Genomic DNA, 144,179 nt, shown 5'->3' on the forward strand with positions numbered 1-144,179 from the left:
AAAATACTATAATACTTGAAGGAGGAATCACCACCATTTCCTTGATATTCTGAAGATCTAGATTCTAAATCCATACAGTCTGAAATTACATGTAGAGTTTTTTTTATAATTTCTAAACCTTTTTTAAGTCTTTCTTCCTCCTATTTATCTCAATAGGGGGCCATGGACATTCATTACAATAAAAATATCTTCGGTCGAGTTTCAGCTGTCAGGTTGACTAGTTGTCTCGGTCGGGATGGCTCTGTGGCCCAAAAACATTACAAAACATTAATCACCTCATTAAAGGGAGGCATCTTACATGAAAACAAGTTATTCAATCACATAATAATGTCAAAAAAATATCTTCATGCCAATCGTGTGCTCACTCCTGCTTCAGGTTGTAATTTTCTCATGGTATGGCCTCCTGTGTTGCTCAACTAACACTTGTCGCTTCTTCCTTTACTGCTTGAACCATTCATCCTGTAAAGTTGTGAATGGGTGTTATCAGTTTAATGTTGTGGTACTAAAACATAGGACTCCAAGGCGGTGCTTTGTTTCCCCTCTGTATGGGAGATCATGACGGATAATTATAACCTCTCGAGCTACTAAGTCCCTCTTCACTCCTGTCAGTGCAAACCCTGATTTTGTGTCACAATGGGCCTTTCTAGATCAGCCCCTGCCAGGTCTGAATGCACCACTTGTTTCCTTAAAAGCCACATCTCCCGACCTATCATGCCCTTAAAGCTCTACAAAATACTATCGGCACCCTAATATGCCTGGTAATGCACTCGCAGTGTAATATGGGGGACTTTCTTGTGTTGACCCTTATCATTAAACCTCACAAAACAGGTGAGTTCTGATCCCCCTTACCCCCTTTACTTTTGTCCCTTTCCATAATTTTCCTCATGTGACCAAAGGCTTGAAGTAGATTCTTAGCTGAAAGGAGCTAGAGCCTTTAAAATCTTGTCCGATGGCATTTTTCCTTTAATACATTAAATCTTGCATATTGGCAACCTATAACATTTTCCTTTAATACCTTCCCTTGAACCTTGTGATCACCGATCTGCAGGGTGGGTCCACCCAAGGTATCACAATCGTGATATGGGAGAGTATGTGAAGATGAGTGGTTTTTTCGAAGGGGGTCGAAAGAATTAAGTGTTAAGTGAGGGTAGGGGTGTGAAATTATATGAGAGGGACACGTAGAAGAGGGGCCTAGATAGAGAAACCATTTTTCGTACCCCCCTTTGTTGTTAAAGGGAAACATAGCGAGGGGGTGCGAAAAGGCCTCAAAGTCATTGATCAAGGCAGAGCCAATCTGGGTCATCTAGAGATGGGGGGATCCTAGTAGATATGCGTCTTTTTGAAAATGAGATGGATCTACCAGCTCATTAAATAAATTGTATAAACTATCGCATGTGGGAGATACTTCGACGGAGGAGAAACCTTCTCTTTTTGTGATCGCTGATCACCGATTTGGGATGGGTGATGTCATCACTGCCACGTGTCACCCAGAAATACCCCATTATCATACCTTAAAATATGAAATCCACATACCACGTGTCCTCCGTACTGGCATGTCATGATGACACCAGTTGCCATGTCATTTATAAGGACCAATGGTATTCTTCCACGTGGGCCCCCTGAAGGAGAGATAAAAAGGCTCTCCTATCCCTGTTTTTGCGTTGATTTTCTTTGTCAAAGGTTGTCAACCTTCCCCGTCGATTTAGCACTAAATCAATGTTTTCTCACTTCGCATTTTTCTTAACCCTAGTCCTGTTCACGATCACCAATCACCAATATTGCAAGAAGGCCGATATGCGAGACCGGCGATATTCTACCATGCGGCCTCCAGGAGGAGAGAGAAAAGGGATCATCAAACCTTTGTTTTTTCTTGCTTTTCTTTTCTAATCATTTTCTCAGCATTTTACACTATTATCGCAAAATTGTGATATTGCAAGGTTTTATAGTGGTACCCTCGTTGATTCGTCGATATGCCGATTGCGATGAACTACCAGATCCACCGATCGCCGATAAGCCTAGTCCTGTTGATCATCAATAAGCCTGGTTTGTGATTCTGGTGATCGATTGATTGTTGATTTTCATTGCATTCCCTGGCACTATTGTCGAGGAGTTCATTGCAATCATCATATCGACAAATCAGCGGGGGTGCCACTCTAAAAACTTGCAGAATCGTGATTTTGTGATAATAGCGTAAAGTGTTGAAAGGGCCGAGAAAATGATTAAGAAAGAAAAGCAAGAAAAAACCAAGGGCGGATGACTCCTTTTCTCTTTCCTCCATGGGAGCCACATGGCAAAATATTATTGGTCCTGCATATCGACTCTTCTGCAATGTCGATGATCGGTGATCCTGAATGGGACTAGGGTTAAGGAAACTGTGAAGTGTAAAAGCTCTGATATAGTGCTAAATCAACAAGGAAGGTCGAAAACCTTTAACAAAGAAAATCAACACAAAAACATGGATAAGCGGGCCTTTTTCTCTCTTCTCCAAGGTGGCCACGTGGCAAAATACCATTGGTCCTTATAAATGACATGGCATTTCATGTCATCATGACATGGTTGTACGGAGGACACGTGGCATGCGAATTTTGTGTTTTCAGGGGTCCTAAGGGGGTATTTTTGGGTGACACGTGTCACCCTTCATAGGGTGACACATGGTAGTGATGATGTCACCCATCCCAAATCAGCGATCAGCGATCGCACAAAGCAAAGGTTTCTCCTTCGCTGAAGTCTCTCACAGGTTCGATATTTTATACAATTGATTTAATCAGCTGGTAGATCTGTCCCATTATCAAAAGGCTACATATCTACTAGACACCCCCCATCTCTAGATGGCCTAAATTGGCTCCTCCTTGATCAACAACTCCGAGGCATTTTAATACCCCCTTGCCATGTTTCCCTTTACCAGCAAGGGGGGGAGGCTAAAAAGCAATTTCTCCATCGAGACCCCTCCACTATGTGTCTCTCTCATATCATTTTTCACCCCCCTCACTTACCACTTACCACTCTCAATCCTCTCTGAAAAAACCACTCATCCTCACATTCTCTCTCATATTGCGATTTCGATACCTTGGGTGTACGCAACCCCGCAAATCGGTGATCGCAAGGTTCAAGGGAAGGTATTAAATGAAACTGTTGCACGTCACCGATATGCAGGATTTTGTGTATTAAAGGAAAAAGGGCCCTGAACAATCTTTTAAAGGCTCTAGCCCCTTTAGGCTAAGAAACCCGGTTGAAGACCTTGGTCATATGTAGAAAATTACGAAAAGGGGCCGAAGGAAAGGGAGCTAAAGGGGATCGAAACTCACCTATTTTGTGGCGTTTTAATGATAAGGGTCAACATAGGAAAGTCATCAGTATTACACTATGAGTGCATTACCAAGAATATTAAGGTGCCAATAGTATTTTGTAGAACTTTAAAGGCATGATGGGTCGACAATTTTGGCTTTTAAGGAAACAAGTGGTGCATTCAAACCCAGCATGGGTTGATCTAGAAAGGCCCATTATGACATGGAATCAGGGTCGGCGCTGACAGGAGTGAAGAGGGACTTAGTAGCTCGGGAAGATTTAATTATCCATCATGGTCTCCCATATAGAGGAGAAATGAAGTACCATGATGGAGTCCTCTGTTTCAGTACCACAATATTAAACTAATAGCACCCATTCCCAACTTTAAAGGATGAATGTTTCAAGTAGTAAAGGCATAAGCGATGGGAGTCAGTTGAGCAACACATAAGGACATACCATGAGAAATTTACAGCCTGAAGCAGGAGTGAGCATAGGATGGGCACAAAAATATTTTGCTGACATTCTTATGTGATTAATTGATTTGTTTTCGTGTAAGGTGCCTCCCTTTAATGAGGTGATTAATGTTTTGTAATGTTTTTGGGCCATGGATCCATCTTGGCTGAGACATCTAGTGAACCTGACAACTGAGACTCGACCGAAGATATTTTTATTGTAATGAATGTCCATTCCCCCCTCTCTAGATAAACAGGAGGAAGCAAGACTTAGAAAAGGTTCAGAAATTCTAAAGAAAACTCTACATGTAATTTTCAGATTGTATGGGTTTGGAATACAGATCTTTCATAATATCAAGGAAATGGTAGTGATTCCCCCTTCAAGTATTAGAGTATTTTATCCCTCTGTTAAAACCCATTTATATTCACGTGTCTTCTCTAAATTCATGCAATCATAACTTCTAGAAATATTTCAAACTTCCCCACAAATTCATTTGTATTGATATGTTAATGCATGTGCCTCTAACGTCATCACATATTCACTTGTATCGAAATTGCTAATGCACATGTCTGTATGGTCATTGAAAATATATCTTCAATAGTTGCGCTCCATGAAGAATAGTACCCCGTCTCTTTGTTGTCCATTACATCTACCTGTAACTCAACTAAGTGTAGGAATTATTAAAGCTCCAAGCTCTATGTGTTAAGCATTGAATTATTGATATTGTAAGCTCCATACGATGAGTTTCACTTTCTCCTTATCCTCTCTCATCTACTCTACAAAAGCTTATTGTTGAACTACTCAGCCTCCACTATTTTTATGCATATTTCTGAGATTTGTACATGTGAAGAAGTACCAGAAATTCTTGTCTTACTCCTTTAGGTGAATGAACCAACCCATTATATATATATATATATATATATATATATATAAACTATATGCGATGTCCCCATTTCTAGAAAATCATATGAGACTCACAAAATCTAGATGTTCCCATGCCCTCATCTTGTAAGCAATCCAAGGTTGTCTCTCGCAGCCACAACATGTTTTGGTGCCATTGCGGGGGAGCGTATTGAAGGATTTCTCCCTTGGGATACAAAAAATTGAACACTCTTTGTGTAGGTGGGAAAAGATGTTTTGATTGCATCCACATTACCTTGGCGAATCCACGCACCCAATCATCATTTCATCATCCTAGCTTTTAAGAAGTCTCACATTCGCTCAGATTCCTTTCAACGGAAAGCCCCATTTCTATTTGACCGAGAGAAAATGATTTTCGGAATATTCTGGAAGGAGAAAACTCCTTCTGCTTGCTCTACTGTCCCATTAGTATTTGAAGCCTGCTCATCTAGTTATCAACTTGTTGTTACTCACTACTCAAGAATTACCCCTAAAGCCCTTACATACTCTGCTTTCAATCCAACCACTCCTACCAATGTGTTTTTGGGCCAAGCTGCTTAGGAAAGTCTCAATCCCCCTCCGTTAATGCAGATGACTCTTCCAATTTTTTTTAAAATAAATATGCACCTCTTAATTTACATCAGCCTCTAAGTGATAGGCCCCAAGACTATCTAAAGCTTCTACCTAGGTTTAATGGGGAGGATGATAACACTGCACAGAGGCACATTTAGACCTTCTATGCCTTTGCTGAGAACCTAAATGTGGAAAAAATAAATGTGGTCATGAGATTTTTTGTACAGTCCGTGGATGGAGAAGCTATAAAAAGGTTCAATACCCTACCCAATGCCTCCATCACTACCTGGGAGGAACTTGAAAACTCTTTCACACAAAAATGGGGTTAAAACAGAAATCATGAGTACCTCCTCACAGATTTTAACAACATAAAGAGAAATCCAAAGGAGGATATCTCAGAATTTATAAAAATATTTAATAAGAAATACAATAACATGTTGACTAAGATAAAGCATCCTCCAGCTGCTGCTCAAGTAGATTTTTTGGGAGCTTTTGAACTTGAATTTGGCTTTGCTCTAAGGGGAAGGAAGTCTCTCACTCTAGATCAACTCCAAATCAATGCACTTGAGGTGGAGGAAAATTTCACCTCAGCGGGAAAGTCAAGAGGAAAGCAAGAACCTACTGAGAATAAAAGAGGGAGAGAAGAGGCATCCTCCCCTGGTTGAGATAGAGAATCACTAGACCCAAAGATGTATGAACTAGAAAAACTCATCAGGATTTTATCACAGAAGGTTGGAAAGTTTGAAAGTGAGAACAAGAGCCTCTCCAAACAGAATGCTCAAGTCAATAACCAGGGTTACAACCCACAGTATAGAAGACCCCCATTGCAAATACTTCCAAGGGAAAGGAACGAACAACTTGATCAAATCCCTCATCCTCGATATTTAGAAGAGGATCTCAATGATAAATTGTCAGATAAACATGAGATGGAGGGAAATTTCTATTCCACTTTCTCTTAAGTAGATCATGAAAATATGGCTAACCAAGAGACCGCTCATGATAGAGTAGCAGCAACAGATGAGAAATATATAGATTATTATTGCAAACAGTTTGCAGATTTCATGCAAGCACAACCACAATGTAATTATAGTCTAATATCTTCAAAGAATAGGTCAAGAGAACCATAACCAAGAGGTAAATTCTCCCCAATTTATTCCTTTAGCACCAGATAAAGGGTAAGGTACAATAAATCCTTACCCTTCCAAGATAAAATTCTCCAAAAATAAGGAAATCAATAGTTCTTAGGGACACACAGAAAAGGAGGCACTTGCTTTGCTGAAAACTGTCAGTGGTAAGGAAGAGGGAACAGAGCTAGGAGGTACAGAAAAGGTCCAACCTACATTGAATCTTCAGAAGGAGCTTGAAAAGGTAAAAAAAAAAATTCCTCTAACTGATTTTCTAAAGAAGCCTAATTATAAATCTCAAGTCTCTCAATTCATGCATCCACCTACCTCAACACCAACTCATGATAGTTTAAACCTCCAAGAGGAGAGGCCAATGGTTGTTTTTGGGCCTCATGTGGAAGATTTGGATCCTTCTACTACACCCTTTTACGTGACCCTAGTAATCCAGGGCCTCTTACTTCATAATTTCATGTTGGATTCCGGAGCTTCACACAAACTCATGCCACTAAGAATGATGGAACATTTGGGCTTGGAGATCACCTGGCCATACAAGGACCTGTACTCCTTTAACTCTAAGAGAGTCAAGTTCTTAGGGATCATAAAGGATATGTTGGTAAAATTGGCTCAGATCCCCATGAAAAGTGTGGTAATGGACATAGTGGTGGTCGATATTCCTCCTCAGTTCTACATGATCTTATCTAGATCTTGGGGTTCCAAAGTGGGGGGCACTATCAATTTAGATTTGACTTATGCCACTATTCCCACTTTTGGAGGTCAGAAAAGGAGGTTTTATAGAGAATCTAGGTTTGTAAAAACTGTGACCCCAACTAAAGCCTGAGAAAATTCCCCAATGCATGGGAAAGAAAGTGACCTCTCCTCACTATGCCTAGAAGAAGATGAGACCTTCTTAGAGGAAAAATCAATACACCTAACAACACAGTTAGAGCACCAGTGCACAAATAAAAATGAAGTATGTAAATTATACTTCGATGGAGCAAACTCAAAAGAGGGAAATGGAGCTGGAATATTGTTGGTATATCTGGAGGGTAGCATGATACCCCTCTCATTCAAGATGGAATTTGAGGGCAACCAACAATGTGGCGGAGTACGAAGAATTGCTCCTTAGCTTACAAATGGCAAAAAATATGAATATTGAATGCCTAATAGTCTATGGAGACTCTGAGTTGGTCGTAAGGCAAATCAGGAATCAATAGCAGGCCAAACACCCTAGACTTAGGATGTACTCGAATGAAAGTTGGGATCTAATTGATAATTTATTCTTGGCCTTTAATATCCAATTTATACCCAGGGAAGGAAACAGTATGGTTGAATCCCTTACCATAGAAGAAAGCAGTTTTAGGCCCCCACAAAATCCACTCCTCAAATATGAGGTAGAAGTCATATACAAACCTTCAATACCTGATGATATCAAGCACTGAGAGCTATTCGAGGATGATGAGCAGGTAAAAATATTCATAGAATTTTTTGGGGAGCTTGCCTAGTCCACCATCAATCAAGAAGAAGAAGAAACAAATCAAGAATCCACTGTGTGGAAAGACAAAGTGGTTGGGCGCAAAATTTTGTAACTGAAAGGGAACATCATTCCTTGCAGACTGGTACCATTAGAAAGGATTTTTAATAAGGACGAAATAGTCTCCAAAACGATGGCCCCATATATAGATGATCGAGTTGAAGACTGCAACGTCAACTCAGAGGAGGAACCCTAGATGATCAAGCTATCAAAAGGAATCCCCTTGCAATACAGAAAAATGTATTAAAATGTATTTAAAATTTACAAGGATTTATTTGCTTGCTCTTATGAGGATTTGAAAGCATTTGATACTAACATCATTCAGCATAAGGTTCCTTTGAAGACTAGAATAAAGTCATGCAAAGAGAAACTCAGGCAAATAAATCCACTCTTACTCCCCTCCATTGAAAAAGAGGTGAGAAAGTTGCTACAAGAAAAGATCATATTACATTTAAGGTACTCTAAATGGCTGCCCAACCTAGTCCCTGTCCAGAAAAAGAGCAGAGAAATAAGGCTATGTGTAGATTTTTAGAATCTAAATAGGGCATCACTGAAAGACAACTACCTACTGCCTAAGATGGATCATATATTGCAGAAGGTGGTTGGCTCAGCTAGAATGTCCATGATGGATGGGTTTGCTGGTTACAACCAGGTGGCAGTCCACCCTCATGATCAAAATAAAACTACTTTAACCACCCCGTGGGGAACGTTCAGGTACGATCACATGCCCTTAGAACTTATTAATGTAGGGGCCACATTTCAGAGAGCCATGGACATATCTTTCATAGGGGGGTAATACAAATTCATGGTGGTCTACTTGGATGATATCACAGTCTTTTCCAAAACTGATGAAGAGCACATCCTCCACTTAAAGCTCACCTTTGAAAAATGCAAGAGGTATGGTCTCTTTCTGAATCCTAAGAAATATTAGTTTGCCCTGACTGGGGGGAAACTACTTGGACACATATTAGCATAGGAAGGAGTAAATATTGATCCTGAATGAGTCAAAGCCATCAATGTTATTCCCTTTCCTAGAAATAAGAAAGAGGTCCAAGCCTTTTTGGGGAGAATAAATTTCTTGAGGAGATTCATACCCAACTACACAGAGATAGTCAAGGGTATTACATACATTCTTACGAAAAAAATGAATCTAAGTGGAGCACTAACCCCTGAGATTATTTCATTAGAATTAAAGAAGATTTGGTTGAATTCCCAGTACTAATCAGCCTCGACTATTTGGTGCCTTTATACATCTTTTCTTTCACCTCTCCACATAGTAGCTGCAGTGCTGGTACAGAAAAATAAAGATGGTCACGAGCAGCCCATCACCTTCTTCATCCAAGTCCTAAGGGACGTTGAGTTGAAATATAGCATATTGGAGAAACAAGCATATGCACTAGTCAAGGCCTTGAAGGCATTTCTTATGTATGTACTACAATCAGAAATCACAACATTTGTCCCAATGATAGCAGTCAAGGACATGCTGGTGCAAGGAGACAGTGAAGGGAAAAGGGGTAGGTGGATAGATAAGATACAAGAATATGACCTAGAAATAAAACCTACCAAGCTCATAAAAGGCTAGGGGTTGGCCAAGGTTTTATTCGAATCTAATTGAAAGGTTTTAGGGATAAACCTGAACATAAAGGAAGGCAAGCCAAAGGATCATCAGAGCAGGATGAAAACATATGAGCAGAAAATCTATGCCAAATATGAGGGATCACCTTGGTATAAGAAAATCTTTCATTATCTCTTATTCCTGAGGTTCCCGTTGGGGCTAGATAAATACAAATATCGAGCTTGGAGGTCCCAGATCAGGTTGTGCCATAAGTGCCAAGTGTTTGCTAAGAGGCAAAATGTTTCTCCTCTTCCTCTGATTCCAGTACATGTGGAAGAACCTTTCAGACAGTGGAGATTATATTTTATAGGAGAAATAAACCCACCATCCAGTGGCCAACACAAATGGATATTGACGGCCATGAATTATTTCACCAAGTTGGTAGAGGCCATTCCAACTAAAACTGCTATGGGATCAGTGGTAATTAAATGCATGGAGGAGAACACATTGTCTCATTTTCGTTGTCCCTTCAAAATTATCACTGATAATGCCCAGGTATTCAAATATGTCAAGTTCACTAGCTTCTACGCTAAATTCAAAATCATCATCGGGCACTCCACTACCTACTATCCTCAAGGTAATGGCTTGGTTAAGTCCTCAAACAAAACTATGGTAGGTGTTGAAAAATACCATCAATGAAAATTAGAGAAACTCGGACTCCCAACTGAAGGTTTCCGTGTGGGCCAACTAGTTAATGCCTAAAAATCCATGGGGAAATCACATTTTCAGCTAGTGTATGGTAAGGTTGCAGTATTCTCAATCCAATTAGAAATGTTAGTGGAAAGGTTACTACAAGAAGAAGAGGAAGAGCCAAGTGCCTTAACACGAACGATAATTTGGTTGGTCGATCTTCATGAGAATAGAGAACAGGTGCTAGACAAATTGTCAAATTACCAACAAAATATGAAATCCATGTTTGCTAAGAAGGCTAAGGATCAACCACTTCAATCATGAGATTTATTTCTCTGCTGGGACGTACGACCGGAAGACAAAGGAAAACATGGAAAATTTAACCCACTATGGTTCATCCCTTTCAAGATTGTATAAGAAAAATGAAATAACACATACATGCTTGAGAATCTAGACGATGAATCTATGGAACTCCCAGTAAATGGTCAGTTCCTTAAAATCTATTTCCAAAACTAGAGGTACCTATCTTACATCCATTGTAAATACAAGTGTGTGTATTGTAATTGTTATATGTTGAAAAGTCCATTTGTGTACAATTATGGTTTGTTTAAAAATGGCTCCATGCCTAATGGAATGAAAGTTGTTGGTCTGTAGGTTCTTAGCGCCTTGCCAACAAGGAAGTGTCCCCAGTCGAAGCCAATATTCTCACTTACTACGTTATGATTTTTTAGTTGATCAAAGTCACCAAGGAGTAATGAAGTTTGAGGCCATATTCAATGCCATAGGATCACTCAAAGCTAAATCAGAACTTCTCCATTGCATAATTCCCGGAAACATCTTTCTAGGAACTCCAAAAATGGACTTCTGGATCAAGATATATGGACTCTTAAAGTCCAGAGGTTTTGTTTCCTTTAAAGGGAAGGAGAGAAGGATATCAGAGGTTCAATCTCATCGCAAATCGCAAATCAGTGGCTTTTCCGAAGTGACAACAAGGAAATCAGTGAAAATCATCAATCAACCATTGATCGATATCATAAACTAGGTTTATTGGTGATTGATGGGTCCAGGAGCTCATTGCAATCAGCATATTGGTGGATCAGCAGGAGTACTACTCTAAAACCTTGCAATATTGCAATTTTGCAATAACAGTGTAAGCAACGAAAAGGGCTGAGAAAATGATTAACAAATAAAAGAAAGTAAAAACCAAAGGTGGATTACCCCTTCTCTCTCCTCTGGGGGGGCACATGCAAGAATATCATTTGTCCCACATATCATCCCTCCCACAATATCAGTGATCGATGATCTTGAATGGTAACAGGGTTAAGAAAATTGTAGAGTGGAAAAGCTTCAATATAGTGCTAAATCGCTGGGGAAGGACGAAAACCTTTAACAAAGAAAATCAACACAAAAGCAAGGATAAGTGAGCCTTTTTCTCTATCCTCCATGGGGGTCATATGGCAGAATACCATTGGTCCTTATACGTGACATGGTAGTACGGCGGACACATGCCATGCAGATTTGGCATTTTCATGGGTCCTAAGGGGCTATTTACGGGTGACACATGGTAGTGATGATGTCACCCATCCCAAATTGGCAATCAGCAATCGCACAAAGTGAAGGTTTCTCCTCTGCCGAAGTCTCTCCTATATGCGATATTTTATACAATTGATTTAGTCAGTTGGTAGATTTGTCCTGTTTCCAAAAGGCCACATATCTCCTAGAAGCCTCCCATCTCTAGATGGCCCAAATTGACTCTGCATTGATCAATATCTCCCAGGCCTTTTCTCATGCCCTCACCATGTTTCCCTTTACCAGCAAGGGCGGGGGGGTGTTGAAAAGAAATTTCTCCATCTAGGCCCCTCTGTTATGTGTCCCTCATATCATTTCACACCCCACCCCTCACTTACCACTTAATGCTCTCGACCTCGTCCAAAAAAACCATTCATCCTCACATTCTCTCCTTGTATCATGATTGTGATACCTCGGGTGGATGTTGGATTGTTGGGGCCTGACCCAGGTTCAGAGTTAATTAGCCAAATAAATCACTGTACTACTGGCCCTTTCAGCAACAATCTGTGAAGTGCAGACTAAGGTCTCACCCGAAGTAGTATGGGGGTGTGCTGGAACTAGGTGTAAGGGTCCAAGCCTAACCCCCTTATTTATGTAATAGGGTCAAGTCATAGTTATAGTTAAGTAAAGAGTCAATAAATTACATATTAATAATTGTAAGTGGTTGACCCGCATTTAAATAAGGGACCACAATTAGTTGCAAATGGGCCATGGTATTAGATATATGGTATTAATAAGAACCATGGTATTGACCCATGGCATTGCATGTATGAATCCTATATAAAGGATAGAGACTCCCCTCAGGTAGCATCGTGTCTTATTTTGTAATTGAGCCCAGCTCTATCAGAGGTTGCCCCCTCAAAGCGGCAAGTGAACATTGCTTTCCTTTCTGAATTATAAAATATTTGCTATTATTTCTTATTGTTCTGTGTTTTGGGTATTGTTTCTTCGCATATTGGGTATTCTGGTATCTTCTTGTAGGTTAAGAGCATAACAAGTGGTATCAGAGCAATTTCCAGGGCCGGTGGGATCTCCATTTTGAGCCAAAAAAAAAATTGGCTAGAGACATGTTCCGGCGTCTTTAACTACGGTATCTATTGTTGAGCACATAAACCTATGGATTTGGAGAGGCATGCAAGCAGGAAATAAAAGAGGTGGTCAAGCTCGTTGGAATCCCTTGTAACCCCTGTGGGTACCCCTTCGAGTAGTAGCACATTAGACAGAACCGCACACGGACTATCTTCCAAGTACCCTTTGGGTATATCGGAAGCCCCCTAGGCTCTCTTGAAACCTCCCCATAGATAAAATTTCAATCGTCTTGCTGCTACATTACATCGAGAACAGCACGTGGGGAGAATACTCACGCATATGATAGGGTAGTCAGGTTGTACGACTAAGGGTACGGTTGATCCTCCTTGGTTAGTGCCCTGAATGGTTGGGCCGAGTACTACTGTCAGACCCTTATGTATATTGCGATCAGTAGCACTTGATACTCCTTGAGACCATACTTCCCTTATCTCTCTCTATATCACACATCATCTTTTCTAGATTAGATCTAGTAGGTGGGGTTCTGTAGCAGCCATAACAATCAGTTCAGCCATTCAGATCTATCAGATCCCCCAATCAGATCTATCAGATCCTCCATTTAGATCTAGCCATTGGATTCTGTAGCAGTCGCCACAATCAGATCTGCCATTTAGATCTAGCAGTAGGGCTTCAATCACTACCACATTCCTACTCATACTCTGTAGTTGAGGGTTAACTGACAAATCAGAGTATTTGTGTGGGCCCCTATACCTAGGCGTGATTCTCACAGGACATTGGGAAGAATTGGCTTTTCTAGGATTCAGTTATTGCAATATTCCTAAGCGAGGAGTAAAACTCCTTTCGGAGTAAACAAAAAAAAAGTCTGAGACCCTCCCGAGATGCTTATAGGAGACTTAGCCCATAAGAATCAAGTCGATGAGCTAAGCAAGGTGGTACCATTCACTTGTTAGCATCAAAAATTTCGGGTGGTCCCAAATTTTAAGTGCACCGAATCGATGCATGGTACAAACCAGAGCTCAAGCTATGGCCAATGAGAAGATCGACACCCTTGAACAAAAGTTGGACGCAGTAATGATGTCGATCAAGACCTTAGCTGACACACTCACAAAGGGCAAGTCGAAGGAACACTCGAAGGCATATGCTTTCAATGAAAACATTGAGGGCGAGTCTAGTCATTCTCTTCACCTCTTTGGAAACCTCCAATAGAGCTGGGCTCGATTACAAAATAAGACACGATGCTCCTCGAGGGGAGTCTCTATCCTTTATATAGGATTCATACATGAAATACCATGGGTCAATACCATGGTTCTTATTAATACCATCTATCTAATACCATGGCCCATTTGCAACTAACTGTGGTCCCTTATTTAAATGTGGGTCAACCACTTACAATTATTAATATGAGCTTTATTGACTCTTTGCTTAACTATAACTATGACTCGACCCTATTACATAAATAACGGGGTTAGGGTTGGACCCTAAGTATAAATTTGATGGCTCTCATCCGGCCACATGGCTAACACAAATGGTGCAATATTTCATATTGAATCACATCAGAGATGATGTGACTCAGCTTAGTGTGGGTAGCATGTACTTGGACAATGAAAGATGGAAATGATGGTAGTGACATCAACGTTGCCATGGAAGGCCCATGACTTGGTAGACATTCTCAAAATCTCTTACGGATCACTTTGACAATGAATCTAACTTTTTGGGTCGTCATACTAAGCTTCGATAGACAGGAACAGTGAACGAATATATTATAGCCTTTGAAGCCTTAGCCTTCCGCATGGGAGGTCTATACGATCAGTTCTACTTGGAATGTTTTGTCGGTGGTCTCAAAGAATCCATACAAGCCTGCGTCTGACTGCAACACCCAACCTCATGGCTGAATGCTTGCAAGATAGCTCGTGAAGTAGAACATGCGTTAGTGGCCCAGTCCAATTGCCCAAATTTCATAGCCAAGGGTCGCCCCACCCAGGCTCAAAGCACTACCCAAACACTCAAGGTTCAAAAGGTGTCACCAGTGGAAATGGTGGAAAGAAGAAAGCAAGGATTGTGTTACTACTGTGATGAGAAATACTCCCCCAGGCATAAATGCAAGGAGCCCAAATTCTTTCAAATTGATGCTACTGATCACAGTTCATCGAAGGAAGTGCCACCACTTGAGGAACAAAAGGAGGAAGATGAGGACAACCAGGTGAACAATGTACCTGAAGAACCAGCTATCTCGCTTCATGCTTTGGTAGGGATTTCTTCTCCCCAAACTCTCAAAATCAAAGGTTTTATTAAGCATCGCCTTGTAGTAGTCTTGATTTATAGTGGTAGTATGCATAACTTTATCCATCAAAGAGTTGCTGAAGCAGTGCATTGTTTTGTCAGAACAGTCTCTAATTTCCAGGCCCAAATTGCTAATGGGGGGACAATGAAATGTGAAGGCCGTTGTAAAAATGTCAAACTTCAAATGGGGGATTATCAGCTAAAGACCCACATGTTTGTCATCCACATGCGAGGGTGTGACATTGTCTTGGGTGTTGAATGGCTCCACACACTTAGCCCAATCACAATGGATTTCCAGGAGTTATATATGAGCTTTAAGCAGAACAACCACACACATACCCTCCGAGGACTCCAGGCAGGTGCTCCCTCTATCATTAGCTCACATAGGATGGAAAAATTGTTAAAAAAGAGCCACCATGGAGTTATAGCCCAATTTAATCCCATCTGGACCTTCAAACCCACTTCTCTTCATATTCATCCTAAGATGCAACAGATCTTAAACAACCATCTATCGGTCTTTGACAAGACTCATGAGCTTCCACCCTCAAGAGGGGAACATGATCATAGCATTACTTTGGTCCGAGGGGCCTAACCACCAAATGTGCACCCATATAGATATCCATTCACCCAAAAGAACGAAATTGAAAAAATCATCAAGGTAACCTTGGAAGTAGGCATCATTCGTCCTAGCATTAGTCCTTATTCATCGCCTGTGGTCATGGTGCTCAAGAAATATGGGGAATGGCATATGTGTCCAGACTTCAGGGCCCTCAACAAGCTGATGATCAAAGATAAATTTCCCATCCCATTTGTCGATGATTTGCTAGATGAACTAAATGGGGCTCAATTTTTTACTAAGCGCAATCTTCACTCGGGCTATCACCAAATTCTCTTGAAAGAAGTAGACATTCCAAAGACTGCTTTGCAAACTCATGAAGGCCATTATGAATTCCTGGTCATGTCATTTGGCCTTTGTGATGCGCCATCCACTTTTTAGAACCTCATGAACCACATGCTCAAACCATATCTCAGAGAATTTATCCTTGTTTTCTTTGATGACATCCTCATCTACAGTCGCACCCAGGCCACACATCTTTAGCATGTAGATCTGCTCTTGCAACTACTCTGGAAGCATAAATTATTTGCCAAGATGTCCAAGTGCTCTTTTGGCATGGTAGAAGTTGAGTATTTGGGCCACATTGTGGGGTGTGAAGGTGTTAGGGTGGACCCCAAAAAGATCCAGGCAATGCAGGATTGGCCTCAACCAAAGACCTTGAAGAGCTTGAGAGGATTTTTCGGTCTCATAGGCTACTATCACAAATTTGTGCACAATTATGGTTGCATTGCTAGACCCCTCACCCACCTTCTCAAGAAAAATTCATTTCTCTGGAATGATGAAGTGCGACAGGCATTTATAGCTCTCAAACATGCCATGTGTTCCACTCCCGTATTAGCACTACCCAACTTCACCAAATCTTTTGTGATTGAATGTGATGCTTCTGGTACATGTATTGGGGCTGTCTTAATGTAGGAAGGTCAACCCTTGGCCTTCACTAGCCAACAACTAAGTGGGTCAAATCTGGGACAATCTACCTATGGGAAGGAGATGATGGCCATCTTACATGCAATAGATACCTGGCAAACCATACTTATTGGGGCGACGTTTCCAAATCCGAACAGACCATCAAAGCCTTAAATATCTTTTGGAGCAACACCTATCCTCGCCACAACAAAATAAATGGCTCGCCAAAATGTTGGGATATGGTTATGAGATAATTTACAAGAAAGGGTGCGAAAATGTCGTAGAAGATTCTTTATCACACCAATTTGAGGAGGAAAGCACCCTGCTCGCAATCTCCCTTCCTATTCCAGAATGGATTGAAGAGGCTCGCAAGGAATGGTTTTCACATCCTCTACTCTCCCAACTCATTAATAAATTGCAGGCGGATCCAAATTCCACAGCGGGCTACTCTTGGCAGGATGAGATTCTTCACTACAAGGGCAGAGTCGTGATATCACCAACATCCACCCTCAAAAGTTGCATTTTGGTGGAGTTGCACTCATCTCCCACTGTAGGCCATTTAGGCTTTCAAAAGACTTATGCTAGCACTCGACGTTCATTCTTTTGGACAGGCATGAAAAAGGACATTCTTACTTTTGTAGCTGAGTGTGACATATGCCAGTGCCACAAAGGAGAAACAGTCATATCCCTAGGCACATTACAACCATTTCCCATCTTGGCCTCAATCTGGATGGAGGTTTCTATGGACTTCATTATAGGTATTCCGAAGTCAAGCAACAAGTCAGTCATCATGGTGGTTGTGGATAGACTTTCTAATTATTTTTATTTTTGTGCCCTACCCCACCCTTTTACACCGGCTTTGCTGGCTCAATATTTCATGGACCAGATCTTCAAATTGCATGGTATGCCCACTTTAATTGTGTCTGATAGTGACCCGATCTTCACCAGTAACTTTTGGTAGGAACTCTTTAGGATACAAGGTACCCAACTACAACTCAGTACTTCCTATCATCCCCAAACTGATGGTCAAACTAAAGTAGCCAACAAATGTCTAGAGACCTACCTTAGGTCTTTCACTTCAGAAAAGCAACATCTATGGGTACAATGGTTACCTCTAGCCAAATGGTGGTATAACATTAACTATCATGCCACCACCAAAGTGACTCCATATGAATCAGTTTATGGTCAAATCCCTCCTTCACCTACTTCTTATATCTAGGGATGCTTGAAGCTACAAGCAGTGGATGAACTCCTATAGAACCACACAACCATGTTGGCCTATCCATTAAGCTCAAAACCGCATGAAGCATCAGGCAGATCAACATCATTCAGATCAAAAATTTCAAGAAGGGGATCATGTTTTTTTGAGGTTGCAACCATATAAGCAAACATCACTCAAAGACAAGGGCTGCCAGAAATTATCTCCAAAATTCTATGGACTGTATCAAGTACTTCAGCGCATCGGAGAAGTAGCCTACAAGCTAGCTTTTCCACCCATGGAAAAAATCCATCTAGTCTTCCATGTCTCATGCCTCAAGAAAGTGATTGGGAACCAATACTGAATTCAAACCAGTCTACTAGAATTGGATGAAGAATGTTCAATCTGGCTCCAACCGGAACAGGTTCTTGACAAGTGAGAACAGCATCTGCGCGGTCGCACGATCAAGGAAGTCCTCATCAAGTGGAAAGACAGCTCTCTAGAAGATGCAACCTGGAACTTGCATTCCTTTTCTTCTAAGCTATTTGAACAGGTTTAGGAGTACCCTTACTCCTGGTAGTTACAGGGAAAGCTTCCTCTTCATTTTCTGTATCGAAATTAGGCAGAATAAAGTCCCACATCCCTTTGCATTCTATAATATCCTCTTCTTCAAGTTCTTCAAATGACAAGATTGTTTCTTCTTCTTCTTCCTCTTCGGGGTCTGAATCTGCATTGGATATGGAATTTGGTGGTTTTGATTCAGGTTTCTTAAAATTTCTAAAAGGCCTTTTTGTTGAAGTCTCAGCTACTTGTTTTTTGATTTCTACCATTTCGTTTGACATAGTCTTGAGAACTTTCTGGAGACCTTCCATATCATATGGGTCTTTAGGGGTTTTCTTCTTTGAATCATCTTTGAAAGAAACTTTTTTGGATTTTCTATCTTCAAGAGCAGCCTTCTTTTCTAAAGAAATAATTTGTTTCTCTACAGCAAGCGCCTCTTTCATGTTTTCAGCTAAAGTTGGTTTTGCAGCTCTATCTACAAAAATAGCTATATTTGAAGGTAGGGCTATTATATACCATTCACTTCTGATTTCTCACTTGGTTTAGAGGTTGTTGGAATCTTATTCAAGAGTTTACTAAATCGGGAGTTAAACTCCTTTATAGGTTTTTTATATTCTATCCTAAGATTTGAGAGATCGTTGATTAGTGTTGATAGGTATCTGTCATCACCATACTTAGTCAGGAACTATTCTTGAAAAATGTTCCAACTAGTAATGGATCTAGAGGGCAAGGAAAAATACCAAGACCCAGCTGATCCTTGTAAAGTATAAGGAAAGAGTCTAACAACAACATATTCCTCTGTCACTCCTTTTAAGTTAACTTCCAACATGAAATTGTTAATATGCTCATCAACTTGTATTCCAGCATCTGGATTAAATTTCGGTAACCATTTTTCAAGGTGTGCTGGCAACAGATGTAATGGTGCAGGCATCGTGATTGCACCAGGATTATTCCATGGATTCTGAGCCATTGTAGAACCAATACTAGATGATATTGCCGATGAAATTCCAGATGTTTGGGAAGGAGATGATATTGAGGTTTGAGGAGGTTGGGATGTTGAAGTTCCTGATCCCTGTTGAACAACAATGTGTAATGGAGGAGTGGATGGCTGAATTCGCACTGGAGAAGATGAAATGGATGATGATGAGATAGTCTCACTATCAGATCCTTCAATTGTCTTTCTTGCCCTTTTCTTTTTAGGTAAAGGTAACTCTGGAGGTTCTATGCCAAGCTTCCCACTCTGAAGCCTGGTGAAGTGGTGAGGTGGAATGAATTGCGAAGTCTCACTGCCTTGAGATACCTCAAATTTATATGGTGATATCGAAAAGCCTTGAAGTTTATGGATAAGAGACTGAACTTCAAGAGACTCAGGAGTTAATCGTTCTGGGGAATGTTGGGGTTGAGCAGTGGTAGTTGACTCCTCTTCTTCTTGTTTGAAAACTGGAGTTCCAGCATGCAAAGGAGAGGTCGAAGGTGAGGTGGAGGGAGATTTACTCTCAGAATGGGTTGTAGATTTGGTTTGGCTCGCCATTCATAGTTCATGCCCTCCTTCTAGAGCAAAAAATGTTGATGCCTCGAAAATCGTTGCATCAACATCGGGGAAAACCACCTGTTCCAGACCTTAAAGGCAGCTCCTTTTCCGTTTGGTGTGGTGGCTCCGACTGGATATAATGGGACCAGTTTCCCAATGATTGGTAAATAGGATGGATAAGTGATTGGTTTTCTATTATCTAATGATAATGAATGGATGATTTACTCTAAATTGCAAAATAATAAACAATTAATCTATCCCGAGGAATTTTCAATCTAGTGTAACTTTTGATGATCTTTATTTACAAATAGGCATATAGATGACTCCATTGATAAACAAAGATATTCATTCGCATGATAATTAATTTGTTCAAATAGTTGAACAAAGTAATCATTTAAAACAATATTACACTATTCTTCATATATCATTGACATAAATATGGTTGAAAGAATAACACTCCTTAAACATTCAATAGTGATAAGTATAAAGACTGTTGTTAAAACACATACATATATCCAATGATAGCAAGATTAAATAAATGCCGATTCATATGAAAGAATGGAGCAAAGACATAGATAATAGTACCATATGTAATTTTGATCCCTCCTGATATCAATCGCATTCAGATTCTATCTTCTAGCTTAGAAATACTTTCACAAAAAGCAATAGTGCATATCTCATCAAATCATTCTTCATTAAAATTCAAAATATAGGCCCAATCTTCATAAAAAAATATATCAGAAGCACAATAGTGTGACTTCCTGATCCAAGTTTTATACAAAAGTTTAGGACCCTTTCTAAAGACGTGAAAGGGTCTATAAATACTATCTAAGCTAACTAATTATGAAATAAAAATGCTATTAGGTGGTATAACCAAATTATGAAGAACTCCTTGAAATAGGTCCATTTGCAGTCGATAGCATGATTCATTGTTTCAGCCGATCATCCTTTGGCTTGAGCTGGCAGATAACAAGCATTGGTTGCAATTCTGGAGGGTGACTCAAACGAGAATGCAGTTGGGCTGAATACGTAGCATCATGAATTTTGGGAATCATGTAACCAAATGCATCGGTTAAACAGTTGAGTGATGCTCTTTGACTGTATGGTTTAACTAGGAAGAACCAAAAGGTATCCCAAGTTAAACTTTGTATGCTGGCGATTAATCTTTCCTTCTTTTCCAATTCTTGATTGCATGTATGTTCCAATGCTTTGGCTGACGGAAATTTACCTAGAGTGCACTGTGAAATCAAATTAGACAGATAAAGAGTATCATTGATTAACTCAATCAAATTACTGGTTTCTGATCTACATCTTGAAGTTTCCCTTTATGCCTTCATCAATTGCGACTACCATTCTAGAAAAAGAATCTCCTTGTGCGATTCTAGAATTTTAGGCAAATTCGCAGCTTTCCCTTCATTAGTTTCTTGCCAAGCAATAAAGTTGGTTAAAGTTTCATCGAACTGTTCCAAATTCTGCTTGGCGTTGACTGATTTGTCAATCATTGATGAAGCAATCTCGCAGAGGGGTTCAGCAAGGAAAATATTATGACATAGTAAATTTAGCTGCTTAATCAACGCTTTATTGATCTGGAGAGCCTCAGACCTGAACTCTACTGGTTGAGGAAAACTCTTGAACTTCTCTATTTGTTGTGATAATTGAGCGATTTTCTCATATTTTGTTTTACTCATCTGTTCATTCATTGTCTTCAGCTTGGCCAATGTTGTTGATAGTTCCTTTTTTTTCTGCACTGCACTTTGGTCTATCCTCTGCTTCTCTTTGAGCAATTGTTCATTTAGTTGGTTGTTTACTTATTGTTGCGCAGCCAACTGTTGTTCCAATTGATCTATTCTTTTTTGTTTTTCCGATATCTGTACTTCCAATGAAACAATTATTTGATCTTTTTCCTTGAGTAAATTGCTCACTTCTGATGCTTTATCCATAGTGGCTGCCAAATAAGCCCCGGCATATTGAGAGAGTTTTGTGAGGTCTTCGGAGGGATTGAATTGTTCTTTCCATACCACATTAGCCATCTCTGTCTCTACAGCTAAAAGGGAAGATTGATCAAGCCTTCTCTTTTTCCTTTGTCTTTTTATTACAGCGCTATGCTTAGGGCTATAAAAGACATCTAATGGTGGTATTTCTTCTATCTGCAAAAAAATTTCATCGGATGGGTCCTTAGGAATTATCTCTACATATTTGCTAGTGGGTAGGCCACTGGTTCCTTCAATTGGAACCGTACTTGTTGCTATCTTGTGACCAATTGCTACTTCAGGCATATTAAAACCCTGTGAAGTCTTAGGATTTCTTATAATAGAATCGAATTGTTGCCATTCTTTAAGGAGCTTGGGATCGATTTGAGTATCTGTAATCATGTGTTCACTGCCCTTTTCCTGTCCTTTCTCGCACTATTTATCCTGTTCTTTCTATTCTGGCTCTTTTCCTTTCTTGGGAATTTTTTCCACAGTAGGAGGTTTGACACCAGTTTGCTGTTCAGGCTGGCTTGACTGGATTGCTAGGGTGGTAGCTAATAAGTCCAGAGGTAGAGTTTGCAACCTATGTTCTCTAAGCCTATTGAACACTTCCAAACCTTCATCTTTATATCTGATCCTGGCCAATGTTTTTACCTGAAATAATGACTCTGCTGAAGAAAACAAGTCATCAAATTCATCTTTTTCATGATCAAACTTTGCAAGCTTGGCTTGTTCAAGAACATTATAGGCAACTTTTCTAGGATCATATTGTCTGTTGGGGATGGTTGCAAGATTGAGCATTTGTATTTTTTCTGCCTCCTTTTCTGCGTGTTTGTAATCATGAAGAGTGTAGACACCGCATCTTAGAGGAAATGTAGGCCATACCTGTTTCTTAGAGTTTCTAAGAGTTTTGGATGTCCCTTCTGTTGTTATTTGGTAGGCCAATTCCCAAGCTAGCAACTTATCGGGAACATACAGAGGAAGGACATGGGGTTTTGTAAGGCTACCAAAAAGCCTTATATAGGTGAATTTGTCTTCTCTAAACCAATTTGCTACAGCATTTAAGTCGATCCCTGCTTCCTCCGAAATCCTAGGGCGGGTTTATCAAAAATAGCATAGTAGATAGGTAGCATAAAACCATTACAGATTTGGTACAAATGATCTTTGTAGTGAGCTTTCCATAACATTTGATGATAAATGTGGATTGGCTTAGGATCCTAGGGAGTCCATCGCCAGCCAAGTACTGGATATTCAGAGTTAAAATAGAGAGTATCCATAATATAAGCACTATAATAAAAAGGTGGAATGGTCCTAGTAGTTTTGCGTGAATTTGATCTAAATTCCAGAATTGTTGTGGCTAATTTGTTGGACAATATGTTTGCCCAATCCATCACATAACTATTGACTACTGCTTCCATTAAAGGGACCATTTCAATGGTGAATTTAGAAGAATCATGTATCCCCCACATTCTACACATCATAGCCCTGGCATAACAGTAAGGAGAAGCCAATGAGTCCACCGAGTACTTACCTGATGATTCGTGTTTGTGCTTCTCGGGATTATGTCTCCACTGCTTAATCGGGGCCGATTCTGTCTCATTTTCATTCGCAAACTTTTCCAAGAAGGCTTTGTTGTACCGCTTTTCAGGTTCAGGCAAGTGATACATTTTCCTCAAATCATCAGGCTGAAAGGAGCCAAAAATCCTCCCGTCAATTGTGTAAAATGTTCTGTTTGAAACCAGAATTTCTTCCACCACCCATCTCACTACGTCAGTGTATGGAAGAATCTTTTCTCGTGCTGCTATTCTATGTAAATATGAACAAGCTAAATCCTTGAGGGATGCTTCCGATTTATTAGTTGAGTCGGCTGTAGCTTCTTTCGATACTTCCTCAGGCTCCTCTGCTTCAATTAAATTGTAAATGCTCTCCCAACTAGTATTTCCAAGGCCGAGGCATGTAGTGTCTTAGATTAACCCTTTTTTGCTTGGCCCTAGATTTTTGGGTGGCTGCACTACTGCTGTAGGAGCCACGGCTGCAGATTTCTTTGATTTCTTCCCCATATGTTTCAAATTTCTTATCTGAGCGGAGTTCTGCACAAGCGAAGAGAAAAACGTGATACATAGAAATGCTTCTATAGATTAATATGAAAGAATTACATCGTTCCGCAGGTGATAATGGATTATAGAGAAATTTTCGCGGATAAAATCTAGAGAAAAATATTCCCTTAACTACTTCATTGATTAGCTGTTTATCCTAACACTCATGGTAATGGAGGTTTTAAATGTCCATCACGTCATTTATATGCCAAAAGATTCATTGAAGCATGGCTTAGATTTCTTTGATTGACAATCAGAGGTAAATCACAAATTGGAGATTGATAACGTGAAGTTAAAGGCTTTAATATTCGTTTAAAATATCTCCTATCACCGAAAGGTGATATAATGCATGCAATCCTTTTAAATACATTTTCGAAATATGTGCCTCATTTAATGCATCGCAATCGGGGAATGGATTCGGGTCTTATTACTGTGTCAATATGATTTTATCGATCGCCGATTGCGAAATGCTTTATCGCATCGGAGGATTTGAATGTGCCTTTAATCATGTGTTGGCTTGTTATCGCCGATTGCCGATGGCGATACACTTTATCACATCGGAGAAATGAGGGAGGCTCTTTTAAATTGTTTCTTTGACATTTTCCCTTTCCCGATATCCGATTGCGATATGCTTTTCGGATCGGAGAGAATGGACATATCGTTTTGCATGCTTCCTTTGTTATTGCGATATGCGATCGATCGCTTTATTGTAATAACAAAGAATTTTATAATAGTTTTAAAGCCACATTTTATTTCTTTTCAAAAGGTTATTAAAATATATCATTTTCATTAAACCTTTTGATAAGGGTTTTTCTAATGATGGGTTAATACCAATTTATTCACATGTCTAATTTTAAAAGGGACCCATTTCATATTATGATTTTAAGTAAAAATTTTATGAAATTGGGGGTTGTTGTACAGCACAACAGGACCATAGTTAGTTGCACATGGGCCATGGTATTAATAAGAACCATGGTATTGCATGTATGAATCCTATATAAAGGATAGAGACTCCCATTGAGGAGCATCGTGTCTTATTTTATAATCGAGCCCAACTCTCTTGGGGGTTGCCCCCTTGAGGAGCCAAGTGAACATTGATTTCTTTTTTGAATAATAAAATGTTTGTTGTTATTCCTTATTGTTCTGTGTTCTGGGTATTATTTGTTTGCATACTGGGTATTCTGGCACCTTCTCGCAGGTCAAGAGCATAACACTAGGTTTCTGCACCCTTGAGATGTATGAGAGGTTTAACTGGTCCAACTATTAGTACCTTCACACAGGTTTCTTCGTGCACTTCCCAGGCCTTCGCGCCCTGATATACTTGCCTTCGCACAGCCTTAACCAAGGGCTATGGAGCTTCCATGCTGCTGGAGAAACGATGTTATGAAACCAGTTCAAGAAGAGATAGAAAAGATAGATCAACGCCTTAGAATTTAGCCTCTTCGAGGGGGCAACCTCCTTTACATTACATAAATGAACAATTCTTGGATGATTCAAACGACAAAACCTCCTTTCTATATATAGGAGTCTAAGGAGTCATAATATAACCCAGCCGACCTAACAATAATAATATAAAGCCACAAAAATAACAATAGAGAGATTCTATGGGGCATAGTAATAACAATATGGGGGCAATATGGGCACAACAATATTAATAAGGGCTATAACTACAATAATAATGCGGTAATCACTAGTATTATAGGGACCCAATATGCCCCTCTCCTTCAAAAAAGTATTGTCCTCAACGCTTGAGTAGTTCGGGATACTTCTGCATAAAATTTCCATCCTCCATGTGGAATCTTCAGCAGATAAGTTCTTCCACTTGATAAGATACTTCGAAATTGATCGATTTCGTAGTTGTCGAGTTCTTGTTTCTGTGACTGCTTCCGGTTCCAATATAATTTTTCCTTCCTCGTCAAGTTCTGGCAATATTGTTTGAACTGGGAGCTTGTCGCCTATAACCTTCTTTAAACATGAAACATGGAAAACTGGGTGCAATCGAGAAGCTACAGGAATCTCCAATTTGTATGCCATAGTACCAATCTTTTGCAACACCTTGTACGGACCATAATACTTTGGTGATAATTTATTATCCTTCTTAGCTTGCTTGAGGGATATTTGCTTATATGGTTGTAGCCGTAGGAATACCCAATCACCTACATCAAAACTTCTTTCACTGCGATGTTGATCTGCCTGTTGTTTCATTCTATTCTGTGCCAACACGAGGTTATCCTTTAAGAGTTGGAGGACTTGTTGTTGATGTTCGATGTGATGTTCCACTGCCTGAACCTTAGAATTTTCTCTTAAATATGATGTGATGGATGGTGGTTAATGCCCATAAAGTGCCATAAATGGGGTCATTTTTGTTGCTGTATGGAAGGAAGTGTTATACCACCATTCAGCTAGAGGCAACCATTTGACCCATTGTGTCTGTTTATCAGATACAAAGAAACGAAGATATCCTTCCAAACATTTGTTTACTATCTCAGTTTGCCCATCAGATTGAGGATGATAAGATGAGCTATGAGCTAACTGAGTACCAAGACAAGAAAATAATTCCATCCAAAAATTTCCAGTGAAAATGGGATCTCTGTCACTTACAATAATCTTTGGGTTTCCATGTAGCTTTGGAATTGTTTCCATAAATGCAGTAGAAACTGTACTGGCTTTAAATGGATGTGATAATGCACAAAAGTGTGCATACTTGGTAAGTCTGTCAACTACCACCATGATGACACTCTTTCCCTCAGACTTGGGTAAACCTGTGATAAAATCCATTGGAACCTCCTCCCAACATTGGCTTGGAATGGATAAAGGTTGTAATAGACTCGATGTCTTAATTGTTTCAACTTTATTTTGTTGGCAAACAAAACATTCCGCCACAAACTTTTGAATATCTGATTTAAGGCCATCCCAAAAAAATTCCTTCTTAACCCTGTGGTAAGTTTTTAAAAATCCTGAGTGCCCTCCTAAGGGAGAAGTGTGCAATTCCATAAGAATCTTTTGTTTTAGCTGGGAATTCTTACAGAGGTATAAGCGATCTTTGTACCATAACGAATCATTTTGCTAGCTAAATGTATCAGACATACTGGAATCTTGTTGTAACTTTCGAATAAGTGCCCACACTTCTTCGTCATTCTTCCATTCCTTCCTTGCTTCGTTTATCCAATCTGGTTGGATAATAGAAATGTCGCACAACAATGCTTCCACATCCTCATCCTTTCTTGAGAGTGCATCTGCCACCACATTTTGCTTCCCTTTTTTGTAGATGATTTCAAAGTCATAACCCAACATCTTTGTGACCCACTTTTGTTGCTCTTCAGAGGAAAATATTTGTTCTAAAAAGTATTTAAGGCTATCATGATCCGTTTTTACCTTGAAGTGTCTTCCCATTAGGTAGGGTCGCCATTTCTTAAGTGCATGGAGTATTGCCAACATTTCCTTCTCATAAATAGCTTTTCTTAAAAACTTTCCCTTGATTGGACGACTTTCAAAAGCAATGGGTCTTTCATCTTGCATTAGAACAACACCAATTCCATTTCCTGAAGCATCACATTCCACAATAAAGGTTTTTGTGAAGTCCGGTGTAGCTAAGACCGGTGCTTGGCACATTGCCTCTTTAAGATGTTCAAAGGCCTTTGTTGTTCTGGAGTCCATGAAAATGCATCTTTCTTCAATAATGTTGTTAGAGGTGCTGCTATTCTCCCATAATTCTTAACAAACTTGCGATAATACCCTGTCAACCTGAGAAATCCTCGCAGATGCTTTATGGATGTGGGGATTTTCCATTCCTTAATGGCTTTAATTTTGCTAGGGTCTACCTTAACTCCTTCATGAGATACAATATGACCCAGATATTCCACCTCCTGGACTCCAAAGAAACATTTGGATCTTTTTGCATATAATTGTTTCTCCTCCAATAGTTGTAGCACCCTGTCAACATGTTCAACATGATCCTTCCAAGACTTGTTGTAGATTAGTATATCATCAAAAAATACTAACACAAATTTTCTAAGGAATGGTTTGAAAATTGAATTCATCAAACCTTGAAATGTTGAAGGTGCATTGGTAAGGCCAAAAGGCATGACCAAAAATTCATAATGACCCTCATGAGTTCTAAATGTTGTTTTCAGAATGTCTTCAGTCTTCATTCTGATTTGATGATATCTTGAACGAAGATCCAACTTGGTGAAGTAAATTGATCCATGCAATTCATCCAGTAATTCATCAATGACAGGAATGGGGAACTTATCTTTAATAGTGAGCTTGTTGAGCTCCCTATAATCCGGACACATGCGCCATGATCCATCCTTCTTGTGCACCAATACTACTGGAGCAGAGAAAGAACTTTGACTTGGTTGAATTATACCAGCCTCTAGCATTTCTGCAACCATACGTTCAATTTCACTCTTTTGGACATAGGGATATCTGTACGGCCTGATGTTTGGAGGAACACTTCCTGGAATCAGATGAATAGCATGATCATGATCACGCATAGGTGGGAGACCTTTGGGAGTCTCAAATACCTTGGAATGATTGTCCAGGACTTTTTGGAGATCTGGAGAAATAGATGATTCTGATGTGGAAACATCTAGCGAACATAATTGTGCAATTACACCTCTTTGCTCCTTTTTTAGAAGCTTTGTCATACCATTAGAGTTGATTATCTTTCCTGGTTTCCCTGCAATACCCCTTAATTCAACTTCCTTTCCTTCCGTAGAAAATTTGATGAAAAGTTCTTGAAAATTAAAAGCTATTGTACCCAAGGATTGTAGCCATTGGACTCCTAGTACAACATCAGCACCTCCCATTGGAATGGAAAGCATTGGGTTAGTCAATACATATTCTCCCATGGATAGCTTGATATTATGGCACTTTCCAGAGAAATTTATTGTTCCTCCATTTGCAATCATCACTTGACACTCTGGTGTTGGATATAGGAAGCAATTCAATTCTTTTGCTACCTTACAATGAATAAAATTGTGGGTGCTTCCTGAATCAATCAACACTATTACCTTTTTCTTCTTGATTTGTCCTTCTATCTTGATGGTTTGAGGAGTGGTAATTCTCGCCAATGCATTACAAGATATGGTCGGATTTATTTTTTCTTCATCTAGGCTTTGTTCCTGGAGTATATCCTCTTCTTTTGACCTTTCTTGCTCCTTTTCTTCTTCCTCTTCACAATCTATGTAGAATAATTTCTTCTCAGCACACTTATGACCTTTAGTGTATTTTCTATCACAACTGTAACAAAGCCCTTTTGCTCTTTTTTCTTCCAATTTTTGTGGTGTCAACCTTATAGGTTGTGGAAGACTAGGGGCAACAACACTTCCATCTTTATAGTTGTGAGTGGTATGCTTCCTGGTTGCCATAATTTTTCTTTCCATTTTTCTTGCTAACCTGAATGCCTTCTCTAATGAATCAGGTTCCCAAAGGCGAACATCATGTTGGATATTATCCTTTAAAGACCCTATGAACACATCAATCCTATGCTCCTCTGGAATATCTTTTACCCTTATGTTCAATTTTTGGAACTCCTCAATGTGCTCCATTATTGAACCCTTTTGTTTGAGACTTATCAATTGGCTAAAAAAAGTGTTGCTTTTTGTATCCTCATAATGTGCTATCAATTCTTCCGTAAAAATTGCCCAAGTGATAAATTGTTTACGAGAGCAAAGCCATTGATACCATACAAACTGATTTGGTTCCAAATATAAAGTTTCCATACGTACCTTTTGTGTGTTTTGCACATTAATGAGATCAAAGAATTGCTCCATCTGTAATATCCATGTGGCAGGATCCTTGCCATCAAACTTCCTCATATCGATTTTTGGAATATGGTGAGTCTTCAATCCAACATTAGAGTCTATGGAATCATGATTAACATTTCTTTTGTTCTCATCATGAGTTTCCTTTAGTACCCTTTCACCATTAGTGACCATTTCTTGTAGCAACTTATTCATATTTATCTTCAATTCTTCCATCTTATCATCCATGCCATCAATTTTAGCATCCATTCCATTCACCTTAGCTTCCATGCCATCCATCTTAGCTTCTACATATTTCCTTAAACCATCCATCTTAGATTCTGTTGCTTTTTGTGCAAGTGACACTTGTCGCACTTGTTCTTGTAATTTTGATATATCATATAGCATTTCTTCTTCTTCTTCATGAGTCATGCTAGAGCTTTTAGGTTCCTTACTAGGTGTTTGCATTTTCTTTCCTCGGGGCATCAGTTACCGATAATAATGCTCTACTAGCCCTTTGAATTCCTTCAAAATAAATTTTCAAACCACTCTTAAGCAAAAAAAATTAAGAGAATCTACACACCTTTTTTTCACTTTGTAGGAGCTCGATATTGCCTCTGATGTATCTCTGTATTTTCAGATCATCTAGTTCTGAAATTACAACTTGTGGTAGCCCTCTGTGTCCTCTTTCCAATGCCACCAGTCTGATCCAATTTGGATTCTCCAAGGAAGAGTTATGCGAAATCTCCCACAGTGACCTGATTATAGACTAGTTCAGTAGAGCAAACTTGTACGACGTGCCACAAGTCACTGTTTTGTCCTTCGGCTTTGAAAAATATATACAAGAAACTATAGTCTATCCTCTTTCTACACCTTCTTACGAAATTTCAATCCAATGCTCAGGGAAAAAGTTATGATGATTTTCCCCAGGTCACCTATTTGGAATGCAATTCAGGAGTCTGCAAAAAGACCAACTTCCTCAGATCATATCTCCGCACCTATAGCGCAAAAAGCTCTGAAATTCGTACTAGAGATTTAGCGCGATGTCTTCTCAAATGGGTTTTTTTTTAGCTTCTGAAACGTTGCAGAAAAAAGGTTATATTGAAAATGCCACGATGACCTGTTTGGAGCAGCGAAACCCTAGAATCCAAAGCTCTGATACCAAATGTTATGAAACCAGCTCAAGAAGAGATAGAAAAGATAGATCAACGCCTTAGAATTCAGTCTCTTCGAGGGGGCAACCTCCTTTACATTACATAAATGAACAATTCTTGGATGATTCAAATGAAAAAACCTCGTTTCTATATATAGGAGTCTAAGGAGTCACAATATAACCCAGTTGACCTAACAATACTAATATAAAGCCACAAAAATAACAATAGAGGGATTCTATGGGGCACAGTAACAACAATATGGGGGCAATAGGGGCACAATAATATTAATAAGGGGTATAACTAAAATAGTAATGGGGTAATCACCAGTATTATAGGGACCCAACAAGCGCTCTGTACTATTCCCCTAAGTTTCTCCTGAGACCTTACTTATCTTCCTACACCTAGTCAATTATCTTCGCACAACTGGATGTCTTACGTTATATTTATTTATACAAAACATTCATAAGAGTTCGCACTGCAAATGAACAATACCTTGTAATTTCTACTAAATCATACATTAAAATAGGATATAATACACAGAAATAGGGTAAACTTCTCTTTATTAATTCTTCCAATGGTTAGAGACTCGACCTGCCTTGCGCACTCAGCTGTAGGGGTCTGCGCACTCCACTGCGGACTACTAGGTCCCTGCGCTCTCAGTTGCAGAGCCTTCTCCTACTCTACAACCTAAAGACACACTTTACACTTCTACTCAGTCTCTTAGACTTATCATGCTTCCTTTCCTTATTCCCTCTTCTACCCTTAGAACCTCTCTCTATTTATACAATCCCATGGTCCACAGACCATGGGTAGCTCTATTAAGTTGACATTATATTACAAAAACAAGGGTGGACAACCTTGTGACTCTGTTATGTCTTCGCGCCCATAATTTGTAGAGCCTTTACAAAAGACTTGGTCAAAGCTTGGGCTTAAAGCCCAAAAACATGGCTTGGGGGGATTCCATGCCCAACATGGCCCCAACAAAAACATTGTGACTCCCCCTCGAGTCACTTTGTTGGCGCAGAGATCTTCTCGTGGAGTCCCTCCAACTCTGTCCAAACTACTGCAAAGGTCGGCAGCGCACCAAGCGGCTACCTGCTAGATTTCATGTACACTTTGTTCTGAGACCACGATGTCAAAACTACTTCCTTGCATCTATGCCTGTGTTCCCTGCATTTGTTTATAGTCCTATGACTTCACCTAGATTCTTGGATGATAAGGTCCTCTAGGGCTTCCTCCTCGTCGTTAGTTTCTATGTTAACGGCTTTCCCCTTCTCTTCCATCGTTAACCTGGTGTGTAACGGGTTTCGCGGGGACACACGTACATGAACCATCACATGTTTGTCTTTCTTCAGTCTTGGCGTGCGTAATGATTTCGGGATTTCTACCATGATTGTGATGCCTTCAGGCACATCTCCCACATTCAGGGCCTACGCAACCTCTTCAATGGTCATCTCTATGATATCCATAACTTCCTCAGATGTTGCCATCGCATCTGACCAGAAATTTATCACTCGCATACTCGGGGGCTCAATCAATGCTTTGCATAGGTCAAACGGGGCTCTGCTCAGGTTATGCGGGGTATACAACTCCTCATTCGCAAATGACCAAGTATTTTTTTGGGCAGCTCTCTGTAATTTATAGCACCTTTTGAATTTGAATTTGACTGTTCCCCCCAAATTTGGTTCATTAATGCACCCTTGGCGGCAGATTTTCCTAAATCTTGCCCATAAATCGCATCTTAAATGCCTGCCACTCGCTTCATTTGGCCTCAAGTCGAGCATCCCATCGTGAATAGTGACTCCAACGGTCACTTTTGTTCCAACCCACGTGGTAGCATACCTCCCCTTGCACGGTCATAGACCTTGTGACTCTTTTCTCCTACGCACGGCTCCAACATCGCGCAGCTCTAGGGCAGAGTAGTTTATAGTCCTGCACCTCCTTTCAACTGCCTGGAGCATTAAGACTGTACTTTCTATGGCTAGTCAAGTGGTCGCACCATCTATATAGGGTGTCATCCTGTCATCCATCACTTTTTCTGGAAAATACCCACCTTTTATTATTACTGGTGGCGTCGTGCACTTTATCCTCTGTAGCGTGCCACCCTAGTTGATTCACTTAGTAATATGTGGTCCAAGCCAAGGCATCCAACTAATCAATTCATGATGATAGTCCTCAAACTTGTCAACATGATCATGTGCACCCTATTTTATTACCCTGGTATTTTTATCGGGAAATCTTCCTTTATCTCGTCCTCCAGTTTCTTCACTTCCGGTTCTACCATAGCGCTTTTCTTCCTTAATCGCACCCTTTCTTTCTCAAGTTCTTGGAGCCTAAAATTGCCCTATTGGATTTCTTCTTCCAAGGTTCCACAAACTATTGTATCTACCGGTGCTGTAATGCGTAGAATAGGCATTTCATGCTCTATGGGGATTAAAGTGTTTGCTTCATACTTCAGTCTTGGAGGTGCCTGTGCCATTAGGTTCTTGCACGTGGTCCTATAAGCCTATATAACCGATGGTACATGCAGGTCCTAGTCAGTTCGCTCTGCATTATGGGCCTTGTTCAACGCTTTGCACACTTTTTTAAAGGCTTCTGCATGGATAACCTTCTGCGCACTTGGTCTTTCCTTAGTTTATGGTTCCAACTAGAGGGATTGTTCGCACCATTTCCCTTCCCACACCTGCTTACTAACCATATATCCTAATGTGAAAATTGGGTGCATCTGCGCAGGTTTCGCACCATTCACCTGCATCCATCTAGATAGGTGGGTACGCGGACCACTTTGTCCTGTAATATTGTCTGTCATTTTCATCTGAGGCTTCCCAAACTACATGTCCATCATCCTTATGTAGTTGCACCAGTCCACAAAAATTCTTTGGTGCGTACCCCACCACCTCGCAGGTGTAGCATGTAGTACCCATTTCAAAGCATTGAAATGTTGTTGTTCCAGCAACTCACTTTCAAATATCTTCAGGAAGTCATCTACTTCACTTAACCCATCATACATAGGCAGATCCCTCACCTCTGTCGATACATAGTGCAACATTCTCGTCATCATGTTACAGTTCAATGTGGTTACCTCATGTAACTGATTTTGCCATTGTTCTATTTCCTCATCCGAATCCAATGTGCATGAGCTTTCACGCTCCCATGAGACTCCTCCATCTGTGGTCAAATTCACCCAATCTTTCTCTCACGCGGTTATCTTGTAGATGCAATCCAATTCATCGTCATTTCCATAGTAGCGCACCGGCTTCGTGTAGCATGATCCTTCTGCAGGGTCTAAAGGTACAACCACGCGTAGAGACTTTTTCTCAAAAATCATCTTGCTCTCCTTTAGATTTATCACCCCATTCATGTCAGTGGCCCAATCTATTCCTAATAGCGCGGGGTAGGGATTGCTGCCATCAAAAATCCCTATCACTTCAAAATATTCTAATGCACTTGCTCCTTTAATATCTACTGTTATTCCCTGTAATCTCCCCATAGGTAGGATCTTGTGCTGGTTCGCCATTTGCAGTTGGATAGGAGACCATTGCAGTGTAGGCCTTCCCATGCGCTACCATGTCTGCTTTCGCAGGACGTTCGCATCCAATCCTAGATCCAGAATCACTTGGTCCATCTCATATTCTCCAATCCGCGCAGTCAATCTCATCTCCCTTCCCATTCACATCGTGTTCTTTTGGAGCTTTCGGACTACATGTGGTTCTCCTTGCACGGTTCCAGTGAATCTTTTTATGAGTTCCTACAGCCCCTTTACAGCCTTGTTGTCGTGCAACAGCTTCATGCATGTCTCCAAGAACGTGGTGAGAATTGACGGGCCCATTTCCAACTCCAGTCTATCTTTACTTCCTGAAGTGGAGGCATCGTCGAAGCTCATCTTGGCTTCCATGAAGGTTTCCTTAACACGCTCCAAATCAAACTCTGGTTCCTTCATTGGAACCTTGCAAACCCAAGTATTGTTTTTACGCTGCTTGCCTTTGTCACCCCCTTTCGTAATTCTGTAGGTTTTAACCCCATACAGAAATTACCTGCATATGAATTCTAAAACACATAAAATAAATAATGCGAGAGCATAACACATAAAACAAATATACACAGAGATTTTCCAGTGGATCACAAAATCAGGACTACGAGATTGATTTTTCATTATGTTCCTTTCAATGTTATAATAGACATTTATCCATGCCAAAGCATCCAATACTATGGACCGAAAACCACCGCGTCCAAAACCATGTACGAAAATCATGCACAAAACCATAGGTAGGTCCGCCCAACATATCAGCTATCTGCGACCTCTTCCTGGTCCTCCTCCACCTCGGCCTCATCCGCACCCCTGAAATTTGGTTCACGCCATCCCTGTGTTCTAATCAAGGGGGCAAGTTTCGATCTGAACTCTATAGCTAGGAGTCTGATCCATCATCAGCTCCAATAATCTACAGAAATTATAGAGCAACCGTTGTGAATTCTATGTGTACTTCTACTATAAGTGGCAGTTGTATGTAGCATGCTTTCCTCCTATCTGAAAATCGCGCACCATAATGCAGGCATCACGCTGATTCCTTCCTATGCCTCCGGTCTCAATGGAATTGGTTCTCCTCCTACGAGGTAATTCACAAACACTGGGAATTTGTCCTTGTAATGTCCCCGACCCTTGCACTTTATGCACTGTACCTCATCGCACACTTCTAGGCAAGCTATCCTATCTTGTTTCAAACTCAACATCTCAAGGCACATGTTTTTCAACTGCACGTGAATCTGCTAAAATCCCAAGTTGGGATCCTGTATTAGGGTCTCGTGAAATCTCATTGTGACCTCCAAGGCCTTTGCTTGAGTGGTTAGCCTCTATTGTGACAGTGCGTTCCTTAGATGTGGCATTAATGATGCTACAAACCATTCATGGCATTGTCCATCTTTCAATGTCATGTTAGCTTCGTAAATTATGCACTTCAATCTCTGATCCAGCTCCCAAGGGGTCTCACCTCACAGAATTGTGATTTCCTTAAACCCAATAATCGACTGTGCATCTGACTTTGGCCTGCTAAATTCTTTGTTTAGCGTAGCTTGGATATCTGCGATCCCCACATTCTGATTGTCATTGGAATGCTTAATTTACCAGGTCAACACACGATTCTGCATAGCACTGACCAATGTTGCTTTCTTTATATTGTCATCCGTGACTCCTTGTGCTTCCCATATAGCTTTTATCACGAACCAAAACTAGTCCAGATCTCCATTCCCTACTCCCTTGAACACTAGAAACTTTATCGTGCTCACCATAATGCTTCGTTGTGGTGACAGAGGTGGTATGGGCAAGGATGGGGGTGAAGATGGTGAAACTGATGGTGGTGTGGGTGAGAATGGTATGTGAAAAATTTTCTGCCTTATCAAATTGATTGCACTTCTTGGTGAGACCTTCACGAGCTCTTATTCACCCCATCGTGGAGGTGAAATCAAGGGGCTGGTTTCGAGTTCTGTACTACCTTCGTTTCCATAGATTCTCCCACTCCGCGTAGCCCCAAACATCAATTTATTCTTATAACCTATTTTTCACACAGTAGCATTTTAATCCAAATGTTCAAATATTTAATCTACTTACCTTGCGGCCCTTTGAGAAAGCGTCGTTCTTCCTCGCTATAGCTGACTAAAGTATCTACCACAAACTCGGTGATGAATCCTCCTATGATTTGATCAAGCCAGTGATCAATAGCACGCGTTATCTTATCCTCTCATGCTTCTCATCTGCGCACCAATTCTGGAGTGTCAAGCTTACACCTTCCTTAGTTATCTACTAGCTTCGTGATCCACTCGTATGGCTCAGTGGGGAGGATGCCAAGAAAATTTTGTAGATCTCTGTATATAAGTAGCAGTCTAACCACTCTTCTTTTGATAGTCGTAGATTCCTATTTTCCTATGCCGCGGACTTGTGAATCTTCCTATCCAACCAATCTTCAATTCCTTTCTTTATCGGATTCTAGTGATATGACATCAGACATCTCTATCCAAATCCCGGTCCCAGCAACGGAACCATTTGTTGGCTTGTTGGGTCCTGATCCAAAAAATCACTGTACTATTGGCCCTTTCAGAAATAGTTCGCAGAGCACAAACTGAGGTCTCACCCAAAGTAGTATGGGGGGTGCTGGAACCATGTTTCCACACCCTTGAAATGTCTAAGAGGTTTAACTGGTCCAACTGTTAGTCCCTTCACATAGGTTGCTTCGTGCACTTCCCAGGTCTTCGCACCCTAATATACTTGCTTTTGTGCAACCCTAACTAGGGGCTATGGAGCTTCCGCACTGCAAAAGCAGTGCTCTGTGCTATTCCCCTAAGCCGCACCTGAGACTTTACTTATCTTCCTACGCCTAGTCAATTATCTTCACGCAACTGGATGTCTTACATTATATTTATTTATAAAACACATTCATAAGATTTCGCACCACAAATAAATAGTACGGTGTACCCTTGTAATTTATACTCAATCATGCGTTAAAATAGGAAAGATACACAAAAATAGGGTAAACTTCTCTTTATTAATTCTTCCAACGGTTACAAACTTGACCTACCCTACGCACTTAGCTGTGGACTACTAGGCCTTTGAGCACTCAGTTGCAGAACCTTCTCCTACTTTACAACCCAAAGACACACTTTACAATTCGACTCAGTCTCTTAGACTCATCATGCTTCCTCTCTATATTCCCTCTTCTACCCTTAGACCCTCACTCTATTTATACAATCCCATGGTCCGTGGACCATGGGTAGGTCTATCAAGCCGACATTACATTACAAAAACAAGGGCAGACAACCCTGTGACTCTATTATGGCTTTGCACTCTGTGCCCACAATTCGCGGAGCCTTTACAAAAGACTTGGTCAAAACTTGGGCTTAAAGCCCCAAAACATGCCTTGGGGGATTCCATGCCCAATAGTGGACCCAACCCCATAAATCACCGATCGTAAGGTTCAAGGGAAGGTATTAAAGGAAAATTTTGTAGGTCACTGGTATGCAGGATTTCATATATTAAAGGAAAAAGGCCCCTGGACAAGCTTTTAAAGGCTTTATCTCCTCTGGGCTAAGCACATGGTTCAATCCCCAGGTCATATGAGGAAAATTATGGAAAGGTTCCGAAGTAAATGGGGCTAAGGAGGATCGAAACTCGCCTATTTCGTGAGGTTTTAATGATAAGTTCCAGCACAGGAAAGTCCTCTGTATTATACCGCGAGTGCATTATCAAGCATATTAGGGTACCGATAGTATTTTTCAAAGCTTTAAAGGCATGATGGGTTGGGACTGTGGATTTTAAGCAAATAGGTGGTGCATTCAAACCTGACATGGATTGATATACAAAGGCCCATTGTGACACAGAATCAAGGTCGGTGCTGACAGGAGTGAAGAGGGACTTAGTAGCTTGGGAGGATTTAATTATCCAGCATGGTCTCCCATACAAAAGGGAAACAAAGTACCACCCTAAAGTCCTCCATTTCAATACCGCAACATTAAGCTGATAGCACCCATTCCCAACTTTAAAGGATGAATGGTTCAACCAGTAAAGGAAGAAGTGATGGGAGCTAGCTGAGCAACACAAGAGGCCATACCATGAGCAAATTACAACCTAAAGTAGGAGTGAGCACAGGATGGGCATGGAGATATTTTGTTAACATTCTTATGTGATTGACTAATTTGTTTTCCTGTGAGGTGCCTCCCTTTAATGAGGTGATTAATGTTTAGTAATGTTTTTTGGCCATAGAGCCATCATGACTGAGACATTTAGTCAAACTTACAGCTGAGACTTGGGTGAAGATATTTTTTTCTGTACTGAATGTCCATGCCCCCCTATCCAGATAAATAGGAGGAAGCAAGAATTAAAAAAGGTTCAGAAATTCTAAAGAAAACTCTACATGTAATTTTCAAACTGTATGGCTTTGGAATACAGATCTTTCAAAATATTAAGGAAATGGTGGTGATTCCCCATTCAGGTATTACAATATGTTATCCATCTGTTAAAACCCACTTATGTTCATGTGTCTTCTGTGAATTCTTGTGATCATAGCTACTAGAAATATTTCAAACTTCCCCACATATTCATTTGTATTGATATGTTAATGCACACGCCTATAACTTCATCACAAATTCATTTGTATTGACATTGTTAATGCATGTTCCTGTATGGTTCATTGAAGATATATATTTATTAGTTGTGTTCCATGAATCATAGCACCTCATCTCTCTATTGTCCATTATATCTACCTATAACTCAACTAAGTGTAGGTAGTCTTAAAGCTACAAGCTCTATGTGTTAAGCATAGAATTATTGATGTTGTATGCTCCATACGATGAGTTGCTCTTTCTCCTTATCCTCTCTCATCTGCTCTACAAAAGCTTATTAAACTGTAATTCCTTGAACTACTCGGCCTCCATTGGTTTATGCATATTTTTGAGATTTGTACATGTGAGGAAGTACCAAAAATTCACGTCTTACTCCTTTAGGTGAATGAACCAACACATTATATCTATCTATCTATCTATCTATCTATCTATATGTGTGTGTGTGTGTGTCTCATATGATTTTATAGAAATGGGGACATCACACACACACACACACACACACACACACACACACACATATATATAGATATAGATATATATATATATATATACTATATATGTGATGTACCCATTTCTATAAAATCATATGAGACACATAGGATCTAGATGTGCCCAACCACTAGTCTTGTAAGCAATCCAAGGTTGTCTTTTGGAGCCACAACAAAGTAGGAGGGAGGCACAAGAAATGGATCACTAAGATCCAGTAGTATGACCTTGAACTAAAGCCCATCCAAAATTTTTAGGGGACAGGGTCTCGCCAAGCTATTGACTAAGGCTAATATTGAAGCATTAGGTTTTAATCTCTTAACTCTTATGCATCCCACTGTACAACTTAGAGTTCTGAAACAGGATAAGCAGTTAGAGTCGTTGTTAACTAAAAATACCCCCACACCAATAATTCAAAGATTCTTAACATTTGAATGTTATGGGGATAGCATAACCTACCTCCAAACTTTGTAGTTGTTAATTCATTTGAGAAAACCAACAAAGTGTTCTTTGAATTTAAAGTCTATAAGATTCTGTATCATTGATGGATTTTATCTAAGAAAATCAAATTAGTGTTCTTTGATGTTAAATCCTATGAGATATTGTATCATATATGGTAAGTTGTACTAGAAATATTCAGTAGGTTTGTTACTGAACTGTATTTTACCATATCAAATAGACTATCTTATTGTCCAACACCACAATAGCGTATACATTGGTGATTATGCATGTAAATCCATCACACATAAAATCATAAGAAGTATTTTGTACATCCCATATTATTTATTGATGTAAATAAAAAAGTTTGAGCTTTTCATCAGTGCTAAGTCTTTGTTGGAAAGCAAAAACTAGGTGCGCCACCTCTAAACCCCATTGTAGCCGAGGCTCCATTCGAACAATGGGCACTAAATTTCATTGGTGAGATCCATCCCCCATTCAGTCACCAAAATCATTGTATTATAAATACCACATATTATCTTACAAAGTAGGTTTAGTTCATTCCCTTAAAGAATATTAAAGATAATGAAATAATGGATTTCATGGTAGAAAATACATTTTATCATTTCAGATCCCCTAGTAATATTATTTCTAACATTGCTAAACCATTTTTTATCTCTGACTTTCCAGATTTTTTTTCACAACTATGAGATTAGTTTAGGACATTAAGAAACCTATTACCCCCAGAGGAATGACTTGGCTTAGTCCATGGAAAAAACATCTTACATTCTTAAGAAATATTTAAATTCTAGAAAGAGAAACTAACATATTATGTTGAAGTATATTGTTTGGGTAGATAGGCTTAGCAATAAAAATATATAGGTACTTCTCCCTTTCAATTAGTATACGGTTTATACATTGTCATTCCAGTTTATCTCGACACTAAAATCATGAAGCAATTATAGGAATTATCAAGGAATCCAATGACTTGCAGCATAGAATTAATCAAATGATCCATGTGCATAAAGAAAGAGATCATATATATGAAAGGATTACTAAACATCAAGATAAAATTAAATAAATATTTGATAAATTTGTTAAGGAAAGAGTACTTCTCCTTGGGGATTGGGTTTTAAAGTGGGGCAAACGAAATGAAGAACCAAGTAAACATGGTAAATTTGACTACCTTTGGCTTGGACCTTTTGTAATTGATAAGATAGAAGGGAATAATTCTTTTCCTTTTTTTAATTTTAAGGAGAAGATGTAGGACAACCCATAAATGTTTATTTCCTCAAACATTATTTAACCTACTGGCCTTCCAAACACAAAAGATATATTATTATATAAAAAATAAATAAGTTCTCAAAGATCAATTACACTAAACATAAAATCACCAATTTGATGTATTTAGCAGTTATTCTTGCTTAGCTCTATGTTTTTTTTTTAAATGAACATTTGGATTTGTAATGGTAATTTGTTATCATGATTGTGAGATAAACATAAACACCCTTTAAGGAGAATTTGTTACATTATTCATTATACTTCATTACCCAAGAGTTCTTGAGAGCATACATTTATCTTCTCTATATCACGAAAACCGAGCGTCTATTTTATATTATTCCTTAACAAATGATTTGATCCTCTCTTCAGGTGGGGGATGTTGATACCGTTGTTGGGCATATAGACACTTGTTAGAAATGATCAATGTCAGTGGTATCAACTCCTTTTCTCAGTGCGTAAACATCCCACCTTGTCTTGCATAGAGTCACCGCCTGTGGGGGATGTTGATACCTCTACCAAGGCTATAGACGCTCATTGGAAGAAGAGAAATGTCAATGGTATTGGGTGCTTTCCCAAGTGCATGAAAATCCCACTTGTTTTTAATGTTAATATGTCCATGGGGGATGGTGATACCTCTGCCGAGCCTATAGACACTGATTGGTAGTAGAGAAATGTTAGTGGTATTGGGTGCTTTTCCCTATGATGAAACATCCTATCAAGCGTTGGTGATCAAACCATTTAAAATACCAACAAATATGAAATGAACGCACATTATTAAGGTCTCAATTTTCAATACAAACAAGTGAGTGTTTGGTTCATTTTATCAAGAATAACTAAATAATTTGTTATATGTCATAGCTATAATTGTACGAAAACTTATAAGTAGAGTATCTATAGTGTGGCTTATCTTTGCATCTCTTGCCTCAGGTACCTTCTGATTAAAAAGGAAGAATTTCCATAATATTATTTCCCTTTAAGGGTGTAAGCATTTTATATCTCAGGTTTATAGAAGGATATGATTTTCCATAAAACAACTGTTATTGATATAATGACACTGTGGAAATTCATTTGTTGCTAAATTCTATCATTATATTCATAATTCTAACATTATAATATAAAAAAATAAACAAAATAAAATAATAAAAAGATAAAATAAAATAAGATCCAGAGGATTTGTTTCAGAGTTTTATGAAAACCATTATTGGAAAATTGATATTTTTATGGGTTCGGAGAACCGATCTAGTGACAGATCTGAAAAAGAATGCCCAAAATGTCACAGGTGTTCCTACTTCATTACAAAGTTTTATTTTTTTGGGAAAGTGTTGTAGGATGAGATCCATTTGAAAGACTATGGCATTCAAAGGAACTCTACAATTATCTAGAATTTAAGACTATAAGAAGGTGCCCCAAGAGCAAGCACACCAGCTAGATCATCTTTGATAAGAAAGGTTCCAGTTTCATTCAAGGATGCATTAAGACGAAAATATGCCACATAGGACAGAAAAACCCATACTAATAATCTCAGGTCCATACATTGTAGTAAATATGGAAAAAGCCCCATATATGTCCATAGAATTATCAGAAGTAAGTGGTCTCTTCACTATTTTACAAGAAAAAGCTATCATTTGTTGATTTAATGGTTTTTGGCCCAAATCTAAAGATCTAAATGAGTGGATCTACCTCAACTAGACCAGAGATTGTGATATTTATCTCCGTGCAATTTGTGATATTTATCTATGTGAAATTTGTTTTTTTTGGTTTAGTTTGATACTAAAAAACACTTCAATTATGTCATAAATAGAGGACCATGGTTCTCGAGAAGGGCGCGTCTCTTTGTAACCCCATGGTTTCCTGGTTTTCATGCAAAATCAATGGTGGTTACAAAAATTCCAATTTGAGTAAGACTACATAACCTTCTGCTCCCTTTTTGGCACCACTATGTCCTATAAGGCATTGGAAACTCTTTGGGAAGGTTCCTAGAGATGGATTAAGAAAGAATGGGAAAAATGATATTCACTTTTTCCTCTATTTTTGTGGAGAAGGATTTAAGAAAAGGCCTTCTTGATTTTATTCACATGACACATAAAGACTTCAAGTCGACACAATGGTTAGATTTCAAAACCACTACCTTTAGATGTCAGGTTTTCCATCAAACAGGGCACTTGCAAAACACCTGCAAATAGAGAAAGAAAAGAACAAAAAAGAGACCGCAAAAGAAAAAGGGATGGAAATTCCTAGATCCTCCATCATCAAATGATGAGGATGAAGAAATGGATGAGACCCAGCAACATCTGGAGACACAAAAATAACAAGGCTCTCAAGAGAAGGGAGAAGAGGAGGAGGAACAAAACAAACAAGTAGAGAATCCAAATAACTCGGCAGTGATTCTGATCCTTGAAAACCAAGACGAGGGAGAGAAAAACAATCAAGACATAGGTGGAACTAAGTGATCTCATGTATCTGAGAGTTCAGAATCATATAAAGAAGCGCCAAACATTACAAGAAATAATGAGTTGGCAATTGGTACTACTACTCCATCAATTGGGGTTTGGAAAAAAGTCCAAAAGAAAAATGGAAAAAAAGAAAAATCCAGTTTATCTAGAAAATTGTAATTGTAGTTTTATTTTTTTATTTTTTGCAGTTATGATACTATGTGTGTGTTGAGCACATACATTGTCCCTGTGGAGCAATTCCTAAATTCTTTGTGCATCTACTCTATGTAATTTTTCATTTTTATTAATATAAAGTTGTTTTTTTTCCTTGGAAAATAAAATAAAATAAAATAATAATTCATAAAATTAATATGATACTTTCTTTTGAATATTTTTTAAAAAAGGGGGGAGACATGAGCATATTATGGACCCTCAAGAAAATCTATGGATAAATTTCCAATAAAACACAAATCTCAGGTCACCAACATTTGTGTTCTAATCAAAAAATATTCCAAATTTAATATTCTAAAAGCTTCAAATGTTTCTAGTTGCTAATTTCCTCGTAAAATTTCAAAATTTAACTAATTTCATCCTGTCGTTTAAAATGGCCTCTAATAAGTTTCAAAATCCCCTAACCTAATATTTCTATAACATTGTATGGTAATTCATTAGAGGAAACTTGACTAATGACCTAGCTTTCAACTCCTCGCGATAACTTTTGCATAATTCCGATTAGCTCGAGTAGAATCGAAAGACGTTCCCTCATCTTTGCATGCAATTTTTCACCCCAGGAAGACCTGGTTTGGGAAGATCCCTCCATTTTATTTTTGTTCATAGTCCTGACTCTCTGATTTTCCAGTAGTAAGCTTGACTATAGTTATTTTTGAAATGACCATCAATCATATAACCCTAGAGACATATCTTTATCTCACCTCGAGAGATCATTAGTCTGTACTCTATGCTAATTTCGTACATGCAGAAGAGACCCATGATAGAGCTTAACGACATCATAAAGTTTTCAACTCCTTCACAAAATAGATCAAGCACATGGTCTACTCTCTTACCCCTTAGTAACAAAATGGTATCCTCAGTTGAAGTTGAATGTTGCAGCCATGATTTTATTGGTTACATTAAATATTATTTCGCTACAGATTTAAACTCTCCTCGCCTAGTTCCTATTATTTAAATCAAATAAATTAATGAAATATGACAATTGGGGTTACCAAATAACCTTTTAAATAATTAAGAGAGAGGGAGAGAGAGATGAAAATTGTGGTTACCAAATAACCTTTTAAATAATTGAGAGAGAGAGAGAGAAAGAGAGAGAGATGACAATTGGGGTTACCAAATAACCTTTTAAATAATTGAGAGAGAGAGAGAGAGAGATGAAAATTGGGGTTACCAAATATCCTTTTAAATAATTGAGAGAGAGAGAGAGAGAGATGGGTTTACCAAATAACCTTTTAAATAATTGAAAGAGAGAGAGAGAGAGAGATATGACAATTGGGGTTACCAAATAACCTTTTAAATAATTGAGAGAGAGAGAGAGAAGGAGGGAGAGAGAGAGAGAGCGAGAGAGAAAGAGAGAGAGAGAGAGAGATATGACAATTGGGGTTACCAAATAACCTTTTAAATAATTTAGAGAGAGATGACAATTGGGGTTACCAAATAGCCTTTTAAATAATTTAGAGAGAGTGTTGGGTCCCTATAATACTAGTGATTACCCCATTACTATTGTAGTTATACCCCTTATTAATATTGTTGTGCCCCTATTGCCCCCATATTGTTATTACTGTGCCCCATAGAATCCCTCTATTGTTATTTTTGTGGCTTTATATTATTATTGTTAGGTCGGATGGATTATATTGTGACTCCTTAGACTCCTATATATAGAAAGGAGGTTTTTTCATTTGAATCATCCAAGAATTGTTCATTTATGTAATGTAAAGGAGGTTTCCCACTCGAAGAGGCTGAATTCTAAGGCGTTGATCTATCTTTTCTATCTTTTCTTGAGCTGGTTTCATAACATTTGGTATCAGAGCTTTGGATTCTAGGGTTTCGCTGCTCCAAACAGGTCATCGTGAAATTTTTGCTATAACTTTTTTCTGTGACGTTTCAGAAGTCCAAAAAAAAAACCCATTTGAGAAGAAATCACCTTGAACCTTGGGTCCAAATTTCAGAGCATTTCGTGTGATATTTGCGGAGATATGATCTAAGGAAGTTTGTCTTTTTGCAGACTCCTGAATTACATTCAAAACAGGTGACCTGGGGAAAATCGTCATAACTTTCTCTCTGGGGATCGGATTGAAATTTCGTAAGAAGGTAAAGAAAGAAGACGGACTGTAGCTTCTTGTATGCATGTTTCAGATCCAAAGGTCGAAACAGTGACTCATGGCACGTCGTACAAGCTCGCTCTACTGAACTAGTCTATAAGCAAGTCACTGTGGGAGATTTCACATAACTCTTCCTTGGAGAATCCAATTTGGGTCAGACTTGTGGCATTGGAAAGAGGACACAGAGGCTACTACAACTCACAAATTCAGAAATAGATGATTGGAAAATACAGAGATACATCAGAGGCAATATCGAGCTCCTACAAAATGAAAAAAGGTGTGTAGATTTTCTTAAATTTTTGCTTAAGCTTGGTTTGAAAATTTATTTTGAAGGAATTCAAAGGGCATAGTAGAGCATTATTATCGGTAACTGATGCCCCGAGGAAAGAAAAGGCAAACACCTAGTAAGGAACCTGAAAGCTCTAGCATGACTCATGAAGAAGAGGAAGAAATTCAATATGTTATATCAAAATTACAAGACCAAGTGCAACAACTGTCCCTTGCACAAAAAGGAACAGAATCTAAGATGGATGGTTTAAAGAAAGATGTAGAAGCTAAGATGGATGGTTTAAAGAAAGGTGTAGAAGCTAAGATGGAATGTTTAAAGAAAGGCGTAGAAGTTAAGATGATTGACATGGAAGTTAAGATGGATGATTTGAAGATAGATTTGAAGACAGACATGGACGAATTGAAGATAAATATGAATAAGTTGCTACAAGAAATGGTCCCTAAGGGTGAAAGGGTACTAAAGGAAACTCATGATGAGAACAAAAGAAATGTTAATCATGATTCCATAGACACTAATGTTGGATTGAAGACTCACCGTATTCCAAAAATCGATATGAGGAAGTTTGATGGCAAGGATCCTGCCACATGGATATTATAGATGGAGCAATTCTTCGATCTCAATAATGTGCAAAACAAACAAACGGTACGTATGGCAACTTTATATTTGGAACCAAATCAGTTTGTATGGTATCAATGGCTTTTCTATCGTAAACCATTTATCGCTTGGGAAATTTTTAAGGAAGAATTGATAACACATTATGAGGATACAAAAAGCAACACTTTTTTTAGCCAATTGATAAGTCTCAAACAAAAGGGTTCAATAATGGAGCACATTGAGGAGTTCCAAAAATTGAACATAAGGGTAAAAGATATTCCAGAGGAGCATAGGATTGATGTGTTCATAGGGTCTTTAAAGGATAATATCCAACATGATGTTCACCTTTGGGAACCTGATTCATTAGAGAAGGCATTCAGGTTAGCAAGAAAAATGGAAAGCAAAATTATGACAACCAGGAAGCATACCACTCACAACTATAAAGACGGAAGTGTTGTTGCCCCTAGTTTTCCACAACCTATAAGGTTGACACCACAACAATTGGAAGAAAAAAGAGCAAAAGGGCTTTGTTACATTTGTGATAGCAAATACACTAAAGGTCATAAGTGTGCTGAGAAGAAATTATTCTACATAGATTGTGAAGAGGAAGAAGAAAAGGAGCAAGAAAGGTCAAAAGAAGAGGATATACTCCAGGAACAAAGCCTAGATGAAGAACAAATAAATCTGACCATATCTTGTAATGCATTGGCAGGAATTACCACTCCTCAAACCATCAAGATAGAAGGACAAATCAAGAAGAAAAAGGTAATAGTGTTGATTGATTCAGGAAGCACCCACAATTTTATTCATTGTAAGGTAGCAAAAGAATTGAATTGCTTCCTATATCCAGCACCAGAGTGTCAAGTGATGATTGCAAATGGAGGAACAATAAATTGCTCTGGAAAGTGCCATAATATCAAGCTATCCATGGGAGAATATGTATTGACTAGCCCAATGCTTTCCATTCGAGGTGTTGATGTTGTACTAGGAGTCCAATGGCTACAATCCCTGGGTACAATAGCTTTTAATTTTCAAGAACTTTTCATCAAATTTTCTACAGAAGGAAAGGAAGTTGAATTAAGGGGTATTGCAAGGAAACCAGGAAAGATAATCAGCTCTAATGGTATGACAAAGCTTCTAAAAAAGGAGCAAAGAGGTGTAATTGCACAATTATGCTCGCTAGATGTTTCCACATCGGAATCATCTATTTCTCCAGATCTCCAAAAAGTCCTGGACAATCATTCCAAGGTATTTGAGACTCCCAAAGGTCTCCCACCTATGCATGATCATGATCATGCTATTCATCTTATTCCAGGAAGTGTTCCTCCAAACATCAAGCCGTACAAATATCCCTATGTCCAAAAGAGTGAAATTGAACGTATGGTTGCAGAAATGCTAGAGGCTGGTATAATTCAACCGAGTCAAAGTTCTTTCTCTGCTCCAGTAGTATTGGTGCACAAGAAGGATGGATCATGGCGCATGTGTCCAGATTATAGGGAGCTCAACAAGCTCACTATTAAAGATAAGTTCCCCATTCCTGTCATTGATGAATTACTGGATGAATTGCATGGATCAATTTACTTCACCAAGTTGGATCTTCGTTCAGGATATCATCAAATCAGAATGAAGACTGAAGACATTCCGAAAACAACATTTAGAACTCATGAGGGTCATTATGAATTTTTGGTCATGCCTTTTGGCCTTACCAATGCACCTTCAACATTTCAAGGTTTGATGAATTCAATTTTCAAACCATTCCTTAGAAAATTTGTGTTAGTATTTTTTGATGATATACTAATCTACAGCAAGTCTTGGAAGGATCATGTTGAACATGTTGACAAGGTGCTACAACTATTGAAGGAGAAACAATTATATGCAAAAAGATCCAAATGTTTCTTTGGAGTTCAGGAGGTGGAATATTTGGGTCATATTGTATCTCATGAAGGAGTTAAGGTAGACCCTAGCAAAATTAAAGCCATTAAGGAATGGAAAATCCCCACATCCATAAAGCATCTGCGAGGATTTCTCGGGTTGACAGGGTATTATCACAAGTTTGTTAAGAATTATGGGAGAATAGTAGCACCTCTAACAACATTATTGAAGAAAGATGCATTTTCATGGACTCCGGAAGCAACAAAGGCCTTTGAACATCTTAAAGAGGCAATGTGCCAAGCACCGGTTTTAGCTACACCGGACTTCAAAAAAACCTTTATTGTGGAATGTGATGCTTCAGGAAATGAAATTGGTGTTGTTCTAATGCAAGATGAAAGACCCATTGCTTTTGAAAGTCGTCCAATCAAGGGAAAGTTTTTAAGCAAAGCTATTTATGAGAAGGAAATGTTGGCAATACTCCATGCACTTAAGAAATGGCGACCCTACCTAATGGGTAGACACTTCAAGGTAAAAACGGATCATGATAGCCTTAAATACTTTTTAGAACAAAGATTATCCTCTGAAGAGCAACAAAATTGGGTCACAAAGATGTTGGGTTATGACTTTGAAATCATCTACAAAAAAGGGAAGCAAAATGTGGTGGCAGATGCACTCTCAAGAAAGGATGAGGATGTGGAAGCATTGTTGTGCGCCATTTCTATTATCCAACCAGATTGGATAAACGAAGCAAGGGAGGAATGGAAGAATGACGAAGAAGTGTGGGCACTTATTCGAAAGTTACAACAAGATTCCAGTACGTTTGGTACATTTAGCTGGCAAAATGATTCGTTATGGTACAAAGATCGCTTATACCTCTGTAAGAATTCCCAGCTAAAACAAAAGATTCTTATGGAATTGCACACTTCTCCCTTAGGAGGGCACTCAGGATTTTTAAAAACTTACCACAGGGTTAAGAAGGATTTTTTTTGGGATGGCCTTAAATCAGATATTCAAAAGTTTGTGGCTGAATGTTTGGTTTGCCAACAAAATAAAGTTGAAACAATTAAGACACCGGGTCTATTACAACCTTTATCCATTCCAAGCCAACGTTGGGAGGAGGTTTCAATGGATTTTATCACAGGTTTACCCAAGTCTGAGGGAAAGAGTGTCATCATGGTGGTAGTTGACAGACTTACCAAGTATGCACACTTTTGTGCATTATCACATCCATTTAAAGCCAGTACAGTTTCTACTGCATTTATGGAAACAATTCAAAAGCTACATGGAAACCCAAAGATTATTGTAAGTGACAGAGATCCCATTTTCACTAGAAATTTTTGGACAGAATTATTTTCTTGTCTTGGTACTCAGTTAGCTCATAGCTCATCTTATCATCCTCAATCTGATGGGCAAACTGAGATAGTAAACAAATGTTTGGAAGGATATCTTCGTTGCTTTGTATCTGATAAACAGACACAATGGGTCAAATGGTTGCCTTTGGCTGAATGGTGGTATAACACTTCCTTCCATACAGCAACAAAAATGACCCCATTTATGGCACTTTATGGGTATCAACCACCATCCATCACATCATATTTAAGAGAAAATTCTAAGGTTCAGGCAGTGGAACATCACATCGAACATCAACAACAAGTCCTCCAACTCTTAAAGGATAACCTCATGTTGGCACAGAATAGAATGAAACAATAAGCAGATCAACATCGCAGTGAAAGAAGTTTTGATGTAGGTGATTGGGTATTCCTATGGCTACAACCATATAAGCAAATGTCCCTCAAGCAAGCTAATAAGGATAATAAATTATCACCAAAGTATTATGGTCTGTACAAGGTGTTGCAAAAGATTGGTACTATGGCATACAAATTGGAGCTTCCTGCAACTTCTCGATTGCACCCAGTTTTCCATGTTTCATGTTTAAAGAAGGTTATAGGCAACAAGCTCCCAGTTCAAAACAATATTGCCAGAACTTGACGAGGAAGGAAAAATTATCTTGGAACCAGAAGCAGTCACAGAAACAAGAACTCGACAGCTACGAAATCATTCAATTTCAGAGTATCTTATCAAGTGGAAGAACTTATCTGCTGAAGATTCCACATGGGAGGATGATAATTTTATGCAGAAGTATCTAGAACTACTCAAGCGTTGAGGACAACACTTTTTTGAAGGAGAGGGGCATGTTGGGTCCCTATAATACTAGTGATTACCCCATTACTATTGTAGTTATACCCCTTATTAATATTGTTGTGCCCCTATTGCCCCCATATTGTTATTACTGTGCCCCATAGAATCCCTCTAGTGTTATTTTTGTGGCTTTATATTATTATTGTTAGGTTGGCTGGATTATGTTGTGACTCCTTAGACTCCTATATAAGAAAGAATGTTTTTTCATTTGAATCATCCAAGAATTGTTCATTTATGTAATGTAAAGGAGGTTGCCCCCTCGAAGAGGCTGAATTCTAAGGTGTTGATCTATCTTTTATATCTTTTCTTAAGCTGCTTTCATAACAGAGAGAGAGAGAGATATATGACAATTGGGGTTACCAATAACCTTTTAAATAATTTAGAGAGAGAGAGAGAGAGAGAGAGAGAGAGATGACAATTGGGGTTACCAAATAACCTTTTAAATAATTTAGAGAGAGAGAGAGAGAGGTTACATTACATATTATTGAGAGAGAGAGAGAGAGTGGTTACATTACATATTATTTCGCTACACATTTAAACTCTCCTTGCCTAGTTCCTATTATTTAAATCAAATAAATTAATGAAATATGACAATTGGGGTTACCAAATAACCTTTTAAATAATTTAGAGAGAGAGAGAGAGAAAGAGAATACAACGCTTCTGGTGAATTTGTGCACCTCTTAACAAATACTCACATCATTGGGCCAAATACTCACATCTAATGGCTCACATCGATTCAGCTGAGAAATTATGTGTAGTTTAAATTAGGTTCCCACACCCAAAACCATGAAACAGTCCTTCCCCACTCGATCTCACGTTTAACACCCCCTTCACAAATCTACCCAAGTAACTGGGGTAAACATGTGACGAGAACTTGCTATTATATGATTCAACTCTCTATGTGTCAATTAAGGATGTTTAATTGATGGAAACACACCATAGAGACCTTCCACATCAGCGATAGAACTCCCAAAAGCCATCCCAACCACTTAGGTAACCAATGCCTAAAGCCAACTAAAGTTTTAGACCATTAAACCCCCATACTTTGACTTGATATGGACAAAGAATGCATCCAAGTGGCTCCAGATGCTCCCATAGCATGGTTATGCATGCATCTAGGGACTTTTCTACCAATATTGTGCCCATGTCTCTAAGATTTTAACCACTTATTTAGGCCCAGAGCCCAGGTCACTTTCCAGAACTAAATGACATCTTCAGAACTGAAATATAACAATAAAAAAAGGATACAAATGAAATTACTTGAAAAAGGAATTGACTGGATCCTTACTATCCATGATAGTAATTTTGTTAAAGATGTCACAATTATGCAATCTATAGGTTTAAAAAATAGATCTGAGCATAGGAGTCTCATACTCATCTAAGAATCGTTAAGAAGCATTGATTCCTCAACACGTTAGCTGCAGTTTCATCCATTATGCCATAGATAAATTGTCCATACATTTACAATTAAAAACATGATGAGATCCATACATATCCATTTTCATAATACATGTTTATAACCAGCATAATAACAACAAAATTACTAAGGAAAAATAGCCATATAATCCACATCTAAACCAGTGTAAAAATCATGACTTAACGAGGAGAAATAACCTCATATTAATGATGCAAATGCTAACCCAGTTTGAGACTTCCACGAACCATCCGATCGTAGAGATGGCTTAGCCAAATCGCTCTTCAACTAGTCACCCCCATGCCATATTCCAAGCATGAATGTGGGATATCATAACACACAGAATTAAAACCATCCAAGGCTTCTAGAGGCTAAACACCTCAACCCATCAAACAGTGTGATCTAAATTTAAACAGGAACGAAAAAAATTACAGAAATAACCATAAATACAGAGATGCAATATAAATAATACTTCATTTCATTAATGTAAAATACTAAAATATGCTTACAAACAGAAATGGAAATAAACGAGTTAGGGCAATGGTAGCTTATCTCTAAGAAGAGATGTGGCAGATACATCCCTCTGAACTATGTTATAATGAGGCTCGAAGGCCTATTTATTGTTGAGAAACAATGTAAAACCTAAACATCCAAAAACCTAACCTTGGCAGATGAAACGCCAAACTATGGGCCCCGTTTTGGGTCAATTGGTACATCAACTTCCCGGGGTTGTAACTTTGGCATATGATCTCTATTTAACGCGCACAATACCTCGTTAGAAAGATCTACCTGAGGACTACAACTTTGGGATGAGAAACATTAGTCCTTGGACCCATGCTGCTCCTAGGTTTCCCAAAAAACATCGTTTAGGGCCTCAAAATTGCTCTGGAAGCTCAAGACCCGAAAATGCTAAAAATAGTAAATTGTGCTACAATTAAGGAAAATGAAAGACTGAAAGAGAAAATTGTGGGGGTCCAAGTGAGATGGTTGGGTGGCCACCAACATCCGCCTCGATCACACTAATTCCACCTCAAGGTAGACCATCACAAACCATCACTAGATTGCTCTCTACCTAAGCCTTCCAGGGTTCTAGAGTGTTTGTTCCAACCAAGGCTTCCATGACTAGTAACTCAACCCACAGCTATCGTCAAGCTTCTAGAGCATTTTTCTAACTAGGGCTTCTAGGATTAGTAACTTAACCCAAGTTATTACAGGGCTTCTCGAGCGTTTGTCCAGCTAGGGCTTCTAGGAACTAGTAACTCAACAAGCTAAAGGAAACATGAGAACTAACCAAAAAAAAACAAAGAAATGAACCCACAACACCATGGTTATCCAGGAAATGTAAAGGCTAGGAAAATCCACTATCAATCTAGGAAATCCTCCATGCCAATGATAGAACATGACCAATAAACCACATGCATATGCCATGCATGCCAAAACTAGTGAGGAATTTAACATACATGCAACTCGGTACTTGGAAGAAAATCCCATTGTAGTTGTTTATCCCAATGTCCTCATGCACTTTCCTTATCTTCCTTTGCCTTCTTGCTCCAAAACTCCAAGTATGCCACACTCCTCCAAGAGTTCTCCAACAAAACTCTTTGTGTCCAAGAGTATGAGAGAGAGACTAGACAGAGATCTCCAAAACTAAACTAACAAAAGCTTTTGTACCAATTCTCAGAAGCCTTTTCATTAATGAGGCCTTTATTTTCTTCATTTTCCCTTATTTTCCTTCATTATCCTCCTCACATGCAACTTGTGACCTTTCACCTCCCTTTTCTCCCAGTTTCCATTATTTCCATTAATAAATGTGCCAAAATGCCATTTTTTCTTTCCAAACCCTTTTCCATTACCTTTGCCAATTTCCTTAGCCATTAATCAATCACAAGTGATACCCATCACTATGCATTTTCCCAACATTCATGTTGGAATAAGTGTCCCAAAAGTCGTGGTTATTATTTTCCTTTATTAACTTTTATTACATGGAATTTTCACCACAGTTATTAAAGAACCCTCCCCCTTGGGGAAACACCATCCTCGGTGTTCAAAAACTCCTACAACCAACAAAGCTTCTCTATGAAAAGCATACTGCCCATGTATCTTTATAACTTAGCTCATTGCGGTATTTATAATTATCATCCTGCGGAGAAGCAAACCAACATGACAACATCACAAGTATAACGTCATAATGACATGACACCCATACCGTTTATTGGAGCTTTATAACATATCTCATGCCAGTATTTACATCCATATACATATGTACATATACCAAACATCACCAAAACATGTACCAAAAACACACACCAAGACATATACCAAAGCATCTGCTCAACCAACGAATAAGGAAGGATAGATAGCATGCATCTGATTCACCATCTCCCATGTAGCTTCATTGGGCCCAAAATGTTTCCATTTCACTTTAACCTATTTGATTTTTTGGTTCTGCAGCATGAGCATATTTCTCTACAAAATGCATTGCAGATCCAACTAGAATTCTCCTTATGGCTCCACTTGCAATACAAACCAGTCCATCACATGATAAACATATTTAACATACTTCTTAAGTAATGACACATGGAAAACATCACGGAATTTCACTTTCGGAGGTAGTGTGATAGCCTATGGGCCCAATCTTTTCAATAATCCTAAAATGTCCACAAAATTGGGCTGTCATCTTGGCACATGATGCAATTTGCAAGGAGATCTTCTTTGATTTGATGCACAAGTACACATGTTCCCCAACCTAGAACTCCTTGAGCAACCTATTCTGATTTGCATGGCTCTTCTACATATCTTGTGTTTAGTCAATTTAGTCTGTCCTAAATTGCTACATCAATTATCAATCTGGGAGTAGTAAACTGATGAAGTGTGGTGCACTATATGTGCAAGACAACCTCTTTCTTACTTTTTATTGTTTTCAATTTTATTTTGTTTTTGGGGGTTTTGTCTTTGTTTGTCTCTTAATGCAAATGGAAATCCTATTCCTAAGTTTTAAGAATACTTTAGAAGGCAAGTATGGATATAGATTTTAAGGCAAATATGTCCTTTAGGATAACTTCCAGAGCTTAACACTTCAGAGGATCTCAAAACATACGAGTGATGAAATCAGTACTTGAACAAGAATGTAAATATGCAGCTATTCAAATCAAACAAATGATGAACTACTGATCATGAAATCACTATCTCTACTGCTCATCTAAATACAAAAATAAAAGTTCAGCTATTGCACTCAAACAAATCAAAAACTGCAAACTAATAAAAGTAAAATCAATTCACTTCACTTATAATCCGATAGCTTGCCAAGTAGCTTTTCGGGGTTAAGCCATGGCTCTGGAGATAACGTCAATAACATGAGGAATTGATATCTAAATTACCTACTTGCAAATGAAAATAAAATCAAGTCACTTCACTTATAGTCCAATAGCTCGCCAAGTAGATTTTCAGGGTTAAGCCATGGCTCTGGAGATAACGTCAATAACATGAAGAACCTGATATCTAATTGCAAAAAAAAAAAAAGTAAAATCAAATCACTTCACTCATAATTTGATAGCTCGCAAGTAGCTTTTCGGGTTTAAGCCATGGCTCTGGCGATAACGTCAAATGTCATGAAGAACCTCATATATAATTGCAGAAATGAAACTAAAATCAAATCACCTCACTCATAATCCGATAGCTCGCCAAGTAGCTTTTCAGCGTTAAGCCATGGCTCTGGAGATAACGTTAAATGACATGAAGAATTTGATATCTAAACTAACTAACAACAACAAATGAATAAGACTGAAATCGAAGCATCAATGAAATTGAAAAGCTAAGAAAAGCAAAGTCAAAAGAGAGGCCAATCTCATGTCACTATTTATTGCAAAAATTGTATGAAAATGCTTGGGCCTAGCCTATCCTGAAACACACTAATCAGTGTTAGTAAAAATATACAATGCTTGGAAAATCATTTACATGAATGAAACATTAACACCATAACTAAAATATGAAATATACCCAGGTGAACAAACTATGAAATATCTACAATGGAAATAAGACAACAACACATAAAAAATTTATAGAAATAAAGAAACAAAACCTCAGCCAGCAGGGGCCCTCTGCACGGCCTTGGTTAACACGCTGTCAGTCCGAAATTATGCTCACACAGTCATATAAAATAGAGTCTTGTTATATTGCAAAATAGAGGAAGGATCCTCTCATTACAATAGCCGGATCAATGTGACGGCACAGTACATGAACTAACAGCAAGACTATATAAAAAAGTTAGCTACATGCGTTTGCAAATGCTTCATTTATAAAGGAAATTACATAAATGTTTTCCCTATGAAACACCTTCAACAGAGAACACGTAAAAAGATAGAACCTATGAGCTTAGCGTATTGGTTGCCATGATCATTCAATCTACCAAAAGGTGGCTGTTGGATTTGCGTCATGGAGGTAGTCTACAGTTGTCAAAATAAATCCATGGATCTAGGAACGATCTCGGACCCTTCACGTGTTGAAAACAGAGACCTGTTTGCCGTAGAACTCCTCATTTGACCATCGTTTGACCAAGGCTTTCCTCTACGAATTTGGCTGAATCAATAGGACCGGGTCCATGTCCAGATCATTCCTGAACTACCCACATGCCTCGTTTTTCCTGCTGACACCTGTAACCTAGAGATCAATAAAAACAGCTGCGGAATCTCGAGTCAACTGCAGAAAGTGGCTGCATTCCACAACTAATGAGAAAAATATAAGTCAAATAGAAAACACAAAAATATAGTTAGAAAACCACTTAAATGCACTTTTAGAATCAATATGTAATGATATTTGATAGCTTATGAGGCACTGGTGAGGGGAAAAAGGTCTAGGAAAGTGTGTAGAAGAGATGTAGTTTCAGGGCTCAAAATACCCCCACTGTGAAGGTGTTGCATGTCCTCATGCAACCAAAACTGTGACCATCCTCCCTTCAGTTCATGTGTTCTGAGACCTCTGCTAACACATCCAGCCTTCTTTTCTTCTTTCTTGGTACCACTGTCATCCTAGGCTTTCTCATTAGGCAATTGAATTTGAGGTTGATAAGAGCTCTACTCAACCTCCTGCTCTTTTTCTTCAATTTCCTATTTTTCTTTTTCCACAGCCCAAGATGCAACATGGTGTTGTCGTGAATGATTTTATCCAACTTGCTCTGTTCTTTCAATGTTTCATCTTCTCTTTTGATGTGTCTATTCAGGACTTCCAATTCAAAAAATTCTTGTTTTAGTGATTGGATTAAAGCTTCCTAGGTTGTATTAAGCTAGGTAGATGAAGTGCCTTGATCTGTTGCAGTCTTCTCCAACAATTTGATAAAATCATACATTTCTTGCTGGGTTGGATCTATCTCAAGTGTAGCCTTTCTTGGGTTGACCCCAAAATTTGGCTGAGAAGGACTGATCTTAAAATCTGGTTGAGAAATAGGAGTATGTTGTGGGCTACAGCCAGGAGGGATTGCCGGAGACTGTTCTGGTGTTTACCCTCCTAAGTCAATGAAGTGGGCCCCTTTAGTTTGTACCTTCTTTAGTTTTCCTTCAAGTCTGGAGCTCCTCCTTAGATTCTGTGAGCTGGTGTCTCCTTTCTCCACACTTTGATTTTCTTTCCCTTTTCTCTTTGCTGCAGCTGATTTTGAGTTAAGGTAGATTAGTCTTTCAGAAAGTATTTGATCCTCTTCTGAGGAAGGTTCTGGGGTTTGATAGGCAAATTCAATATTTCTTTTCTCCTTTAGTCTCCCTTGCTTCCTTACCTCAGTTCTTTCTTTCCTACTTTCAGACAGCTTCTCTTCCTTACTAGTGTCTTTAGCTATGTTAGTAGGAGTCTCCTGAATGTTCACACTTGTTTTCCTTCTTCTACTTTTCTTTGTTGAGCTACTTCCAGGTGTTTCAGGTGGGTCCTTAAAGAAGTTTCTAATCAAAAAATGTTCTTAAGTATCCTTTCTTTCCTTCAACTGTTTTTCCATCAAAATTTTAACAAGGTATTGATGGTAAAGGTGGGGCTCTACGTCATCCAGATTCTTTTGTACAATTATGGACATCTTTTTCAGGCTATTCAATAGAAAATAAGGCAAATTGATGGTTTAATTTTCTAGAAAATTCATTAGCAGACAGATGTGGTACATGTACATGGACCCAAATCGTCCTTCACATGTAATAAACTTCTGGATTATCAATAATAAACTAGTCCACTTTTCCTCTAGAGTAGAAAAAGGGATTCCACATTTGAAGACAGTTATATTCATACCCGGGTTACACAAAATAATCCTCCAGGCCCTCTCATCAAAGTCTTTGTTTTTGAACCACCGTTCCCCCTCCTGTGGGAGTTCCATTGCTGCTGCAATGGATGCCTCCGTGACTGAGAATTTAAGATCTCCAACCTCAACTTCCACGCCATTAAAAGACGTTGCAAATGTCTTCGTGACTTCTTTATTGTGACCTCTAAATTTCTAGATGAATTGCAGCCACCGTGCCTTCCTTAATATACTTTTCAATTGCGGATAACCCTCCATGAATTTAGGCCCATCAGGCTCTGTTCTTGCTAGAAGGCCCATTCCTTCCTCCTGCCTTAAAAATACATCTGTGAGTGATGGACTTTGAGTAATGGATTGACGGAGGTGAAACGGTTGTGTTAGCGAGAGATGGAGAAGGATTGTGGAGAAAAACCAGTAGTTGTCAACGGAAGAACAGAGAACAGGTAATGAAAATGAGTTCACGGAGCGGAGGCTTATGTAAATAGGAGCAGAGCCTTATGTAAACAGGCGAGTAATAACAAACGCAACTTCAATGGGATAGTATGGAAATAGGGTGAGCCTGGCAAAACTTTGAATTAGAAGGCTGTGGAATAGACGTTAGCATGCTCACAAAATGACTGCGGATTTGTGCGACAGGAAAGAGCCATGACCAAATAGATTATGTCCTAATAATTACCCGATTCAACAGGTGGAATGCCATCATACAATTAAACACGAGTTAAATTCAGAGACAGATCATGAGGCCGTTAAAAATTAATGAAAAGTTCGTGGTGGAATTATGCAAAGGTCATGGAGAAGTTATGAAAGCTATCAAGGCGAATCATTACACATAATGGAGCTAGTGGTTTCACAACTATATAGAATGTGCTTTAAAATGCTATTTGAAATGAATTTTTCTCATATCTTAGATTCTTACCACTTCCATCCACTGACCTTTGATCGGCTACTTCTTGTTGGTGCTTTAGGTGATTTATTTCTTCAAAATATTTTCCTTTGTCATACCTGCATTTGGTTCTCATCATCATTTGGCTAACATCTGACTATCAGTGTTGAATAACAAAGTGTTAGCTGCAAAATCGACAATCAGCTATGGAATCAGTTTTTAGCTACGGAAATAGGATTCATCTGCGGAAACTGACACAGTGAACATATGACTGAATGGAGATGAATGGAAATGAAAGATGACTGAGTGAATGATATATGAAAACTGGTCATGAAAGGGCTTTTATTGGTGGAATGTGATGATAAGATGGAATGAAATGAAGTGAAGTGAAGTGAAGTGAAGTGAAATGAAGTGAAGTGACATGAAACTATGAATGAAATGAGAGGGATTTTTTTTGGAAAATATAGGGCATCAGAAGTTTCGGATTTTCGCCCTATATTATCTGTATAAGACTGCCAAACAGCAATTGGTTTTCATGCTTATACAAAATTATTATTATTATTATTTAAAACAAAAAAGAACAAAAACTAGGCTGGTGGAGAAGAAGGATTCTTCTTCACCAGCCTTATTGTAGAATTATCTTGAAAGATTTTGACAAATTCCTCCTTTGAGAGTGGCTTATGATAGATCATTAATCTGTGACCATTCACAATAAGAGGAGTTTGATATTCATCAATGGTTTTGATTCTTACCGCTCCATTGCTAAATACTTTGTCAATCTCATATGGCCCAAGCCAATGAGTCTGAAATTTACCTTTGAAATCTTTGAACTTGGAATCAAATAGCAATGCCCAATCTCCTTCTTGAAAAATTTTCTCCTTGATGTATTTGTCATGCCACTTAGCTCTTTGATATTGAACTAGATCAGTTCTTAGGATTGCTTCTTGTCTGATCTCATCTAGTTCATTCAACTGCTCTATTCTATGCTTTTGGGCTTCTAATAGATCCATTCCCAATTGAACTGCCATCTTGAAAGTTCTAACTTGGAACTCAATGGGAGTAGAACTTCTTTCCCATAAATAAGTTCATAGGGAGAATGTCCTGTTGTATTCCTCCATGTAGTTCTATAGGCCCATAAGGCTTCGGGAAGCCTTTCTGCCCAATCTCTTTTATGTAGATGAATAGTCTTGGTAATGATGCCTTCAATAACTTTATTTGTAGACTCCACTTGACCATTTGCTTGCGGATGGTAAGGATTAGATTTTCTGTGCTTGACCTTGTACTCTTCCATCAGCCTCTCCACCAATTTGGATGTGAATTGACCTCACTGATCTGTCACAATTTCTCTTGGAACACCAAAGCGAGTAAAAATATGCTCATAAAGAAAACTAACAACTGAATGCTCAGTAGCAGAAAATAATGATTTGGCTTATACCCATTTAGTGACATAATCAGTACATACCAATATATACTTTCTTTGTTTAGATAGTGGGTTAATAGGTCCAATGAAGTCTAAAGCCCATTTTTCAAAGGGTTCGATGAGTACCTGTGGTTGTAATGGCATTTCATTTGAGAGGGTAGGTTTCCCTACTCTTTGGCAGTTGTCACATCTTTTGACATATTGTTTTGAATCTTTGAAGAGGGATAGACAATAATATCCTAAAGAGAGGATTTTATAGGCTGTCTTTTTGTCAGTAAAGTGTCCACCACATGGTTCATCATGACATGCTTTGAGAATATCAGGCATTTCATCTTCCCCAACACATCTTCTGATCACAAAATCTAGCCCTGTTTTAAACAATTCATTAGAAATCCATGAATATTTTGAACTCTCCTGAATAATCTTTCTTCTTTTACCAGGAAATAATTATGGAGGTAGTTTCCCTGTAACAAAATAGGTAGCTATATCTACATACCAAGGAGTCTTAGTAGTTACCGTAAATAAATATTCATCAGGAAACTTGTCCTCTACAAGAGAATCTTCTTTAGTATTCTGAATCCTAGACAAGAAATCAGCTACTGTGTTTTTTTTCCCTGGTCTATCTAACACAATAATATTGAATTCCTGTAAAAATAGGAGCCACCTTGTAACTCTGCCATTAGTAATGGGTTTTTTCATTAGATATCTAATTGTAGAATGATCAGTATGAATAAAAGTTTTATAGCCTGTTATATAATGTCTGAACTTATTGATTACATGAACAACATCTAAGAACTCTTTTTCAGTCATAGTATAATTCAACTCAGTGGGAGTTAAATTTTTACTAGTATAATAAATGGCATAAGGAACTAAATCTTTTTGTCCCAACACAGCCCCTAGAGGTTGTATTTGAAGCATCTATAGAAATATGGAAAGGAAATTTCCAATTTGGTCCTCTCAAGATAAGCGCTTCAGATATTCTTGTTTTCAAAGTTTCAAATGTTGATTGGCAATCAGGACCCCATTTGAATTCAAAGTCTTTTGTAAGCAGTTTGAAGAGTGGAGATGCTATTTTGGTGAAGTTTTCTATAAATCTTCTATAATATCCAGTAAATCCCAGAAAACTTCTAACATCTTTTTGACAATTTGGAATAGGTAACTTGGAGATGACTTCAACTTTTGATCTATCAACTTTAATCCCATCCCCTGAAATATGATGTCCTAAAACAATACCTTCAGTAAACATCATAAAGCATTTTTCATGGCTTAATGAAAGGTTTGTTTCTTTACATCTTATAAGGACTTTTTCCAAATTTTCTAATGCCTCTTCAAACGAATCACCATAAACTGTAAAATCATCCATATATACCTCTACACAATCATGGATTAGATCAGAAAAAATTCCTAGTACTGCTCTTTGGAATGTTGCAGGTGCATTACATAATCCAAAGGGAAGCACTCGATAAGCAAAATTTCCCCACGGATAGGTAAATGTGCTCTTATCCTAATTCTCAGGTGCTACCTGAATTTGATTATAACCAGTAAAACCATCCAGAAATGAAAAGTACTTTTTGCCTTCTAATGTATCTAATACTTGATCAATAAATGGAAAAGGAAAGTGATCCTTCAAGGTTGCTTTATTCAATTCCCTGTAATCAATGCACACTCTCCATTTACTATTCTTTTTAGGTATTGTAACCAAAGGAGAAACCCATTGGCTATCTGAAATTTGGTAAATGAAGTTTACATTGAGTAGTTTTTGGAGCTTTTCTTTCACTATCTCCATAAGATTTTGATTCATCCTTCTCTGAGGCTGTCTGATTGGTCTACTGTTTTCCTCGATATAGATATGATGGATGCAAGTCTTAGGGTTATTACCTTTCATATCAATATACTCCCATGCAAATGCAGTAGAGTGTTTTTGCAAGATTTTGGTTAGTTCTTCCTGTTGTGACTTTTCCAAATTTTTGTTGATATTCAATGTTTTACTTGGAAAAATTTCAATGGTAGAACTACCAAACTCTTCCATAGAGTAAAGAGACATTTGTCTTTATGATAAATATTCAATATCAGAATCTAACTGAAATTGTGTGTGGTCATATTCTGAAGATGTTTCAAAATTTTCTAATGTGTTCAAAATTTGACTATCTTCACTAATTTTAGAGATAGTAAAGACAGGTTGTATAATATCTTCATCGTCGACCCATTCATTGTCTCCTACTTCTGTAATTTCTTTTGTTGGAGGATACAAATTGAATTTATTTGTCGAACTAACATCAGAAATGTACATATCCCCAGATCTACAACTAATGAAAGCATCAGTTGTGGCTAGCCAAGGTCTTCCTAAGATGAGTGGGTCCCTCCTAAATTACTCTTGGGATTCAAAATCATGAAATCTACTATATATTCCCAAGAATCTAAGGGGATTGAAATATATTCTAGTACAACATCTGGTTTGATTATTGATCTATCTGCAATTTGCAGTAATGTGGGTGTAAAAAGAAGATTAGGAAGTTTAAGTTGTTCCATAGTCTGTCTACTCATAATGTTTATAGCAGCCCCTAAGTCAATCAAAGTATTTGGAATTTCTGTCCCATTTATATGTGTTTTGACAATCAGAGTACCTGGATCCACATATTTCTACATGGTAATTTTTCCCATCATGATATCTGCAATTCTTCCTACCAGGTGGATTCTTTTTGTATCTCTTGGTTTCCTTCCTGGTCTTTTGAGACCAAACTCCTTTATTGATTTTTCTAGAATAGAAATCTCTCTAATGGATTGTAGCAAGGGAATCTTGATACAGAAATTCTTTAATTCATCTTGAAAATCATAGTCAGGCAACAAGATTTGTTTTTCCACCCCTTTGTCAATTTGTAATCTTTCAGGGAAAGGAGGTGTGGATGAAGATGCAGGTTGCTCGACTATAGGAGTTGTGGGGGTTGACTCTTTTTCTTTTTCTTTTTGAATGATTGGGTTTTGAAGAGATGCTTCCTTAGAACCTTTATTGACTTTAAGAAAATCCTCCTCAAAGGTACCTTGCTGTTGAACATCTTTAGAAGTTTTTTCTAAAACTCTACCATATCTGAGTTGAACATCATTAAGAGGAACAATCATATAGGTAGGAAATTGTTGTCCTTCTACCATGTAAGCATTCTAAGGATTTTTGTTGTTGGGATTTGGCAATGGCTGGGCTGGTAGTTGATTTGGCCTTTGTTGAAATGGAAGCAAGAGTTGAGAATTTGGATTTTGTTGAGAAGGTTGTTGTTGTGGAAATGGCAATGAAAGTTGTGGGTTTTGATTTGGAAGTTGTGGATTTTGTTGATTTTGAAAAGATGGAGGATATTAATAAAATTGAGCAAATCTCCCATAAGGATATTGCATCCCTTGTGCCCATGATTGGTATGGATTTTGAGGTTGGGGCCAAGATTGTTGCCAAGAATTCCAATTTGGCGGGAGCTGGAAGTTCATAGGATTGTTAAATCCTTGATTTTGTTGCCCCTGCCAAGGTCTTCTTGAAACAAAACAAAGGGACTCTACTGAATTTGGATCTTCCTGAAAGACAGCTTTGAGCCCAGGAATTGAAGGACAATCCTTGGTCTCATGACTTTTTGAGCAAATCATATATGTTTCTACAACTTTTGCATCCAAGGGTCATTCCCTTAGAGCATGTTTCTTTCTACATTTTGGATAAAAGATGGCCAAGGCATCAGCTTCTACTTTCTGCTTGTTTTGTGTTTTAAGGGTGTCTAGTTGTTCACTAAGGCTCCCTAGAATATCAGTTTTGAACTCATCAAGCATATTTCCAATCTCTGCCCTACTTACTGATCCAGTTGAAGATTTGTTTTCTCTAATAAGAGAAGGATCTCTCGACCGTTTTCTAGTTTTAGATTTTCCCCTTGAGAGATGGACACATAGTTCTGCTATGTCATGAAGTGGAAGTTGAGAAATGTCCCCCTTCCCCATCATGTTTAAAATATCTATCCATTCATCTTTAATGGCTTTCAATAGAAGGGCTTTCAAGGTTTCCTTGTCTAAATTACTCATTTTTGCTCTCTTTAAGTTGTATTGAAATCTTTCAAGTAAATCCTCCAAGTTTTCATCTTCTTTTGCCATCATTCTGAATACCTCATCCTTATGATTGGTGGGCATACAATAATCCAAGTATCTATCCAAAAATGTTTGTTTCATATCATTCCAAGTCCTAATGGATTGAGTGACTAATCCCATGAACCATTTCAAAGCAGCTCCCTTCAATGTTGAAGGAAACAGTTTGAGTTTTTGAGAGTCTTCCATATAGTCATAGGTTTGGCAGAAGACTTCAAACTCAAATAGAAATGTTTAAGAATCCTCACTTCACAACCCATAAAATTTTGGGAGGAAAGATGGTGAAATTTTTTTCATTGTTGTATGAGTTTCCTCATCGGCTATAGGGAATCCAAATGAGTTATCTCCTTCCCTATTTCCCCCATTATTACCTCTACCTCCTCCATTGTAACCTCCATTATTTCCTCTTCCTCTACCTCTACCCCCTCTTCCAAATCCATCTACTACTTCCTCTGTCATGATAGTTTCCTCAGAGTCTTTTGGTTCTTCTATTAATGGTGGACGAGAGAGAGTTTCTCCCTTTCCCTCTTCTTCAGGTGATTCTACTTCTTTGATTACAATATGTTCCCCTGTAGAAGTGAAGAAAGGTTCTTCTCCTAGATCAGATTTAGTAGATAGTGTGGGAGAATCTTCTAATTTGGCTATTGCTCCTTGAATTCCTAGCTATAAACCTTCCCCTAGAATCTCTTGCTCTATGCATGTCATTTTTTATTTTTTATTTTTTTAAGTCGGGCTAATAATTCTCTTTCTGATCTTCTAGGTCACACTAGGTGCAAGAAGACAGCATAATAAAGAAATTATTGAACTAATAACTCTCTTTTCTGATCCTCTAGATCACACTAGGTGCAAGAGGAGATCATACTTCAAGAAGTTATCAAATTTTCCCTTCTTTTTTTTATGTAAGAGATCGGCTACCTAGTTACACTTCCCCAGCAACGGCGCCAAAACGTTTATTCAATTTAGTATGCCATAAATTGCTACATTAATTATCAATATGGGAGTCGTAAACTGATGAAGTGTGGCACACTATATGTGCAAGACAACCTCTTTCTTACTTTTTATTGTTTTCAATTTTATTTTGGTTTTGGGGGTTTTATCTTTGTTTGTCTCTTAATGCAGATGGAAATCCTATTCCTAAGTTTTAATAATACTTTAGAAGGCAAGTATGGATATAGATTTTAAGGCAATTATGTCCTTTATGATAACTTCCAGAGCTTAACACTTCAGAGGATCTCAAAACATACTAGTGATGAAATCAGTACTTGAACAAGAATGTAAATATGCAGCTATTCAAATCAAACAAACGATGAACTAATGATCATGAAATCACTATCTCTACTACTCATCTAAATACAGAAATAAAAGTTAAGCTATTGCACTCAAACAAATCAAAAACTGCAAACTAATAAAAGTAAAATCAATTCACTTCACTTATAATCTAATAGCTCACCAAGTAGCTTTTTAGGGTTATGCCATGGCTCTGGAGAGAACGTCAATAACATGAGGAATTCATATCTAAATTACCTACTTGCAAATGAAAATAAAATCAAGTCACTTCACTTATAGTCCGATATCTCACGAAGTAGCTTTTCGAGGTTAAGCCATGGCTCTGGAGATAACATTAATAACATGAAGAACCCGATATCTAATTGCAAAAAAAATAAAAGTAAAATCAAATCACTTCACTCATAATCCGATAGCTTGCCAAGTAGCTTTTAAGGGTTAAGCCATGGCTCTAGAGATAACGTCAAATGTCATGAAGAACCCAATATCTAATTGCAGAAATGAAAGTAAAATCAAATCACCTCACTCATAATCTGATAGCTCACCAAGTAGCTTTTCGCGGTTAAGCCATGGCTCTAGAGATAACGTTAAATGAAATGAGGAATTTGATATCTAAACTAACTAACAACAACAAATGAATAACGCTGAAATCAAAGCATCACTGAAATTGAAAAGCTAAGAAAAAAAAGTCAGCAGAGAGGCCAATCTCATGTCACTATTTATTGCAAAAATTGTGTGAAAACACCCGAGCCTAGCCTATCCTGAAACACACTGATCAGTGTTAGAAAAAATATGCAATGCTTGGAAAATCATGTAGAGGAATGAAAAATTAACACTATAATAAAATATGAAATATACACAGGTGAACAAACTATGAAATATCTACAATGGAAATAAGAAAAGAACATATAAAAACTTTACATAAATAAAGAAACAAAACCTCAGCTAGCAAGGGCCCTCTGCACGACCTTTGTTAACACGCTGTCAGTCCGAAGTTACGCTCACACAGCCATATAAAATAGAGTCACGTTATATTGCAAAACAGAGGAAGGATCCTCTCGTTACAATAGAAAGATCAATGTCACGGCACAATACATGAACTAACAGCAAGACTATATAAAAAAAAATAGCTACATGCATTTGCAAACGCGTCATTTATAAAGGAAATTACATAACTCTTTTCCCTATGAAACACCTTCAGCAGAGGACACGTAAAAAGACAGAACCCGTGAGCTTAGCGTATTGGTTGCCATGATCATTCAATCTACCAAAAGGTGGCTGTTGGATTTGCATCATGGAGGCAATCTACAGCTGTCAAAATGAATCCATGGATCTAGGAACAGTCTCGGACCCTTCACGTGTTGAAAATAGAGACCTATTTGCTGTAGAACTCCTCGTTTTACCATCGTTTGACCAAGGCTTTCCTCTACGAATTTGGCTGAATCAATAGGACCTAGTCCATGTCTAGATCATTCCTAAACTGCCCACATGCCTCGTTTTTCTTGCTGACACCCATAACCTAGAGATCAACAAAAACAACTGCGGAATCTCAAGTCAGCTGTGGAAAGTGGATGCATTCCGCAGCTGATGAGCAAAATCTAAGTCAAATAGCAGACACAAAAATATAGTTAGAAAACCACTTAAATGCACTTTTAGAATCAATATGTAATGATCTTTGATAGCTTTTGAGGCACTAGTGAGGGGAAAAAGGTCTAGGAAAGTGTGTAGAAGAGATGTAGTTTCAAGGCTCAACATCTTGTGCTTCTTTCAAATTATTCTTGATTACCTGCATTTCCTTCTCCATGTATGCCAACACGTCTGGTCCAATCAACACCCTATTCATCGAATTTCTCCAACTAATGGGAGTATTGTAACTCCACCCGTACAATTCCTCAAACAGACTCATTCTCAAGTATTCATGATGCCCATTGTTATAAGTGAAATCTACCAGTGGAAGGCACTCTTCCCACTTCCGTTATTAATGCATCACATACATCCTCAACATCTCCTCCAATATCTTGCTGACCTTCTCTGTCTATACATCTGCCTGTGGATGATAAGTTGTACTAAAGGCCAACTTTGTGTCAAAACCTGAAACTAACTCCTTCTAAACTTTGAAGTGAAATTTTCATCCCTATCTTTCACAATATTCTTCGGAACTCCATGGAATTTGACCATGTCCCTGATAAATACTTATGCTACATCACTCATTAACAATGTAGACTTCACTAGAATGAAGTGCCCTACCTTTGTCAACCTGTCCACCACTACCATGATGGAATCATTTTGTTTCACTGTCATCAGCAAACCTATGATAGATTCCATGAAAATGATCTCCCATTTCCACTCTGGAATCGAAATTGGTTGTATCAGTCCCCCTGGATGCTTACACTCTTCCTTCACCTGCTGACAATCCAAGCACCTAGCGATAAACTCTTCTACATCTCTCTTCAAATTTGACCAACAATAGAATTTCTTCACTGTTGTGAGCATCTTCTAACAACCCAGGTGAGCTGAATATGGTTTCGCATGAAACTCCCTAAAGATCAACTTCTTGAGCTCACTACTATCTGACACATATATCTTGTCCCTAAATCTAACCAATCCATCTATCGTGAGATGATAGTCCACATCCTGTGTACCTACATTTTTACTTGTACTTGTACCACTACCTATACCTATACATATGCCACTACTTGTACATGTACCTATACCACTACCTATAACCATACATGTACCACTACTTGTACCTATACATGTACTCTACTGCAACATTTTCACAATATCCATATACATGTCATCTAGCCGGCCTACCTACAATATCCTATCCTATAAATCTGTCCTGTAGGAGGTCATAGATGTTATGTGATTTACCTATATCTACCTTCTAAGAGTATCTGCCACCCTGTTCTCTTTACCTTTGATATACCTAATCCCAAAGTTGAACTCAATGATCGTGGCCAACCATCGAGCCTTCCTACCATTTAGATTCGGTTGGTCAAATAGATATGATAAACCACTGTGATCACTCATCAATAAAAAAGTCCTGCCAAGAAGATAGTTCCTCCACATCTTTAATGCATGTATGATTGCTGCCAACTCATGACTTGTAGCATACCACCTATCCACCCTGCATAAGGACTCCACCAAGTGACCAACTCCTCTCTTTCAAGCATCTATACATACTACAAACACTTTCTTCATATTTGAAATCTTTAACACTAGTTCATGTGTCAACAACTTCTCTAGTTGCTCAAAACTGGCTGCACACTCCCTTGTCCATTCAAACTTCTTACCTTTCATATGTAATGATGTGATAGGATAAGCAATCTGCAAGAAGTTCCTGGTGAACCTCCCATAATAACCAGCTAACCCCATGAGATATCTCACCTAATCTACATTCCTGGGAGTTACCCATTCCATGATAGCTCTTGCCTTTTCTAGGTCCACTGTCATGCCATCCTCGGAAACAACATGTCCCAAGTAGTGTACCTCAGTCTGAAACAAACTGCACTTATTGAGCTTAGCTTACCACAGATGTGATGTCAACAATATCAACACTATTGCTAAATGCTCGACATGCTCTTCTTCATTTTTAGAATATGCCAATATATCATCAATGAACACAAGAACAAACTTGTCGAAATATGGGTACAGAGCACTATTCACATTAGTTAAACCAAATGGAACTACAACAAACTCATAATTCCCATACCTGGTCTAGAAAGTTGTCTTGTAGGTTACTCTTCTTTAATGTGTCCCTTATGATATCCAGATCTTAGATCAATCTTCGACAACATTACTCCTCCCTTCAATTGATAGAGCAAGTCATCAATCCTCGGTAACAGATACCTATTCTTGATGGTTACTTTTCTTAACTACCTATAGTCAATGCATAGCCTAAGAGTACCATAATTCTTTTTCACAAATAGTACTTGTGCGCCCCATGGTGATACACTTGGCCTAATGCATCCCTTGTATAACATTTCCTTCAACTGCAATTTTAACTCTACCAACTCAAGTGTACTCAACATGTAAGGTGCCTTTGATGTTGTAGCTGCCCCCGGCACTAGCTTAATAGAAAATTATACTTCCCTATTATATGGAAACTCTGAAATATTCTTAGGAAATACATACTAAAACTATTGTAGAACTGGGTACCTGCTCAAAACATCTACATCCTCAAATTCGTTATCTTTGTCACTCGAGATGTGAACTACAAATAACTCACACCCTTTCCTATGAATATGCTTGGCCTGAATAGCTATCACCACTCTAATTGATGTTGCTTTCTTCTTACCCCACAAGACTCTTTGCTCCCCATTGTCATCCAAGTACTCAATGGTTTTTTCATAACAATCCACCTTGGTTCTATGAAGGTACAACCAATCCATACCCAACAACATATTGTATGATCCCAGCAGTAGTACATTCGAATGTGCTAAGGTAGGCATACCATTCAAACCAAATGCATAAGCTTGTACCTAGAGATGAACTCTCTTCTTTGTACCTGTAGGCAACTGCACTAACCAAGACTATGTATGCACTTCTTTAATCAAACCACACTTATCCACCAAGTTAGGATTAACATAAATATAATTAGATCCATGGTCAATTAAAATATAAACAACTTGATCACAAACCTTATTGTCCTTCTCAATGACAGATACATGATGATCTTCCTGTCCGTTATCCAACGTTGCATAGATCTGGGGAATATTCAGCCCAACATTTCCCACTGTCTGTGCCTCTTAAGCATCGTAGATCTGTGGTCTTCCACCTTGATGTTGTGGACAATCTCTCATGCGATGATCTTTTCCACAAGTCCAACACTCTATAGGCTTCCAATTTGCATCCTGGTTCTGCTCCTTAGATCAAAGTCCCTATCCTCTATCAGATGTATTGAACTTCTTAGATGGTGTTGCATTCTCTTTACTACATGTACCCTGAGGTCTTTCTTACTTCTTATCCCATTTTACTTTGTCCTTTGCATTACCTTTCAAGTCTATCTTAGTCTCAAAATTCTGTTTTGATTGCTCATATCAATGCTTTAGCTTTCGAATGGCCTCCTCCAGTGATCTAGGCTCATCAAACTCAATCATGTCTTTGAATGAAATCAATAATCCAATAATGAATCTCTAAATATTGGCCTTCTCCTCCTTGAGTTAAGGTACATACCTTAGTAGCTCCAAGAACCTGCTAGTGTACTCCTCATCTATTATCAATCCCTTATTTAGCTCATTCTATTATTTTTCCCTCTCATCAAAGTATCTCTCTGATAGGTACTTCTTCTTGAATAGTCTCTCAAACTCAGTCCAAGTCAAGTCCTCCTCATGAATACCTCTCAGATTATTCACATCTTCCAACCAAATATCTGGTTTACCTTTGAGACTGAATGTAAATATTTTGTCTTTCATGTTCTCTGAGTAATTATGCAATCAATAGAACTTTCTCATACCAAGAAACCATGACTCTACATCCTATGATTTATTCATCTATCCATCAAAAGTAGGTGTCTTTTCTTTCTTAAATTCATCTGGAAAGTATCACCTATCACACTCCCTATAAGGATGACAATGATGATATTGACCATAATGCCTATCAGAACCAAAACTACAGTAGTACCTATGACCATCACCTCTCCTATCTAGAGTATCCAAGGACCTGCCATCTCTAATTGTGTCATCGATATCCAACTTGTGACCACCATGATACCTACTGCCATATGCCCAATTAGTTCTGTCCTCCTACTCATGGTTGATCCAAAGGGACCCCTGTTGCTGTAATTCTAACAAACTTTGAAGTATGACTGCATTTACCTCTGCTTGTTTCTCTTATACCTATATGATTATGTCATTGTTTTCCTTACAACTCCTTATTGTTCCCTTTAAGCTTCTCAATGTTTCTGCCAAATTAGAAGAGTTCCCAACACCATGCTGCTCATTTGATCCATAGGAAGAGTCTTAGGAACAATATTTTACCATCTTGCTAGTCATTTTTAGTATTCTTCTGGCAAGGTATATCATGTCAGCTAAACCAAATCACAATAACCAACGTACCTTAGCATAGTTTGGGTAGGATACCTCGTTGCAAGATCAAAAAATCATCATAATACATGTATAACATAATCATGAAAACATATAGAAATACAACACATAAGCCTATAACCATATAACCATCATTCTAGCTAGAGTCTAGCCATCAATGCATGACTATATCAAATACACATACCATGACCTCATGCATGAAAAAAACCACCACATCACTATACACTTGACCACATGTGAATACCAACGTGCATAAACAATGCATAATCGACCATACACTCATGACGACGCACTCCATAACAACACCATCAACTTCCCATGGTGACCTCACTGCAACCACAACCCATACCATCCAAATGCAACAATCACATGGTTTTACAACACAAGAAACACATATGTAACTGACATGAATGCATGACCAACACACAATCCATCCAATTAGAGGGGTGAACCATGCTATGATACCACTATGTAACAACCTCCTCCCACATCTACCCAAGTAACTAGCCAACTGGGGTAAACATGTGACAAGAAGTTACTATGATATGATTTGACTCCCTATGTTTTAGTTAAGGAAGTGGAATCAATGAAAACATACCATACAAACCTTCCACATTAGCGATAGAACTCCCAGGAGCCATTCCAACCACTCAGGTAACTAGCCCCTGAGACCAACTAAAGTTTTAGACCATTAAACCCTCGTATGCTCCCTTGATATGGACAAGCATGCATCGATGAGGCCACATACACTCCAACAACATGGGTATGCATGCATATGGAAACTTTTATGCCGATTGTTGTGCTCGTGTGTCCAGGATTTGAGCCACTTTTTTTAGGCCGAGAGCCCAGGTCACTGCCCAGAACTAAATGAAACTTTCATAGCTAAAAGATAACAACAAAATAATGATGCAAATGCAATTACTTGAACAAGGACTTGACTGGACCCCTACTAGCCATGAAAGGAATTTCGTCAAAAATGTCACACTTATGTAATCTACAAGTTTAAACAACATATGTGAGCATAGGAGTCTCATACTTATCTAAGAATCGCTAAGAAGCATTGATGCCTTAAGACATTAGCTGCAACTTCATCCATTAGGCCACAAATACATTGTTCATTCATTTACAAGTAAAAACATGATTAGATCCATACATATCCACTATCATAATACATGTTAACCAACATAATAGAAACAAAATTACCAAGGAAACAACATCCATATAATCCACATATAAACTAATATAAAATTCATGAATTAACAAGGAGAAATAACCTCATATTAATTAAGAAAAGGCCAACCAAGTTTGGGACTTCCAAGAACCACCTAGCCATAGACATGGCTTAGCCAAATCTCTCTTCAGTCAGTCACCCCCATTCCATATTCCAAGCAGGAATGTGGGATCTCATAAAGCACATCAATTAAAACCTTCTCGGGCTTCCAGAGTCCAAGCCACCTCAAACCATCAAATAGGGATTCCACCTCACAATCGAACATCACAAACCATCACCAGATTGGTCTCTACCAAAGCCTTCCAGGGCTCTAGAGTTTTTGTTCCATCCAATACTTACAGGACTAGTAACTCAAGCCACAGTTGCCAATGGGCTTCCAGAGTGCTTGTCTAACCAAGACTTCTAGTTCTAGTGACTCAACCCACTAAGCACTTTGAGAGAATTTGTCCAACCAAGGCTTCTGAGACTAGTAACTCAACCCATGTTGTTACATGGCTCTTAGAGCATTTTTCCAACTAGGGCTTCCTAGAATTAGTAACTCATCCCAAGCTAAAGGAAACATGAGAACCAACTAGAGAAAAAATAAATAAAAAATGTACCCACAACACTATGTCTATCCAAGAAAGGGCAAGGCTAAGTAAATCCATTGTCAATCCAGGCAATCCACCATACCAATTCCAAATAATTACCAATAAACCACATGCATATGCCATGCATGCCAAAACTAGTGAGGAAAACATACATCTAACTCAGTACCTGCAAGAAAAACCCATTGTAGTTGTTGATACCAATGTCCTCTTATGCTTTCCTACTCTTCCTTTACCTTCTTGATCCAAAACTCTAAGTATGCCACATTCCTCCTAGAGTTCTCTAAGAAAACTCTAAGTGCCAAGAGTATGAGAGAGAGAGGGAGGGAGAGAATAGAGAGAGAGCTCCAAAACTGAACTAACAAAAGTCTATGTACTGATCCTCAAAATCCTTTTTATTAATGAGGTCTCCATTTTCTTCATTTTCCATTATTTTCCCTCATTTTCCTCCTCACATGCAACCTATGACCTTTCACCTCCCTCTTCTCCTAATTTCCATTTTTTCATAAATAAATGTGCCAAAATTCCATTTTTCCTTTCCAAAGTCTTTGCCGTTTCCTCTGATAATTTCCTTAGCCATTAATCAATCACAAGTGATCCCCATCACTATGCTTTTGCCCAACATTCAACTTGGAATAACTATCCCATCAACTGTGGTTATTAATTTTCCTTTATTAACTTTTATTACAAGGAATTTTCACCAGGGTTGTTAGGCGATGACTCTTGGCTTGTTCGAGAGTAGAAATGTGTGAATGTTAGTGGTTTCTTTCCACCTAAAAGGATATCAACAAACTATTAACAATTCATTTTGTGATGATACATGAACCGTTTCTCTCTCACCTAAGAAAATTTACTAAATATCATATCATTTGTGATCTAGTAGGTGGCGTATGCATGCATGTTCAATTCTATAGCATCCCTAGTTTTTAGAATTTTTCCACCGCAAATTCCCATTGTTTCACAATTATTGTTGCAGTGAACCTGCTTCAAACCCTTGCAAAAATCTTGATGAAAATTGAGTAGAGCACAAGGGATTCAGGTAAGTACACCCGTTTATCCCTGGAACCTTGCATCGTTATAGCTTATCCTTAGGAGTTTTAGCTACCCATGGCTAAAATCCTGATCAAATATTGTTACCCTTATACCTGGTCTCATGTCAGGGATATGCTAATAACTAATACAAATATCTATGTGCTAAGGAGGGAATTGGAAAAGGAAGCTAAACTTGAAGCCGACTAGTGCTTGCTTTAGACTGGAGTCCTACAAGACACTTTACCCATGGTACATTATGATCCTAACACCATTATATTTCTTATAGGAAGTGTATGGCCTAAAAACAGAATAATTCTCTTCTCATGGACTAATGAGCTTTCCTTGAAGTGTCCCAAGCCTCTTTAGCTAAAATTCTCCAGCTACTCGCTACAGGAAAAGTTTTTCCCGATAGGGACTTAACTCTAAAGTTGGAAAACTGGAATAGATAAGGAAAGATTACCTTCTTGAAGAGTTTGGTAAAACCCTCATGAGTGTACTATGTTATCTCTTCCTATCCCGAACCACTTGTTAAAATCCCTCTATCATACCTTTTCCTTTCTCTTAGACATCATTTATGGATATCCTAATGAACTTAATTTAGATGAAACCATGTTTATGTTTATGAAAGAGGTGTTGGAGAAGCCTGATGAGATTTCTATAAATTTTCCTACTTATTTGTCAAAGACTATTCTCATTGACCTTAAGACAACCTCTCAATGGTATATCTTTAGGCATTGTACCTATTTGGTTCACTTAACCTTATTCAATTATCCAAATTTGTTTTATTTTACCAAACTAATTAAGCGCTATAAAAATAATTATGGTAAGGAAAAGCTAATAGATTCTTGGTGTGCATTATTATACCTAGGAAGAGTGCTTGAAGGTTATATAAATTTTATTGAATTTTTTCCTTTCTATCTCCAAGTCAAGCTATTTTGAAAAGTTTCTCGCACAATTTCTAAAGAATCTAGGAGGACATTTTACAAGACAAAGGAAGCTAGTATCAAAAAATGGTTTCTAAAGTTTTAGTATATTGTTATATGTACCTATGGTTTTGGGGGAGAGCCTTATAAGCTACCCAAATTTGTCCCTAATCAATTGTTCATGTTGGAGTTTGCCAGATAGACGATACAATTAAATGATTCCCTCTTTATATCAAAAAATAAAAAGGCACTAGTTGTAAAAACTTTTGCTATCAGTGACTTGATAATTAAACACAAAAATGCATAGCCTGTCATTGAGAAATAATTTTTAGAATTTTGATTGGAAAAAGATACATTAGGGAATTTTGTATCCTTTTCAAATTATTTTGGATGTGAGAAATCAACTGGCCTACTTGCATACATTTATGTTTCGAAGCCTGAAATAGAAAGGATAGCTAGCATTGAATGTCATATTATGGATCGGGAACATCTAGTTGTCATAAAAAATTGTAACCCAACCTAATTATATTGATTAGGATGTAGACGAACAATATTCATTTATCAGCTCCCAAACAAATACAAATGATGTTATTACTGATCTTCAGGAGAATGTCGTCAATAGGACGATAATTGAGATCAGTGCCAAATATGAAATCCATTTAAATATGAAAGATTTAAGAATAAATGAAGAAAATGAGAAGTTGTTTCCTTCCAAAGGGAAAATGTTGAAATGTTAAAGAAAGTTGAATAGACATTAGAAGAAACTAGAATGAAAGACTCTGGGGTGAGTCTTATGAAGGATGACAATTATGTTACAATAGAGGAAAGGATTAGATGATAGTAATTGAAAAATATGTTCAACAAATGGGCCTTAGGTTTTTATCAACAACTGAATTTGAAAGGAATATGCTTAATCTGATGGTGTTACAACTAAGGTCAGATATAAGTACATAAGTACATAGTTCTAGGGTCACTTCTATTGATATCAATTTCTCTAGGATAAATGATATGGATATGGTTGATTGGAACAGAAAAACTAGGGAGATGGTGGTAAGATGGTTATTATAATTTTTCACCAACATAAGAAGCATCAAACAATCAATGGTAAAGTGTAAGGACAGTTGAATTATGAAAGAATAGTTCCAAGGACCAGAGTCAATCCAATTAAATAATTGGAGGAGAAAATAATCAAATAGCCAGGGATTACTGATGATAGTGTTGGAAATATTGAGAGGGGGCGGTGAATCAATACTCCTTAGCAATTAACACTTTTAAATATTTTCAAAGAATTAGTTAATCTTCAATTATTATTAATGTTTATGCAATAATAACAGTAAATAAAAGAACACAGTAGGCACAATAATTTTAGGTGGAAAACCCCCTCTGGGTTAAAAACCACCAAACACTTTTCTAATAAATTCTTTGATCTTCAGCTCCAATAGAAATGAAAGCAACAACTTCCTAGAAATCTAGAAAAACATTCTTCTCTAGCTGACACTGGAAGGACACCTCAACACCCTCCTTTCTTAAGTAAGCAACTGAATGGATGCCCCCACACATTAGCAAGTCATAACTTGCCCTAGCACCACCCTGCCACCGTGAAGTGCTCATAGGCCCCAACCTGTAGGTGACTTCATACACCTACCTAGCACCTCCCTATCACCCTATAATGACTTAAATAAGACAAGATTGTGGATTCCGAAACCAGGGACAATAATCCATGATACAATAAGATGTACAATGATTTTCGTGTACTTGAACAAATACCCAATCACTCTATGACCTACAACCCAACCATGACATCATCCCAATAGTGACTCCTATACCTCCCAACACCACCTCTTCGACTCTAGGCAGAATGACTCTTTCACAAATGACTCTTTTACAATCTTTAAAATGATGACTCTTTTATAGATGGATCTTTTACAACTTTACAATGATGACTTGGCCTTAACAATACTTCGTGATATCTAGAAGGTTATCATGTCTTCAAGGGTGCCCCACTGCAATGCTTATTTTGATTTGATACTTCTGCTCTTGAATTCTTGCTTGATGTTGTACTTGAATCTTCTTCTACCTGTATGCAAAATTTTCCTGGCGAAACCAATCCCAAAACAGAACAAAGTACCCTTCAACTTACCCTTGCCTGCAAAACACATGTAAGTGCATAATAATGAATAAATATAAATTAAAATTACAATGCGTACCTAAAGTGTGGTTGTCACTTTTGTTGTTGACTTGTTACAACAATAGGCAAATACTCCCACTCTTGATATAGGCCTGGACTCTATGCAAGAATATATCCAAAACTGACCTAAAGATAAATACAATAAACACTTATGACAAACCCTAGACTTGTGGTGGACCAAGTTCCAAGTATAACATCAGAGACAATTCTATCAACTATGACAAGACACGTAACATGAAATTACAACATTATATAGATTTATCAGACTTGGTGCAACATCAAGAATATGTAGCATCAAATGTGTAGTATCAAGAATATGTAGCATCAAATGTAGTATAAATAATAGGACATCCGAAATGTGGTATCAAAACTAACAGACATATAGAGACATAGAGATATAACCGAGACCTTGTATATACTTACGTTGTCCTGCAAAAACATATGTCGGAGATGACACTCAAAATTAAAATGTAAACACTAGTCATACATACCTTGTTGTAGGAGGCTTACCCTTGACTATTGATGTGTGTTCCTTACTATGGTGATCCTTGAATGCATGTGTTTTCTTGCCTTCTAGGAGTGCATATTGAATATGCTGTATCTAAGTAATTTTAGGTCTCTAATGTCTGAAATTGCATCTTGTGGTAGCCCTTTGAGTCCTCTTTCAAACACAATAGGTATGATCAATATTTCATTCTTCAACAAGAGTTATGCCCAGTATCCCACGATGACTTGATTATAGACTGGTTCTATAGAATAACCTTGTACGAAGTGGCATGTGTCACTGTTGCAACCTTTGGACCTGTAAACGATACCCAACAAACAACCGGCCGTCCTCTTTCTATCACAATTTACAAAATTTGAATCCATTGCTTAGAGAGAAAGTTATGATGATTTTCCCAATGTCTCCTCTTTGACATGGAATCTGGGATCCTACAAAAACCCTAACTTCCTCAGATCATATCTCCGCAAATATAGTGAATGCAGATCTGAAATTCAGTCATGAGGTTCATTAAGATTTCAAATCAAATGGGTTTTACTTTCATATTCAGGAAGCTTCGCAGACAAAACTTTATAGTGAGCATTCCAAGATGACCTGTTTTAAGCCACAAAATCCCTACTAGAGGAGGATATGAGGATCACTATTTATATGAATGTATTGAGTTGAGAGGGTTCTCAAAAAGTGAACATTAGAGGGATTTTAGGAGAAAAAAGAAATTATTAATTATTGACTATTCAATTACCACAACAATTTCTGAGTGCCATGCCACAACCCCATAGGGTTTTAGCCCACTGATTAGGGTTGCTAACTTCAAACATGAATATCTCTCAAACCGTGAAGAATTATGTGGCGTACCATATATCAATGGAAAAATCTCGATGAGTAGAATCCATGTATAAGGTTATTGACTCAGAATAGAGTAAGTTGTCAAGTTAAAATTCCTATGCAAGATCGGGGTAGCCCCTGGTGCTACTTGGCTTGACATTAATGAAAACCAATCAACAATCTCCCCCTTTGGCATTGATGGCAACAAAAGTACTCTCCCAACAATCATGAAACCTCTTCCTACTACATTCTCTCCCCCTTTTTCATCAATAACAAAGGGTAACTCCCCCTGACAAATTGTCATCCTACGGACCTGAACACACCTCCACTCCCCCTTTCTTCTTAGTCAAATAAGAGAAAGATTCTAGTGAGAACTTGGGAGAATCCAAAGATTTTGGCGAAGATACTCAAATTCTTCACTAGGTAATGGTTTGGTAAAGATGTCAGCAATTTGTTCCTTTGTGCCAACATATTCAAGCTTGATATTCTTTTCAGTGACCTGCTCTCTAACGAAATGATATTTGATCAGAATGTGCTTTGTTTTGGAATACATCATAGGATTCTTGGAGATACTGAAGGAAATGGTGTTATCGAAAAATATGGGAATAGGCTCATAAAACTTAACTTGAGTATATTGAAAGGTTTTCTTCATTCAGAGAACTTGATTATAACAAGCTGCTACCATGATGTATTCTGCTTTTGATGTGGATAACGAGATTGAATACCACCTTTTACTGAACCATGAAATGAGGCAACCACCTAGGTAGAACGTTTCTCCACTAGTACTCTTACGATCATAAACACTTCCTACCAAATCTACATCTATATAAGCGTGGATGACTAGATCATTTCCTTTGGGATACCAAAGACCATATCCCGTAAGATATCAAAAATTTCTTTGATGACAATGATATGAGATTCTTTTGGTGCTTCTTGGAATCATGCTACTTGTCCAACTTCTTGCATCACATCTGGTCGGGATGCTGTCACATATAAGGGACTACCAATCATGGATCTATAAAACCTTTGGTCCACATTTTTTGATGAGTCTTCTATGATTAACCTGCAACTTGTTACCATGGGGGTATGGACTGGCTTGCGATCTTCCATCTAGAATTTCTTAAGCATTTCTTTGATGTACTTCGTTTGATATATGAATATTCCTTTATCCTGCTAAGAAATTTGAAGCCCTAAAAAGTATGACAGTTTTCCAAGCGTAGACATTTCAAACTCACTTTGCATTTTTGTGGCAAAGTATTTATTAAATCTGTCATCACTACTTTGAAATATTATATCATCCACATATACTTTGACAATTGTTAGGTTATCTCGACCCACTTTCACATAAATATTGTTTTCAACACTTCCTTTCTTGAATCCCTTTTGATGTAGATATCTGTCAAGACGAGCATACCAAGCCCTAGGAGCTTGCTTGAGACCTTATACAACCTTCTTTAATTTGCAAACATAATCTTATTTTTCAGAGAACAAAAAACCTTTGGGTTATTCAATGTAAACTTCTTCCTCTAACTCACTATTTAGAAATGATGACTTAAGATCCATTTGGTAGACCTTGATTTTTCTCAAGCAAGCATAAGCAAGAAACATCCTGATAGCTTCCATTCTGGCAACGGGAGAAAATGTTTCTTCAAAATAGATTCCTTCAACCTGTGCATATCCTTTGTAAACTAATCTTGCCTTATTCCTGGTAACCTGTAATCCTTCAATTGTTTTTCTCCCCCTAAACCTGTAATTAAACTGCCATCTTGTTCAAACTACCTTCCTATCAATCGTAGACTTGTGCCATATACTGCTCCATAGACTCCTCCTCTACAAACATCAAGGAGTCAACAAGCTAGATTGTTCAAAATAGTGAGTCACCTAATGGGACATCTTGACTTGAGTCATTATTTGAAGCAATTGCTAATTCCTCATGACCTTTTGCTTTTAGAAATTCTTAAATCATAACTATTGAAACCTTTTTATCTGCTTGGTCTTATTGTACTTGTTTCCTTTTCCAGACCTTCTTATTCATGCAATCTGAAGCCATGTGCCCATAGTTATGACACTTGAAGCATTCAATGTTGTCCATAGGTGATTCCCTCTTATATTTGCAACCGCAAGCGCTATGGCCATAGTTATGGCATTTGAAACATTCAATGTTTGGCCCATCTAGCACATATTCTCTTTTGACAAAATCATCATGGAACCTATCTCGTGATCCTGCAAACTTGCTTCTAGGTTGTTGCAGATAATTATTTTACCTGTCAAAAACTTCACAATCCCTAGCCATATGTCCATAGTTAGCACATAAAAATCAATAACCATTAAATAAATGAACATACATAGAATATTTTTCATTCTTCTTTGGATGTGGTGTTGTAGTTCATTGTCCTCTTTTGTTCTTGATTGCTTTGGTCTTGTTCTTTGGAGTTTCAACATTCTTCTTTGGCTTTTCACTTTGATCAACTTCCTTGTTAGAATCATCCTACAAATATGTGGAACTTGTACCTTCATCAATTAGAGCTTTACCATCTTTAACTGCCTTCCTTTTTGCTTCTTCATCTATCTTATCTTGTATGTGTTCTTTTTGCAATCCCTTGAGTTTGTTGATCTCACCATGGGTTTCATCAATTTCTTCTTTATTTTAAGCAAGATCTTCTTGAAACCATCTTTTCAAGATCTCCCTTCTTTTTTTTGCATCCTCAACCCGTAGCTTGAGAAGAGTCATCTTCTCTACTTCTCTGTTAAGAACCTGTATATGTTCCTTTTGCTTCTCATTTTCAATCTTGAGTCTGCTTATTTTGACTAAATACATTTCTAATTCCTTTTTAGTTTTGTCAACTGTGAATATGTATCTATGATCATATTCCTTCCTTTCAATTTTTGCTTCCCACATTTGTCGTGTGATCCTGCTAATCCCTGCAAACGCAGTGTCGAGTTCTTATTTCTTCTGTTGGACTTCTGTCTTGAGGTCTCGTGTCTTCGTATTCTTGATTTCTTCCAATTGATTTCTAATACTCCTAATCATCTTCTCAGAGTCTTCATTTTCTTTGATGAGCTATTTTATTTTCTTCAATTATGCTTCCAAAAGTCTTGTATTTTCCTTTTGACTTTTGAGTTCCTTTATCACCTTGATAACTTAATTTTGAAACTCTATTTTACTCATTTCTCCCATTTCTTCATCATAATCAGAAGGATCCAAATTTTAAATAACATATTGACCTAATTTCTTTGTTGAATAGAGATTATGAAGCTTTTCCCAAAGAGATTTAGTTGTTGAACATTGACCAAATTTTGTTTTCATAGTATTTGGCAAACATTCAAAACTACATTCATGGTCTTCGAATTGTACCTTTTATCTTTTTCAGTAGATGTGTCTCCAAAAAAAAATTATTCCCGTACTCCATGTGCTTGCAAATGTACTTCCATCCTGGATTCCCATATCCAGTAATTATCTGCATCAAAATGAGGGGTTGGTACACAATACTCACATTCTTCATATTTTGTTGTATATGTACCTTCCTTTGAAATCCTTGCAACCTACTTCTTTGAATTTACCATCTCTATGCTCTGAAAACTACCTTTCAGCAGTTAAGTTGTTACTGAAGGAACCAAGCTCCAATACCAATTGTTGGAAATACTTGGGGGGGGGTGTGAATCAATATTCCTTAGCAATTAGAACTTTTAAATATTTTAAGAGAATTGATTAATGTTCAATTAGTATTAATGTTTATGCAAGAATAAAAATAAATAAAAGAACATAGTAGGCACAATAATTTTAGGTGGAAAACACCCTTCGGATCAAAAACCATCGAATGATTTTCTAATAAATTCTTTAATCTTAAGCCCTAACTGAAATGAAAGAAACAACTTCCTAGAATTCTAGAAAATCATTCTTCTTCAGCTCCCACTGGAAGGTTTCCCCAACGCCCTGGTTTCTTCAGTAATCAATTGAATTGATGTCCTAACACCAAAGCGAGTCACAACTCATCCAAGCACCACCCTACCACCCTGAAGTGTCCATAGGCCCCAACCTGTAGGCGACTTCATACACCTACCTAGAACCTCCCTTCCACCATATAATGATTGAAAAGCTAGGGACAACAATCCCCGATACCATAAGATGTACAGTTATTTTCATGTACTTGACCAAATACCCAATCACTCTATGACCTACAACCCAACTATGACATTGTCCCAACAGTGACACCTTTACCTCCCAACACTGCCTCTTTGACTCTAGGCAGAATGACTCTTTCACAAATGACTCTTTTACAATCTTTACAATGATGACACTTTTATAAATGACTCTTTTACAACTTTACAATGATGACTCTTGGCCTTAACAATACTTCACGATATCTAGATGGATGTCATGTCTTCAAGGATGTCCCGCTGCAATGATTCCTTTGATTTGATACTTCTTTTCTTGAATTCTTGCTTGATGTTGTACTTGAATCTTCTTCTACTTGCATGGAAAATTTTCCCGGTGAAACCAATCCCAAAACCAAACAGAATACCTTTCAACTTACCTCTACCTGCAAAAAACATGTAAGTGAATAATAATGAATAAATACAAATTAAAATTACAATGCGTACCTGAAGTGTTCTTGTCACTTTTGTTGTTGACTTGTTGCACTAGTAGACAAAGAATCCAACACTTGATATAGTCCTAGACTCTATGCAAGACTATATCCAAAACTGACCTAAAGATATATACAATAAAAACTGGTAACAGACCCTAGACTTGTGATGCACCAAGTTCTAAGTACAACAAAAGATACCATTATATCAACTATGAAAAGAAAAGTAACATGAACATACAACATTATATAGATTTAGCAGACTTGGTGTAGCATCAAGAATATGTAGCATCAAATGTGTAGTCTCAAGAATAGGACATCCGAAATGTGGTATCAAAACTAACTGTGACATATAGAGACATAGAGATATAACCGAGACCATGTATATACTTATGTTATCCTACAAAAACATATGCTAGATATGGTACTAAAAATTCAAATGTAAACACTAATCATACATACCTTGTTGTAGGAGACTTACCCTTGAATGTTGATGTGTGGTCCTTACTACAGTGATCCTTGAATGCATGTGTTTTCTTGCCTTCTAGGAGCTAGATATTGAATCTATTGTATCTATGTAATTTCGGGTCTCCATGGTCTATAATTTCATCCTGTGGTAGCCCTTTGAGTCCCCTATCCAGCCCCATAGGTATGATCAAGATTGGATTCTCTAAAAAGAGTTACGTCTAATCTCCCACGATGACCTGATTATAGACTAGTTCAAAAGAGAGAACTTGTACGAAGTGCCACGTGCCACTTTAATGACCTTCAACCCTAAAAATGATACCCAAAAAACATCAGTTCATCATCTTTCTGTAAAAGTTTACGAAATTTGAATCCAATGCTCAGAGAGAATGTTATGACAATGTTCCCAACATCACCTATTTGACATGGAATTCGGGAGCCTACCAAAACCCTAACTTCCTCAAATTATATCTCTAAAAATATAGTGATCCGAGATCTAAAATTCAGTGACAAGGTTCATCACCCTTTCAACTAAAATGGGTTTTAATTTAAGCTTCTGAAGCTTCGCATAAAAAAGGTATAGCGAAAATTCCACGATGGCTTGTTTTAAGCCAAAAAATCCCTACGAGAGGAGGATATGAGGGTCACTATTTATATGAATGTCTTGAGTTGAGAGGGTCCTCAACAAGTGAATGTTGGAGGGATTTTAGGAGAAAAAAAAAAAATTATTAATTATTCACTATTCAATGACCACAACCAATTATGAGTGCCATGCCACAACCCCATAGGGTTTTAGCCCATGAATTGGGGTTACTAACTTCAAACATGCATATCTCTCAAACCGTGAAGAATTACATGGTGTGCCATATATCAAAGGAAACATATATATGAATAGAATCCATCTAAAAGATATATGACTCATAATAGAGCAAGTTTTCAAGTCAAAATTCCCATGCAAGGTCGGGGTAGCCCTTGGTGCCACTTGGGTTGACATCAATGACAACCACTGATCAACAAATGGTACTATAAATAAATAATCTCAAGGAAGATTAAAAGTTTCAAGGTTACTACATGACCAATTTGGTGGACACCTTCTAGTAGAAGAAAATACAAGAAAAGAATTTACAAGAACTAAAGAAGTCTTTAAACATTAATGAAGCCAAATGTAAAAAACTAGAAAAACAACTAAATAAAGGAGTTGAAGAACTCAAAAAAAAGGAGAAAATACATTTTTAAGAAGTCAAAAAATTTAAGAAAAGTAAGGATGAAGCCCTAGAGAAGAATGCATCAATAATTGTAAATTCTAACGAAGTTAAACTCCTTGAAGCCAAAGTTGATGGATTATAGCAGCAAAAAAAAGTTTAAAGATCAGATCTTGAGAAGATCTTTGAAACCAAGAATAAAAACATTGAAGGCTTGAAGCCCTTGTCAACTCATAAGAATTAAGAGGTTAAATCCTTGCATAAGTATCATACAGAATCCACCTTAGAGAAAGAAACACTAGTAGAGATCAAAGACAAAATCTGGAAAATGGTTAATGGGAAAATTATTTTACTAAAGCCTTATGCTAAAATTTTGGCCAATTGTGAAAATAATATACTTTAGAATTTGAAATATGAAGTCAAGAAGATGATGCCCTTAGTTGAAGAAATATTTAAGGATTTTAATTCCATCATTGATATTTCTTATTCTCTAAATGAAGAATAATTGTAATGTTTTAACTTTTCTGATAAGGAAGTATGCATTGTAGCATTGACATCTGTTAAAGAATACATGAGACTACTTCAAGAAACAAGCGATGAAGTCTTCAAGGATATGGATACTATTGAAATATTTAGATCTAAATGGAATTATATTCAAATATTTCGTTTCCCCCCTTTATGGACTAGTGAGGGATGGTTATCATAACATAAATTTCATGAGTCATTGAACAAGTTGATATGTGTGATACTATAGAAAAGGGGGTATTACAAGTCAAACCATATTGGACTCTTTCCTCTAAGAATTCAACATTCTAACTTTGCCGGATAAATTGGTACAACAAATTCCTAAATCTAGTTACAAGATTAAATCAAACCTAAGTTTTGTGAGATCAAAGCTAAAGTCAGTTCCTTGTTTTGTAGAATTTGAATGGGAATTTTTTTTTAAACCAAAGTGTCTTGGAAGATCAAATATATTGGCTTCAATTATGTAGGCTTCCGCATCAATTTGTCCTCTACAATTGACAAGTGAGCAAGTTGAACTCTTAAACACAAATTTCCCAACCATTTTTCCTAATCCTAGAAGAAGGACTCTGCTTATCCTAGAGATTTAGATTTCAGTCATTGCCCCAACAAGAACTCCAAACAAAATGAAGAAGCTCGCAAAGAAAAAATATTCTTCTCAACCACCCTTTTAAGTTCATTTATTTTAAATCAATTACATGTTGTTAAGGGACAATTAAACCTTTCATTTATTTTGATTTTTGTATAAGACCTCATTCTCATTTCGAGGGGGTTAGATATAGAAGGATACAATCTTTTGAGACGTAACGATTTGAAAGTACTTACTACACAAATGAATATTTTAACCTAAAGGACTCTCTTATGCAATATAGAAATGAAATTTCAACTTTATTCTTAATTGCATATGTTTGTATGCAAAAACAGATGTCCTCTAATTGTAAACTTTATTAATGATTCATATTGCACCTACTAAACTTGATTACATTCATTATTTGATAACATATTATTGAGAGTGAAGTAGTTGAGATATTTTCATTAATTTTTACAAATCGAGGTTCCAAGAGCTTGTCTTTGTTATCTTATTTCGTTAAATGATGAATATTTTCTTTATATGTTGTGTGATTATCGTTTGTAATGGTTTGTGTTAATTTAATGTACTTATGATTCAACATCTGTAGAATATTTTGTTTGACTTGATCAACATTAACTTGTGACCATCCCTCTAGCAATATTTGTGTTTCAATATCTATATTATTGGCATGTGTTTATTGCTTAAACCCTAACATTGTTATTTGTAGAACTGATTATAATTTTTATGGAACTTATTATAGTATATTTGGTGAGAGTTATCTATATATGAATCATAAGTATACATTCTGTGTATATTTTCACTCTTCTTTGTTTTCTCTATATGTTATTCTCCTACTATTGGATATTCATTTCTAGTTATATAAGTAGTTTCATTTGGTTAACGATATATATACATATATTTTATGTGTATTTTTAATTTCTTCTATATTAGATGTCTTACCTCATAAAATTCTTTCAAGTCATCAGTAATATGGTTTTATATCTAATTTATTATTGAATATCTATCATATATTACTAGCAGGGAATACCCCCTTATGGTGTGAGGGAGACCAACCCTTTTCACCTAGAGTGGGAGGACCTAGTCCTCATCAATTGTTTTCTTGAAATGTTCTTGTCGCTAGAACATTTTAAGAACAAACATATACCATTTAAGAGTATCGTGTATTACTCATGTTGTATGAAATATACACAAAGAAGTATTCCATATGTAGCCATGGGGGAGGCTCTGAGTTAGTTAAATATAGCTATGACAAGTGGGCATATAAGAAATCCTATGTGAGCTTATAACTCATAATAGTTGGATAATTGGAAAAGGGAGCATTGGAAAATGCTAACATTAATACAAACAATAGAAATTCATAAATATTAGTGACTACATGCAAATTAAACAAGAAAAAAACTTATGAAAATTATTATTACTAGAATTTATCACATTTGCTTAAGTAGAACAAAATTCTTACAACCATCTAGGTGGGGGAATGAAAATGATAGTCTCTCATGACACATTAGTGGCAATGCAAATATGAAAACACATCAATATGTTAACTTGGAGGGGTTATTAGAGCTACTTACACAATGAATTGAAAGATAGTATAAAAAGATTAAATGTAGAAAAATGATTTGTGTTTCCTAATATATAATTTTTATTTATAGGTATTGTGTATAACTATGTGAAATTTGAGTTTTTGTAACATTGATATGTTATTTTTCATGAAAAATAGAATTCATATGTTTCCATTAGTGCAACCTTTGAGTATCTAAATAAAGGAATCTTGCTACAAAAATCTATGTAATTGTAGACAATCGATTGTTCTTATGCACAACTATTTTACCAAAATTTTACTCATATCTATATAGATATATATATAGATAGATAGATAGATAGATAGATAGATAGATAGATAGATATATGAAGATCATTATATCCTTGAAATTACAAGGTGTTTCCTTAGTGAAACCTAAAAGGTTCTTAACATTAGCAAACAATATTTTTTCCTTTTTTCTTCTTTTTAGATTTTAGGTATTATTGTCCCTTACTGTACAATATAATTTTTCTCCAAATGGTTATGGCTCCCAAAAGTTATAGTGGAAATAAAAAAAGGATGTATTTTAAAATTTTTATATATCTCAAGAGAAAAATGTATTAAAATAGTAAAAGTTATTATTATTTTCAATTATATATTTAGAATATATATAGTCGACTATATATGTGTATGTAGTTTCATAGAGAAAATATTTTTCTAACTTATGGAAAAATAATATCAAATACACACACACACACACACATGTTTTCTCAAACATTAATGTTTTCATGTATTTGCAGCCCAAACCACCACATTTGTAATCTTTAACCTATATCTGAACCAACAAAGTCATCGTGCATGTAAAATTCCTTCCAAGAAAACTTAAAATTCATAAAATTACGTGCACATTTCTAACACTAAAAATGTGTATGTGTTTCTATCACCAACATCCTATGCACATTCTTAGTGTGACAAAAACATTAGTTCTAGTACTAGGAATGTTCAGGAATTCTTGCAGCTAGTGACTTTAAAATATAGGAAATTTTTCAGGTTAGTTTGGTGGGGTGGGGAGCATGAGATAGGGAGGGATGTATGGGACAAGGGAGATAAAGAGAGAAAGAAAGGGTCTTATAGGCCATTTTGTCTCATCTGGTCAACATGCCTACAAATTGGATCAATCAACATCCATGAGCACCTTGTCATCATCGCTACACAAATCCATAAGCACGACTCTCCCAAATCGCTGAGTTTTTGGGTCTGACTACCTCTAACCAATGATTTAAGGCCCAGCACACCCTGGCCCTTTAGGGACCTACGTTTAGCAGTATCTTGCTCAATTTTTCACCAGCACTGATCAACAATAGGTTGTCCCTTATTGGGGGTTCGTTGAGTCTAGAAATTCAAGAAAATTAAATTGAATCTCAAAGCTTCCTCTTTCATAAGCTTTCAGGAGTTGTTTCAACAATTTACCTTGGATAATAACTTTAAATCCTATCTTATCCTACCTTGGAGACTTCACCTCTCATCCCTTAAGCTCATCCTCCCATATTAAGTGGATCTCAAGTCTAGATTGGTAAATGGATAAGAATTCCTAAACTACCATCCCTCTCTTATAAATTTACAACCATCTACAACATCAAGGTTGATTTTGCAGACTAATCATACCCTCATGGTGATGTCTTGAACCTAAGAGAGTTATCATCTTCATGCATTAGGGTGACATTGAAGTGTGCTTTGCAACAAGGAAGGACAATTCAACTTTAGGAGATCTCTAAAAGATCATCCACTATTCTTGGTTGTAAATTCTCTCCTTTTCATATTAATACAAAGAGTATATTGTTTTCCTATATGTGTTATGATATGTTTACATTCATATATTTCAATGCTTTGTTGATCAATTGAATAAAGTAATTGGATAATGCTACACAGATGTCGTAGATATTTGTCTTGTATTGATTGTATGTGCGGGTTATAATTATATAAATTGGAGCTATGATTGGAGCTTACAAGACAAGAGGGAAGGAAATCTTACAACAAATTCCAATTAAGCCTCTTTCCATTCTTCAATTTGTCTAAGGGAAACTTTATATTCTTTGCTTTCTATTGTTCTAGACAAGTCTACTATGTCTATGGAAGATAGTTCTATCCGCAATCGGAAATTTCACATAAAAAAGGGGGGGAGGTGGGTTCAGGAAGACTGAGTTTATGGGAAATGGTTGATTTTGGTTTTGACTGGGTGGGGAGGGTGAGAGAGAGAGAGATGTGGGTAAGAATGAGTTGGTTAGTAAGTGGAGAGAGTGAGTGGGAGTCTAAAAGTGAGAGAGATAAGGAAAGAGCATGGGGAAGGGAGATATTTGTAGTTAAAGTAGGTAGGAATAGAATTAAAATGTTGAAGGGGGTTATGTGTTTGTGAGAGAGAGAGAGTTGGGGGTATAAAAATATGGAGAGAGGGAGAGAGTGGAGGGGGGATGGAGAGCAAGAGTGAGAGATAGAGATATGAAATGGTGGGGAATATAATGATAGGGGGAGAGGGAGTATCGAGGGAGAAATATATAATAATAAAGGTAGGGAGATAAAGATAGGGATGGAGGGGAGAGAGAGAGAGAGAGAGAGAGAGAGAGAGAGAGAGAGAGAGAAGCATAGAGGGGGAAGAGAGAGGGAAGACGAGAGATATAGAGATACATAGAGAGAGAGTGATGGGGAGGAAAAAGAAAGAGTGAGGGAGAAAGAGAAGGAAAGGAGTGAGATAGATACAAATATGGAGGTGGGAGATAGAATAAGAGAAAGGGTAGATAAGAGAGAGAGGAAGACAAAGTTAGAGATGGGGGAAGATAGAGAGAGAGACATAAAGAGGAAAGATGATAGATGTATATAGAGATATAGGTTGAGAGAAAGAGAGAGAGTGTGATAGGAGAAGAAAGAGAGAAACAATGATGGAGAGAGGTGAGATTTGTGACCTCATGTTTTAAGTCAAACATATTGTTTTATACAGACAACAAAAAAATTACATATCTAAGAGAGGAATACACACTAAAAGAAATGAAAATTATATGAATCAATATAACAGATTAAATTTTAGTTTTTGTGAAATGATAACAAATAATATTAACTTAATGTTGTTTTAGTATATTTCTAAAATTTAATGTTGTGGCCTTTCTAGTTTTGCATTATCATAAACATGTATCACCAAGAGTATGCCTAATTGACATGTTTCTAAAAGCAAAGACAAACACATTCAACAATACAACACGGTAGAGTGCTCACTTCATTATGGGTGATATTGCAGCATCACCACATACATGCAAATTCAACCAAATAATATAACACTTCAACATAAAATAAACAAACACTTCAATTTATACAATATCATCCATGGAATATATGTGTGTGTGTGTGTCTATGTGTGTGTGTCTATATATATATATACTCTCAAAGTTGTCTCAAATGTACACTTTTAACAAAATGGAACAATGTGCCCAATATATAAAATAGAACCTCATGCCTAAGCATGAAAGTATGGCATATGGTGAACTATAAAAAATGGATCTAACACACAAATGAAATATCATGACCAAACATGAATATATGGCATATGATGTTGTATATAGAAAACCAGTGTCAATGGTCTCCCATTAAACACTTCTTCCTCACCACCATTAGTTGCATCTCAAAAGTTGATCTTTCTCCTCTTACTAGAAGAAGGAGCTTGACTCTTTCTCCTTTCGTGTGTGCTTTGTTTATTTGGGGACTACGAAAAGAAAAACACTTCATTATATTTCTTTTTACAATAAATTATCACACATAAAAACCAAGACTTTATAATTTAAGCCTAGAGATCTTACCACAAATAATATAATGATTCACAAGTTGTCATCCTCCTCCATGCCCCCAACCTCTCTACTAGACCATCATGCAATAGTTACAATTGTCAAACCATATAATTTAAACAAAATATGTCTAGAATCAACTCAATTCATTGCACAAAAAAAAAATCCATCAATGAATGTCTCACCAAATTATGATCACTCACTAGTGGGTGGAGCAGTCGCCTACACAACTTGTGTAGATGTAACATATATTATTGAATCCACTAAAGTTCCATCATGTGTCAATAGTTGGGGAACTACATGGGGGCTATTTCGAGAAACGACTAGGGATGGAATAGTTGTATTGAAAATTATAGGGGGGTGTTGGGGTGAGGGGTGCTTTCAAATGGTCTATGGATGTTGTCTCTATGGGTGGATGGGATGGAAAATGTGGTGAATGTGGGTGATTATCAACACCCATGGGTTGTAGTAATGATCGAAGTTGCCCATTTGATTTAAGTTCGATACCAAACATTGGGGTAATGTGATTATAATGATACATAACTTATGGAGTAATATTGGATGGTGTTGAATGATATGTAAGGGACAAAGTGGAAAACTGGGAAAATGAATGAACCTACATAGAGATTTATAGAATTTTAATTAGTGAACTATAATAAGATAATTAAATAAACATTTAAAAAAATGACAAATGATACCTAGGAGGGGACGATATGCCCACCCTCTGTGGGCTTAGCTCCTCACCATGTGTCATCAAAATCTATAAAAATATTAAATGAAACTACAATTCTACCCAAAATAAAAGAATCTATAATATGGACTAAAAACATACGAAATGTTTTACAATGAGGAATAGTTTTAACTCACCATGCATGAGCATGCAATACACAAAATAAGAAAGCAACATCAATGGATGAAATTGGAACTGATGCATCTATATGGGTGGGGAGAGTGTTATTAGGGCATAAAAATGTTAACATACAATTATATGTATAAAGAGAACACACAATATACTTTATGTGTGTGTGTGTGTAAAATAAAGAATGTAAAGATCTTCAAGATAATAACCCCCTCCATAAAAAAATGTTACCTATTACCCTTCATCTACCTATAGCAAGTATCTCCATATTTAGTGTATCTATGTGAGCTTCCATGTGGCCCTTTATAGTTAAATTATGTTATAGGGTCACATGTTCCAATGCCTCCTTCCCAATGAATTAGTTATTAGTAATTCATGACATGAAAATGGTACCAAGATGTTATGTTCCACTAAGGTACAAGTTAATGTGGATATTTTGATCTATTTTTCAATAATTCTGTCAATTACTAGAGGATGTTAGATAGTAGGTTTATGCCTTCATCTAGGTCAACAAGGACCTAGTGTCTGATTTTGCATAAAATTTTATCTATCTTGTATAGACCCACAAATCACCCCCTGTAATTATCCCATGACAAAGTAGTTGAAATGGACTCCTAGCCTAAACTATGCCTGTGACTTCCTCAAGAAATATAGATGTACCTCCCTACTATTATAAGGAGGTTTAAATAACATGAACCAAATATTTATTAAATGGTCTCCAAATAGTTGGCAGGTGCACTAGTCCATATAAATGCATTTTTTGTTGACAGTAAATGCTCATTGTTTCTTGGGTCATTGAGAAAAGACAACAAATATTTCTTTGTAATGTTGAGGTCTCTAATTTGGTCTTTATTTATACCAATTATATGGTGTTCATACATTCTATCCCTATAATCATAAATATTGGTTGATTGTCCTTTTTCATTGGAGATGGATGATACAATTAAGTTTAATGAATTAGTAAGAGACCATTGTGATGTTTCTTTGGTTTAGATCCTTTATTAGTGACCTCAAAGTAGCCAAGGATGCATCAATTTCATCATTTTGATTTATTTGTTCTTGGTTGGAATTTCATTGTTATAAATTTTAGTTTGGTGATGGAAAAATTGGGTTTTAAGTAGGTTCCATAATAACCAATGTCCCTACAATTGAATATGGTGATTGTGTTTAGGGTATTATCTAGACAATTTTCTCAATTTTAAACCAAATCTTATATATATATATATATATATATATATATCTATATATATATATATATCCATTAAAATGCTTACCTAGAATCCACAAATGATGTATGGCATTGATTTGGTGCTCAACATGGATTGGGAATCAACGATGTTTCCCAATGACACCTAAAAATGTGTCATGTAATCCCAAATTAGTAAAAAGCAGGGTTTTTGGTGCATAAAATAGTAATCGCATTAGGAATGTGTACACATTCTTAAGAACATGCGTGTTTTTTTATCCATGCTAAGATGGTAGCATGGTTGGCCTCCTAGTCGGTATCTCAGGGGTTTCCAAGTTTGGATTCTCAATAATGTGTTCACGTTCCTAAGAACACACACATGTTCCTATGGGCACATGTCCCTAATGGACCCATTTCCAATTTTGGGACAATCATCTTTGTGTGATTGTCCATCTACTAAATGTAAAATTCATGAAAACATTGCTTCATACACATAAGAACTTATATTGTTGAAGCTTCAATTTCAAATCCTAGGAATAAGGAAACTTTTCATATTCTTCATACTTAGTTAAATAAATATAACTACACCCACAATAATTTAAGAAAGCACAAAAATAGGTATGAATCATATGTAAATGAGTGTTACTACCCACCAATATTTATGCATTTATGAGCACAAATATACATAATAATAATGAAGTAACAATGTAAATTTAGTATGTTACTTCCCATCAAAGTTTATGCACTTCCTTGCATAAATATTGGTAGGATAATTATGCAATTATATTTTTACTTCAGACGTCAATTTACTCTCAACCAGCTCTTGTATGCGCTAATTAATATACATTAAACAAATATTAACATAGATTTGAATCCTTCATCTCTTAGCTAGAGTTACAATATTAACTCTTCTAGTTTATTCTTCATCATAATCACTTGGATAGCCCCTTTTCCATGATTTATGGGTGTTGATGTGACATCTTCTCGAATTATGGTGGCCAAAACAAGAAGGTTAACTTCTCAGTGGAATAACTTTTGCATATGGACTTACATTGAGGTCATTCTTATGTGGTTGGAAGGGTATTTGTGTGTAGACTATGGAAAAAAATATGCACTATAAAGTGGAAAAGTTTTACCCCCAAAAAACATAATTTTATGCCTCAAAATGGTCCTAGAAGGTTTCAAACACCAATTTTCCAAATTGGGTCTCGCTGGTAAAAATGGTTTCGTGATCTTATTTCTCCACTTTTTTAGTCTAAAATCATCGATATGGATGAAAAACAATATAATGATACAATCTGGATCAAGTGGTATTTGAATTTTATCTTTGTTAAACATTTTGCATGCATGAATATTTCATCCCCTGTATATATTCAGGGGCTCCCAAACATGACTTCACGTATAACAAGTGGCACCATGTCCAATTCCACTTCATCAATATAATAAACACTTGCAACAAATTTTATTTTTCAATATTTCGTTACCTTTATCTCAGCATTCATGTTTACGCATCTTAACAGATATGCGATAGGATGGTCATGAACAAACTTCCAATCCAAGTTTTCTAACCAAATCCACTACTATGAGATTAGCCTATCAACATGAGTTGAAAAAACCATATAATCCTCTTCTTCTTAACCTAGATCTTATTGTGGAAGAGTTTTATCATCTCCTTCTCTTCCTCGTGATGAAGGATACTCTTATTTTCCTCCTCTTTTACCATTGTGCAACAATCGTCTCATCAGCATCAAACCTACTTTCAACTTGATTGCTTCAATATGTGGCTAGAATATCTTTTTCTTTTCATCCTTCTCATAGTTATTTGGTACCTTTACACATAGTTCCTAGAAATTTTTGCCAATTTTACCATTAATGTTGTAATGGTTATCACTATTTATTGGATCATTGCATTGATGTGTGGTGGTTATTGTGTTCTGATACTTTTCCCTTTTCAATTTATTCTTCCCATCTTTAGAAGCTTCTTGGTCTTTTTCTTTACTTCAAACCACTTTGTTTCCTTTTCTTTTGTCCCATGCTTTCCAAATATTGTGCCTATCCGCATGCATTATCCACCTTCCTGAGCTTTAAAAGTACCACTTTCCTTCGTAGATAGTTACGTAAACGCCCCAAATATTTGAGTACATATGGGTTCTCGGGAGAGATACCAACCATCACAGTCATATTTCTTAGCTCAATGATGTACTCATGTACACTTTGCCACTACCTTTGCCTAAAGTAGTGACATTGGATCCATTGTTCCTCTACATACTTTATAAGGAAAAATTTGGACTTGATGAGGGTTTTGAAATCCTCCCACCTAATTACTAGTGGATAAAATTGTAACTGAAGTGTTTACATGTGCCTCTCCCACTAAGTTAGAGCATGGTTCTCTAATTTCATTCTAGAAAATGATATCTTTTATTCTTCATCTATATGTTAAATGCTAGAATAAGCTTATAATTGTTGCAACTAATGATTAGGTTTCAATGCATCGAAGTCATGTTGTTATGTATTTATTTCCACTCTCAATTTTAACTTGAATAGGGACTATGAATTGTTAACAAAAATCAAAATCAAACTCAATTTCTCTTTCTTGGGCTCTTTCCTTGACTTCTTTTCTTTGTCTTCACAATATACCAATTTCCCATTCAATCTAACCTTTGAGTTACAACCTCCATCCTCTCTGAGTGGTCTAATCTTGCTTGCTAAAGCTGCCACAAGGAGGTTCATACTGCAACTAATGTTGATGACTTTCACTTCCACCCTCGCAATTCTTTCTTCTAAAAGATCTCAAGAGATATTGTAAATAAGTTCATTAGCCATAAGTTCTATGATTTCCTTCTTAAAGCAATTACTAAATCCCCTATAAATTCCCACAAATACTACAAAGAAACTTGCTCTAAAAACAATATGACCTATAAATTTTAGTGGATATTCCACATAAACAATTTGTCACAATAGATCTATCAAAACCACTAAAATATTTATTGTGAATGTTAATTCCCTTTAAATCCTAGATTCTTTATTTAATGTCTTTATGTTTAAAAGAACAAATTATTTGAAATGTGAGAAATATGGAATAGAAAGAAATACAATTACCATCCACACTAGGCACATTTATTTCCTTGGGAAACCTTTATTAGAGGAAACTAAGCTAGACGACAAGGTTGCTATGTTTTCTTTTCTTTGGTATGGAAATATGGAAGTGTAGAGAAAAAGGTATTCTCTATGGAGTTACTTAAGACCTGTGGCCTATAAATCTACTACAACACCTTAATCCTTTTCATTATTCTCTCTAATTTCCCACTCTCATTTGCTTTACTCAACTATGGAGCAAGAAACTATAGCATAGAATAGAACCCATACTCTTCCCAACAGCCCAATATTTAACATAGTGTAATAGCTAACTATGGGTAACATTTGACTTCCTCAACTTTAAACTAAATTTATGGGTTTGGACCTTCTAGAGTCTTCTTGAAAGTATACACATTGCTAGTCCCATATCCATGAGTAATGGGATATGATGTGGCATCCATTCATACTGTGGTGGTCAACACAATAGTTCAACTTGTGGGAGGCATCATTTGTATATGAACTATGACTAATTTGATTCATGCAATGTTGGAAAGGTTTATGAGCATAGAATACAATGAGTGTTACATGAATGAAAAAATTTTGAACCCCAAAAAATATTGTTTAATGCTTCAAAATGGCTCTAAAATATTTCAAAGACTAATTCTCCAAACTAGGAATTGTCGTTAAAATGACCTTGCAAGTTGATTCCTCTACATTTTTCAACTGTAAAAGCGCCAAAATAGCTGAAAAATAATATAATTATCCAATCCAGATCAATAAGATTGAGAATTGGAATTATAGTGCAATGGATGAATTCCTCATAATTTCTTAGGACTATAAATTTCCTATATCTCTTTAAGATATTTTTGTCCTCCATCTTCACCTTCAACTCCCAATATTGTAAAATTCCAAGTGTTTCTTGTAATCCAAATCCCACGCCTCATTTCTTGCTTATTGAGTATGTCCAAATGTACTTTATTCAAGAGTTGATGACACTTCCTCGAAATCAATTCAATGATTGGAAATGTCAAGATGAAGAGATGAAGAGAATTCTTGTGCTTTGGTCCTAAAATTAACACCACCATGAAGTCATCAATATCCCTATGTAGAAATATAGAGCTAGAGGGAGGTCCTTTGAAGACTTCCAACTAGGTAAAAGAAAACCAAACAGTTAACATACGAGATCTTTGAGGTTTCTCACTAGGTGATAATATCTATCATTTCTCTGTGTGCATCTCAAGTCAGTAAGGGAATTTTGAAGTCTATAATGGGCCTTTTATGGAAGATAATACAATAATAAAATAAAAGTTATGAATATTAAAAGAATAAAAACAACTAATTTTTATTTTTCATTGTATTTTTGGCATATCACCTTATAAGTTTACTCAAATGTTGAAGATAAACACCCATTGGATAGAAAATTACATTTTGCATCCAATAAGTATCCAATTTGCATACGTTTGAGTAGACTCACACTCTAAAAAGCTAAAAATACATACGAGAACTTGTTTCTTGAAAACCAAAAATGAAATGAAATAAATTTCTATTATCACTTTGAAATCGATAATCACAGATAATTCTTGTGCTTTGGTCCTAAAATTAACACCACCATGAAGTCACCAATATCCTTATGTAGAAATATAGAGCTAGAGGGAGGCTCCTTTGAAGACTTCCAACTATGTAAAAGAAAACCAAACAGTTAGTATAAGAGATCTTTGAGATTTCTCACTAGGTGACGATATCTATCATTTCTATGTATTCATCTCAAGTCATTATGCAAATTTTGAAGTCTATAATGGGCCTTTTATGGAAGATAATAAAATAATAATTAAAAGTTATAAATATTAAAAGAATAAAAAAACTATATTTTATTTTTAATTGTATTTTTGGCTTATCACCTTATAGATTTACTCAAATGTTCATTATAAACACTCATTAGATAGAAAATTAAATTTTACATCCAATAAGTATCTAATTTATTTGAGTAGATCCACACCTTAAAAAAACTAAAAATACATATTCTTCCCAACCAAAAATTAAATGAAATAAATTTCTATTATCCCTCTAAAATCGATAATGACTCCACTAATACTTACCCCTCTAAAACTAAATATTACAATTCATTAAAAAAAAATGTGAACCGGGAAATAACATTAATATAGCACATTTTCGCATTAACACATTTTATTGAAACCCAATATAAAATATTTACATGCATAAAATATTTTATTATAAAATGGAACTCATTACAGTGCAGTAAAACATATGCTTTTTCTATATTTTATGTCATTTAATTAATGGAAAAGGGATTTGTGGGTGAATGTGATTATTGGAGATTGTCAAAGTATCTAATTAAAGTTTAGATTTCCCGGGACTAATATTTATAATCTGCAGGCCAACATTTATAATCTGCAGGCCAACGGTTAGGAAAAAATTATGACATACCAAAAATCAAAATCGGATTGTTAAAAAATATTTAAAAATTAGCAAAAATATAATTTAACATGATGTTCTTAAATATTTAAATCCTCCGGCATGGCCTTAATTTCGGTAACAAGCCCAGTAGCTCAAATTCCGGTAAGTTTTGGATAAAAAATAACTATCGTGAATGATTTATTTGGTCTATATTAGTTATAGGTCAACCAAAGTTCAAACGTGTGGCCATAAAGTTTTACTATTTTTTCACTTTTTTTTGTTTAAAAAGTATATTCTTTAATATTTAAATATAAAAATTATTTTATATTATAGAATATATGAATTTTTTATTAATATTTTATTAAAAATAAATTGTGATAATACTTTAAATTTATAATAATTAGTTTACGAAAATCGTTAATATTATTAAAAAAAATGATATTCAAAAACTCATATTAAAATGATGTATTATATAACAAAGTTTTTGCAATACCTTAAATAATAAAAAATTTAAGTTGCCAAATAGCATTATATTGATAATATTATAATGAAAAAGATAAAGTGGAAGTATCCTTCCCCGTAAAGCAAACTACTTTATAATAATCAAACATTTTTTCAAAAGAATGACCATGATAATAATGAAGTAAAATAAAAAAGAATGACCATGATAATAATGAAGTAAAATAAAATAAAGGTTATATTTAGCTACGACAGAAAAATTTAAAATATAATAATAAATTAATCATTTTGTTTTTCTTTTAAAATGATACATATTTTTAATAATCGTTTACATTAGTTTTAAGTTTATTTGGTTAATATTTTTGCAAAATATTTCGAATATTTTAATAAAATTCATATATGAAATGTGATATAATGGTTTAAGAGTTTCAAATTATTTAAATCATGTACATTGTATATAAGTAACTATTTTATTTAATAAATATTGATTTTTTAATCATTTCAAGAAAATCAATTTTTCATTTTTTTTTATAAAGAGACAATCAATTTAGATAATAGCATTTATTTTCAATGATATAAATTAGTATCAATTATTAAGATGTTTCACTCGCATAATTATCCTTTTCACATAACTATAATATTTTAATTGATAATCATAATGTTAATTTGATATATTTTATTGTTTTTAAATTATAATTATAATTATAATTATATATATATAAATTTTAATTTTAATTAATAGATGAAAATTACATATTGTTGGATCATGTTAAAGATCATAAGATTGTTGAAAATAGATAGTTTACTGGTTGAACAATGCCTCAAAATCATAAACTCTATATGCATCTAAAGATAATAAGATTGTTGTTTAAAATGTCTTTTTAAATAGCTACATATATATCATTACAAATAAACATAAGATATATCAACTAGTATCTGTCAAAAAGTGATACATAAAGAAAAAATGACAAAAATGTTTGAGAATATCATGTTGTTGTGTAGTCATGGCTGAGTTGCATCATATCGAATGCCTTCTATAAAAGCTTTGTGACAGAAATCAAAGTGATCATTTCCTATCTGCTAAGAATCTACCAAGTACTCCGAACTTGTTGTGCTACCTCATTGGAAAGTGAGTCAGAAATTGAGTTCATCTCCCTATATATATGATGGCAAGAAATGAAATCAAAATTCCTTTTTAGCATTAAAATCTCCTCCAGAATAGGCCTCAAAGTATGCATGTGACAAAAAGATTGTTGATTGAACCAATTGACTACCACCCGAGAGTCACCAAAAACTTGCAACTATTGGCACCCTTTTTCTATAGAAAAAATGAGGAGAAACTTCACATTATACAATTCAACAAAATTGTTTGAGCCACATCCCATACCACTTTTAAGCTTAAAAGAGTGATTTTCATTTATATGGAGGACTGCCCCTCCTCCATAGATGCCTTTGCTGATGATCCATCAAAATAGGCCCATGGACGTGATTTGTCATTCTACTCTTCAACAATAGGACATGAGCTTGATTTGACTTCATCTTCAGGAAGGAGATCTAAGATGGAAAGAGATTGTGCTACAATATGGTAAAGACTTAAAACTTTTTCATTGAACACAATATTGTTACTTTCAAGCCATATGCCCCAACATATAATAGTGGGAAGGTTCTTCAACTTCTTGGGATTGACTGAGTTCCACCACATAGACCAAGCTACATAAAATTATCCCCCCTTCCATTAACAACCAAAGGATAGGGCATTTCAAACTGTAGACCATACAAGACAGGTAACCAGGCATAAGAGGAATAGATGGTTAACAGATTCTTCACATGCTTTACATAATGGGCACCAATTTAGACCTAAAAAGCTACACTTTTTGAGATTATCCATGGTTATTATCTTGTTTTCCAATAGGCACCAAAGAAATAACTCATATTATGCAATATATTTTTTTGTTTAAGGGGGCTTGACCCAAGTTTAGAGTGTGTTGTGCACCAACAAAACCCTCAACCAATGACCCTTTCAGCAATGACCTGCAAGCAAATCGCAGTCTCACCCAAAGCGGTTATGGGAGGTTGCAGAACCAAGTTTCTGCAACCAAAACGATATGTGCATTGTTACATCTATGTATTTACTTATATTTTCTACCATCCTACAACTTCACACACATAAATAACTTCGTGCTGATGATTATCTTTAAAGAATTACCATTATCACATCAAATAACAGAAAGAAATATAACATGTATTCTTTCACACAATTCAATAAAAAACATGCCTAACGATAATAACAACAACAGAGAATGAACACAGAAAGATACCCAATATTTCGCCAAAAATTCTTCTTTATTGACAATGATCTTTAATACATGCGCTTTCCTAACCTGTTTACCCAGTTGCAAGTGATCTACACACACAGTTGCAGACTCTTCAAGGCCTCCGTGCACTCAATTGCAAAGCCTTCCCAAAATACAAACTCAAGACAGAGAATATAATTCACTTATGATATTCTATCAAGACATCCGTTGGAAGCTCTGCTCAAACTATTTAACATGCATAGCTGGATCTGTTCCTTCAACTTGTCCTAACGATGAACCACACTGGTTGGTTCGAAACGCGTCGACAAATGATATTTCATGTGATTTTCGCCGAAAAATTTCTCGTAAACTTGATATGGATCACAGAAGCCTCAATTCTACAAATGATATGATTCTATTACAAAGTATTACATCTCCTTATATACATTACATCAATAGAAAAACCATTGTCTGCATACCACAAATTCAACAAAACCATGACTAATACCTGAAACCTGTTACAAAATAAGGGGCTTTGACCCACCCTAAAACCCCTAAAACACCACGCAGTGAATATAACTTCGCCGACTCTGAGTGCTCTGCTCCTCAATATGTGGAGCCTTTGACCCAAAACTTGGATCAAGTTGGGCTACACCCAACATGCCCCCAACACTCACCCGTGACACATCCCAAGTCACTCAGCTTTGGTTCCCTTGATCTTCGTTGTAGTTTCATTGTATACTGCATTATACTGCTGGACTATCTCTGCCATTTATTTCTCCTGCTTGCATGTTTCCTCCAGCAATGCCTCTATGGTTGAAACTCGGCCTCCTCTTCGCTATCGTTGACCTGCTGAGGCACCTTTTGTTGTATCGACTTCTTTCCTTTTTGCATCAGCTTCTTCCCCTTATCTTCTTTGTTCTTTGTGCAAACTTTCGTCTGTGTTTTCTTCCTGGAGGATATTCTGAGTTCCATCGTAGAGACCTCAGCTGGTCTCTTCTCTTTCTTCTTCTCAGCAACGGAACCATTTGTTGGTTTAAGGGGGCTTTACCGAGGTTCAAAGTGTGTTGCGCACCAACAAAACTTGCAACCACTGGCCCTTTCGACAACAACCTGCAAGACGATTGCAATCTCACTCGAAGCGATTATGGGAGGCTAGAGAACTAGGTTTTCGCAACCAGAGGGATATGCGCGTTGTTGCATCCGTGTATTTACTTATGTTTTATACCTTCATACAACTTTGTGTACATAAATAACTCCACGTCGATGATTATCTTTACAGAATTACCCTTATCGCATCAAATAACATAAAGTAGTATAACATGTATTCTTTCACGCAATTCAGTAAAAAGAATACAAAATGATAATAACAACAACAGAGAATGAACATATAAAGATACCCAATATTTCACCAAAATTTATTCTTTATTGATAATGATCTTCAATACATGCTCTTTCCTAACCTGCGCACCCAATTGCAAGTGGTCTGGGCACTCAGTCACAGACAAGGCCTCCTCGCACTCAGTTGTGGAGCCTTCCCAGAATGCAAACTCAAGACAGAGAATATAATTCACTTATGATATTCTATCATGACATGATATGATTCTATTACAAAGTATTACATCTCCTTATATACATTACATCATTACAAAAATCATGGTCCATATACCACGGATTTAACAAAACCATGACTAATACCCGAAACCCATTACAAAATAAGGCGCTTTGACCTGCCCTAAAGCCCCTAAAACATTGCGTGATGAATATAACTTCATCGGCTCCGCTCCTCAAAACGCAGAGCCTTTGACCCTAAATTGAGACCAAGTTAGATTGTGTCCAACATATTTTAACTTCCACATGGCCCCCACCACCATTTGGCCTTTGTTGTCTTTTTCTCCACATTGATAAACATGTAACCTACCTTAGGTGCATATTCCCCCCAAAGAGAGTAGATCCATCGAAGCTCATCCTCCCCTTCTCAATTCTAACTTTGAATAATTTAATATATTATTTTAAAAAATTAAATATATATATTTTAAATATTTATCTTACTTATTCAATACAATTTACAATTGATAAATTAAAAAAGATAAGTTATCAAAATAAATGTTATTCTTTATTTTTTTTCTTTTTTTGCCCTTTCTCCTTTCCTGAGTGCACTTTTTACACTTAGTGTTATACTTCTATTTTGATCTATGTAAGTATTCTAATTTTACACTTAAATATAGAGTATATAATTATAAAAAAATTTCCTTTAAGGATTTATAAAAATTATTATTTCTGTATTTATTTAGTAAAAAATTTAAACATTAATTAAAACTATTTTATTTCAAAATTACTAATTAAATTTCACATAAAATACATTCCAAAAATTACCTAAATAATAACTAGAAAATTGTAGACATTAAAAATATTAATATAAAATAAAATAAATCACAATATTAAAGGATTTGATAATCAATTGTTTTATTATAGTATGTTATTTAAAGTGATGTAGTTCAATTAATTCTTAGTATATGCTCTTTTAAATGGTGTACTATAACTAATAGTTAGATTATGGTATTCAAAACTATGTTTTAAATTATGAGATATTTTTTCTTTTCTTTTTTTTCATTTCAATTAGAGGATACAATTTTGGGCACAATTTCAATTCATAGCTACTAAGATGTGTTTTTGAATGTATAAATAGATTTAGTGTCCTTAAAAATTAGAGCACTCGGATTCTACAAACTGCACAACTCAAAGTATCTAATTCTAAGATTTCCTTGTTGAATTTCAATGTATTTAGAGTATACTCTAATGGTTCAATTCTAATGTATGTTGAATTCTAATTCATATATTGCATGTTAATTGAGTTTTCTATGGTGGTTGGGAATAATTATTATCAACTACATCACTTAGGTTCAATTTATTAAATAACATGTTAAACTCATATTTATAAAAATGGTTGAACAACATTGATCATAAAAGAATATCTAACCCTTATAATGCAAAAAAATATAATATAACTTAACATACATAGATTGTACACCAAAATCAAATGAAAAACCTTGGAATGATGGAGAAATCTCTAGAAAAATCTCCTATAAGTAGAATGAATTGTGTATAGTTGAACTACTTTCCTTATTTAGACTTTATTGGTCAGCAATTCCTATATTTTAACAAGTTATTAAAAAATAATCTAATCCTATATATGTAATAGTTTGGTGGTCTGGTGAATGCAAGTGGGTGTTGTGGTGCAGTCTCCTGAATCAGCAATTGTCTCACCAGAGAGCTACATTCTTCCTCAATTTCGTATTTTTATTTCTTTGTTGGTATTAGAGTGAGGTTGCAAGAATAAGGGTCGTGAGACTGTGTTGGTGTGGTTGTTGCAAGTTGTGTGAGCATGGATGATTGTATGTGGAATTATATTTTCCCTAAGGGGTTGAGAACCTGCATTAGAGAAATTAGTGAGCAGAGGCTACAACACAAAGTTAGAACCAAGCCTAGCGACGTGTTGTTGGAGCGTTGGAACATATCAAGTCACCAATCTATGTTGTGACTAGTCATTGAAGTTTTATGTGTAATTGAGCAAATTGTTTACACGTGGAGAAGCGTTTAAGTGTTTTAGCTCAAGTGTTTCCATCAGAGCCACTAGAGTACAAAGGAGTATACAACTTGCATGGGTAGATTTAACATGGAGTTGTCAGTAGTTCTGTTTCTATGGAATGTTGAGCAAAGGAAATTGTGGAGAGGTAATCCACCACAAGGAGAGGGGTAGGTATATCATTTTTCCAAGTAGTGCGAATGTCATAGTCGTAACTCATCATCATAGACACCTGGTTATATTGAATTTTTTATTCAACATGAACTATTATTAGTAAAGGACACATTGACCCACACGTATCTTCAAAGAAGGTTGTCAAGTGTCGGGCTAGGGGAGTTAATCTTCCTATTTTTAAATCTTAGTTTTCTTATAGTAACTATCAAATTTACATAAGTTTTACAGGTACTGTTTAATTACTTCCTTAAATATTTTTTTCCAATAACTGTAATTGTATTGAGAGGGACTCTTGAATGGTGATAGTCTATTCACATAGCTAAAATTGAATTCGATGTGGTTTGTGATATTGATTGGAGAAAGGTAAATAGTGGCTCAAATTTAATTTTCCAAAGATAGAGTTATATATAAGGGGAAATATAACTTTAGAGGTCGTGTGAATCCATGGAGTACACATATTCAAGAGTGACCATCAAAAGTGTGATAGCCTTGATCGAGGAAAGTGTTGAAGTAGCATGGAGGTGTTATGCAATTAAATGCTACATAATTGTGTAAACTTGGTTTGACTTGAACTTCTTTTTTCCTCTAAGCTGATTTGAAAGTGGAGAAATTTCAATTTCAAGGTGGCTAAACCTCTAGTAGAATCATACCTAAATGAAGCAACCAAATTCTCTGGTGCACATTAGGTGAATTGGAAATTTAAGATGCATACATTGATGGAAGACTAGAAAGTCTAATTGATAGCGAGTGGTGATGAAGTAAAGCCAAAGGCAGCTACAGGAGCTACAGTTGCATCAATTCAAGATTGGGAGAAGCAAAAGACTAATGAAAAAGTGTTGTTGCAAATGTCCATAAAGGACAACATTATACCACATATTAGAGACTAGAAGACATCAAATGAGACCTAGATGATGCTTAAGGACTTGTATGAATAAAATAATACAAATCGACTCTTTTCCTTGAAGAGTAAGCTTATGTCTATAAAAATGGATGAAAATGAAAGCATCTGTAATTTGATTTAAGGAATTAAGGACTTTAAAGATAAACTTGGAGATATAGGGGAAGCAACATCTAACACTGACCTAGTCACTATAACATCAAATCTAGGAATTCTAGATGAGTATCAAATGTTCATCACAAGTCTTGTAGCAAGGGAGAAGGCTCCCACTTTTGATGAGTTAGTAGGTATACTAATGCAACAGAAGAAAGGCGAAGGAATATTATGTTAGAAAACTGGAAAGAAAAGAAATAAATTGGATTAACTAGCAGCTCTCAGGTGAGCAAGCTACACCTGGAGGCTGCACAAACTGGAGCATACACTTTCATTCAATTAACCAAAGATAAGACAATAAATACATCACTAAAGAAAAGGGAGGTGAGAACAAACTCCTACAACCTAGGAACTAATCCTAACTTAAGGAGTTACGTTACAACCACGTAACCATTTCTCCATTAATACAGTATAATATTAATTATTTTCAACTTATTAAACGTCAAGGTTGTTATTTGGAACTGATGGTAAAAGGGAAACCACCTTTCAGAAGGAAACCTTGGGACAGTAATAAACGAGGAAAGTCACCACAAGGAAAGTCATATTTTGGAAAGCCACCATTTGGAAAATGAGAACCAAGTACGAAATCTCCATAGGTCAATATCAAATGTCAAAGTTTGGACACTACTCTAGAGATTACATGAAAAGGAAATACCATGAGTCCAAACATAGAAATAAGAGACACACTGGTAATTTTGTTGATAGAGGACAAACAACGAATGATGACGTAAAAAACTTTAGACTATTTTCTATAGATGTTGCATTATTTTCTGAAATATATTACCTAAATCTTTGGTTTGTTGATTCTGGAGCCTCCATACATATGTCCTATAATGGGAATTAGTTTGAGAACTTTCATGAAACTAACAAAGGTACAAATATATATCTTGGAGATGATTGTGCACATGAAATTAAAGGGTATGGTGATGTGGCAGTTACATTACCTAATGGTCATGTTAAATTAATCCATAATGTGATGTATGTGGCTGGTCATAAGAAGAATCTAATATCATTCTCCACTCTAACTGATTAAGGCTTGAAGTTTGAATTTGTAAATTCACATTTTGTGGTGAAAGACATGTAGGATCACTTCAAGGTTATTGAAATAGGAATTAAAATTAGAGTATTGTATAAGCTTAATGTGACAACCAAATGTCCTCAAGTATTGGCATCTATGACAATGATAGGAAAGACTCTTTGACATCAAAGGTATGGCCATATTAATTATCATGATCTATTTACACTTCAAAAATGAGGAATGGTAGAAGGGCATCCAATACCAAATGAATATTTGCATGTGAAGGGTGTGCATTAGGGAAGATGCACAAGGAAGAGTTTCCTACTCATATAGATAAAATGAAAAGGGATGTTCTAGAATATGTGCACAGATGTATGTGGTCCTATGTAGACTAGATAATTAGGTGGAGCATATTACTTCTTAATATTTATTGATGATTGTCTGAAATATGGGTAAATGCATGAAGGTGGGTTACACTATTGGGCCAAATGTTGCGAAGAAATTTCAAAATTTTACTCTTTTATCGAATTGAATCCCTCAAAATTCATACAAGCATTGCGAATTTTGATTCGGAGTAAAATATAATTTGTGGAGAATTATGTTGCTATCCTAATGATATTTTTTTCAAAAAACTTTAGTGTCGTAATTTGCCATTAAATTAAATGCTTCTCCTTGTAATTTTTCACACATCTTAAGAGGTATGTGTGTCTTCATGTAGCATAACTTGGTCTAAAATGTGTAATTTAAAATATATCTATATAGTTTTTCATATTAAAAATTTAATTTTTAATGCAAAAATATTTTTTTTATTATTTTTCAAAGTTGGTGAAGTAATATTTCAATTGCATTTTGTAGACACGTGTTCGTGTAAGTTTGTTAAACTATTTAAATAAATTGAAAAAACAAGAGCACCCTTTTTAATAGGACTCGTAAACGAAGATAGTGGTATTTTCTTTTTCATTGTGCATATTTTATGTTATTGATTTTTTATTCAACCTCTTTGAAATTGTAATAAAATAATTTCAAGCATTATGTTTAAAATAAACTAGATTAAAAATATCATATGAAATTGAAAATTTCAAACACATATGCCATTGGATAGAGGATTCCTTCATGAATCCAACATGATTAACTCCACCACTTAAAAAAAAAATCCCTAAGTCCTCTAAGGTACAAAATGGCATTGCAGAGAAATCTACAGAAGGGGTGCTAAAATTGTGGTTTTCAGGACCTCAGAAGCTTGATCACATGCTTAAATTGTAAATTCAAATAGCTCTATCACGTGCTTAAATTGTAAATTCAAATAGCTCGATCGTGTACTTAAATTGTTAATTCAAATAACTCGATCATGGATTTAAGAAACCCTCAATGAATCCATTTATCTGGTTAACCCAGGGCTCGAACGAGCTACTGAGCTCGATAGAGCTATCAAGCTCGATTGACCCTTTGTAAAAATAAAATTTTCCAAACTTCAAAGAGGTTTTATTTTTAAGGATATGATCCTTATGTGAACCCCATAGTTTAGAATCAAAGAAGATCTAAAATTTAATCCATTAAGAAAGTTGATATGATATTATTTTACTTAAAATGGAAGTTCAACTAAATCTAGGTTATGAACAACATCACAATTGTTTTACGTTATTAATAAATGTCATGTGTCAATTTGATATAAAGCATGGAAATACTTACACACATACTTCATATTGGATTGTAAAAAGTGCAACAAATAAATAAGCTCTTACAGATAACCCCAAAAGAAACAAAATCAAATCAAATGTATTTGTAGTTTACATCTTGATATCTTTTAAAATTGAATAAAAATTATTTCAATCATAAGGAATTGATTGAAATACTTGGATAGCTAAGTAAATTTAGGAAAGCTGATAACATTAAATAAAATTATAGAAATGTTATCATATATTTTTTTTTTACCTATATTAAATTCTAATACGATTGACATATATCATGTTATGACTATGTTAGGTCCCTATAATACTAGTGATTCCCCCATTACTACTATCATTGTATCCCTTATTGTTATTGTTGTGCCCCTATTGTCCCCATATTGTTATTATTGTGCCCCATAGAAGCCCACTATTGTTATTTTTGTGTCCTTATATTATTATTGTTAGGTCGGCTTTGGTTATATTATGACCCCTTAGGCTCCTATACATAGAAGGGAGGTTTTGTAATTTGTATCATCCAAGAATTGTTCATTTGTCTAATGTAAAGGAGGTTGCCCCCTCGAAGAGGTTGATTTCTAAGTCGTTGATCTATCTTTTCTATCTTTTTGTGAGCTAGTTTCATAACAGACTAAGCTCTTGTAGATAATCTCAAAAGAAATAATATTGAATAGAATTTATTTGTTGCTTACACTTGACATCTTTTAAAATTGAATAAAAATTATTTCAATCCTATTTGTGTTTTTTAATTTAACAATGAGATAATTTTTTATTGAAATACTTAAAAAAAGTTGACCATGCAATCATATATGGGTGGGCCACAAAACTTACCATATATAGGTATTTTATTATAATATAAATTACTTTATAATTCAAATAATTTATTTTTAAAATTGAATTGTAATAACATACATGTTGATTGCACTAAAAGACACTTTCTACAAGCCAATATGAAGCATATTTGTAATTCTTTCTATGTTCAATATTAAATGGATACATGATATATTTTAGTTCATTTTAAGTATCAAAGTGATTTGCATCATAATAATACTGTACTTATATCATGTTATGACTAAGCTCTTGTAGATGACCTCAAAAGAAATAAAATTGAATAAAACTTATTTGTTGTTTACAAGACATCTTTTAAAATTGAATAAAAATTATTTCAATCATATTTGTGTTTTTTAATTGAACCTTGAGATATTGAATTGATTGAAATATACTTAAAAGAGTTGGCCATGCAATGGTTTATGAGTTTATGAGTGGGTCACAAAATTTTCCATATATATATATATATATATATATATATATATATATATATATATATATATATATATATATATATTGTAATATGGATGACTTCATAATTCAAATAAGTTATTTTTAAAATCATTGTAATAACATACATGTTGATTGCACTAAAAGGCACTTTTTACAAGCCAAAATGAAACATATTTATAATTCTTTCCACACTCAATATTAAATTGATACATGATATATTTTAGTTTATTTTAAGTATCAAAGTGACTTGCATCATAGTAAGATTGTACTTATATCATGTTATGACTAAGCTTTTGTAGATGACCTCAAAAGAAATAAAATTGAATAATACCTTTTTTTGTCAAAAAAGAATTGCATTATATTTTCATGACAATACAGTTTGCATCGTTCATCTTACCAGTCTCCCCCCTCTCATTCCAACCATATTTTTTGAGAGTGGGGGTTGGAACTAGCCAAAATGAGCTTGTAACAACTATTATTTCTAAAGTACATACATACATAAGAATATCCGACATTAAAAGAAAGGAAACCAAAACTATCAAATGCATATCAAGGGGGCTGGCGAGGAGGCAATAGAGGAGGAGCAACAAAGATTCCACCGCGACCATGAAAATAAAAATCAATGTGCTCCACCCTCACTTTTAGACTACGAAGGTGGTCAATCATATGACAACGTTGATGTCTCACCCTCTCCCGCTTCTCTAAAATCTCGCTCTAACTGAACTAGATGTCCTGGAAGTATGCCATGGTCTCATTTTTATGTTCATGCATGTGGTCGTGGAGGATGTCCTTGTTGAGTTGTAGTTGACATAATTAACCAAAAATGGAGTCAAGGGAAGCTGGAGCTTTGACTTGACCTTGAGACTGGACTCGGAAGCCCATCTCAGTTTCCTCAGTAACCCAACTTTCTCAGTTGGATGACAAGGCACTGTGGTCGGGCTCATGATGTCACACATAGTGTTCTTTCCCCCCCTTGTGTCTGTCCTTCCCTCTTTGCCGAGTCATTGAGAGGAAATAAAAAATAAATAGAAATAGGGGTGATGTTCCCCCGAAATAGAATTCCCTATGAAAACAACTAACAATACCTATGACAAAGAGACACCACCCAGAAGGCTGAAGCACTTGACAGGGCACCTCCCTTCAACTAAACTGTGTTGTGCACGTCACTCCTAAAGAGATAAGAGCTTCCTCCCTTCTACGACATGCTTCCTAGGTCACCCCATGGTATGATTTCCACTTTACGACTCCAAACAAGCTCTGGCCCAACTGCATCGACCACTGTCCAAGCACTATTTGAAAGGAATAGTAGGAGGCAAACCAAGAGGCGAAATTGGAGGGCCTCCATGCCAATTCCCTCCCACCACCCACCAAACTACGAATTTGATTTCTCCCCGTGATGAAGAAGCACTATAGCCTAGCTTCATCCCTTCCACTGAGATCCCCTATAACATAATTCGACCTTAAGGCATGCCCAGGCTACTCTGCAAAGTCCCCAAAACCCTTCTTCCCCCAACTGATGGTAGAAAGCAACCACACAAGGCTCGACTCATATAGTCCAAATCCCTCTGGAGGAGCTAGTGACACTAAGAGCCACAAAACCAAGAAACACAATTGCTTCTCCTCCTCTTCCCAGATAAAAATAATGAGTCTCGTCGCCCCATTTTCCAACTCCCTAAGCCACTAGTGAACTAGATTCTGGGAACGACTCGGTTCGATTACCCATAGTGACCCTGGCTCCCACGGACAAAGCAAACAAATCACCCCTGACCACACTAGATAGATGAAAGAACACAGAATGCCTCACAACCAAGGTCGCAACCCCAAGGAGTCACCATGAAAACATAACCATTCGCCCTACCTACCCACACTCATTTCCCAATTCTCCTTACTAAATTGCCTTTGTAGCCACCTCACTATATTAATCTCAAGCAAGACCTCCCACGATCTACAGTAAATGCAGTCATGTATAGCCATAAGTGGAGTAATTATCCGCGTGGATCCACCAATGGTCCCCGGGACCGATCCTCTACCACTTGGTTTGTTGTCAAATCACCCTCATTGAGGAATAAAAATTATTTGTTGTTTACAAGACATTTTTTAAAATTGAATAAAACTTGTTTCAATTTCATTTATGTTTTTTAATTGGACCTTGAGATAAGAAAATAAATTTAAGAACGTTCATATTCAATTATATATAAACTTATAGGAACATATATCATAAATTATTTTTTGGTATATTAAATTCCAATACATATGACTTAAATATCATGCTATGATTAAGCTCTTATAGATTACCTCCAAAGAAATAAAATTGAATAAAACTTATTTATTGTTTACGAGGCATCATTTAAAATTGAATTTAAAACTTATTTCTCCTATTTTTGTTTTTTAATTCGTCCATCATATATTTTAGTTCATTTTAAATATGAAAGTGACTTGCATCATAACTTAAGATCATGGTTATTTTCTTAGTCTATGAAACTATAAATCAAAATTTTATATTTTTTGATAAACGCTATACTATATAGAAAAAAATTAAACTAGTGAAATATTTAACAGATCCATGAACTTCAAAATTTAATGAACATCTATAAACAAGATTAATAAAAATTCATAAACTAAAATAATAAGCATCCACAAACTAAAATAATGTTCATGTACATCCATAAACTCTCCATGTATGAAAATATACAAAGTCTGTATCACATGTGAATGTGCCCTATGAAATGGCCCTGAAAATATACAAACTATCCATTCTAAGTATCACCAAAACTCTTATGTGAGTTTTGTTGTGCAAAGTAATTGCCCATAATCTAGTATGGCAATATAGCACATTCAAATTCAAACTAATTAGATCATTATTTGTACAAAATAAACAATATGAAAATAAATGTTTTTGAACCACATTTAATTACATATATGAATCTACTAACCTCACTCGAGTCCAAATGCAATTCATCTAGGATGGGGGTCTGATGAATCTGGGTTTAGTGCTCCCTTGCATGTGGCTTAACGATTGAGGCCTACATCCATGGACCCGCATCGTCAATGTCTCTATACCTAACATTCCACTCATGCGTCCACATAACTGCGACATAGACAACACTTTGCCTATGGGCCCGTGTACATAATGACAAGGAAAAATTATAATTAGTCTATGAATTAATTAACATGCATGTAACATAAAAAAATGTTGAAATCTTAGGAATAAAAAAGTTTACCTCAATTGTTAGTCCATGTGGTTGTACATGGTGACTCTCTTCCACATGAGTGTTATGAGGTGGAGGTGAAGGAGAATCCATGGAAACATGCACTAGTGGAGGTTGGTCTAACTAATCAACTGCCCCATCGGATGACCTCATAAGTCATCCATGTAGTTGGGTTGTGTTTACATGTTATCATGAACTTATTAATATAAATGAAATATAATACAAACTAAATTATTATAAATAATTATGTACAATTTTACAATAAGAGTCAAAATTTTCATATATATGTACTTGGTCTGTGTCATGTGGGTCATGCACCCTCCAAGTGTCACAGATGGCATCACTACACATACATGCATATGAGAAAATCTATTAAATGGGTAGAATCGTGAGATATGAATCATCATATAATGGAACTGACAAGTCACGAGGAAATGGTGGTGGTTTGCACATCTATGCATGCAACATGCACAATACCCAATGTCATCTGCATCCTATCTACAATGGTATTCTTGGTCTCAACGTCGAGTTGCAATGACTCATCTAACTCTATCATAAATACCATGCTCTGAGATGGTAGTGGAAATAGGATTAGAGTTGTTGGTACATGCCTAGGATCCCAATCAGCTCCGTAATGATCATAGGTACTTCCCCAACCAAATCCATAAAATTTAGATATTGTGTTGGTGTAATCCAACCTCATGTCTAGCATGAACTCTACATATATATGATTTGCAAAGTAAAGGGGGACTTGGTCATGGTGAGGTAACTAGCCCCAAGCTCCAATGAATCAATCATATTGAGTGGAACCATACCTCGATGTCTAGTAGGGCACTCTAGAGGGATGTTGAACAACTCCCCATGAACATCAATGTTCTTGGTGGCCTATTTCACCACCTCCCAAGTATGTGGGCCTCTAACCTTCTGCCTCCTAATCCTCTATATGGAATGTAGGAGATGACTCTATGGGCCCACCCTCTAGTATGTCTCAATGAACCTATCAATGCTATGTAGCATCAAAGAAAAACTACACCTAATAGGTGAACTAGCAAATATTTTACGCAGCTCTCATGTGATCCATGTATGTTGGGTCATAACATCCTCCAGTGTGATACTAGTTGTAGCATTGTCCCACGGAGGGATCAAAATTTCACTGTGATCCTCAACTTCGCCTGGTTGAGGGTCTACAAATCATAAATATAATTTAACATATATATAACAAACTAGAAGAATAATAATTGTAGTATAGATTGATAAAATTATGCTTGCAACTAGGATTGATAGGCACAATGTTGTTCTCTTTTTTAATACTTCCATGATCCAATAATATGGAAATATTAGTATAAATAATCCTTTATGGCTCTTATTGTCCTTGTTCCTAGCATGAGATCACTTTTTCAAAAGGACCTTTTCAACCTCTTCATCGGAAAGTGCCCCTATTTGATCATGGTTAAGTGATTTCCACCATATGGAAGCCTCATCCTTGAAATATTTCCATGATCCATAGCTCCAAGTTATTGGGAAATGTGACTTCTTATCTGTTAGGTATTCCTCAATAGTAGGACCATCCTCCTTTCTTGTAAAAAATAGCTTTCTAGAACCCATAAAATAGAGTGAGTGTTTTAAAGAAAATCACTTACTTTGGGTGAAAATTTAAAATGGGTGCAACTCGGTTAGTATAGCTCAAAATCTGTATTATAATCTATTTTAGGAAATAGAACAACCATTTTTCATCTTCCCATATGATTGGAATCGCAATCTAGGGACTTTGAAAACTTAGATTAGCATTGCAATTATCCGATCGTCACAAACATTTCTAAAAAAAAAAAAGAGTTGATTTTAAATCAGTGATATCTCCCTCATTCGGACTCCAATTCCACTGATTCTTTTTTTAAATTTGGGTAATTTTTTGAGAGGAAGTTAAATCTACAATTATTTTCTTGAATGTCTACAAAAATATCTGCAAAAAAAGACTAGAGAGTCTCCATCCATGAATTTCTGTAAAAAAAATCTGCAAAGCAACTTATTTTAAATTAGAGATATCTCCTTTATCTGGGTTCTAATTCAAACGATTTTTTTTTAATGGGGTATTTTTTTGCAAGGAATTCAGATCTGTAATTTTTTTTTTTTTTTTTGCGCCAAAATGTTCAAATCTGATCTGCAAACTCGTCGCCCACTATTTTCCCCAAAACAATCGTGCAAAAAAAGAAAAAGAAATCTCCCTTCTTTGCCCAAGAAAGCGCTTTGATACCATTTGTATTAGATATGACCTGCAATTATAATAAATTTGAAAAATATGCCCAAAACATAACACAAGAGATTGTTGTAATGCTAATATATTCTTATTAGTATCTACATAAACCCTTGAGGTAGGGTAACACCATACAATAACTCCTTAAAGAAGGAGAATACACTACAAGCCATATGCTTATCAATACAACAATCCTTGACATCCTAAATGGAGAGTCTCTAGCCTCTATATAGGATTTATACATATATTGCCATGGTTAATTACCATGGGTCTTTCAATACCATACATCTAATATAATAGGCTTATCACATTATTCCCTAATTACTTGTGGTCCCTTGCATAATGTGGGTTAACCACTTTATTTATTGACTATGACCCATTTATTTATTCCCTTGGGTTTCTCCCTTTGTGCCCCATATTATCCTCCCTAAGTATACTACAATAACATACATATTAAATTCAAACACATCGGTTGAAGATGATTTAAAAATTAAAGACAATTTCGAGACATAAACATATAAAGTTTAAAGGGGATTTACAAATACACCTATAGCAGGTGAAGATGGTCCACTATCTATAATATGATTATCAACAGAGATAGAAACACTACCTTTGACACTCTAACTAGTGTGAGAGCAAGGATCTACGAGTGGAACATGCACTTTGGTTGGGCCATCTGATCTATCATGAGCCTAACCATGTATAACAGATCCCCCCCCACACTCAAATGACCTATGATTGGGGGTGTATAGGAGATGCATCTACATATTGAATATAATACATATTTAATACATATAAACTAATTCAAAAAAATGTTGACTAAACTATTACATATGATACATATAAACTAATCCAAGAAAAAAATGTTGACTTAGAAAGAATGTTGACAAGTAAACCATTTCTAAACTCAAGTAGAATAATCTAGCCTAAAGTCCTAAACTTTAGACTAGTCCATTTTTTGATAATTTATCAACCAAAGGATTGAGTTCTATGTAAATACATATAAAAGAAGTGATCAAATCTACCTTCACATTTTTTCCCATTTATAAATAATGCATTTTATTCATAGAGCATAAATATGTAAAAATTTGAAATAAACCTATTTGCAAAACTAGTAAAGTTTCATGCTAACCAAATACTCCAATGAACTTTATGTTTTTATAATATTTGACTTTGACACATGCACATGAAGACAATATTTCTGGTACAACAGACTACATAATGAAACAATATGATACACATAAATAGAAAATAGTCAAAATGTTTTTTTTCATACTTTTCATTGTTGACACTTGTATATATATATATGATGTTAAAATTATAATAGTTAACTATATATAATTATACACAGTTATATAATTATGTTACGAATTAAAGGTGTAGTTATGTTTTATATGTATTAAATGTTATATTTAGTATGTTATATATAATTACATGTTATATTAAATATATATAATTATAATTTAATAAATAGTTATAACTATATTATGATTATAAACTATATAATTATAGTTATATATAGTTATGTTATAACTTGTTTCATATATATATATATATATATATATATAACCATTTTTTTTAAGTAATTAATTTTCTAAAATCAATTGTAGAAAACATATTTAAATATAAATTAATTTATTATATATATATGTGTGTTAGTTAAATGTTATATTTAGTATTTAGTATGTTATATTTAGTATGTTATAATCTGCCGGTTCAATGGTTTTTGGCCGCGGCTGACAGCTCTCCACAATTGGATCTCGGAGGTATGGAAGCCTTTCATTTCTGATGAAATTAATATCTACCCCTGTGCTAGGGGTTTCTTTATAGTAGATTTTGAAAATCCTGAAAGCAGGCAATGTATTCTAGATTCCGGCCCTTGGTTTTGGGAAAAATCAGGGCTATTCATGAAGCCATGGAACCCATCATTTGATCCCTCTACAGCAGTAATAACCTCAGCACCAGTTTGGGTGAGATTGCCAAGCCTACCCTTGCATCTCTGGAATCTCTCCTCGCTAGAGGCCATTGGAAATGCAATTGGGAAATTTTACTGCAAGTGCCCAGAAACAGAGGAATATGCTAGAACCACTTATGCACGCATCTGTGTGGAAATGGACTTTAGCGCAGGATTCCCAGCTGAAATAAACCTAACAAGTAAAGACTATGTGTGGAACTAGAAACTCGATTATGAAAGTGTCCTCTTCAGATGTCGATCTTGCTTCGACACAGGCCATCTAGCCAAAAATTGCCCAAAAGCCTCCCAGAAAAATTCTGTTAGAAAAAACCACCACAAATCTACATCGTGGGAAGGAGCTCAAAAAGAACACTACACTGTCATCAAAGAAGAATACTCTACAGAAAACTCTGAATCACAAGAAAGTGGGCAAGAAAGAAACAACTCTCAAGACAAGCAGGGAGAAAGCCCCGCCCAACAAATCAACAGTTATGAGGATTCGAACACTGCGCAAAATAAATCTTCATTTAACAGCAAAGCAGATCTCCTACACCAAACTTCTTCTTCGACTATCTTCAAAAGGACGAACATAATAGATCGCGAAGCTAAGATGCCAATGTCCCTAGAACCAGAAGAGATGAAGAAGATCCAAGATAAAGGAAGTTGGAAGACCGTAGAGAAAAAAAAGAAAGCTACAGCACCAATCTCGCCAAGAAAGATGAGGAGCCAGATAATTAAAGACTAAGAATATTATAGGTCCGATAGACCAATTTGGTCTCAGTGGACGTTAACCACCACCATCATCATCATCATCATCAATTACATGTTATATTAAATATATATAATTACAATTTAATAAATATTTATAACTATATTATGATTATAAATTATATAACTATAGTTATATATAGTTATGCTATAATTTGTTTATATATATATATATATATAAAACAAATTTTATTTTATTTTATTTTATTTAATTGATTAATTTTTTAAAATCAATTTTACATAAAACACATTTAAATATAAATTAATTGAAATTTCAAATAAAAAGTGAAATAAAAAAAATTATTTGATAAATAGAAGTTCACTTTGAGTAACTATATTCATTATGTCAATCTTAAGTTCATAATTTGTTTATTTATTGGTTATAATTTAGGTTGTTTTATGTTTTGGAGGTTTTTTGACAGAATTTTTGTGGAATTTGTTCAAAATTTAAAATGCATTTTCAATAATAATAAAAAATCAAAATATTTTTAAAATTTATTTAACTAAATTCCTGAGAAAAAAGTTCAAAACATAAAATAATTAGAAAATAAAGTTTTTACCATTAAAAAAAAAATCATAATAAACATGATACTATTGCAATTATTGAAAACTTATTTAATGAAATGAAAAAAACAAAACAAAACAAAACCTAAATTATCTAGTTGTTTTGGTAATTTTTAAGGGTTTTCTTGGTATTTTTTGTGATTTTCTAGGTTGTTTTTTGGTTTTCAAAGTTTTTCTTGATAGTTTTATGTGGTTTTCTTGGTTTTTTTTTTTGTTTTCAAGAGTTTTCTTAGTGGTTTCGGTTTTTTGTTTTGTGTCTTTTTTTTTTCTTTTTTGTTTTTTTGTTTTTTTTTTTTTTTTTTTTTTGTTTTTTTTTTTTTATGGCTTTCATAATTTTTGTATGGTTTTCATAATTTTTGTATTGTGAGTTTTCATTTCAAATTAACTCATTTTTTTTGCAAGAAAAAATAATTTGAATAGAGAAAAAGTGATAGGAAACCTACCTTGGCCTACAAAGGGTGGTTGGTTTGATCTAAGGGGACGTTGGTGGGGTCACTGCTCCATCTCCCAAATGCTTGGTAGAGCTCCAAGACCCTCATTCAAGTAGTTAAACACCTCAGTTGAGTTGTCATTTTCCTCACGATCTGAAAAATGGATAGGCAGACTTCGATTGCGACTTTTAGTGCCAAATAGAGGCTCGATCAAGCTCCTATGTTAACTTGGGTTACACAAGAACCTAATCGATAGTTTTTTTAAATGCTCGATCAAGCTATGTCTCAACCCTTAAGCAACTTGAACAAGAAATTAAAAGTTGCTCAATCGAGCACTTAAAATGGCTCGATCGAGCTCTCTTTTTTCACCAAAACATTCCCTCGCTTTGCGAGAAAGAGTAACCCAACTGCACACATAGACCCATATACATGGATATACTTCATGAGAAAGAAAGGTGATGTATTTGAATATTTTAAGGAGTTCAAAACTATGGTTGAAAAGAAAATAGGAAAACACATCAAAATCCTTTGATCATATCAAATGACATAATATATTTCAAATGAATTCAACAAGTACTACAAATTCCATGGAATTGTAAAATAATACACAAAACCATATACTCCATGGGAGAATGGAGTAACTGAAAGAAAGAACAAAATCTTGGTCGAATGTGCATGGAGCATGTTAAAAGGTAAGAATCTTATCAATTCTTTTTGGGTCGAAGTTCTTAACAATGTTGTTTACTTGAAAAATAGAATTCCAACTAAAATTTTAAATCATAAGACTCCTTTTGAAGCATTTGAAGGTTATAAACCAATAGTAAGCCATATGAGAATCTTCTGTAGCAAATAATTCTCTCATATTTTGAAAGAAGATAAATGGAAAGTTGATGCGAAAGCTATTAAGTGTATCTTCATAGGCTATTGTTCTAATCATAAATCTTATAAGTTGTTTGATCCATACACTCATAAAATCTTTGCAAACATAGATATATTATTTCATGAGCTTGCAGATGAATGATATAAGAATGGTAAGTATGATGCATGACATATCCCTTATGAGTATGATGATGTCAAAGAGGAAGTTGATGATAAGTAGGAACAAAAAGAGGAGGAAGAATCCAGTGACATGGGCACCTATAACTACCACAACACACCAATAGGAAGAGATGATTCACCATGAAGTAGGAGAAGAGATGAAAGTAGAAAAGTACAAAGTTCATCTTGTCAAGCTCAACCACTAGTAAGATTTAAAGATTATGTCTAAATGAGTAAAGTTATGAATGTCATAGACCCTTCGAATTTTAAAGAAGCCAATGAACCTAAAGAGTGGAGAGATGCAATGAAAGAAAAATATGAGTCTATAATGAACAATGACATTCACGGTATGTGAATATTGATTCTTTTTTTCTTCAGAAAGGTTTTATGAAGAGAAAAAGTGACCCTTACCTGTATATCAAGCTAGATCAAAAGGGGCATGTTAGTATTATTTATCTGTATGTTGATGAACTTACTAAAATAGGCAATGCTTCTAAGTTAATTAATGAAGTGAAAGGACAATTTTCATAGGAGATTGAAATGAAAGAGCTTGGTGAATTACATTATTACTTAGGTCTAGATATATGGAGAGAAGGTGAACTGAAATTGGTTACACATAGTAAGTATATTAGGGAGTTACTCAAAAGGTTCGAAATGGACCAATGTAGGGAAATATCAATACCATTAGAAAAGAATCCCAAACTCCACTGTAATGATGGCATAAGATAGGTAGATGGTACTATGTATCGTCAACTTGGGGGAATCTTAAACTATCACACTACAACCAAGCGAAACATAACATATTTAGTTAGCATTCTAAGTTAGATTATGGTGAAACCTCTTGAAAGCCATTAGAAAGGAGTGAAGCGAGTTATTTAGTATTTGAAAGGAACAACTAAGTTGCTTAATGGTATTAAATATACTAATTTTGATGTTGAGTTGGCAGACTATTCTGATTTAGATTGGGCTAGAAATCCTGATAACATAAAATCAATTTTAGGATATGTGTTTAGCCTTAGATTTCAGATTGTGGCATGGAGTAAAAAGAAACAACCAACTATTTCTTTGTCATCAACTGATATTGAATATAAAACTTCTTGCAATGCTATTTGCAAATAAATTTGGTTAAGGTGAATGCTTGAAGATGTGGGAGAAGTACAAACTCTTATCAAGTGTTACAATCAAAGCACCATCAAACTAGACAACAATCCTATGTACTTTATCATTTTTTCTAGAAAAATATGCAGTCCAAGAAAATTGATTTAGTTTATTGTACTATAAATGAAAATGTGGCTGACATCTTTACAAACCCTCTTGGAAAGAGAAAATTTGAAGTATGCAGGAATCAAATAGGTGTGGTAGAAAAAACAAATCCATTAAGGGAGAGTGTTGGAATAATAGAGAAATCTCTAAAAGATTCTCAAATAATTAGAACTAATTGTACATGAATAAACTATTTTCCTTATTTATACTTTGCAGTTCCTATATTTGAGGAAGTTATTTAGGAATAATCTAATCCTATATATCTAATACTTTGGTGGCCTACTGAATGCAAGTGAGTGTTGTGGTGCAGTGTCCTTTATGAGCAATTGTCTCATGAGAGAGTTGCATCCTTCTTCAATTATGTTTTTGTATTTCTTTGTAACCCACCAAAAAAACATTAGCTAGAAATACAATATTAGCCGATAAGACAAAAATGAGTGTCTACTTTAGTTTGAAATGATAAACTATTGTTTGTGCTATGAAGGGAGAAGAGAGAAGCTAAATTAGGTATACACAAAATGCTAGTGCCTAAAGCATGATAAAATAAGGTAATTTAAATTACCAAATCATGTGGAACCACTAAATCATCTTGAAATAGTGGGTATGAAGACCAAATTAAATATCAAAAACTCTAATAATTGTGAAGTTGGCCTAAAACTGCCCACAAAAGATCATAAATAATTTGTATTTGATGGGAAGTTTGAAATGGCATGCATTCCAAAACAAGTGTAATATGTAATTTTGATGATTAGTACCTGCCTCTTATGCAAAATGTAATCGATAACAATTATTGAATGCATTAAGAAATTCATAAATTTAATAATGAAACACATTTAAATTTAATAATGAAACATATTTGAATACGAAGTAATAGAAATAATTAATAGAGTAGATAAAATTGGATTAAAATAGAGATAGGTGCATAGATAATTTTGGATGAAACATTAGCCCCAACATCATTGTTTGTTACAAAAGTTCCATCTTTAGCTTATGGGACCAAATAAGGAGGAAAAATTACAATGTCTAGTATCTTATATTAAATAATGTATAGATACGATATAAATAAAATAAATAAAATTTTAAAACGCTAGTGATTATAACAAACTATTTATTTAACTTTAAATTTATACTCATCCTAATTCAACGACAAATAAATAATCCATGATATAATTTCAATGCTGAAAAAATCAAATTGATATGAAGTATCCCATGTTGTCTTAATATGTGTGGCAAAGAATTCATATGTAATATCTATGGTATAAATTTCAATGTCGAAAAAATCAAATTGATATGAAGTATCCCATGTTGTCTTAATATGTGTGGCAAAGAATTCATATGTAATAAAATAACTAATATAAAAAAATTCAATATCTAGTATATTAAGATAAAATATTTAGTTACACAAATGAAGTGTGAGTCTAAAAGATTACTAATTTTTATTTTTATTTTATTTATTTATTTTTAAATTATGATTAAAAATGTGAAGACAAAAGAGAAAATCTTATTATAGGTGCCACACGGTATTACACATTATTTCTTTCACTACCAATAGTTTAACATTGGGAATTCAATTTTTGTTATTTATTATTATTATTTAAATTTATTCTTTCACTTATCCATAGTTTAACATTTAGAATTCAATTTTTGTTATTTATTATTATTATTTAAATTTATTCTTTCACTTATCCATAGTTTAACATTGGGAATTGAATTTTTGTTATTTATTATTATTATTTAAATTTATTTATTTGTAGTCAGGGTCATATTATGGGCTATTTAGTAACTTCCATTTCTATTAGTTAGAAATGTTTAGTTTTTAGTTTTTGTCTTTAGTTTTATTTCTTTTTTATTTATTTTCATTTTGCCTCTCGTTTTGAACCTATGACCTCTTAGGAGGAAAGACACACTCTTAACCATTAGGCCCACTCAAGTTGTATTATTTAATCATATTTCTTAATTTTTGGTGATGACATTCAACAATACAATATTTTATTAGCTATTTTATTTTTGTGATGAAATCTTTGTATTTATTATTTTTTAGCTTAATTATGTTACTCTTAACCATTAGGTTCACTCAAGTTGTATTAGTTAATCATATTTCTTAATTTTTGGTGACGACATTCAACAATATGATGTTTTATTAGTTGTTTTATTTTTTGTGATGAAATCTTGGTATTTATTATTTTTTAGCTTAATTATGTTATATTTAAACTAAGCCAGGGTTCCTAGTTACTATGTAGTCCTTGTTTATTGTAGAGATGACTTAAATTTTATTTTTTATATTGCATCATAATTTAAAATTGAATTGTGAAACTATACAATATAAGTAAGGTTTGTTGAGAAATATGAAGAAAATCACAAAGGAAAAATGTTGCTTTTGTTTTTTAAATCGTTTCCATTGTTAGTAAAATCCCCAAACATAATTACAACTATTTTTTTAATATATATTTTACTAATATATAGTCATCAAATTATAGTTATTATATTAAATTAGTAACTCTAACTTATATATATTAATATATGATTATAATAAATAAATAACAATCAGTTTTTACTCATTTTGAATATATAGCAACTAATTTATAATTTTTCCAATTTAGTTGTCACATCTATAATTTTCTGATTTATATTGGTTAAATTAACTAAGTTTATAATTTTCTAATATATTTTAATTAATTTTATTTGTAATGATATTATTCTAAATTGTCACATCTATAATTTTCTGATTTATATTGGTTAAATTAACTAAGTTTATAATTTTCTAATATATTTTTAATTAATTTTATTTGTAATGATATTATTCTAAATCTTATTTTCTCATACATTTTTATTGCATACTTTTGTTTTATTACTCTAAAATCTTTTGGTCATTTATTTTATGTATAATGAATAATATAAAAAATTACTAATTTATTAATTCATTTTACAATTAATTTTATAACTATCTTGATGCATCTTTGTTATTCATTCCTTAATATTAATTGATTTTTTCATCTTTGTTATTTATTCCTTAATATTGACTGATTTTTTCAAGTGTGTAGTCTTGACGATGAACCATATTAATTGGTTCAAAATGATTTTTTCAAGTGTGTAGTTTTAAGGATGAACCATATTAATTGGTACAAAATGTCTACCAAATCCTAATGATGTGATTAATCCAAAAGACATTATTCAACCATATAGCTCACAAAAGTCTAAAATCTAAAACTATTTTTTTATCAGAGGACAAAATATTAATTATAGAAAAATCTAAAAATATTATATATATATAAGTTAAGAATATATTTTCCTATTAAAAATAAATTTATTTTTTTTATATATTTTTAAATAATTTTTAATTATTAAAATCTGATTTTATACTACATAAAATTAGTTAAACATCAAAATTCAAATTTTAAAAATTCAAAAATATTTTTCAATTTCTAAAAAAATAATAACTTCTAAAAAATAGTTGTTATTAACCGGATTCAAAACATTTGGACCCAAACTCTGCATTGGAGAAGTATAATAATCAAAACATTCCGTGAATTTGGAAAAAGTTGATTCATTGTTAAACCGGCAGTGCTCAGTCCAATACCTATGTTCAAGTTCCCAAGTTCTTGTTGATGTTTTGAAAACATTTTACACAAAAATCTTCCTAAAATAACATTTTACAAGAGGACTTCATACAATGTGATCAAACGAGTGGTACTATTGATTTCTGAGCTGACAGGTGAACAGTAACGAAATAGAATTGCGGCGGATTGACACTTGGCATCACATCAACCCTAGATGCCTTGATAAATGTTTAAATAGAATTTGAATAATATGTCCCCCAACCGTCTGTGAGTGGACTACTCCAGGAATTTGTATCCAAAATCATACAAGTGAAAAGAAAAAGTTGGAATACATCCAGTGAAATGGAATTACCGCCGCCATGTACATATTTGAATGCATATGACGAAGGTACATACGCGTCCATATGAAAGCCAACTCAACTCATTACTATTTGTATACCCTATTTGCAATGCAGCGTTGAAGCCAATCAGTCTCATGTTTTTGTTTGCAAATTATGATAGAAAAAGACAAATGTGAAAATTAGGAAAGCAAAGCACTTTGACCGCCTGATCTATATTGTATGCGGTACGCTCTCAGGCAGATGCGGATTCATGGACGTTTTCATGTAAATACCCCCAAATCCAGTCGTTTGTTTCGGAGAGGGGGGCGTTGAAACTATATATCTTTATATATAATATCGATATAAAATTTGAGTAGGGTTTAACGAGATGAGTATGGAGTGTGTAATATCGAATGTAGTAAAAAATTGGTACATATACAAATGTGTGAGATGGAGTTTGAAATTAATGGGTAATATAGTTTGATATGAATATAAGTAGCAAATTGATATAATTTAAATGGTTAATAAATGTTGAGGTGTTTTAAAATATGATAAGTATCCATTGTTGAGATTTTTTATCTTTTTAACTCTGTAAATTTTGAAAGTGTATATAGATTTTGTTATAATATTATATTTTATTATGTGAAAATATTTTATACATAATTTATTTTAATTTAATTTTATAATATTTTTTTAATTATATTGAAAAATGAAAATAAGATAATTATTTTTAAAATAAGCCTCAATTTTTTATCAATAAATATTGCTAAAAATATTCTATAGATGTTTCAAAAAAAATTAATGGCTATTTTTCACTTATTAATGACTGAGAATTAAATTAAAATTTTGGAATTTTTATTGCAAAATCATTCCAAAATCAACAGCTTATTATTTTATTGAAAATTAAAAAATTAACCCCTTCTTATCTTATAGTGATAGTCTTTTTTGTGATGAAATTTCAAATATTAACTATGCATTTCTAATTCTATGTTTTTTTTTTAAAATGTGGTTCATGGGATGGCTCCTCAATCCATGGAAAATATTTCTGGTCGGCACATTAACAGAGCTTAACCCCAAGAATGTCCAGGAGAATTGACCCTGTGACTTCCCATTGGCAAGGTGGTTTAACTAAAGAGTCACGAGAACTATAAGGGAAAATCCAAACTATCCGGTCAGATCCACCCAAAGGGTTGGCTTCTCGCCGACACATTAACACAGCTTATCCCCAAGAGTGTCCACAAGAAACTATCGGGCAAATCCACCCAAAGGTGTTACAGGGAAAAGTGTCTACTCAGAACTGCTTATCCCACTAAGGTGTGACAGCTGCCTTAGAAACAAACAGAGTAAAGCTACTTTCGTTTTTCCTTTATGAAGTATAGATAGAGAGGAACAAAGAAGAGCAACCTCTATCTTGCGCTAATCTCCTGGTTCGATTCCTCTCTTCTTTGATAGTCTTTCGCTACTTGTTCCCTTGCACGCCGAGCTTCACAGAGTACCTGTAAGATCACAGTAGCATAGCACTATACAAAGACATGGATCTATAATCATAAACAATCTAGGATCACATGTAAATTGACCATACAAATGCAGCAAACATGAATGACACAAAAGTATGGAGGAAAACTTGAATAGTTTTTATTGATAAACAAGAAAAAGCCAAGAGGAGTTACAACCAGTTGTTCTGACCCAGCATCAACCTCTCAGCAAAGAAGCCCCTCTTCACCTCATACAAAGCTTAGATCACCCAACAATCTGATGTTTGTCTCAAGAAACCAACAACAATTCCTTACATTATGCAAAATTCCAGCCTCTGGATCTCTGGGATGAGGGATCCATATATAGATATCTGTACGGGGGATGAGTCAGCTTATGATTTGATTAGTGTCTTCCCTCTGATAGTTCTTGCTTCCACTTGGAGATTGATGATCTCTTACTCATCCTTGGTCGAATTCAGAGAGGCAAGTGTCACAGGAGAAGTTTCTAGAAGCTTCCATTGCCTCTCCACCTCGCGGAATGACACTCCCATTTGTCATTTCTCGCCCATCGCACCCCATAGAAAGGCTTTTTGAAATGCAACGCACCCACATAGTGTATTTAGGTGAGATGCAACGCACCTGGCCTGCGGAGCAGCTGAAATGATCTTGTTTTGACCAATTCTGAGCAGTTTTTGATGGAGAACTTCTGGGAGAAGCTGTAATCTGTTGACCTTGTTCCTTTAGGGGTTAGAACAACACTTTTAAGGACTTAGGAGCCCTTGGTTTATGGACATTTCATGCTTGGGGTTGTAGGGCCCAAAAATGTCTATAACAGTTGCCCCCTAAAGCATGAGGTCGTTAATCTTTTGATGTCGGGTGAAATGCTTTATTATGAGGACCCGAAGTTCTTTCAAGCTGGGAGGAGACCTGTAATAAGATACAATACAACACATTATCTTCATAATATTTTCATGATCTAGCCGAGGCGGGCATTCCCATGCTCAGCTTTATAAATTCATTTTCATTTACATAAGATAGACAATCGTCTGAGTGTAGACTGATGATTCTGATAGAGCCATCATCCCTTTGATTGGATGATCATCTGTGCAGCAATGATGTACATTTGATGTCTTTATTTTCCTGAATATATATCGCAGCCCGGATAGATGAAACTAGATCCGGGGTCTTCAATATCATTCGATCTTCACTCGAAGTACAAGTCTATCCATGTGAGAGATGTTCTGAAGTCGAACATGGAAAGACATCGCTTGATTACCAGCCAATGATATAAGCTGTTAACAAGCGCGAGAGGAATCACCGATAATGATAATGACCCTCAAGGTACTGCAGTACAATTCACGTGGTGTGAATAAAGCACTTAGCGTCGAACACCACGCAAAATCTTTCGGTCGAAGGTCATTGATGTAAACATGTCGCCGGAAGTGAGAAATTTGCCATTGAGGCATGCAAGCTTCAAAGTACTGAATGGGGTGTTCCTAGATCAACTTCTTGGATAATGAGCTCATGTCGACAAGAAGTGATCCATCACAGGAGGGCCTTAATGAATCCCACATCAATCACACGGAACGGAGCAAATGATTTTAATGGAGGTGAAAAGGATCTGGTGATATAAGGTTCAGGGTGGCGGTCATGAAAAAATGGAGTATAAATGTATTGTAGTGGGTGAGACACAGGTGAATTCTTTGAATGACTTCTCTTGAACATATCGGCGACACTGACGTGATGGATTGGTAGCATTAACCCCAAATGTGGATGGTATGATGGGACCATGGTGATGTGACCGATGAATGAAACAACCCAACCCGACTTGGATGCGGAGTGAAAATGTCATGTTCAAGAGCGACTTGCTACCAACAAAGTTTCTTCAAGTTTTCTTCCCAATTTTTACCCAGTCATTGCTGACCAGTACCTCTTTATTTTTATCAAGCTTGAGGAGGATAACATATGCTTTTTCTATAATTTGCCCTTCAGGCAAACCTATCGCTATGTTTTAACGAGCATAGCGATGGTGAAACTCGTTCTTGTCTATAGATAAGTTTGTCGCTATTAAAATTTTAACGAGTTTAACGACAAAGATAACTCTTTCCTTTTCAATTTTAGAGAGTCTAAAAAGGAACGTAAAGGAAACTCCAAAATTCCTTTTTCGTCATCTAATCCCTTAAGTCTGAAAAAGTATAAAACAATACAGAAGGGATGAGTTTTCGATACTTTTAACGAGCCGAACAAAACAAGCGCTCGATCTTTTTGTGTAATAATCTCTCAGGTCCAAAAAGATAAAAATTTAGAGGAGAGATAGCACTTCCGGTCCCTTTAATGAGCTGCAGAGGCCAATGGCTCAACAATCTTTTCATATTTTACGAGTCAGTTGAAAAGAGTTTAAAGGAGACTCGTCTTTTGAGGAACGAGTGATAAAATGGGTAGCAACTGATTCCAGGTAAGGTTTGGAATTTTCCAATCACGGCAGTGTTACAAGGATGGCTAGTGAGATCACTCTTCGCAGTTGTTCCTCAAAATGGGTAAACAATCAAATGGAGGTGAATGATCGGCCAATGCAAAAGTGGAGGTGACGGTGCAAACACGACCAAGGCTTTAAAGGCTGAAGTATTACATTCACGATGGTTATTTACCGGAAATTGGTTCATTTTTTAATGAGCTTAAACTTTGGGGGAACATGTGCTCATTGCTTATGTTTATTTTTTAACGAGCATGAAGTCCACGCTAAAACTGCTCGATTAATCCAGTCGTGTGATAAGAATCTCTCATATATAAAAATGGCGACTTTTAGAGTTTTGCCCCACATCCTTTCTTTATGCAAGTTAGGAAACGATCAATCCTACGAGTTTAAAGGGTTAGAAGACCTACAAATTTAAAAAAATAAATAGTCGCTCTTCACTTGCATGCCAAAAGGTTTGCATGCCCCCAGGTATAAAATAGAGTTTCAAGGTTACCCCTTCTTCTTTCCGTTAAAACATTTGTCTTACCAGAAGAGGTCTACCTCTTACAGGCTACCAAATATTGTTCTATATACGGCGTAAACACAACATTTCTTCGGCGATGTTTCTCTAAATAAACAAAGGTGAGTGGCGATGCTTTCCAACCCACATAACTTTGACAAGAGAATCGTATTCCAGAATAACCCCCTCTTCCAATCACGGACGAGAGTACAAACTAGTCATATTTTCTCGCGGAAACCTACCCTATACCCGAAGTTTTCCTGCCGAAGCAGACCAGGGTGCATGCCCCCTGGGTTTCAGTCATGTCCGCCGAATCACTCGCGCTCATCAGGCGGACGGACTGGAAATTGAGACATTTCTTGCGTGAAAAGACCATTCAGGGATGGTATATGACTATTTGCTATGCGTGAACCAGGGAATGAAAGCTGATCTACGAGCTTGACCACTCTTCCTTCATGCGGAAAACACATTACTCTAAAGAGTGAGGAGACAATCGCTCCCATGCAATAAATATAGTCTCGTCCAAGGAGTAGATTATAATCCAGGGGTCCTTGAACTACCATTACGTTCATTTGAATGGTTTTCCCCCTCAATGTTATTGGCACATTGGGAAGGATCCCTAATGGTCGACTGGTTCCTTTATCAGAGCCTGTTAGATTTCTCATCTCAGGCAAAAGCGATGGCGAACCAAGCGCTTTCCAAGCAGTCGAGGAAAGGATACTCACAGAAGCCCCTTCATCTATTATGGTACCAGCCATAACCATTCTATATATTTGAACAATGATTCGGAACGGTACACTAGCTGGTAAACGGGGTCTGCCTAGTTGATTCCAATCAAAGGAGACAACTAGGTTGCTTGGAGGTGGGACCGAATAGACGGCCGGGTATGAATCTGACGAACTTCCTTCCTGCGGTAAAGGAACGGGTAGATTGCCCCCATGTTCGTTGGAGTCTGTGCTTACGAAAAGAATTTGGACGGTGTCATCCTTGTTCTCTTCGGTGATTGTATCATCTGAAGATGGAACCTCTGAAGGCAAGACCGGGTCAACTGCCACCTCGACCTTTTGACTTTCGTCTGGTATGTGTTCAGATGGTTTGTCTTCAATGATAGATGCTTTAGTCGACCACCTAAGCGAGCCAGCCGGATTTTCAACTAGCGACGGACTCGGCAAGAGTTTTTATATCCAGGAGGAAGTCGTAACGGTGAAACCGGATGATCGTCCAAAACTCTTTTAGCCTCGTCTAAGAAGGGACAACGATGGACGGCATGATCGCCTTCGCACGGTTTACAAGAAAATCTATATTTTCCTTTTTGTCCTGGGGCTTCACTTTCACTAGTCGACGGTGTGTTTTCAACATGATCACCAGAGGTTGACGACACCGGGTTGTGTAAACGAGGAGACCAGTCCCTTAAGATCCGATGGATGCAAGGACAATCTCTATGATAGTGGTCTCCTTTGCAAGTGACACATGGCGATTTAGGCCTGGTTGGTGCAATGTGTGGACTTTCGCTAGACAACGCTCGTTTGCCCCCATTCGCTTTTGGCTCCTTCTTCTTCTTCTCTTTCTTCTTCTTTTCCTTCTTCTTCTCAGGTACTTGACTTTTGGCTTTACCAGCCCCATCAAGCGAAGAGGAAGGAGGAGAGGAAGAATTGGAGGAAGTAGAAGGTTGGTGGGTAACTATGGACTCGTCTAGTTGCTGACTCGATTATTCAGGAATTGCGGTGTTCTAAACGATAGAGGTTGAGAAGAGCCATACAGGCAAGCCGATCGTCAGTCCTGGAAGCGACAATGTGGCCATATGGGGTGCACCAACATCTCCCCAAGAGGAGAAGGGACTAGGATTTCCTCCAAGGGGAATCCCTTGGTTGGTGGATTCCATTTTCTCAACCCAAGATCAATGTAGGAAAGGGTAATGAATATTCCGCATAAAATAAAGTTTAGACGCTTTGACACAACTTGTTTTTTCAATTTTTAAGAGTCGAGAAAAAACAAAAGATGACTCTAGTCTCCTTCGATTTTTAATGAGCCTGAAGTGACATGTGCTCATATGGACCTTTTCTGTTAAAGAGTCTGAAAAGGAACGAAAGGGACTGCTCTGGAAATCTAGGTAGAGGGATTACCAAACCAATCGCAAAACTGCAGAATACTTTTTACGGTATGGTAGTCAATCTTCCCGAATGCTGTGTTCAGTGCATTGCGATCGATAGGGCAGTAGACACGGATTCCTATGGATAAAGGATTAAGCCTATTGGGGTCTCCCAAAATATACTCGATGGTACATGGGAGCACAAGTCCATACTGGCACTTATCGTCTCAAAGTGGAGGAATCACCCAACCATCAGTGAGAACAATAGTTACCAAGCTTTAGGACGTCGGAATACGTCTCTAGCATAGACTTCTAAATGTTGTGCGTTAAGTTCCAAAGCATTGTTAGATTCATTGATTTTATTTTATAGTTGATCTTGTTTATGAAGTTTTCCTTTCAGGTTCACCGCGAGATGTAGATGTAATTTGTAAAATGCAATTTAAGATGATAAACAATCTTTTTATCTTCTTTGTGCAATGAAAATCCTAGCTACTAAGGAAAGAAAGACAAAATCCTTTCACAAAGAGCAAAGAGCACACTCTAAATGCACTTTCCTAAATCAAACCAATCAGACTGTCTAAATGCAAATGCACATGCATGTATTTGTTTTCGACTTTCTTAGTATATGAATGATAAGAAGAAATTTGATGCACAAATCTGAATTTCTTTTTAAGCGACAAATATCAACAAGTTTCTTTTCGAAATAAAAAATGGAGACGATCACAACACTTTACGATTTTGAAATGAATACTTGTTTTGACACTAAAAAAATTACAAATTCAAACCAAAAACAATAGTAACATGATAATCGACTATCAACAGCAATCAAACTCTTTCCTACGATTGAAATCGACACTTGCGACAGTTTCAAATCAAAGGACGACAGTACGATTACGCTACTTTTGCAAAGGAGAACTGAAAATAATTCAACAAACACACCAAAACATTTACAGTTCTTTTGTACAAAGAGGCGGAATAACAGCAAGGAAAATGGGTTTCAAACAGACATATACTGATCACAGGCAGCAAAATTCAGGAATAGAACTGGAAAGAATGAATCACAGAAACCAACACTGTACAAAGCCTAGTCTGATCAACGCACTTGTAACATGGGGAATTTAAAATGTAGCGCACCTTCTACACTCGGGAAGTGCGCTGAATTTCAGATTCTCAGAACAGTACCTGCGTTGGGCCAGAAACGAGACTTTGCTTGGGTTCTGGGTCACAGTTTGCAGTTCAGTTCATGAGTTTTGGTTGAGCAAAAGTTAATCAGTAATTCAACAATCAAGGGTAGATCTAAGGAGGATCTAAGAGCTATCACAAGGGCAATCAGAGAGTTTATGAATCAGTTGTTTAAATCATAAACAGATCCCGTAGATGGACTGAAGTAGCATTTATCTACTTTGCATTTGCTATGGCAAATGCAGTTCGAATGCCACCTGTAAGTTTATGAAATAGACAACAAGGAAGATAAACAAACAAACTAATTCATCCCCAGTGGAGTCGCCATTTTGTTACAGGGAAAAGTGTCTACTCAGAACTGCTTATCCACTAAGGTGTGACAGCTGCCTTAGAAACAAACAGAGTAAAGCTACTTTCGTTTTTTCTTTATTAAGTATAGATAGAGAGTAACAAAGAAGACCAACCTCTACCTTGCGCTAATCTCCTCGTTCGATTCCTCTCTTTTTTGATAGTCTTTCGCTACTTGTTCCCTTGCACCCCCAGCTTCACAGAGTACCTGTAAGATCACAGTAGCATAGCACTATACAAAGACATGGCTCTATAATTATAAGCAATCTAGGATTAGATGTAAATTGACCATACAAATGCAGCGAACATGAATGACACAAAAGTATGGAGGAAAACTTGAATAGCTTTTATTGATAAACAAGAAAAAGCCAAGAGGAGTTACAACCAGTTGTTTTGACCCATCATCAACCTCTCACCAAGGAAGCCCCTCTTCACCTCATACAAAGCTTAAATCACCCAACAATCTGATGTTTGTCTCAAGAAACCAACAGCAATTCCTTACAATATGCAAAATTCCAGCCTCTAGATCTCTGGGATGAGGGATCCATATATAGATATCTGTAAGGGAGATGAGTTAGCTTATGATTTGATTAGTGTCTTCCCTCTGACAGTTCTTTCTTCCACTTGGAGTTTGATGATCTCTTACTCATCCTTGGTCGAATTCAGAGAGGCAAGTGTCACAGGAGAAGTTTCTGGAAGCTTCCATTGCCTCTCCACCTCGCGGAATGACACTGCCATTTGTCATTTCTCGCCCATCGCACCCCATAGAAGGGCTTTTTGAAATACAACGCACCCACACAGTGTATTTAGGTGAGATGCAACACACCTGGCCTGTGGAGCAGCTGAAATGATCCTGTTTTGATAAATTCTGAGCAGTTTTTGATGGAGAACTTCTGGGAGAAGCTGTAATCTGTTGACCTTGTTCCTTTAGGGGTTAGAACAACACTTTTAGGGACTTAGGAGCCCTTGGTTTATGGACATTTCATGCTTAGGGTTGTAGGGCCCAAAAATGTCTATAACAAAAGGGCTGGCTTCTCGCTCACACATTAACACAGCCTATCCCCAAGAGTGTCCACAAGAAACTATTCGGGCAGATCCACCCAAAGGGTTGCCTTCTCGCAGACACATTAACATAGCCTAATCCACCCAAAGGGTTGGCTTCTTGCAGACACATTAACATAGCCTAATCAACAGCCTATTATTTTATTGAAAATTAAAAAGTTAACCTTTTGTTATCTTATAGTCATAGTCTTTTTTGTGATAAAATTTCAAATATTAACTATGCATTTCTAATTCTATGTTTTTTTTAAATGTTGTTCATGTACACGAGAGTTTGATGGCTTTTCAATCCATGGAAACTACTTCTCGGGGTCACATTAATAGAGCCTCACCCCAAGAATGTCTAGGAGAGTTGACCTTGTGACTTCCTATTAGCAAAGTAGTTTAAAGACTTAGTCACGAAAACTATCCGGGCAGATCCACCCAAAGGGTTGGCTTCGGGTTGGCTTCATGCCGACACATTACATTAACAGAGCCTAACCCCAATAATGTCCACGATAATTGACCCACTAACCTCCATCTATTAAAGTGGAGAGTCTAACCTTTAGAATATCGAGGAGACTTGACCCTTTAACTTCTCATTAACAATGTGCATTTTAAATTCAAAGAACTCTGCCAATTGAGTTAACTATGAGAACTTTTGTAATCCCATGTTTATTTTTTCACCCATACCTAATTCAATTATGAAATGCCCACACAAATTATCAAATAACAAATAAAATAATAAATAAAAATGATAGCTATTATGATGGTGGTAGTGGTAGTAAAGATTACTATTATCTCACACCCATTCTATAACAAATTCTTCATGCCCTGGGCCAATTCTATAACAAATTCTTTCACGCCCTTAGCGTGCCAAGCATGGGGTGCTCGGTAGAGAATGCAGTTTAAAATGATGGCTATTATGATTGTGCTAGTAAAGATTACTATTATCTCACGCCCATTGTATAACAAATTCTTCATGCGCTGGGCCAATTCTATAACAAATTCTTCATGCTCTAAGCGTGCCAAGCATGGGGTGCTCGGTCGAGAATGCACAGTTTAACAATCATTAAGTCAGTGGTAAGAAGCCGACAATTTCGGGTCCCTAAGCTCGCCCAGCGCACCCAACTGGCGGATCTAACGCACAGGGGGTGCACAGACCACTTTTGTAATTGGCAGTGACTTCTGGGTTTGGTACCGTACCGAATGATCCGTATACGAAAACCATTGTTGGTGGCTCCTGACTTCCCAAGGAAAAGCTATACATTCATGTAACGGTATGGCGTTCCTGCAGTGCAAGCTGCGCGCGAGACCAAAACTGCTACTAGTCGAAACCCTGGTGGAGTCGCATTTCAAGAAGGCAGGCATGCATGAACACAGGAAAAACATTTGTGGATGAATTTAGCATTATGGTGGATGGCACAAAGCAACAGTGTTAGACATGGTAAGGACATATATTGACTACCATTAACACCTTGGCAGAGTTTGTGCCGCATTCATGAGACTGCAAAGAACTGACAGAACATCTCTGCCTCGACTGCAAACGGTGAGTTTGCCGGCATTGCTTAACCACAGTCACGGCCTGCTATTGGTAAATAAGGGGTTGCTTACCGAGGTGACAGTTATTTCCAGCTGGAATTTAGCGATTTCTTTTCAAAAAGATTGACATGAGGAGTGTTTGAAACATGTTTTTTTTACGGTCTAAATAAACTCAGTATAATAAAAAATCTCTATCCATTCTGCTAAAGGTTATAACTTAAATTTTCAAAATTTTCCAGCCAATTTAAGCAAAATGGCCCCGAGAATTTCCATTAATTTCCTTAGAAAAAACGTTACTTCCTTAAACTGCTCTAAAACTTAATCCTGTCGGGTGTAGTCGTCTGTAATTAAACAATTCTCTTGTCTTTGTTAGGCGGCTGCTACGGACGCAGGAGGCCTTTTGAAAAATTTCAAACCCCGAGGCACTTCACTCGGGATTGCGGACGCAGGAAGCCTTCTGAAAAATTTCAAACCCGAGGCACTTCACTCGGGATTGCCGCCAAGTGTTATGGGGCGGCAGAACGAGCGTGCAGATTTAATACTAACGCAACTGTGTGAAAAGTTATTAGTTTCTGCTACCTATACGGCAGCAGAGTATGGGTCACCAGAACTCGCGTGCAGAATTAATACTGTTGCCAGTGGAAAGTTATTAGATCCTGCCACCCGGATAGCAGCGCAAAGAAATTTGACAAACACAGCATAGTATATGCAGGGTACAATTATTATTTGCCTTTAAATTTGTGTTTTATTATAAAATTCGAGTGTATGATAGGAAAGCACATTTTATGGTTGAAAAAATTTGAAGATGTATGGTGTGTTTTTGTAGAGTTTAGGGCCGACACATAATGGTTTGAATGGGTATTTTTATTAGTGGTAATAGAGTAAAAAAATGAGATGAGTGGGGATAGTTATTACTGGTTATTATACAAACCAGAAAATTAAATAAATGGTAATAGCTCTTGAACCCTTAACCATAAGCTTTTAATCAAATAAAATCCACAAAATTAAATAAATAGTAATAGCTCTTGAACCATAAGCTTTTAATCACATAAATTCAGTAAATAAGTCCATTTCCATAATATTACTATAAGCTTTTAATCAAATAAATTCAGTAAATAAGTCCATTTCCATAATATTACTATAAGCTTTTAATCAAATAATTTCAGTAAATAAGTCCATTTCCATAATATTACTATAGTTATCCAATTATAACAATAATAATTATTTTTTTCATTATTACATATTTTACTAAATTTTTTTCATTATTACATATTTTTACCTTTGAATTAGAGATATACTGAAACCACATTATCGCGGAGCATCTCCGTCTCATTCGTTTTAGAGACCTATGGGAAAAGGGAGGAGGAGCGAAGTTACGTGGCACGGTGTACAAAGTGTCAATTCCAGATTTATTTGGAGTGAGGTGAGAACGTCTCTCATCTAATTTCAATAAAATCAAGCGAGCATTATTGATGATTTTGTTTTAACATAAAGATATTGGTCAGGTTGTTAACTTAAATTTTTTAATAAGAAATGTCATTTTTAAACAAGGAGCCACTGTTGTGGGGCTAGTCCCTGTTGGTAGAGATTTAATTTGTGTTTAATTTGCATTATCATCACAGCGGGTTTGCATTACTAGTGTGTTTTAGGCATGTTTACTTGTATTAAGATTTAGTGAATTGAATAGCGAATTGTTGTATGGACTTTTTGACTTTATGCAAAGAGTAAAATATAATGAACTTTGCGTTTGTTAAGTAAGAATTGTGATAAATGTAAGATTAGTTTTAGATGTAATATTCCAATGTGTCATGATTTAGAAAATGTTTAGATTAATAATTAAAATGTAATAAAATTTAAGAGTGAATCATGGAAACTTTGACGGGGAAAAACTATAAAAGGTAATAATAATGCATTATAATGTATGAAGAATTAAAGAGTGTTAAAGTAAGTTATGTATTTTAATAAGCATGGGGTATAAAATATATTTAAATGCATAATAATGAATTCATGGTGCACAAAAGATAGAATTTTGTTATTTTTTTACATTTGAATATTATGGAAATATTCATAAAATGATAATGAGCAAATAAACATTATTATGAATATAAATTTGTTAATTAAATCCGTGGTGGAGAGTGTTCAATATTTAGATAAACGATTGTCGGAAGTCAAAGAACAACTTAAGCATTTAAAAATTATGGAGTCTTGGACCCATGATTGAAAGATTAGGTATCTAGTAACATGTTTAGACATAAGTGATACCATTCACGTTAATGTCAATGATTGGGGAATTATTCCATGGTCAAAAGAACAAAAGATATATTTATTTAAAAATATTGTTTATCATAACTTTAGTGTGAATTTTAAATTTCTCCAATTACTAATTAGCAAAGAAAATAAACCCTGTATCTAATTTCTAATTAGTAATTTGTTGCATTTAATTAATAATTTGTTGTGATGCAAAAGGACATGACTTTTGGTTTTTTTTTATAGTTTTGGGTTAGTAAATATAGGATCTAAGTACAATAGCAAAGTAATTTTGATAAGTTTATTTTATAAATTAAAAACTAAAATAAACAGATTAAAATTAAAAAAACATTCAAACTCTACGAGTTGAAATGTAAATTGATCATGATCTGCAAGGAAAAATTCATTATCTTTTGGTGTTGTGTACTCTTGCTTTCTGCAATATCGTGTTCCATTTAAGTAAGTTAGTTTTTTATTGAAATTTTTTCGAAGTATAATGAAAGGACTTACATCACAGATAAACAGATGCCATTAAACATAGTTGTTTTTCTATTTTGTGATTATGTTAATAAGGGGGTATAGTTTAATATAATTCATTTATTTGGCATAGCATAAGCATAGGAGGTATGATGACATATAGAATGACGAAAATTGGGATAATTGAAAATAATAAAAGAATGGAGATTGACTATACCACTTCAAATTACTCTATTTTTTAGTTAGAAATAATGTTTTGGCAGCTTGATTTTTTAAAAGTTATTATGTTATTAAACTTTATACGTGGTGACAAGAAAGGCTTACCTTGGCATAAGCTAATTATTGCAGGTTAACACAACTGGGAGAAATGATATTACATGTTATAAATTATGAAAGTTATATTCAATTAATAGTGTTTTAAAAAATAGATAAAAGTTCATTTCAATGTGGGAATCTTTTTATTCAAGGAATTTTATTTCTTTGTGATTGGAAGTGTAATCTTTGCATTATGAATACTGAATAATAAAAATATTATAGGAAATTTATAGTTAGTTAAAACTATAAATAGTTTAATAGTTATAATTAAATATGAATGGATAAGCAATATTTAATATTATATGGCTAATTTAAATTATAAAATGCATTATTTATTTAAACATTAAAGATAGAGTGTGATATTATAATTAAATAAAAATAAATAATAACAATATTTTTATATTGGATCAGAGATATTGAAATTTAATTATAATTGGCATGTTTATCATGATTAATAATAGTAAAAAGTGTTTATCATAATTAACATGGTTGTGATGCTAATGCATGGCCATATCGCTAATCCATGGTCAAAATGGTGAATCATCATTAAAATGGTGAATGATGCTGAAGCATGCCCAATGTAGTTAACAAATATTAAAAATAAACAAACCCAACTATTAAAGAAATGAGTTCAAGTAACTAAATATAGTAGATAGAAAATGGTGAATGATGGTAAAGCATGAGCAACATGGCTATCAAATATTAGAAACAAACAAACCCAAATATTAGATAAATGATTTCAAGTAACTAAATATAGCAGATAGTAATTTATATTTATGGAACTTGTTCAAATTGAATTATAACAGTGGTTTTCTACATAAAATCAAATATATAACAGATAAAGATGCCAATTTATTAAACATTAGCATACTGAATCAAGAGCCATAGAGACAAAATAAAAACTGCCAATGCCAATTTTTATCAACTAATAATTAATGCATTAAACATTAGCATAATGAGTCAAGAGCCATAGAGACAAAATAAAAATTGCCAATGCCAATTTTTATCAACTAATAATTAATACAACATTTGACTAGATGAATGATGAGATACAAGATGATCATTTAAGAACATAGGATTTGTGCTGTAACATTTTGTCATTCTGTCAATACAATCTCATTTTGTCAGCAATGACAACACTTCATTCCAAGTTTGCATGTTTCAAAAATTTCAGTTGAAGGGGATGCCAAGGAATTTGCAGAAATTTATGCTTCTTTATACTAGCTTAACTGCTGAATTTTAACAAGATCATTTCCAGACTTTCCTAGAATGGCTACAACTGTGCATTCAGATGTTACAACTTCAACTGTAGTTTTTGTGATAAGCTGACCAGCTGCTGTGACACTGCCAAAGGTGATATACAATGCCAAGGACATTAGTACAGAAATAGTGATCGGCAAAACCACTATGATAGCAGCAATTGACAAAATTTTGCAAATGTTGTGTACCTTTCACGAGTGACATCATCATCATGCTCTGTCACGAGTTGCACTTGATATCATCAACTGCACTTGCTGATGCATATAAACTAGTTGAGTCAAAACAGTAGTCAAATTATGCAAGACTGAAATAACATGGAAGTGTAACCTAAAACATCTCAACTCAATTTTGCATCTAATAATATCTTGATCCATAAATAAAACAAAGATGTCTGGATATGGTATTTGCAAAAAAACCTGAAATAGTTGCAAACAGAAAGAACCATCAAATAGTTGCAGATTGTACTTGCCTTATGTCAGGAGGGAAAAACACAATTTCAAGGCCAGCATGTTCCTGCATTTTGTAATCTGTAGAAGAAACAGTTGGTTAGAATAAAATGGTAACATTGTAAATTGAACAGATGACATATTTGAGAGAAAACATGTTAAGGAGTTATCTGAACTAAGGCTTCTTCTGCAATACTTATGGCTGTATAAGAGTAAAACAGATCTCTAACATGGCTTGTTCCAGTTTTCCAATCTTGACGAGATCTGTTTTAATTTGCAAAAACAATATATTACAAAGTTAGTATTGTATATACCTGAACCAAATGATTAGTTTCGAAAGCACAGTGAGCAAGGCGTTTTCTTGGTAATATTCTAATATTGGCAGCTGTTCTGTGCTTCATTTCAGAAGTCATTGCAACAGTGCTGCTAATCAGACAACAAAATTTCAAAATAATGTCAAGCTAAACAAGCACAACAGGAACCCCACCAAGAACAAACACAAATTTCATATTCATGCTAACTAGTTAAACATGGCATTGCACAAGGAGAGATCAAAACCATGAACCTACAAAGCCATAACCTTCTGAAATAAGGTTTGGACTTCAAATGATGTAAAAAATGAAATGGGTTCAGATAAACTTACTCATTTGAAATTCAGCATTGAGTCCGAGCAAGAATACCAATGGAATGAGTGGGAGATACCAGAAATGTATATTAGCCATTGTGTCCTTTGTGCGTTGTAGATTGGAAACCATGTGAGCATTGTTCAGATTGTAAACTGCAAATCATGTCAGCAGTCTCCAGATATATGGCATATTCAGATGGTCTGTGGGATAAATTCTTTCCTCGTAATGTTACCAGATTTTATGCAAAGCAGTTACCTTGTAGCATTTGTTTCAAAAATATAACTCTACGTTTGACTTTGAATCAGATGTGTTTAGGAACATGGAAAAAATTTAAGCAAATTGTAGAGCTAACAGTAAACAGAAACATAGGTAATATAAAACAAAACCTTTCGAGCCCAAAACTTTCATTTGGCTTAAGGTTATAATGCTATTATAATGAAAAATCATGCAGATCAAGCAACGGTTAGCAATTGATCGATTGCATATAGTCCAGGGAAGGAGTAATAATACCAAATGCATTATGTCATAATTGCATTTTCAAACAACATATATTCATTTCAAAGTGCATATAGTTTGATGCTATTTATAAAGTCTAGCTTCAAGCATGTTGTAGAATGCATTCGATCTCAAATACAAGACAGAAACAGAAACAATACAAATAGACATGTATAAAGACTTTCTAGGCCTGTTTCCTGAATCGTTAGCTACACTATGCAACAAACAAAAACTAACATAGCATTCAGCCATAACATAGGAGCAGACAGAAATGACTAGCCGATTCAATATACAATTTGTCATTTAATCAATCTATGGAATCTTTGGTGTTTGCAATCAGCAGCTGTAGATACAAAATTATTGCTGATCTGATGTTGCATTTGCTGTATTTAATGATATAGTTTAAACCAAACATGATAGTTTTTAAGATGCGACAAAAATATACATACAAAAGCTGAGAAGACAATCTCTTGTTGTCAAGCTTGAAGCATGATGCAAAATGCGTTCCATTTGAGATAGAGAACAGAAACAGAAACATTACAAACAAATATGGATAAAGACTTTGTAGCCTTTTTTGAGATAGAGAACAGAAACAGAAAGATTACAAACACATATGGATGAAGACTTTGTAGCCTTTTTTCATCAATTGTTGCGTTACATAATCTTTGTAAATGACTCAAAATTGCAAGTCAAATACTTGTATTATCGTGAGAGCATAATATGAAGAAACATGTCCATATTACTTTTGCATTTGTTATGGATCTGAAGGCTGCCATGCTCCTGGATTTTGTAATCTGTTTATCAAACGGTTAGTTAGAACAAAATGATAACACTGTAAATTGAAGAGAGGATATTTGAGAGAAAACATGTTAAGGCATATGTTGATATACCTTCCATTTGTTAGTTGACATGTAATAGTTCACTATATTCATTGAGTGTGAACTTGCTCTGAATTTTGAAGTCACGTAAGATGTAAACAGTGGTAGCTTTCT

Source organism: Pinus tabuliformis, chromosome 4_1 (genome assembly GCF_031772625.1).
Source record: "Pinus tabuliformis cultivar Carrire ecotype Pingquan chromosome 4_1, CPIR1, whole genome shotgun sequence".
Classification (NCBI taxonomy): domain Eukaryota; kingdom Viridiplantae; phylum Streptophyta; class Pinopsida; order Pinales; family Pinaceae; genus Pinus; species Pinus tabuliformis.